The 144,179-nt window shown below is 39.5% G+C and overlaps 1 pseudogene; it reads right to left on the reverse strand.

The window, feature by feature from the left end:
* Positions 1-86,702: 86,702 nt before the first annotated feature.
* Positions 86,703-86,978, reverse strand: LOC143380648 (large ribosomal subunit protein eL43 pseudogene; annotated as a pseudogene).
* Positions 86,979-144,179: the final 57,201 nt, after the last annotated feature.

Consider the following 144,179-nt stretch of genomic DNA (forward strand, 5'->3'; position numbering starts at 1 on the left):
TGGAGCATTGGGAGTAAAAGGAAGCAGCATTCAACAAGTTCCCAATAAAGGAGAGAAGAGGTCACATAAAAAGGAACAAGCATCAAAACTCTTACTTTTTAAAGTAGTAATGGGAAACTAGAAGATTGTGTGGTGGTAACTTCAAATTTTTGAGAAACATGATTTCTAGTCTGTTATTTAACAATCAGCTAATATATCAATTAAGTGTGAGGACATAATAAAGATCATTTTAAACACAAAAGGACTTCTTGTGCTCTCTTTATTAGGAAGTTACTTAAAGTTACGCTCCTTAAAGATGAGAGGGTAAAACTTAAGGGAGACAAGAACCTGTGATCCAGGAACCAGGATTCTGGGAGAAGAAAGGGGAAGGAACTTCCTACAAGGCTGAGGGAGGGGATCCCAGGACACAGTCCAAGCAGCAGGAAGCGCAGGCAGCCCAGAAGGAGGGGGAAGTAGGCATTCTAGGAAGTAGGCAGGTGTAGTGCACAGGCAGCCTGTGTGGAAGAAAGCTGCTGAGATGAGCGGCTGCATGTGGCATTGGGAAGAATATCACCTCATGCTTGGAGCATTTGGGGAAAAATTATATGATAGGTTTATTTTAAAAATCCAAAGTCATGATTTTTTTTTTCCAGGAAATATGTAAATTTATCTGAGAAAGGAAACATGCACTCTGTGTCTCGGCTGTGAATGACTTTCCCAAGATCCTAATAATGGGAACGTTAATTTAACTGAAAAAGTGATAAAACATACTAGGAAGTGTGTGTGTGTGTGTGTGTGTGTGTGTGTGCGTGCGTGTACGTCTAATTCTGGTTTAAGATAAACTTCCTTCTCCATGGTGGTAAGTAAACAGATCATGTCTAACACGACACATAATCAGAAAGCACGAAAGCATGTTGCTCAAAGTGTGGCATCAAATACATCAGATGGCTGAGAATGGAAGGTGACAACCTCAGGGTTGTAGGATCAAGGCAGGAGGACACAGCAGGAGACAGAGTCCCCTCATCCTGCTTTATTTATCTCTATTGCACTTTTAATAAGTTTAAAATGATCAGACAAAATGCAGAAGTGAAGTTTGAGGTTCTGGAATGAGAAGACTGAAGTTACCTCTGTCATGTTGCCGTTTAAAGATTTACCAACTCCCTCCTAATTATCGTTACTAGGCTCCAACAGTATGACTTCTTTTAGAGCGCCACACTCTCTTCCTGGAGCAGAGATCAGAGATGAGGTTTGAAAGGAAGAGGATGAAAGAAACCACTGAGTAGTTCTCCCCAGGAAGCTGTTCTTGGCACAGACTGATGCACCATGGAGACTTGCAGAGGTGTGACAAGCCATGCTCATCAGGAGTTGTTCATTTAGGTATGATGTCACAGCAAGGGGTTTACAGACACGACCTATACATACCTAGTGTATATTATATATACATATTGCAAGAGCCAGAATATATGTCCTTTTTCCTCCTAAAGACGATCCTGATTGGACACACACCTATGAAATCAGCAGGTAGAGGGAGACCATGGAGGAAGGTTTTACTCTGCTCTGGGAATTGAGGCTAGGAGGAGCTCAGAGCCAGCACAGTGTTGACATTTGATGTATTTGGAGCTGACTGTCTGTGTAACTTCTTTGCCTCTGTTAATCCATTATTGAATGTTACCTGGGGAACGGGGCTTCTTTAGAATCAATATGTTTGCTCTCTTTCCAACTCTGTCTGACCCTTTCCTCACCCTCGCCCTTCTCTACCCCAGCATCCTCTTTTGGCCAGTACGTTCCTGTAGCCATTGCTCTTCGGTACCCAGATTCCAGGGGTCCTGGATTACCCCACCTGCCTGTGCAGGAGGGAGAGGGACACTTTCACCATGGGAATGCGGTTCATCAGCATACAGTCACTTTGGTTCCAAACAGGCTCTAAAGACATCTTGTCCATTAAGGCAAATCATATTTATTTTTTGAGTGATTATTGCCAAGAGGGCTCAGGCATGTATTGTGTGACCGGATAATTGAAAATTACTTCCTGTTCTCAGTTGGCTGCTCCTTGCCACAGACAAACGATGATGCATTTGACAAACTTCTTGCTGTGGGTTTTGTGTCCCTGCTCAGCTCTAAATATTTAAAGCAGCCTGTTCTCCACTCGGCATGCCCTGAAGTGAGATTTTGAATGCAGCCTGCTTTGTTCCCTATTAAAACTACCCAAGCTTTTCTAAGTGTTGAATAAAAGAATAGACATTAGTACATCTGGGCTGCATCTGTCTGTTGGAGCTAGTAGGATTAATTATCTGTACACCTTTTGAAGAATAGCCAGGATGAGCCCTGCTCATTTTTCTGTTTTACCCAGAATTTTCTTGCAGAGGTTTACAAGGCTGTAAAGTTCCTCTTTCCTGTTTTTTTATAGAAAAACACCTTATATTTGCGAAAGTTCTTGGTATCATTGAGACAGAGGTCAAAAGAGTGCTTAAAAGGGTAGCAGGGGATGAAAGCCCTGAGCCTAGTTTCCTGATCAGTTATGTGGCACCACTTGTGACAAGAGTGTGCCCTGCAGCCTGTGTCACTGATGTCACATGGATGGTACTTACTATATGTTTCTCTAGTGTGTGAATCAAGATTTGATGAGGGGCCTAGAGGAAACCACATCTGTAAAGTTCTCTGAGTCCACAGAGCTAACAATGTGGCTTCAGAAAATCTATGCTGTTGACCAAGCTTTGTCACTATTCCAGTCGGATGACCTTGACCTAGTTTCTCAGGATCTCAATTCCTTTATCTGTAGATAGCAATGATTATGATACCTCTTGTGAGTAGTGAATAAAATTATGTAAAACAGAAAGTTTATAAAGGTACATTTTTAGTCTTTAGCATGAAAGTATAAATGAAGGTAACTTATTTGCTGTCTGTTATAATGAAAGTTTGATATTTTTGTGTTTATCATCCAGTGTAAGAAATAAAGACCAGCAGAAATGAACATATGAACATAGAGTGTTTTGCAACTGGGAGAATTTTGATTGAAGTGGAGAAAGGTACAAGTCCCTAGACATTTTAGGTTTCAGGGACACTTCTCAGATTTCACACAGCACTCCACTGCTACCCTCTCCTCTTGCCCCTTGGTCCACCCTAGGAAGACATGGTGACCACTTACTGCTCCTTCTTTTGTTAGAGATTAAAGAGTAATTGTGTTACAGCTTGATTTGACTGATATGGAAATGCCTGGTGACCATTCAAGTGGCAGTGGCCTACATTTTTGTTGTTGTTGGTTTTGATATAAAGGCAACAATGAACTGGATTCTCTATTTTCAGCACAACCAGTGCAGCGATTCCACATTTTGGGTTCTAGAGATGGAGGGCAGGCCAGGAAAAGCGAGGCACCTGTGACAGAAGGAGCCTGAGGGTTGCTAATCAGCTCCACATGCAGATTCACCTTCTGGACTTCAGAATGCTTCTTTGAAGACCTGTAGCCATGAACTCTGATTCCTTTCTAAAATATGAATACAAATAAATACAATTTCTTTCAGGAGGCGCCATCAGATAATTTAAACCTCAAGTTGACCTGACTTTTAAAGGTGATTTGTAAAGTACATTGATTTCTCAAGTGCAGTTGTTTTCATTATTCTGGATGGATTTTCATTAAAACAACAAATTCTCAGCTCTTTTTCAAAGGGGCAGAGATTTGAGATGGTGGCAATTCCCAGAAAATTCATCAAGAATGAAAGTTGAATCACATGCTACAGAGAGGTGGACGTTGGTCAAAAGCAAGTAAATATTATTAGCAGCTGGACAGGAATGAGAAAGGGAGGGCATGAGGTTGGAGGGGGGATCAGTACTTTCCATGAGGCTCCTTCCTGGACCCCAGATTGAGCATAACTTCCTATCACGTGCCTCCTGCAGTTTGTCCTCCTGAGGACGGCGGCACACACCCTGACCTCCACCTACTTCTCCCACTTCACCTTCTGCCATCTTCCTTGCAAGTCCCCTGTAGGGCTCCAGGCACACTTGACTCACCAGTTCCTGAATGCGGAACGTTCTTTCACGCCTCTGTGACTTTCACATGCTGTCATTTCCTTCCCTGCAAAGCCTGGCCTTCTTATTCCATCTTTCTATGCTCATCTTCAGCAATTAGCAAACTTCCATGGGAGCTTTTCTGGTTCCATTTCCAGTCACATTCCAAACATGTATGATGTATTTCTGGAGGTAGATCCAAGTGTATCCAAGATGCAAGTGTAATTCTGGTGTAGATCCACCACATAGTGCTGAGGACGTTAGGCTGCTTAATCTATGCTTCCCTTTCCTCAGTCATATAATGGAGATAAGAATACTAGCACCTATAAAATTATGGTGATAAAACGACTAGAAAGTTTTCTGTAAACACATAGTAACTCAACAAGTTTTTTTATTTATTTTTTTTGTACCAGAGATTGCACCCAGGGGTCTTTAACCATCAAGCCACATCTTTAGCCCATTTTATTTTATATTTTGAGACAGAGTCTTGCTAAATTGCTTAGGGCTTGCTAAGTTGCTGAGACTGGCTTTGAATTTGCAATCCTCCTGCCTCCATCTCCCAAGCTACTGGGATTATAGGCATGCAACTACCGTGTCCAGCCTCAGTGTTTTTAAAAATTTGATTATCACAGCTGGGTGCAATGGTGCATGCCTGTAATCCCAGCAGTGTGGGAGGCTGAGGCAGGAGGATCTCAAGTTCAAAGCCAGCCTCAGCAAAAAATCGAGGCACTAAGCAACTCAGTGAGACCCTGTCTCTAAATAAAATACAAAATAGGGCTGGAGATGTGGCTCAGTGGTCAAGTGCCCCTGAGTTCAATCCCTAGTACCGCCCTCCCCCCAAAAAATTTGTTATCATTTATTACCACTGTTACCATTATCGCTATCATAGTCAATGTCCCACATGCTTTTACTTTATACACATGGTTATTATTTGTGTCTATCTTATCTCATGTACTTTAAATCCTCAGGCTAAGCACAATATTTGGCATGAACAGGTATGCAGTAAGTATTTTTGAAATTTAATTATTAATGTCTATGCTTTTCCCCCCTTATCTGCTTATAAGCTCCTTGAGGTAGGTTTCCTGCTTTGTATGTAACAATCATCAGAGGTGCTAGCCAGTGCCCTGTGCATAATCAATATTCAAATATGTCATGAAGAAGCCCATGCATTAAAGACTTTTGTGTACAAATGACTGTTCAAATGTTGGCTGACACAGAGCAGGACAGACCAGCAAGAGAGCTGCTCCCAGTGTGGCTTGGGGCCAGTTGAATGCTTGAAGGCAAACGCTTCTTTGGTCTGATTTTTTTTTTTTTCTCATAAACTTCTCTTGAAATGAAAAGGCAAATGGCAAATGAGATGCAGTGTTGAAGTTGAGGATCCATCTTCTGAACCTGACGCCAGTGTGTGGACATGGTAAGGGAAAAAAGTCGAGGTCAGGTGTGTCCAAATGGGCTACTGCGTTGGCTCATCCTTGTCCCTCTAAGAGGGGAGATTCTGTGCTCCCGAGGATTGACGTCTGCATTCCACAGAGCAGAGGATCCTCTTCTGCAGACTCTCTAATGGGTGCCATTGGAATGGATGTTTCAACATGTTACATTCATTAGGTAACAACTAGTTTAAAGTCATTATTCTCTCCGACTCGTGGCCAGACTCAATGGAGCACTTTAATCTCACTTCTGAAAGCGGGAAGTGAGTATTTGTATGCCAATATTTAAAGTGGGTTGTTTGTTTCCCAAGAGTGTGGTGTGTTTTTGGTACATCTCATTCGATCTTCTATTAATACCATTCTGAAATTTGGATTGATTATTTAATAACTCTTACTATTAAACACTGTTCCTTTAAAGGGACTCTTGTTTTAAGCTGTTTGAGCTCTGAATTTATGTTTTGTTTAAAGAGTGCCATATAAAGTTGAGATCAAGAGATTTTGCAGGAATGGTTTAAATTAAAATATGAGAAAGCTACTTGAGTTTAAATGGAAACTTTAAAGATTTTCTCAGGAAACTGAGACATACAGAAAAGAAATGAGTGTGGGGGTCATTAGAAATGGAATGCAAGACTATTTATTTATTTTTTTATCTAAGGTGCTGGAAATGAAAGAAGGATATAGAAAGATGAATGAGGGAAGGGTTTTGAAAATGCTTCATCAAGCAGTGACCTTGTTGCCTGAAATGGCAAAGTAGAATAAATGCCTCTTGCCAAACCTCAAACAAGCCTGCCAAGAGGACCCAGCAGGGGCTTCCTGATGGCTTTCCCATGGCATTTCACTTGCCCTTCTCTTTTTTTTTGGGGGGGGGGCGGTGTTGGGGATTGGACCCAGGGCCTTGTGCATGCATTGCAAGCACTCTAGCAACTGAGCTATATCCCCAGCCCTTTACCCTTCTCTTCTTATGAGCCTGTTGTGGTCTCTAGTTGCTCCCATTGGCCCAAGATGAATGAATGAGGCACCTTCTTTCCCTAACTCAGTCAGTTCCCATCTTCTGTTCTAGATGTGAAGACTTGCCTGAAAATGACAGCCATCGCCCTCTAAAGAAGTGTTCACCGAGGACCCATAGCATCATGCCTGGCACTGATAAGTGCTAGAAATTCTGGGATGTTGTGGCTTGGCCGTTGGTAGATATTCATGTGGGTGTTTCCTTTTTCTCCAAGGCACATGACTAACTTTTATTTCTCCAGCAGATTGCAGTCAGGTAAAACCGTGTGCCTGGAGTCTGGCTAATGGATTTGAGTAATGCAAGCCACCTCCAGCCCTCACTGCTAACGCATCTTCATGATCTTTCTTTCTCTCTTTTGTTCATCATTGTCAGATAAAAGCAGTAAATATAGAAATGGAGTTCCAGGTTGCAGAATTTAACACCTTCACTAGATCGAAGATTCTGGTCCCGTGTTACCCATGTAGGAGATCCATTTGCGTAACTATCTGATCAGAGATTGCTGCATGGGACTTTGTGTAAGCAGGAAACAATCTCTCATGTTGTTAATCTGCTGAGATTTCAGGGTTTATTTGTTACTGAAGTGGCTCTCTTACCTATTCTGATTAACAGAGTGCATATAATCTCTTCAAGGAGTTAATATTTTGGTTGAAGAGGCATGAGTACATGATTATCACACATATGGTTGGTAGAGTGAATGAGATGTGTAAGAACCAATGGAGGTACAGCAGGGAGTAAGATGGGGTGATGATGATGATAGGGAAACTTTCTGGAGGAAATGTATCCTTGTGTGTTTCTTGAAAGTGTGGACTTGCAGGGGAGGGTGGCTGTGGGCAGGGAGAAGGAGAGGATTAGAGCAGGTCAGTGTTGTTGGAGCAGAAAAGATGGGGTTGGTCATAGTGATGGATGGGGCTGAAGAGGAGGTAAGTGTCAGCTCACAGAACATCTTGCACACCATGTGGGGTCCCTGAGCTTTTGGAGATTGATCCTATTCAGGTGCTGATCTGTGATGCTATAAGAAGGTGCTGCTCTTTTAAATCAACAACTTCTTTCATTGGGTAAATCTAGCTGTTAAAAAATTAAAATCAGCTGAACTAAACAGCAAGCTTAATGATGTAGTTGATTCATATTCTGGTGTAAGTTCCTTATTTAGAAAACTGTTCATTTGTTTGAGGACCACACTTTGAGTAGTTCTCTTTCTGACAATTTCTTTTTTTCTGCTTGCTGTGGGCAATAGTTATGAGGGTGTATATTTGGAGGCTGGGAGACTATTGAAGGTAAATGGGGAAATAATTCTGATGGAAGATAGTAAAGACAAACTAGAGTGTGGTATAGTATTGACACAAACCGAATGGATTCCACAAATATTAGTATAGGAGCAGGGAGGAGGGAGGGAGAATTTGAACAATGAGCCCAGTTTATTGACAGCAAAATTAAGGAGACCAACAAGATCTCATCAGAAAGATCTGGCATGCTGGGGGAAAGAGGGTCTTGAAAGCATAGAGCAAATGGAGGTTTTAGAAATATGAAGCCTACAAAATCTGCAGGAAGTTCAGCAAAATATCAATTAAAATGCTTCCACTGGAATTCTTAATGAGGGTGTCTTTGATGGAATTTGGGCAGACAAGTGGTGGGGGCAATAGCAACATGTTAGTGGAACTTGAAGGGACTGTAAAACCATCCAGTGAGCAGGACAAGTCCCTTTTCTTTCTGAGTCCTAGTTCTACCTCTGTAAGATGAGAAATCAGACGAGGTCTTCTCTAAGATGCTTTGGGCTCTTACAGCCCTATAATTATAGATAGTATTTTTGAGCACCTAATTTGTTGTAAGCACATAATTTTTCATAAAAATTCTGCAAGATATTGGCATCCTGCTTTTCCTGAGGCTGGAACAATTTAAGAATCATGCTGAAGTTCCACATAACCAATGAATTTCTGAGCCGAGAATTAAAAACTAGGTTTTTCTGACAATAAAACCCATGTTCTTTTCCTTTTTCTGTGCTGTACAATGATTTCAAGGAGAGATAAGGCACCAAGTAGAATGTGAATTGGATTTTGGCAGTGGATCATTTGTAAGAGCCACCCTTACTATATTTTCATAGGCAATCTCCTTTAACAAAAGGCAGAATGTTCCTTTTGAGAAACATAAACAAAATTCAGTGTGAGGTCTTTGAACTACTCTGATATTGGGTATATAAAAAAAAGACCAGGTTGATCAGCAAGCGACAGGGAAATAGGGAACTTTTATGTAGACAGAAAAAAAATCAATACCAGCATAATAGTTTATGGAGGCAATGCATTTTGCCTTTAAACATCTCTGAAGATGAGCTTTGTAGTTGATAGTTACAGAAACTCTTGGGAACATCATTCTCATTCAGTGCAGATAAGCGGATATCTGAAGCCAATTATCTGATATAATAAGAGAAACCTCAAGCTTTCTCAAGGTGTCTTCCCCAGAGTATGAGGCAGGAATGATTATTTTCTAAGTTGGCCAGCTTACTGGGGAAACATAGTATATCTTACCCAGAGAGAAACAGAGGGAACATGTTTTGAGTGTATAACATTTTTAAATAACCACTGGTGTTACTGGGCATTGGAGATCTGAGTAAAGAGGTAGAGCCAGGGTTTTCAGAAGTTTTTGGCATGATTATTCAGATCTTTCTACATACTCCTCCTGGCACACACTCCCTCTGTCCAGTAGTTATCAATTTTTTCTTATGCTGTCACATAGTCCTTTCAGAGAAAATCTGAGCTAGAAATGTTCTGGATATAGGAAGTGCAAATATTCCATTCTATATAGTTAAAGAAATGAAACAGGTGGGTGTGAGGTCTTGGCCAAGGCAAAAGTTAAGGTCAAGCTGAGATTGTAGCTCAGGTTTCCTGGCCTCCAGTACAGTGCTGTTTCTGCTACAGATGGGTCTGGAATGCTCGATGCAAAATGGGGCTCTATCTTAGCCACTCTTAAAGCGTCCCACCCCCTGTCTGCCAGGGCCTAGGTCAGGGTTTGGCACGGAGAGTGGTTGGTGAGATAATTCTGGTAAAGTGATTATGTTTTAGAATTTCTAGCCCCTCATGCAACACAGAAAAGCCTAGTTTAAAATTTAGTATAATGCCAATTTTCCAGTCTCTTCTAATTCCACTGGACTAACAGTTCTGTAGGCTACTCAGCCTATCCCTGGTTCATACCAGTCCTAGAATGTGGCTGAGTAAGGTAGGGAGCCGAGAGCCTCTGCACTCAGGCAAGTTGGCTTTGCTCCTCCTCAGAGCTGGCTTTAATTCTTATAGGGATCTTGTTTTACTTGAACTCAGTGATTGAAGCCATTTCATGACAACACAGTTCCCAAGTCTCTGATTTGATTTCTTGCTTGTTATCTCTGTAAGTCAGGCTAATCTAGGCTTTAGCGAAGTAACAAACAAATCCCCAAATCTCAGTCACTTAATACAGAAACAACTATTTCTCACTTACGAGCCGGGCAGCTTGCTATGGACAATTTCCTTTCAAACAGTGACTTAAAGACTCAGTCTTTTTTAGCTCCTCAGCCACTTTACCAGCTTCTCTTGATTGAAGAAGATCCTGCACCTGAAGTCAGGAAGATGGTGGCCACAAAGAGGGTGAAAATTTTCTGGACTCAAATCATCTCTAGCTTCCAGCTTCTTCTGCTGAGCTGGGTACAAGCAGACTCTGAAGATGATCAGACGGGACAAAGCACAGTTGGTCATCCTCACCAACAGCTGTCCAGATTTGAGGATTTCTGAAATAGAGTACTATACCATATTGGCCCAAACTAGCATCCATCACTAGAGTGGCAAAGATATTGAATCGGGCACAGCAAGTGAAAAATATTGGAGTCTGTACCTTGTCTATCATCGATCCTGGTCATTCTGATGTCATTAGAAGCATGCCAGAACAGACTGGTGAAATGTAAATTATGCAAAAATTTTTTTTAATCAAACTTGCCAGAACTCGTTAAAAAAAACCAAAAACCCAATCTCTTGCATTCTGTAGGTAAACCATGTGCAAAATACCACTTTGAGATTGCCTAGCAAAGGGAAAGTGAGCTGGAGGGTTGAGCCCTGTCTCTTAAATGCTTGAGCCTGTAAATGACATGCATCACTTCTGATCACTTCCCATTGGTCAGAACTAATACACATGCTTTTCACTAACTGCAAAGGAGTTAGGAAATTGAGGAAAGTGCATAGATTCCAGTAAACAATAAAAAGTGTCTGGTATAATACTTGGCTGTTAGGTACTGCATGTTTGTTCCCCCTCCCCCCTGCCTGAATGCATTTGTTTAAACCCTAACTCTCAATGTGAGGTGAGACCACAAGCAGGCAAGGCCTTTGGGACTGATTATATCATGAAGGTGGATTCTTCACAATAGGATTAGTGCCCTCATAAGACCAGACAGAAGAGAGCTTGCTTCTTCTCTTTCTGCTCTCTGCCATGAGATCACGGTGGTGAGAAGATGACCATCTGCAAAGTAAGACGAGGGCTGCCACTAGAATCTGATCATGCTGACACCCTGATCCTGGACTTCCCAGTCTCTAGAATGCTGAGAAATAAATGCCTATGGTTTAAACCACGGGTTCTGATCATTTTTGTTATAGTAGGCCAAACGGACCAGGAATGCAATAGAGCACTTTGTCATTGGCTTTGGCTTTGCTTGATTCAGTGATTGAAGCTCATTTCTCAAGCCCTCGCTGTGTCCTGATTTGATCTTCTGCTTTGTATAACACAGGGTTTACCTCTGGGCCTTGCTCCTTTCAGCAATGGGTACAAACCTCAGCCTATCTGTGGGCTTCTCCAGCAGCCTCCCTGCCAATGTGTGCTGTTGGAGCCTCCCTTGGCACCTTCTCACCACACATACCTAAAGGTTATGCCTACACCTGGCTTAGGACAGCCGGGATTCCCAGGTACCCGGGAGTGAGGGAAGTAACCACAGCCTTTGATTTAGGTAGGAGGAATAGTTTGAAAGGCTTCCAGGTGATTGTAATGAGTTTTCTTCACCACAGTCCCCACTGGGAACCGGTTCCAAATATGTCTGTAGGTACGTAGTGGTTTCCAAAGGGGTTGTCTGTGAGCTGGGCACAGTGGCACCTGCCTGTAAGTCCAGCTGGTTGGGAGACTGAGGCAGACAGAATGGAAGTTCAAGTTCAGCCTGGGCAACTTAGCGAGACCCTGTCTCATAATAAAATGGCTGGGGATGCCTCTCAGTGACAGACTGCTTGCCTAGCATGCACAAAGCCCTGGGTTTGCTCTCTAGGGCTTTCTTTATTTGTCCCCTAAAAAAAAAAAAAAAAAAAAAAAAAAAATCTTGTGATAAGCTGACTTTGTACAGTGGAATGTTCTCTGTGGCTTAACAAGACATAAACAGTAGTCTTGGTGGGTCTTGGGAATATATATGATAGGGCTTTTGGCTCTTGAGAACTTTGCTAGTCTCAGTGACCGCTCTGAGATGAGGTCACGTGAGTAGTCTCACTGAGTTTTGGAAGGTGGGGTGGCTGTGGCTGGGTTGAACCCAGTGGGCTGATTATTCAGTTCAGACAGAGCTAAAGAAAAACAGTCGCCCACTGGCCTTTCAACTCTGCTCCTTTTCTGTTCTTTCTCCGGCCATTTATAGTCTAGAGTCTGGAGAGTGCTGGGCCACAGTTTGGCAGGACTTGAGGCTAATAAATCACTTGCAGACCTGCGAGGGCCTTTACAGCTTTACTAGGAAAGGGAACGTTGGAAGCCTGGACTGGGGTGCACCAATGTGTTATTTAGTGACTGGGAGTGCATTCGTATTAACCCCCATTGAGACAAGAGCACCACAGCACAGCGCCAGGATCACATTCTGCACCGTCCATCCCTGAATGTTCTGCTGGGCACATGGTGGGCAGAATATGTGGAATGCAGCAGGCAAAGGAATATCAGTTGGATATGATATGAGGTATGAGAGTGGCACAGGTGGTCATGACGCCCGATCTCAGGGTTTCCCTACCAGCCTCTACTCTGGAGTAGGGGTGTCTATGGAAAGAGAGCTTTGAAAAACTTTTCAATTTTAATTAAAATAAGAGACTTTAGGTTACACCACAGAAAACAGAGGTGAGAAAACCAACAGTCAGTCATTCCCGCCTTCTTCTCAGCACCACATCTAAGCAGTCAGATTCTCCTGATTACAGCATTTGAATCTCTCTCCAGCCTGTCTCTTCTCACCAGCTGGCTGCCTTTGCCTTAGGGTGAACCTCCACAGTGTCCCACCTGGAATATTCAGTAGCATCCTGGCAGGTCTTCCTGCCTTTAATTCTAAATTACCTGATTCACATCTTATCATTCCAATTATCCAAACACAGATATGACCATGTCACAGTCCTGCATACAAATTTTTAAAGTTTTTTGATCACTTTGGTAATAAATTCCAGCCTGTTTGGGCACATCGGCCTTGTCGCTCTGTGTCTCTGGTTTTCATTTACATTCTCTCTTCTCTCTCCACTCCCAGCCCGCACCATGCTTCAGCTCTGTGTGGAACAACCTGTAGTTGCCAGTCTGTCTTGGGTCCCTTTGTGCCTCTTCTCCTTCCCATATGGTGTCACCCGGAAGAAATGCTGCTGTCTCACTCCTTCATCTTGCAGATGTCAATCTTTCAACACTCAGCCCAGAGGTTAGTTCCCCTACAGAAACCTCCTGGATACACTTAGGGATACAAAAGGCCCAAAATCTGGGCTCTGGTAGCATGTGTTACACTGTTATAATTTTTATCCTGCTGAGAATCTTCTTGTAGACTTTGAACTTCTTTAAAGCAGGAAATACATCTTTTGAACTTTGTTTCTACTATGTACACCTCTGTTTGGCTAGGTATGAATGTATTTATGCCACTATCATGTGATAGTATCTTCATAACTGTAGAGTTACAGTAATTCTTAAAACCAGGTAGGATAAGTGATCCAACTTTTTTTTTTCCTTTCCAAGTTAATGTGGTGATGATAACCTTTATGATACTTTATAAATTTAGAAGCAATTTATCAGTTTTGACCAGCAAAACCTCCTTGGGATTTTGATTGGAAGAACTGACATCTGAATGACATTGAGTCTTCTGATCCATGAGCATGGCTTATCTTTCCATTTCCTTAGGTCATCTTTTGTTCTCTCAGCAATGTTTTGTAGTCCACAGTGGATATGTCTTGCTTATCTTGTGTTGCTTTAAAAAAATAAAATAAAATAAAAACCCAACATGCAAAAACTCAAACTTAGGAAACAAATAACAAAAGGATTCTTTGCTTTCTAGATGGATTCACCACAGATTTTTGGAATATTCCCAGCGCTCTCATTGGAAGAAATGCCCCATGGACAATGTACTTACAACACTGCTGACAAGTGACTGTCAGCTGTGAGTAGGAGAATTTACATTCATATGCAATTTCCCCCAAATCCATGTTCCACAGAAAGTCAATCAAGGATGTCTGCATTCTGTTTACCTTGTTCCTCAAAGAGTTGTTTTAGGGGATTTGTTTACATTCATTACAGGCAAAATTGTACATTTTTTGAATCAAGTAGTCTGTTTCTGCACATATGCTGGATGATTGGATTTTTTCACCATGACTAGACGGTGGGCTTTGCTGGGCCACGGAGTTCCCAGCAGTTAATGGTTCTTAGAAATGACTCTCCTTCTCCCTGTGTTAAACTGCTTGTGCGCATGGGATGATGACTGGATCCACCTGTCAGGCATGATTTATGTGGAACTATAGAAAGCAGAAGGTCTTCAGATGACACTGAAAATGCAGGGGGTCCAGCATCCTTCTCAGAGCTCTGCCAGTACCTACTAGGTTGTGTGAAGTTCATGTTCCTGTTTATCTTGCATCTGCTCAGAATTGAATCTTCCTGAAGCTCAGGTGCAATGATGCCCAATCCTTCTTCAGACTCTAAAGTTTCTAATGGTTTCCAGTTACCCACTGAGTTGTCCAGATTTCTTCTCATGACATTTACCTTCCTTTGTAATCAGTCTCCAAATACCTAGCAAGCCTGATATCCTATATCCCCTGCATTTACTCTGCCCTGTAGACATCGAGTGGTGCCTGCAATTCCCAGGAAACGTCAAAATTTTATCTCTCTTTTGCTACTGCAGTTGTTTCTGTACCGTATGACCTCACCTTTTTGACTCTTAATTTTTAAAAAAAAAAATAAAAAAACCCCTATTTTCCAAAAATGTCTGCAATTTTATCTTTCAATCCTTTCAAAATGTTTATTTGTACTATTCATTCGATGGATCCAGCCTAGGCTTCTGGAATAACATTTCTAAATGAGAGCTGTGCTCATGAGACTGCTCAAAAACTTCCACTACCTTTCTGAGGCCGGAAGAAAAGTCAGCAATTCTTTGCATGACATGGAGACTCTCAAATTCCATCTTCCTCTCTACTCATTTGCTGGGTTTTCTACCCTGAGATCCCAATCTTGGGAATGCTACCATCAGTTCTTCTTCTAGCACTTGCCTTTTGTTCTCATCTGTGTATCATGATTTGTTGCTGGGTGTGTGTGTGTGTGTGTGTGTGTGTGTGTGTGTGTGTGTGTCTATATGTCTATATCCCTTCTAGACTGAACCCCCCATGGCTAACACCTATTTTGTTCATCCTGTAGGCTCTTAAAGGACTAGCACCACTTCTTCCTATAGTACATGTCCAATAAATATTTGCTGGTGGTGAATAATGAAGGAGAGGGAAAGAGCAGAGGGTTCCCTGGGCAGGTGACATGTCAGGAAATGTACTTCTAGAAACAGATTTTCCATCCTGAAGCTTACAACCAGGACCTAGCCGAGGGTGATAAGGATGAGTGTTCTTTAAGTCCCATTTATCTGATATATATATGGATCACCTCAAGGTTAGATACCAAAATGTACTATTAAATACTGATCCCAGAGGAAGAAATGCAAATTAATGCTGAACTAATCCCTCCTGGGGAGATATTAAACTTGGGCTACTTTTCCGTGGTTTAATGAGCTGCAGAGGAGGACACGGCTCTTCCATTTGCTGCCCCACGCTTGAAGTCACAACCTGAGACATCCAGACTTCATCAGTGTTTAAAGTGAAGACTGGTGAGTTCCCAGTCAGCAGAAAGAGGGCCACTGAAGGTCAGGCACAGGGAAGAGCATCATTTCAGCCCGGCCCACTGAGACATTTCCAGCAGATGAGCATTCCTGGGTGACATGGCTGTATTCAAAGGGCTGTTTCTGCTTTCTGCATATTTGCTGGATGAATGGTTCATAAGGAGCTATGGGTCACATGAGGAGCTGTTTACTGTGTCCCTCTCATTTATATAAAAGTTTATGGCTTTTCCTTAAACAAATTTTCTTCAATCATTATGAAGTGATATCAAAAAGGTTAATAAAAAGAAAAAGGGAATTATATCTGTATTCCTACATACAGATAATCGTTAAATTCGTGCTGTTTTTTATGCCTTACTATGACTGCATGATTTCTAGTAGTTGAGGACATAGGAAATATTCTCCTTTACCACTCATCATTAATCACAAGCATTTCCTTATGTCAATATGTAGTTGCTTTATTAGAGTCTTTGATTAAGGTAAAGTTTATGTATAGTAAAATTCACTCTTGTTTAGTGTAGAGTTCTGTGAGTCTGACAAATGTCTATAGTCAGATAACCACCAACAGAATTAAAACAGAGAATAAACAAAATAAAAAGTGTCAGAGGTGCATTGGACACCCCCTGAAAGACCTCCCAGTAGTCAAAGCTGGAACAATTTAAGCAAGAAAGTAAAGACAAGAATATTGGGTTATAGGCCAAAGTATAAAAGAGATCTGTACTGACATGAAACAAATGATGGAAAAATTTAATAAATAGGGAAGGAGGTATGAATTTCCCATGCAGAAGGATTTCAAATAAAGTATTTAGAGAGTATTCCCTAGGAAGGGGAGCATAATTGCCCACTCTTTAAGTATGAGCTGCATATGTTGGCTTCCTTCCGAAGTGCATAGTATGGAAAGGGACATCGGTAATGAATAAGAGTAGGGTTAAGGTTGGGACATCTGACAAATACTGCCACAGCCAGGTTGTCAAGGTCCAGACCAACAGTCAAAAATCACACTGATTGCATGTACTCTTGATATGATGTGATAAAAGTGACATTTTAGTTCCGTGATCTGTCTCGTAACCAAGTCTAATTATGAGAAAAACATCTCCCAAAGAGAGGCAAACTCCAATAAAGAGGTGTCCTAAAATACACCTGTACTACTAAAAACTGTCATGCTCATCAAACACCAGGGAAGGCTGAGAGAAGCCCAAGGAGACCAGACGACTCACATCACGTAATGAATTCGAGGGGCTCCAGGAACAAATAAAAAATCATTAGGTAAAAAATAAGGAACTGGGAATAAGCTGCGGACTTGGTTGATAGTAATCTATCAATATTGGATTATTAATTGTAATGAATATACCATACTAATGTAAGATGTAATAGAAAAAATTATCCATAGCTCTATGCTGTGGATAGAGCTCTATGATAAATGCTCAGTTTCTCTGTGAGCCTTAAAATATTTTTTAATTTATCAATTAAAAGAACCCTGCCAAATTACTTTCCCAAAGATTGTATTGTTTGGCATCCCTGCCATCAATGCCTGAAGGTTTCACCTGCTCTGTGTCATCACTAGCATGCTATTTATTAATGTGATTAATTTATTTCATTTTAATCACATGAATAGACATAGTACATCTTCTCTGAAAAGTTTCTGTTGAGATCTTTTGCCCAATTATCTTTTTTTTATTGTTTTCCAATCTTTGAAGTTTGACAGTTTTTCATGTATTGTGAATATGAGTTTTTTATCAGATGCACACCTTGAAACTTTCCTGCAATCTTGTTTATTCTCTTAAAGCATCTTTTGAAGAGCATAAATTCCTAATTTTTATAAAGTTCAATTTACCAATTTTTCTTTTATGGATTGTGCTTCTGATGTATTCTGATGTATAAAGTATTTAGAGAGTCTGTCTTAAAGGAGGGGAGCATAATTGCCCACTCTTTAAGTATGGGCTGCACATAGTCCTTTATCTAATTCATTAATTCTTTATCTAATTCAAAATCACAAAGATTTTCTCTTAGAAACTTAAAATTTTTACATTTAATTTTGTGATCCATTTTGAGTTAATTTTTGTATAGATTATGAATTGAAGCTATTGGTTTATTTATTTATTTTTGCACATAGAATTCAGTGGTTCCAGTGACATTTGGTGAGAAGATTATTCTTTCTCCATGGAATATCCTTTATATATTTCTCTAAAACCAGTTGATCATATACATATGGGTTATTGCTGGACTGACTGCTCTTTTCCTATTTGTTTCATTTACTTATTTGTCTCTTTCTGCCAATACCTGTCTTGATTACTCTAGCTTTTAAGCAGTTCTTATAATCAGAGAACACCAACTTTCTTCTTTTTAAATAATGCTTTGTCTGTTTGGGTTCCCTTGCTTTTCCAAGGATATTTTAGAATCAGCATGTTGATTAAATCCTGCTGAGAATTTTGATTGGAATTGCACTGAATCTATAGGTCAGTTCTGGGGAGATTAACGTCTCTCCAGATTTGTATGCATGGCTATCACTCCATTTAATTAGTTCTCCTTGGTTTAATATGCGCTTTGTACTTTTTAGAGTACAGTTCTCACAGTCTTCTGTTAGATTTATATTTAAACATTTTCTACTTTTGATGATAATGTAAATGGAACTTTCAAAAACAATTCTCTAATTGTTCATTGCTGCTATAAAGAAATGCAGCTGATTTTGTGTATTGACTTTATACCCTGCAACTTTTCTAGTTCTGGAAGTCTTTTTTTGTGGAATTATCGGAGTTTTCTGTGATTAAAAACAGTTTTATTTCTTTCTTTATAAACTTTGTTTTCCTTTTTCTTTTCTTGCCTTATTATTACTAACACTTGGATGATGGTGAAGTGTAGAATTAATGAGAGCATGCATCTTGTCTTGTTCCCAATCTCAGGGGAAAGGGATTAGGTTCTCAACATTTTGGGGGGATGTCTTATCTTATTTTAGCCATATAGATAGGTATTCTATATCTTCTCTTCAACATTTAGCGTGATGTTAGTTGTAAGTTCTCGAGGGATGCTTTTTATCAGCATTCGGAGGGTTCCTCAAACTAGACGCCCTTCAATAGGTGAATGAATAAAGAAACTGGTATATATATACAATTGAATATTACTCGGCATTAAAAGAAAATAAAATTATGTCATTTGCAGGGAAATGGATGGAGTTGGAGAAAATCATGCTAAGCAAAATAAACTGATCCTCAAGAACTAAAGTCTGAATATTCTCCGTGATAAGTGGATGCTGATCCATAATAGGGGAAGGAGGCATTGGAAGAATGGAGAAACTTCGAATTGAACAAAGGGTGGGGAGGGGAGGGGAGGAGATATGGGGGTAGGAAAGATGGTGGAATGAGAAGGACATCATTACCCTAGGTACATGTATGTCTGTACAAATGGTGGGATTCTACATCATGTACAACCAGAGAAATGAAAAGTTGTGCTCCATTTGTGTACAATAAAATGAAATGCATTCAGCTGTCATGTATAACTAGTTAGAACAAATAAAAAATTAAAAAAAAATAATTAGGAGGGTTCCTTATAGTACCAGTTTCCTGAGAATTTTTATTATTAATAAGTGTTACATTTAGTCACACAGGGCTTTTCTGGGTCTGTTGAGATGGCCACATGATATTCCCTCTTTAATCTCTTCATATGGTGAATTATAGTGATTGGGTTTTCTAAGATGAACCAGTCTGAATACCTTCTATAAATCCTATTTGATTATGACATATTATCCTTTTTTGCATATTATTTTTATTAGTTGAGGGTCTTGGTGTCTATGTTCAAGAGGGATATTTGTCTGTAGTCTTACATTCTTGTAATACTTTTGTCTAGTTTTCATATCCAATCAATAGTTGTATAATAAAACATGTTGGGAAGTATTATCTCCACTTGCACTTCTGGAAAAATTTGTGAAATTGGAATTATTTCTTCATTAAATATTTGGTAGAATTCACAAGTAAAATCTCCTGTGCCTGGAGATTTCTACTTGTTTGTTTTTTATTTTTTTTAATCACAAATTTAATTTCTTGTAGAGTATGAACTGATCAGGACCTCTCTAGTTGAATTTCCATCTTTTAAGGAATTTGTGCATACCATCAGAATTATTGAGATTATGGGTACAGAGCTATTTCTGGTATTCTCTCATTGTATTTTTAATATCTGCAATGATATTTTCTCTTCCAAAAACTTGTAGTTTTTGTGTTCTCTCAGTTTTTCTGGGCAGGATGGCTAGAGGTCTATCAGTTTTATTGTGTTTGGCAAACCACCAGCTATTGGTTTTATTGTTCATGTCTGTTGTTTATCTGTTTTCAAGGTCACTCATTTCTGTTCTCTATTATTTCCTTTCTTCTGCTTGCTTTGGATTTGTTTTGCTTCCATTTGTAGTCTCTTAAGGTAAAATTTAGATCATTAATTTGAAACCATTTTTATTTCCCAATGCAAGCTTTTATTGCCAAAAATTTCCCTTAAAGCATGGCTTTTAGTTAGTTTCACAAATTTTGATGTGCTGTGTTTCTATTGGTACTCTCAATCTAATTATCAGAAATCCTTTAAGCAGACATTAGAATTGCCTTGCAGGGTTTTTTTAAAAAAATGCCAATGTTCACCACCCTTTCCCCAAACATGTGAGTTGGAAAATCTGCTAGCGGGGCCTAAGGGTTGTTTTGCTATAAAAAATCCCCAGGATGTTCTAATATTTGCTCAAGGCTGAGAATTCCTGCTCTAATCTTACTGAAAGTGACTCCCAAACTATTATGTACCAATTTTCATCTGATTCTTGTTGAAAACGCATATTATTTACCCATCCCTAGATTTTTTTTTTTTTTTTATTCATCAGGTATATAGTTGTCTGTGGAAACACAATTTAAAAAATAATTTATGCAATTCTGGTTTAAATGGGCCTCAAATTACATTTGTGAAAATCTGCTTTAGAAATCTGTAAAATAGGCAGTGAGCTTCTGTGGTGGTCTAGCTGTATGTTTTCAAGGAGCAAAAACACAGTACCCAGCCAGGTACTGTTGGCATACGGAAATATTCAAACCAACTTCCAGGCTGAGCAGAAGAGACTTAAAATCAGAGAAGGACTTTAGTTTCTTTAGAAAACAGGGTACATGAGACTATTTTTAACATTTCAGTTAATAGGTTAATGTCATGAACGTAGGGCGAATAAATGTAGTTGTGTAAAGAAGTATTTAAGCTGCTGCCAACAAAGATGTTTAATCTCCCTGAAGGAAACTTAGTTTTGAGGTCCTTTAGAAACATCCATTTACAAGTAATCAAATTGATAAACACAGTATTTCTCAATGTGCCTCCCAGGGCACTTGTTTATCACAGCATGTTGTATTTTGCTGTAGGCACTAGTAAATAACAAAATTGCTTTTCTTTAAGAAATAATAGAAATCCACGCACATTCTCCATAGTTATTCAAAGCAGAGATAGTTTCTTAATACATAGAAATAAGTGCATGAGTTATTTTTTAATTTAAAGAATCAAATTATGTCCTATTGGGTGTAACACCAGTTAAAGAGCAGATAATGTAATTGTCTCTTTGTGAGCAGGAGAGAACTGTGTGGAATTCATTGGCTAAGACTGCATTTAGTCAATCAGAAATATTTATTGAGTACCTACTATGTGTCGGCCACTGTTTTAGAAATTTACTCTGCTGAATAATGATACGAGATGATATTAGAAAACATCATGGTGAGGTAGAAAGAGCTCTGAACAAGGAAATCTGATTTTAATTCTGTGAATTCCTTGGGCAATTCTTTGCCCTCTCTGATCCCTAGTTTGCATGTGTGAGAAATGGAGATGATGGGATTGGACTGCATGTTTTCCAGGGTCTCTTACATCTGTCATCTAGGTCCACTGGGTGACTGAAAAATGAAACTTTGCAAAAGCGATTTCAACATGGGAGGAGTTTGACACATTAAGTTCAATATAGGAACAGGTTGAGGAAGCTGCGTATGTTTCTGGCATAATGGATAGAGTGTATTCTTAATGTTTTTTGAAGGGGGTGTGGGAAAATGAGTGGAAGTTGAATGGAAAAGCCCTGAAAAAATTACTGGTGAGAATTGGGTCTATTTCTCTATGTGTGTACTATCATGGCAGTGGGCTGTAGTCAAAATGAGCACAAAATTGTAAGTCAGGCTTAATGTTGGCTGCATAGGGCATCAGGAAGAGGAAAGCTTTGTGATAGTCCTGGAGTTGATATTTCTCTTTCCCACTCAATTGTTAGCTCCCTGAGGTCTCCCTTTCTCATTTTTAATGTGTATGAGGTTGGGAAGTGTACGACATCTTCAGATAGCAATTGATGCACAGAGTATGTGAGATAATAAATGTTAATACTTAATGTAATGCATGACACTGAGAAAATTCTAGAACGTCAATTTATTTTCTTTCTGATGTAAAAGTACCATGATCTAGCATTTTATTTTTTTATGTTTTCTTAGTGCATTATAATTATGCATAATAGGATAACCCTACATAATAGTAGGGTTCATTGTGACACTCTAATTCATGCCCCAGAATTTCTGCATTCCTTTCCCACCTCCTTCTCCTGTTCCCCTTCTTCTATTCTTCTGGTCTTCCTTTTATTTATCTACACATATATTTTTCCAAAGGAAATGAGATCAGCATAATATAGTCATATATGCATTTCAATGTTTATAATAGTGCAATTCACAATAGCCAAGTTATAGAATCAGTCTAGGTGTCTGTCAACGGATGAATGAATAAAGAAAATGTGGTACATATACCACAGGGTAGTTCTACTCAGCAATAAGGAAAATTGAAATTATGTCACTGTGGATAAATGGATCATGATTAAAAAAAAGGATGGGATAATGATTAAAAAAGGATGGAGATCTCATGAAAATAGAATGTGTTTCAGTAGAGAAGTTCGGGGTCAAGGAGGAAGGCAGAAGGGAGGGATAGGAGAAGAACTGGGAAATAAAATCAACTGAATTATGCTAAATACATGCATGAATATACCATAATGTTTCCCACTTTTATGTATAATTTAAACACATCAATGGAATTTTTTAACCATAGGGCCAAACCGTGAACACCTGTTACTTTAGAATTACTCTCTAGGATGACTTTTATTTTTGCTTTCTGGTACTGAAGTATGCATTCCCTTTTCCCAGAGATTTCCAAGTACAGATTTTTAATTGTTTTCCTCCAGCACCCAATACTCCCTTTGCAGAGCGTCATCTACCTGTGTCTGTTTTCTTCCTAGTGCACAGTTGTGATTATGTTGCTCCTTGCTCAACCTCTGCAGTGGCTCCCTATTGCTTACAAATAAAACCCCATCCCCTGTCTAAGCTCACGGTGATTCAGACCCATGTGCTTTTACATCCTCATCTTCTCACATCACATCACCCCTTGCACATTGCCCTCCACCCCAGTGTTCTCAAATCTAAGTGTGCTTTAGAGTCACCTGTGTGGCTTGCTCAAGGCCACCCTTCTGGCCCCGTGCCCCATGTTCTGAGTCAATGAGACTGTGGTGGTGAGTCCTGGATAATTTGCATTTCTAACAAAGGCCCTGTTGACCCTGATGCTGCTTGTCTGGGGATAACACTTTAAGGACCATTGCTGTAATCACACAGACCTCTAGTTCTTTGGGGATAGATCTGGTGTGTCCTTGGACACCTGGGCATTTTCTCATGCTCTTTCCTTGGGCTCCTACTGTTGGTAGAGGTCCTCTGTTCTTTAGAAAGCTCCTGTTGACCTCTCAGGAATCAGGAGGAAGCACTGACTCATGTTTACATCCTCAGCATGGTGCTTATCTTCTAGTTTGGAATTTGTACCATTAGGTGTCATGCTGGAGCTAATTGTGTGTTTGCCCTCTCTCATTCAAATGCTAAACCCATGAGGGAAGGCGCCATATTTCAATAATCTCTGGATTCTCAAAAGGATTGAGTTTCATCGTGGTGCATAGGAGGCAGCCCCAGTAATTACACATCCGTTTATTTATTTTTTTCCCTTTCTCTGATTATTGCAGCTCCCAGGGGAGACAGCAATCTTGTGGGTAGTATCCACCCCTCCTTCAGTAATAGAAGGATTTTCACCATTTAAGTGCCTGAACTAATGGATTCCACAGGTCAAGTTACAGAGAAATTCACAAAGGTCAGAGAGAGATCAGCCTAAATGCTCAGGTTGTAGGTTTCCAAGCAGCCTGGATCAGAAAGAGGCTGAACCCCATTGCAGTAAGTCAAGCTGTCGCGGGGAACACTCCAAAGTCAACTCCAGTGTAATGAGGTGTTTGAATTATTTTTAAAAGAAATAGTGCCAGAAGCTATTTCTTCTCTATGGATAGTCCCTTCTTATACTAAATGTGCAGGAAAGAACCAAGGGAATTAGTAATGAAGCCAGAGTAAGTACACAGTCTGGAGAAAGTTTTGTTGAAAGTAAATTTTGGAGAATGTAATACAATCAATCTCCTTAAATACCCTGTCAGTTTCCAAAGAACACAGAGTGAACCCAGTTCTCCCACATGACTCCCTGCTCCCTGTTAGCTAAGAAGGTGCTTCTTAGTCTCTCTCCTGACCTGGTGTCTCTGCCCCTGCCTCCCTCTTGAACCCCAGGCCCTGTTGCTGGTCTTCCTTACTCTTTATGCCTCACACTATCCTTAAATGATCCCAGCTGACCCCATGACTCCCTCTGTCATCTTGCTGCTGATGGGTGCATCTAGGTTAGGTCTTCCTCCAGAGCCTCAGGTCCTTGGAGTCAACCATTTTTATAAAATTTCCCTTTGCTGTCACACAGGTATCTCAGTGTGCACTCACATTAACACATCATTTTCCTGGTTCTGGGGCCATTTGCAGGGTGTCTAAGAGCATGGAATTGGTATAGCCACTTTGGGAAGAGTTCAATCACTTCTACTAAAACTGAACTGTATATGACCCCAAAATTCTACTCCTTGGTAGCCAGCTGACAGAAAGGCGGACATGTATTCACCAAAGAATATTACAAGAAAATGTGTATATCCACGTTATTGGTAATATTCCCAAGTTGAACGCTAGCCCTGGGGTGTACTAACTATAGAATGCACACATAAATCGGTTTATTTGTATGATGAAATTCCATACAGCAACAATGATATGCAAACTATGTGGAATCACACAAACAGAACACTGGGGGGGAAAACATGAGCTAAATAGAGAAGAATACACACAGTTTCCATTTATACAAAGTTCAGATGCAAATAAGATGAAGCTAGTGTCAGGAGAGAGAATCCCACCAGGATGATGCGATGGGAAGGAAGCCCAGGGATCGCTGGGGCAGGGATGCTCTTTTCCTCCATCCAATTGCTGATGCACGTAATAGTGTTCAGTTTGAGCTGCACATTTCAGAGCTGGGCACTTTTCTCCATGTAGCTTATACTTCAATAAAAATGATCAGAAATAGAAAATGAACACAAGCCAGACTCTGTCTTTCTTCAGCCATTGTTCAAGCATTTCAATGACTCCCTGCTGTTTATCAAATTAAATAAATACTTCTTAGTTTGAAATATGTATAATTTCCCAATCTAGTCCTCAAATGGCCTTTTGACTCTTATCTCAAAATTAAAAAGCATACAAGCTCAATCTAACTCCCTGTCACTCTCTGTACCATCCTAAAGTCCATTTTGCAGGTTTACAGGCATGTTCTTCCTGGGCTCTCAGTGTTGACCTCCTAATCAAGAATAATATCTGATTCCAATGTCACCTCTTCCTAGAGACTTCCAAGGCTCCTCCAGGGAAAATAAATTCCGACAGGATGTGTTCCTACGTTAACCTTCACCACATAGCATTGCATTTCCTTGTTATCCACCTCCCTCGTTGGGAAGCAGTGTAGTACAGTGGAAAAAGCAAGCATTCAGGAGTCTTGGATTCGATTTTCCCCTCCATGCATTTCTATCAGTGAAGCCTTAAAGTAGGTAAGCTCTCTGAGTTGCAGGCTCTTCTGTGAAATGGGGAGAGTAATATTTACCAAATGAAGTTGTTGCCAGGATGAGAAATGTGCACCCTCTCTAGTACTGGACAGGCACCATATGCTTAAATTATTTATCCCCTCTTCTTGTATCTTGCCCCATAGAGAAGGCCTCCCTCAGTGAAGGCACTCAGTAGGAATTTGTTTAGTGAGTAAATGAAAAAATCAGGAGCCTGGGGCTCTTCAGGGCATACCTTCCTCATAGCTCCTTCTCGCGTTCACCCTCTTGCAAGGGGTAAATGTGCAAGGTAAATCGTCCTTAATGATCACATTCAGAAAAGCTCAGCTTATGCTTTTAGTTCTCTTTTTCTAATGCAGAGGAAAAGTTTTCATCAAGGGTGGCTAAAGTCAGAAGACTTCTCATTTTGATGATTTTCGTTTTATAGTTGGTTATATAATCAGGTACTATAAATTCTATGGCTATGTTCTTTGACTTTCAAGGTTACATTGGCTATTCTGGTGTTTTGCTTCATAAAAATCTTTAATCATCTTATCAATTTCTACTAAAAATCTGCTTGAATCTTCATAGGGATTATGTTGACCATGTAGTCCAATTGAGAGAGAATTTGTTTTTTAAGTGTATGAACATTATCCATTTATTTAGGTCTTTATTCATTTCTTTGAGCAACATTTTTGTAGTTTTCAATATAAGGCTCTCCCATAATTTCATTGGATTTAGTCCAGGTTCTCAAATTTTTAAAAATGCTGTGGTAAATTAAATGCTATTGCTTTGATTTCTGGATATTGCTGGTGCTTAGACATTTTTACTGAAATCTTGCTATGCAAACTTAGTTTTATTATATTATGATAAATATAAATATATACAAGACTGAGATATTTTCTATTAACAAAGTGACATTACCTGTGAATATGGCTTTACTTCTTCTGTTCTAAATAATGTATCTTTTATACTTTTTTTTTCTTGTCTCATTTCAGGAACTAGGACTCCTTGTACAATGCTGATTAGAAGTGGTGAGTGGACATTTTGCCTCCTTTAATCTTAGAGGTATAGTGGCACCCCTCCTCCACAGGGAAAACACACACACACACATACACACACACACACATTTTAGTATAATAGGAAACATTTACTCCGTGTTTATTGTATGCTGTTTCACCTTCAGAACCTTCTTATGATCATTATCATCTCACTATTGCAGGTGAGATGATGACCCAGGTCAAGGCTGTTTTAAAGGCTGCCAGCATCTGGGAGACAGCCAAGCCCAGGGCCTGCGTTCCTGCTGATGGGCTGCATTGCTTTCCTGTGACTGTTTGCTTTGAGGTGAGCAGGAATGAAATCCAGAGAACAAACAAAAGTATTTTTTTTTTTTCCTGAGATGATTAAGGAAAATGTTTCTAAGATATTAATAGATAAATTGAGGGGAAAACAATCTCTTTTTGAATTACTTACTTCTTTGAAATCATAGGCACACTTGTCCACATCTGGTATTCTGTTTTCCTCCCCAAAGTTATCATGCATATTAGTTCTTGCTTTTAAAAAATATTTCAAAAAATTAATGAAGCCTAAGCTCTGAGATCCCTCATCTGAACAGGCTCCTTGCAAGATCCCGTGTGCATGGGAGATCTTTCCATCTTCTTTAGGTCTTCTATTTCTCTCTTTGATGTTCTATAGTTTTCCTTGTAGAGATCTTTCACCTCTTTTGTTAGATTGATTCCCAAGTATTTTATTTTTCTGAGGCTATTTGTGAATAAGGTGGTTTTCCTAATTTCTCCACAGAAAATCTTACTTCAGCTTTTCCAGAAATCCAGACCATAATTGATCTTCGGACCCTCAGCAAAAAAAATCTCTACAAAAGAGTTCAACGTAGTTAAGCTTCCCATTTCTTGTTGCTCAATCCTACTTGACCACGGGCCTGAAACAGTGCTGACCTGGAGTGCTGGTCACCGTCTTTGCTAGTTTTCACAATTATTATGGTGTTTGAAAGGGCTCTGTTTTTCTTAACTGGCAATTGTAGAGCTGAGGCAGGAGCCATTCGGAGGAGTCCACTCTGTGACAAGAGTCCAGGCGATCGTAGCAAACGTGCTGTGTTATCCTGACAGGGCCTACCATGTACCCTAGGGTGTACCTAGCAGAACGTGAGTGAACAGGCACAGAGCAGATTGTACCCAGGGGAACTCAAGTCCGAAAAACACCAGAGAGTGCAATCTATTTCCCCTGAGTTTGATGGTCCACATGACCAGCTGGAGAGGCCTGTGTGAATACACTCAGGGACTAAGCCTTGGCAGTGGAACCTGTGAGACCTGTGGAGGGTTGACTCTCTTGCCCTGTGGGTAGAACTCTTGGGACTCTCCTGAGCTCTCTGACTCCCAGCATAGATTTGTGCCTGCCTGGCCCTAGAGTGTGTTGATCTAATGGGTATGTTGATCTAATCTCCCCAGAGCAATAAGCATCCAACAAATTCTTTACGGCCTGTTTAGACCTAAGCCTCGGTTTCAAAACTTCCCTCATAGAACCCTGCTGCAGCCCTATGCTGGGAGTGCATCGACGAAATTCTACCCGACAGTCCTTCCCAGTCCATTCTATCTCATGCTGGTGAGAAGGGAAGCTGAGAACTATTTCAATAAGCTTCACTTTTAGGTCACTCCAGCAGGCGGCTTGTTGAGCAAACAAAAAACGAGGGAGGGGTTAACAACTCCCAGCCCTTGAGTGCTTTTTTTCTCTCAACCCTAGAAGAAATAGAAAGACAGACAGTCGGGCATCGGCAGCGACCATACATCCTCATCCACTCTTTTGATCACCTCAGTGGAGCCAACTCTTTCTTTTTTCATTAAGAATATATTTCCTGCTTTATTTATTTTAAAATTTATTTTTATGTTCTTACTATACTGATTGGTGCATGGAAATATATACATATACACATATTTTTTTTCATTTTTAGCACATTTATGATAGTTATTTTTTCTTGCCTTTTGAGAATTAGGGTTTTTGATTTATTTTTGTTTTGTTTTATTTTTGTTTGTTGGTTGGTTTCTCTTATTTCTCATTTTCTCATTTATTTTCCCGCTAACAGCCAAATTTTCTTATTTCATTTTTCTCCCTCTTTAGTTTTTTCTATTTTCTCTCCTCTCCTTATTTATAACCATCACTTGTTACATCTCTTTGGCATGCTCTGTTCAGATTTTGAACATTATAAACACTATTCCACTTTCCTGTCACATTTTTCTTTTCTCTTAAGTGTACTTTTACAATATTTTAGAATTGTTTGGTTTTTATAACTCCTGCCCCCACCAGTCATGTTGTTGTAGTTATTAGTACTGTGGATGAATCGTGGACACCTGTTTACTTGGAAACCAGATCTAGTTCATGACTATTGTTTTTGCTGCTGGCAATTGCTGACCCCCCTTATTCTTATTTCTGTGTTAATTAGTGTTGAAGATATCACAGTAGGCACTGGATATTTACTTTAACTTTGTGTGTTGTTTGCTTTGGTTGTTGCTATTGTTTATTTCCTTCTTTTCTGTGAGGTGCTGGGAATCTACAGGTACACTACAAGTTTATGGGTGGAGACACTCGCTGAACTAAACCCAGCCAAATGACAGTTCAACTTGCTTCATAGACAAACTCACCATGCTCAAACATTAGTTATACTTTAATACAAAGAACAGAAGAAACAAAACCCCCAAACTAATGACAAGGCCCAAGTAGGAAGAGTTGGTTGGGAGGAACCTCAGTTCCCACTCATGGACAGTCACTCCTATAGCAAAACAGAATTAGCATAAAGGTGGTGGATACTATATCTATGTGGAGTTTCAATCTAGAAAAATCTAGGACACTTTTGCAAGAGAGGGTTGTGCCTTTAAAAGACCCACATGTAAGAGTAGAAGAGAAATATTTCAAAACATATGCATCAAAATTAATGTAAGAATATAATAAACATGAAAAAACAAGGTGACACAGTACCTCCTAAAGTTCATAATTTATTAGCAACTGACTCCAAAGATCTTTAAGTGGATGAACTATCAGACAAAGAATTCAAACAAATAATTATAAAAATGATCAATGAATTTCAAGATAACACAGAAAAATAACTGAATAAATTAAGGAAGTCAGTATAGGTTATGAATGAGAAACTTAATAAGGAGATAGATTGAAAAGAACCAAACAAAAATCTTGGAAATGAATTTTACACAATAAATCAAATAAAATATTCAGTTGTAAGTCTCTCTAATAAGTAGACCATGCCGAAGACAGAATCTCATGATTGGAAAATGAAGTGGTCAGCCTTAAACATTCAGACAGTAATAAAAAAAAGAAGAAAATAAATAACTATGAGCAGAATATACAAGAACTATGGGACAACATCAAGAGACTAATTTAAGAATCATTGGATTTGAAGTGGGTTGTAAGATGCAGGCTCATGGCATGGATAATTTCATCAGGGAAATAATAATAGAAAAATTTCCAAACTTTAGGAATGAGATGAACATCCAGATACAGGATTCATTCGGAACCCCAGCTAGACAAGATGAAAAAAAAAAAGAACCACCCCACCACACATAATTAAAATGTCTAACATACAGAAGAGGATAGAATTTTAAAGCTTTAAGAGAAAATTATTAATTCACATTTAGAGGCCAGCCAATCAGAATTACATCCAATTTCTAAACACAAACTCTAAAATTTAGGAGAGCTTGGAATGATGTGTTCCAAGCCCATTTTGAGACTTGAAAGAAAATAATTGTCAACCAAGATTGCTATATCCAGCAAAGCTATCCTTCAGAAAAGAGGAAATAAAAACTTTCCAAGATAAGTAGAAAACAAAAGGATTCATGAGCACTAGCCTGGTACTGAAGAAAATATTTAAAGAAATACTTGACTCAAAAGAAATTATGATTATATTTATATTTAAATTTATATTTAAATTTATACAAACTTGTGTTATTTGATCTTTGTTTCACAATACCTGTTCACTTTTTCTACCATCTTTAGGAATAATTGAACATACTATATGACTCCATTTTTCTTTCTTTTCTTGCGCTATTTGCAGTATTTTCTCCCTCTCTCCATCCCTTTTCCTCCTCCCCTGGGCCATTTCCTCCTCCATTTCTTCTGTCTCTCTTTTCCTTCTTTCTTTCTATTGTTTCTTAGGAGTCCTACATCTTTTACTTTTCATAGTCTACCTTTAAGCAATGCTGTAGTTCAGATGGAGCACAAGCTCTTAAAAGCTACACGGGCATGCCCTCTCTTGAACATGTCATTTTAATTTTAGATAAATTCCATATTATATTATTGTTACTTTTATTTTAAATACTTGATTATATCTGAAAGAGTTTCAAGAAAGAATAGATTGCATTTGCTCACAGATTTCCCATTTCTAGTACTTTCCTTTTCTTTTTGTTCACAAACATTTTCTTGTTTCATTTTTCTTATGTGCTCGTCTCTGATTTCTTGAAAGTATGGAATAGATTTGTAATAGCTCCTACAGTTAATCCCACTGACATTATTTACTGATGCTACACTATTGCCTTCTTAATTTAAAGAAAGGAGGTTGGCATCTAAATGACAGGTCCTACTGTAGTGTGTTTTGCATCTCCAGCTTCCCTATCTCCCTTCTGCATTCTCCAGCTCTGAGTTCTGCATTCCTTCCACTTCAACTGGGAGGTGAGTGAGAGGTAAATCACAAGTTTATGGTGACTGTGTTGTCCTACTTACATCCTACCGTTTTAAAAATTAGATCAGAAATTTAATGCATGTCTAAGATCCATTTAGTTTTCTACATGTTCATGACAACAACATTTAAACAGATACAGAATTGGTCTGCTGTCCATATGATTGAATCTCATTCATTGTCCATTAGATCTCAGTGTGAATTCCCGAACTAGATGATTTAATTACTGCTGGTTGAATACTATGATGGTGCAGCCTTATTTTAAACTATTTGCAAGTGATTCATTTTCCAATACAAAGTTGAGTTTTAAAAGGAAGGTTATTTATACTCACCTCAGGGACTCACTTTGGACATGATTTTAAATATTTAAATAAGTTGAGGTAAAATTGACAATGCAAAATTCACCTTAGGGAAGTGTGTAGTTCAGTGGTTTTTAATATGATCACAAGTTTGTTCAACCGCCATCATTGTCTAATTCTAGAATATTTTCATTACCCACCAAAGAAATTGTGTACCCATTAGTGATTTACACATTACCCCTTATTTATCCTCTAGCAACCATTACTTATTTTCTGTTTCCATATTTTGGGCATATTTTTTGGGGGGATTTATATTTTGGGGTATTTGCATATTTTGGGCATTTCATATAGATAAAATTATACAAAACATTTTATCTTGTATGTTGCTACTTTCCCCTGGCATAATGTTTTCAAGGTTCATTCATTTTATAGCACATATCCATATTTCATTCCTTTGCATGACCATGTAATATTCCTTTGAATAAATATACACATTTTATTTACCCATTCATTAGCAGATGATCAGTTGTTCATACTTTTTGGCTAGTATGAATAATGATTCTATGAACATTCCATATATACACATATTTGTGTGGACATGTGCTTTGCATTTCTCTTGATTATATACACCAACATAGTTACCACATACAGCAACTCTAAGGTTAACTTATGAGGGAATACTGAATGGTTTTGCAGAATGTCTGCACTATTTTACATTTCTACCATTGGTGTGTGAATGTTTGAAATCCCCACACTTGTTTATTATCTGCCATATTTCCCCCAAGATTATGGCCATCTTAATGATTGTGAATTGATTCTCATTTCATATTCAGTGTCATTTTGATGGACATTTCCTTAATGACTAATCACATTGAACATCTTTTCATGGCTTGTTGGTCATTTGTAGTATACCTATATGCAGATATGTATTTTAATATATGTATTTATGTATGCATAAATGTGTATTTTAATGTGTAATATTCATGTGTGTGTGGATGTAGGGCAGTGCTTGGCATATTGGTAAGCTCTCTGTATAATTTGCTAATAAAGAATCAAAGAGTCAAAGCAGAGATGAAGCATGGTAAATTGTACAACTTTTATTATGGGAGTGGAGAAAGCTGATTAGCACCTTGGTAGAAACAGAATACTTCTCAGTAGTAATATATAAAAGGTATTTCTCACATTGTGTTATACAGATTGAATCTTCCCCAGCATCTTCAGTCTACAAATAAGAACCTGTTGATATTTTGGTAATGGAACTCTTTTGTAAGGGTCCTCAAAAGATGTATTTTGGAAAACATAGTGCCCTGCAACTGAGTGTTGATTCCACATCTCCCTTTCATCTCTTAGAGATTCAAACTCTTTCAGCATCTCTTGATATCATCATTTTCTGGTACCTCTGAAGATGTGGGAAAACTGCTATGCAAAATAAGAATACTCAAATGAAAATCAATTTACTCAAATTTAAAGTATTTGAAAGAAAAATCAGCAACCAGGAGATTTGAATTTAAGACTTCCAAAAAGTAAATTTAAAAAAGTTAAAATACTATATTAATTTGAAAATGCATTCATTTAGAGAAAATGAGGAATTCTATAGTTATTTAACACTGTATTAACTATCACTTCTTTCAATAAGTTATTTTCTACAAATATAGCAAAGTTCAACTTTTTAACATTATGTTAATGCAAACTTATCATTATTGGTCTACACAAAAGTCAAGAAAAATTAGTAAATTTGGGAACTAGTGATTTAAATTCACTTCTAGAGCAAAAGATACTTCTTGGATGATTTAATAAAACCAGAAGCTTCTATTAAATATAGCAAAACTACACATGGGTGTGTGGGCTGATCTTAGAACTTATTCGAATACTTGAAGTGTTTCAAAAAACACATGGTATTGAAATGTTAGTAAGGTTTTCATTTACTCAAGTGAATTAATGTTCTTACAGAGGCAGAAAGTGTTATTGAAAAAAATCTATTATTATCTTAGATGCTAAGCAAATTAAAAGAATACACATGTGTACATGTGTCTCTTTTCTTCCCCGATGCAGATGTTTGAACTTTGGTTATAATTGAGAATGTCTCAACTATCTAGGGGGAAGGATTTCTGGAGACCCTGTGTTCCTCACTTTCTCAAACAGGGAGAGCCCATTTCTGAGAGACATGGTGATAGAACATGGAAAAGTTAAGAACCAAGAGTCAATTAGTGAAGTCTTAGTGAAGCTGACCTCCCAATGGTAGGCTTGAAATTTTACTTTTCTGGTCTTCAAAATCTTTTTTTTTTTAAATGCATAACAGGGCTATTCTAAGGATTAAGTGAAAAAAAATGTGAGTGGAAAGCATATGTAGCAGTTACACAAAGCAGACTTTTTTTCCCTTTTTGGTCTATCCATAGAAGTAATTTAAGGATTCGAGTCATTTTGAAAAAGGTTTGTTGAATGTTTGCTTTCTGCCACATATTGTTCTAGGATTGAGAACACAGCAGTAAATACAACTGAATCTTTATAGACATACCACATGAGTGTGGTTTATAAAAGTAGGAGGATTTATAGAGAAATCAATACTATAGGACTTTACCTGTCCTAGAGCTGGTTAAAGTTAGGAGCCAGAGAAAAGTCCAGAATGGAATAAGGGAATTAATTTAGAGAAGTGAAAAAAAATGTTCTTTTTAATCTAGAAAAACTATATGAGAAATATCCTCTTTAGAATTTTTCTATGATATTGTAACTACTAAAATTGCCAGGCATACTGAGTAAATCAGGAACAAAAAACCAAACCAAACCAAATCAAATATATAAGGCTCTACATCTTAGGATGTAGAAAGCCACAGGAAAGTGCTGCTCTCATTTTAATAAAACAAATTAGGGAAGTGTGTGACAACATTTAGTATTTCTATATCTACATCTATCCCCCATATGTATGTATATATATATGTACATATGTATATATATCAGTTGAAGACACAAAGAAATCTAAATAAATTAAATTCCAGAACAAGTCCTTCCTAAGAGAGAATAGACCCTCAACTGTCCACAGTCCTGAAAGAGTTCTGAGAAGATTAAAAATGAGGATGAACTGGGGGTTAATATCAAATTATGCTATATTCTTATATTGATATATCACAAAAAAATCCAATATAATTTGTGTGTAATTATAATGCACCGATGAAGAATACTGTACATAAATAGAAGGAAGACAGTAGAGGAAGAATAGGTGGAGGGAGGAGGGAAGGAAAGGGGTAGAGTTGAGGAATGAATGGAACCAGTCATACTATGTACATGTATGAGTATGTCACTACGAACTCTATTATGAATAATAACAATGCACTAATAAAAACATTAAAAATACATAACTTTTTCTTGTGGGGATAAGGATAACCCATCTCAAATTTTAACAAAATTTTAGTCTATTGGCAGACATGACCGATTAGTAACCAAAGGAACTCCAGGCATGGAATGACGTTGGATTCACCTGCCAAGTATTTCCAATACGTCTTCACTGAGTGCTCAGAAGCACTGTGCCAGTAGTTTGGGGCAGGTGGGAACACTGAGAGAGATCACTCAGGAGGTACACAATGTCTCCCTGAGGAACAACAGAGTGCTCTCCAGGGGGACGGACCACAAGAAAAGCTAAGAGAAGCTCATCAGAGGCACTATGTACTCTCAGGCACCAAGGGCTGGAGGAAGTACATGACATCTAAAAGAAACACAGGACACTTCCAGCCTTCCTAGAGTGCAGTGAAGCTGCCCTCAAAGGCTTGGGCAGGCCATCAGGGCAAAATAAACTCCTAAGCCACAAAACCCAAGAGGCTAGATTGGAGAGCAGAGAGAACCCCCCAAAACCTCATACATCTGGCAGACAAGCGATAAAACAGAGTTTTCTCAGTTTGGAAGCTGTCAACTCAGTTGTAACTCATAAGGAATTCCAGAATTGTGCAGTTTCAGAGCATAAATCTTGCTGAAGGGAGAGTTCTAAGCCACTAGAATTCAACTTAAGCCTGTAGGGAGTGAACTAAATAAGTTAAAGATGCAACAAAGCTTAGATTTTCACCTTAAAAGATTGTTAGAAGGAAATATGTGTTCTTTTCTGGAGGCAAATTCCTTTGTTTCAGTCTACTGCAAAAAAAAAAAAAATGCCTGCCATATAATGAAAAATTACAAGACACACGAAGAAGCAATAAAATGTGGCCCATTGACAAGAGGAAAAAACAGTCAATTAAAGCAGAATCAGCAATTACCCAGATGATTAAATGTTAGGCTGAGTCTTGAAGGTATTTGGTATAAAAATACTAAAGGGTCCAGTACAGCTCCTTTAGTGCTAAGTGACTAAGAGCTGAATAACTACAGAATAATCAAACAAACAAATGAATAAAACACTTTTAAAACCAAATGGAACTCTCAGGAATGAGAAATATAATATTATAAACAAAAGATTCATTAGATGGCTTTAAGAGCAAAATCGACACAGCAGAGTAAAGAAACCAATGAATCTGAAGACAGATTAATGTAAACAAAACAAAACAAGAGTCAAAGATAAAAATTAAACAAACAGCCAACCAATGCCCCCAAACAAACAAAAGAACACATCATCTGAAAGGTTCTAGTACCATGCCATGGAGTTTCGGGAGCAGAGGAAAAAGAATAGTAAGAAGACATATTGAAAAACAAAATGATAAAGATCATCTCAAAACTGATGAAGGGCATTGGTCCACAGATTCAAAACGTCAACCTCAACCCTGATAAATACAAAGAAAAGTATACCAAGACATCGTATGAAGACATGTGAAATCAAAAGTAAAGAAAAAAAAAATCCCCAATGAAGACAAAGCTATAAAAAAGAACCATGAGATGAACAATATCAGAAACAGCAGAGAAAAAGATCAAAGGAACAGTAATTTTGACAGAAGAAAAAGTTGTCAACTTAGAAATCTTTTTTGTCCCCCCAGGGGTGGGGGTACCAGGGATTGAACTCCGGGATACTCCACCACTGAACCACATTCCCAACTCTATTTTTAATTTTATTTAGAGACAGGGTCTCAGTCTCACTGGTTTTCTTACCACCACACTGTTGCTGAGGCAGGCTTTGGACTCTTGATCCTCCTGCCTCAGGCTTCTGAGCTGCTGGGATTACAGGAGTTCGCCACTGTGCCCTAGCTTCAACTTAAAATTCTATATATAATGAAAATATCCTTCAAAAGTAAAGACGCGTGAGCTTTTTTATTTATACAAGGTCTAAAAGAATTAACCTTAAATAAAAAAAAAAAGGTAAAAATTTTCTTAGACTGATGGATAAATAAACCAGGTAAAACTCTAGACCTAAAGGAAAGAATAAATAGTATGGAAAAGGCGAATATCTAAGCAAATATGAACGTCTTCTTCTTTTTTTGCTAGCATTTTGAAGTGCTTTAATGGCTATCGGCATTTAAAATATTAATAGTAATATGTTAGAGCATAGCATATGCAGAGAAAATATGTAAGACAATAAGAACACAAAACAAAGGCTGAGTGGAAGCACGTAGTTGTAAGGTTCTTTGAAAGTATGATTTTACTTGAAGGTTAACCGCAAAGCTTAAGTATCTATGTTGTAATATCTAAACCAACTGATGAAATAAATCAACAAGACATGTACCTAAAAAAATCAATAAAGACTTGTGCTTCTGGCCAAAATGGAGTAATGAGATAGGATTTCCTTGCACATTTGAAGCAACGAAAAAGAAAAAATCTGGGAAAGTGTATAGAACAACAGTTTTCCTACAATGAGCATCAGGCCATGCAGGAGAGTGATCACTAAGACCCAGCAAACAAACAATGGAGCCCCACAATTGCTCAGCTTGAAAAACAGAGAGAAGTTCAGTCTGTGGTGTGGGAGGATGGTCTCTGGAGGGCATTTATCTCCCTGAGGAGGCAGGACAGTTCTGGGGGTCTGGAGACACCTATGTAGCTGGTAGACCTCCAAAGAGGAAAAGACCTACAAGACACAGTGCTCTGGAGGACTTCAGAGGTGCAGGCAGATTATTAGGTGCCTGTGAGGAAACAATGAGTGGCAAAAGGAGAATCAACCAAAAAAGGCAGAGAGAATTATCCTAAGAATTTGCAAAGAGATGGAAAGAGTTCTTGTTCCCACGAGCCAGAGTAGAAAACCTCAGTGTTTCCAGAGCATTGGGGAGAATATCAGATGTGTGTGTCTTAGTCATGGGACCAAATTGGCCCTAGACAGAATGCTGCTCTGGCCCTGACTAACAAGGTTAAGAGCAAGACTTGATAGATCAAATTGTTGCCAAATAATTACAACTCAAAATGAAGCTCAAGAATATTTTTAAAATTAATGAATAGCCAGCACCAAACAAGGTCAAATTCACAATGTTTTTCACCCAATTAAAATTCGCCAAACTTTGAAAGATGTGAGAAGCTGTAACACATAATGGTGGGAAAAAGCGATCGATAGAAAAAGACCTTGAAATAACATATATAATAAAATTTGTAGTCAATAAACTTTAAAAAGTTAGTGTAAAAGCAAATAACCTGATTAAAACAGTGGGCTAAGGATTTGAATAGACATTTCTCCAAAGCAGAAACATATGTATGTATTATAAAAGGAGAAGGTGCTTCATTGAATCATAGCAATTTACGATTAGCATATTTGCTTCATCCTAATTTCTTTCTTCCCTACTGATCTTATTGGGCATCTTTATTTTCTTATTGTGGAAAGACCTCTTCAACCTTCTAGAAAAGAAGTGGGATGTAAATAAATAGAGAACACTGTATGACATGTTTAAAGAGGTAGAAAACTGAATCTATTTATAGGATTAGGGGACAGAGGAGAGAATAGAGAGGAGGGAGTAATGAGAGTGTAGTTGATGGAGGCAGGCTGAGAAGCTGGGGTCATGTCTGGTTCTACTAATAGTTACGTGAATTATGGCAAACCATTTAATTTTTCTGAGCTTCATGTTTACTAATGATACCTACCTCAAGGCCCGTCAGAATCAAATGAGATAATGAAGGGAAAGTGCTTCACTGTCTACCAAATACCACTGGCATGCAATTGACTAATGCATTTTGCTTGTAGCTCAGGGAGGGGTACAGCAGGAAGATCAGCAGCTCCTCCAGCCCTGTTTTTACCTTCTTGGCTGTGATTTCAAGATTTCAGGCCTGTTCCTAGGACTGAGTGTTAGATTCATAAGGGTTAGAGAATGGCCTTTGGTGGAGGCAGCAAATCTCTGGTCTCCACCCAGCCAGAGCCCCAGAATGAGCTTCCACAGGCTAAGTGCACCTTTTTCCTTAAGAGGGGATCCCTCCATTTGCTTTTGCCATCTTGTTTCGCTCCCAGGCAAAATTTTGGTCAAAGATTTCATGGCCCAGAATTGCTGCTTGAGCTCCCCATCCTCAGAATAATTTTTCTTGTACAGTCAATCAATTGGTGGCCATCTATCTTTATTTCTAAACTCCTACCTGCCAGTCCTTACTAATCTACCCATGTGAAGGTAGGAGATGAAGGATCTTGAGTGAATGATCCTAACATAAAAGAAATCTGAATTGTAGTCCATTTTTAAAATAAATTCAGTTTTATTTTCTTCAAATATGCAAACTACCTAGAGTAAGATGAATAGCATTGTCCTTAAGGACCTTGCTTTGGTGAATAGACAAGTAAAATCCATAATTAGCATACCAATTGTGGTTAAAAACAATTAAGTGGCTTAAGTGCCTGCTCCCCCCTCCCATCTTGTTTACATTATTAATTTAACTGACACTTCAAAGAATACAAGGTGAGCATCAAACCTTTAATTTAAATTACATTCGGTGTTCACAAATTAAACTTTAAGATGTATCCTTTATTCTAATAGTATCCCATACTTTTATTCTAGCAAGTGAAAAGTACTTTAGTATATAATGATCTCAGTTTGTCCTTCCAATAACCTTAGGAGGTGAACTGGAAAGTTTCCTTATCTCTATTTTACAAATGAGGAAATGCAGCCTGAAGATTTAGGTTACTTATCTAAGGCCACACGAAGCTGAGAGAAAGACAAAGGGCAGGGGCCTGAAAACGGGGAGAAGGAGGAGAAGAAATGAAAGGAGATGGAGAGTTGGAGCTCAGGCAATTCATCTGTTTTCTGCTTCGTCAGAGATTTTTTTCCCATGTCCATGACACACAATGGAACCAAAGCAAAACCAATATTGGGTTTGGAAGGTGAGTAATTTTGTTCATTCATTCATTTTTATTCCCAAAGACTGCTTTCATGCCTGGACCATAATAAATCTCAGTAGAGTGCTTACCACAGGGATGAAATACGATTTCTCCTCCTTCTCCCTTACCATTCCCCCACATTTTCTCTTTCATTTTTGTACAGTGAGAAACCAAAGACTGAGCAGCATGACGGAGATACAGAGGTGCAGCATCCTGCAGAACAATGCCCCAGGCCTGGCTCCAGTGGAGATGAAACACATCAGGTATATTTTAGGCTGGAATCCATTTTCCATATAAAAAGTCTACTGCTGTAAGCATATTTGGAGGCTTAAACTTTCCAGATTATTAATTTCATTCTATGCTTCATAGTTTGTATTACTCTTCTGTATAAGGACCTGTCCAAAGAGTATCAGGTATAACGCAACAACATGTTACATTTCTTTTTTTGCTGTCTAAATGAAATTTCTTTAAAAGACCTTCATTAAAGTTATCAAGAGGCAGCTTTGGACTCAAGGTAAGAATTCTGTGACAGTCCCCGCTGAATCTCAGGTCTTGGCTTTACGCTTTGTAACTGGCGCTTTTTTTAAAAAGAGAGAGAGAGAAAGAGAGAAAGATATATATATATATATATATTTTAGTTTTCGGCGGACACAACATCTTTGTTTGTATGTGGCTTTTATGCTTCTAATTCTTCAGTCCGCACTTCCCTCCATCCCTAGCCCAAGAGTGATTTTTTTTTCCCCAAAATTGGATTTTGTGAATCTTTTACTTAAAAATCAATTGGTCCTTTGTCAACAATTGGTTGAAACTCTTTTTCTTGCTGTTCAAGGTCTTCTGATCAAGGTCTTCTGTGACTTAACCAGGTTGATGTCTTTGGGCCTGACTACAACTCCTTCCCTGGCTCCACGTCCCATCTTTCTTGGACCTTCCTCTGACTTTCCCTATGTGTCACCCCCGCTGCCATTTTCCCTTTCTGTACCTTACCGGTTGGTGGGGATGAGAAGGGAACAATTGAGGAATGTTTCCCTTGTTCTAAATCCATCTTCTCATGAATCCTCCACATATTTCACCAGTTAAAATTAATTTCTGTTTCTTTAGTGTGTTACCGCATTATGTCTTGGCATTATGTCCTATCTCCTATTGTAATTATTTTTTTATGGCTTTATCTCCCTCCTGGCCCTTGTCTTTATATCTTATTTACTACCCTTTCAGGAAGCTGAGCTCAGTGCTTGGCACATACTTGCTGTTATAGTCAGGAGACTTTGGTTTGAGGCATATGACCTTGTGTGTCTTTCACCCTCTGCAAAGTTTATTTTCACTTGAAGAATTGAGAATAGGGATGTGCTTACCTCATAGGGCTGTCAGAGAATTGAGGTGGTTGTTTGTGAATAGACTTTCTTGCCTGCAGAATAGGCTGTGGAGGAATTCCTGCTCTGGAGATGAGGAGGTTGGGAGGCTAAAAAGAACAATAGACCTTCCCATACTTTACAACAATGAATTGGAGGATTTATTGTCTCCCATATTTTCTCTTTGTTTGACCAAGATTTAATTTTGTGTTTGGTACATATGTACATCTGTGATACTCCTTCTTGGACTCTTAATTTTTCTCACAACATGAATCTTTTTGATATTCTTGCAAAAGCAATGAATCTTTTTACAAAATAATATTTTTGACTGCATAAAATAAAGCAATAAGATGGCCAAGAATAATTACATTGAAATATAGTTCTACCTATAGATGCCTTGAGGACTTATAACTGCCGTTAAAAATTCTGAGAATGCCTTAAAAGCTTAAAATCTGAAAGTAAACTTGAGAGTCACTAATTCCTACATTCTTATTTTATAGATGGGGAAAATGCAATCTCAATGACAGTTCCTCCAACACATAGATAGTTTGCATTCTGTAGAAATTCACAAGAACCTAATACTTCTGTTTACTATAATTCTAGCCACACACACAAAAATAAACCTTGGAATTATTTGTACTTTGCCTCTCTTTTCTAGCTAAAAATACTGTGTACTTGCTGGGGTGAATGCTATTTGGAGAGATTTACTGACTGATCATTTCAATTCAAGATGGATATCAAAATGGAGACTTCCTAAATATCTAGTCCTCCCCTCCAAAGTACATTTGCCCCATCAAGGTTATCCTAGTATTAATTATTCATAGGAGAGCACTGACAAATTCTAATTGCAAATAAGTGCCATTGCTTTCGATTGCATAATTTATGATTCCATTTGTTAAACTAAGACAATGGGAGTTGATGAAAGGCATTAAGTGACCCTAAATTAAAGGTAAATTGGGTTCAAAGGCTTGTCTCCATGTGAGTGGACTTGAAGTTGTCTGCTTTCCCAAGACCCTCTGGGGATGTAGGCACCAGGTGAGCTGTGTTCCATCCAGTCTTGTGTCTGGCTGGAGATGCTTCAGTTTGGGCTTCCTGGAGATGTGCTGTCCAGCCCATGGTGAGACGGCCTCTTGCCCATCTCTCTCCAGGGCTCAGGGCCCAGTTTCTGGGCCTTGGCCGAATATGGTCTGGCTGGACAGCTTTTTCTGCATTGTGCTCTGACATTTTGCTGAAGGGATTTGGACAAGATGGCAAAACTGGCACTGGGGAAGTTCATTGGAAATTATTTTCTTGAAAATGAGGCAAATGTTTTACTTTCCATGTGTCAGATACTCCCACAGGTCAACTTCTCATAGAGGTTAAGTGCAACCTCTGAAAATGCTCACTGCTTTTGTTGTTCTTACTCTGTAACTCAAGACAAAGACTGAACTAAAGATGAATTTTTGCATAATAAATTTTAAGATCAATCTGTTAAAGAAAGAGTGGGTTTGGGGGAAGGTAATTTATGGTGTATTTGGTGATTCAAGATAGACATTGTGAGAATTCATTGCAAGAGTTTGACTTCCCTTTCTTTGAAGAAAGAGAGTGGTTACTAGGAAATATTTGGATCTTGAATATTGTAGATTTGTTCTACAAGGATGAAATTTCATCCATGCAAAAGGAAATAGTCCAGAGGTAATGGACTTTGAGATAACTGCATTTGTATAATGTTCTCTGATTAATTAATGAGCAAGATGATGGGTTCATTGACTTCTGATTGTATGTTGTATACTGGTCACTTGTGGGACAAACAACCAACCCAGACTGTCCACCATCTTGCCAGGTGTCAGGGGACTGATAGCTATACAGGGAGCCTGTTTCCTGCTAGGTCAGGGGCTGGATTTAGCTGTTGTCTGACACCCAGACCAGGCCAGGCAGCATCGTCTACCAGGAAGCTGGGAGATACCAGTAAGGCCAGCACACCCAGAATTCTCTACATCAGAGGAACCAGAGGAGGCGGGAGACCCTGGCAAAGGGAAGGTTTTCTGCAAAGGAGCACCCAAGGTCTGTCCCTCTCTGTGCAACTGCAGGGATACCTTCCTGTCTACTGCCTAGTGAGAGCAAATGGACTCATGAGAAAGGTATTCTTGTGAGAAGAATTTCTTGAGACAGATTTATGAAGGCGAAGCATCTCTCTCCAGATCTGAGGGCAGTATCCTGGGATCAGGCTGTGCTGGCCTCTCTCTGGCCTGATGCCTACAATGCTGGTCTGAAACCCGTGTCTACACCTGCTGCTCAAAAGTCTTGTTTCAGTCTTATTACTTGGTGTGAATCTCTGGGGGTGCTGACATGAGCTAGTAGGGTCCCAGTTTCCATCTGCTAAATTTCAGTGCAGCAGTTCTTTCTTGAGCCATCTCAATTCTTGTTCTCAATCATCCACAGCATAGATCTGACTGTTCTTTGAAATGGTGGGCTGAAGAGTGAGTCTCCACTCATGGCTGGTCAGGGTGAAGCTTGGTCTCATGTCTTCTGACTTTGAAATTTAGAGCTTTAAAAGGAGAAGGTGGGAGAGCATGGAGTGGGTGGAGCCTGAGCTGTTTGGGAGTGGGGGCTTCACAAGGATAGGGCATGGACTGAGATTGGCAGGAAGAGAAGATGGCATATGTGCTTCAGAGGGTGTAAGTGAGACAGTGTCTCAGCTCTACCACTGCTAGCTTGACAGGCAAAAATGAGGAGCCTGTCCTCTCTGAGCGTTTGTTTCCTCATCAGAGCAAGGAACCCCAGGGAATGCATGTGTAGGGGAGCTGTTGTAGACATCAGATAAGTGCTGATTTGGTGAGTGGCCAAAATTGACTCTTCAGTGGGTGTTTGGTCCCATTCCTTTTCTATGAAAAACTGTTCCTCTGGAAGTTTTAGTAGCTCCTGGCATTTGGAAGGAATGTAAGAGGGATGCTAAAGACGGCAGTGAGATTTGTTTGCAGGGGCTTGGGATCCAGATGTGGCCTTGTGACCTTGATTCCTTCCTCTCATGTATCTCGGCTTTGGCTCTGTGGCTGGGGATTGAGTGTAATGTTTTCTGAGTCTGCACGTTATGATGGTTGCTGTCCCAGCCCTTCCACTGGGTTACTTTATTTGTGATGCCTACCCCACTTTTGTTCTGTTTTCTCTCATTGTGTCTTTCCTCTCTAATGAGGGTCACAACTGAGAAATATCTGAAGTTCTTTAAGATTAAGCCTGCATTGGCCAGTAGGTAGATTTAAGAGCCTTGCAAGAGGCCTCCAATTCTGGCTTTAGGTATCAGGGAATAACAGGAAAATACATTAGGAGGCAGGTGGGGAAAGAAGGGAGCACTGGAATTATTCTCAGGTTTGTAATGTTAGTAAGGTGGTCTTCAGCATTAACTTTGTATCCAGTTGGTATAGAAAGAGAGATATTGGCTCTGCTCTGTAATTTTTTTTTTTTTTTTTTTAGGTTATTCGGGGCCAAAGGGATCAGTAGATAAGTCCTCCTGCTTGTTTGAGAATGGTGAAAAGATGCAGATGGTCAGAGTCTAAGGTACAGTGATAGAACACAGAAGAGGGAGACTGGAGAATTAGATGTTGGGAAGGCTTGTGAAGAGTATGCTTGGACTTGATTCTGTAGTTAATAGTTATTCAAATGGTGCTTATAAGCAGAAAAATTATATATAATTAAATTACTGTTCTAGAACTATCCCTCTGGATGCTTAAATAGAGAATGGATTGAGTGAGTGAGCCTGGAGGCAGAAAGGCCAATTAGGAGACTATGGATTATAGACATGATGATGGTTTGGAGATGGAGAGGAAGGGCAGATGGAGAGACATATCTGCTGTCAAAATGACAGGAAGGTTGGCTTGGTGTGCCATTAGTTTGTATCAAATTTTTGAGGAAGGTAAGTGGAGTGTGGCCCTTAAACAGAGGCCAGAGTTGGAATCCCAGAGGAGGTTTAATTTGGCTGGAGGGACAGCTCCTAATGAAATGGGTAGTGGGCTGTGGGACTGGGTGAACCCTGTGCCATCACGGGTGGAAGGCTTACAGCATCTGCTCTAACTCCATGAGCCCAGAAAGGGAATGACTTGTTCAAGGTGATTTGGAAAGTTCATTGGTAATAGTTAACAATTAGTAAAATTAATTTTTAAAAAGTAAAAAAAAAATAAAGATAATTATAGCTATCCTGGGAAACACTCCTGACAACCTTATCAGCAGAATGGGAAACACTTTGAAGATGTGCAGATTCTCACTGGGGCTTCCCCAAAAGTCATCTTCACTATCTCTGGGCTGGGGTTTGTCTCACTGCTCCATCTTTGAACTAGCCCTGCTTTTTACCTTCAGACTAGCAGTGGCCAAGGTAGCCCAGGGGATGGAGCTGAGGAGGTAATCCTGCCAGGGAGTGAATGGCACTGTGATGTGTATGTGTGTGTGTGTGTGTGTGTGTATATGCATGTGTGTTTGTGGTGTGTGGTGTGTGTGTGTCTATGTGTGTTTGTGGTATGTGTATGTGTGTGTGCGTGTGTGTGCCTGTGTGTATGTGTTGCTGCTGGCACTAGATAACCCTCCTTGTCTGAGCATTACTTAGCCATCCTACTATAAACTTGATGAGAAATTAGAATAAACTAGGTGTATTAAGAATTGTAATGCAGGGCTGGGGATGTGGCTCAAGTGGTGGCCCGCTCTCCTGGCATGCGCAGGGCTCTGGGTTCAATCCTCAGCACCACATAAAAATAAAAAATAAAGATGTTGTATCCACTGAAAACTAAAAAATAAATATTAAAAAAACCTCTCTCTCTCTTTAAAAAAAAGAATTGTAATGCAAAAATAAATAAATAAATAAAAAGAAATTAGAATAAACTAAACCCAACATTAATAAAAGGGAAGAAATAATGAAGATCAGAGTAGAAATAAACAAAACAGACAATAAAAAATTCAAAAGATCAATGGAACAAAATTTTAGCTAGATTAAGGACAAAGACTCAAATAAGTAAAATCAGAGATAATCAGAGGTGGACAATGAAAAATAACAACCAATGTCACAGAAACACAAAGGATTATGTGTCTATTATATGAACAACTATGTGCTGACAAATTGCAAAAACCTGGAAGAAGTAGGTAAAATTCCTGGACACATACAACCCATCCAAACTGAGTCGTGAGGAGGTTGGGTACCTTTCCCAAAGCCAGAGGTATAGTTCTCAAAGGCTAATGCTTAGGAAAACAAAGACTATTTTTAAGATTTCTTTTTGTGGCTTGCAGTCATGAATTGGGTTAATTCTAGTTTGTCCTGCTCAACTCTGGCGTGAAATGAGTGAGCCATCTTCATGACAAGTGATTTTCTCTCTTAGGAGGGGATCTTCGTGGAAGATTCATAGCCCTGGCTCCCAGTGCCCTCTCCTGGATCTTGGAGCGCTACAGGCACCCCTCTTCTTTCCTACACTGCCCAGAGTCCTTGGGAATACTAGCTGGCGAATATCCAGGGACTTAATCTGGAGACAGCTCAAGGGGAGACTGGCCTGCACTAGCAGTACGGGCTCTCAAACCTTCACTGTGGCCTTGGCTGAGACTCTTCCTTCCTGTCACTTGGACCTTTTCTGTCTTGTCCTCCTTCTCTGGGACCCCCCAACCCTGCTGCTCTCTTGTTTAACCATTTTCTCCCTTTTTCATGCCCACCCCATTGATTGGCCCAGTGGGGCTCATCCAATTTGGGTGGTGGATGCAGAGGGCCCCATTCTTCATGACGATGTTTGTTCCTGTGGATTTTGCCTTGCCCAAAGTCCTCAGAGGCTTTCGGACAGCCGTCAGGAGAGTTCTCCTTTGGGTCTCTGCTACAGCTCTTCCTGGTGTACTCAGTTCTAAGTAGCAGGGCTGCTTCATGGGTTTCTGCAGCACCACACAAGCAAGTCATCAATATGGAGGACAGCTGCCATCTAGTGAGTGCCCAGTGTGTGACTTCACTGAAACAGCTTTCTGCATGTGATCTACTTTAACCATCACAGTAGCCAAGTGAGATGAGTATTTCTAACCTCACCAGACAAGAGAGGAAGCTGCAGCTCCGAGAGGTGAAAAGACCCTACGTCTCACAGCTGGTGTGGTGGAGGTGAGACTCGAACTGAGAGTATGAAAGTCTGGCTCCATCTGCTGCATCAAAATAGCCTTCTGATTGAATAAGAGAGGTTTATGACACTGGGGCAACACTAGCCTGATTCAAATTCCTCTAGGCTGCTCTGTCTTTGTACAGGAAATCTGTGTGCTTAGGGGACTGACAGTGGGTCAATTCACAGAATGGACAGGACTTAACCTGGCAATGTTGTTGTAACGTATGAGCAGCTTGAGTAATATAATAAGGATGTGCAGGTCCTAGAACTTGGAAGGCTCAGGTTTTCGACTATTGGAAGCTACTAAAATAAAATGCCTACAGCTTCTCCATGAGGAGATAAAAAGAAATAATATCAAAACTGCTTTCAGATTCTGTCTTTCCTGAATTCCAAATCCTTCAGACACCTAGGATTACATGCAATTTTAATTAAGAAGGTATCAAAGTCTAATGAGTGCCTAAGAACAATGTGGCGTAAAATTGAGGTGGGGTGATGTGGAAGGGGGAGAGAAGCATCAACCACAGTTAAGTGTGAGATCAAGAAATTTCAGTTGTTTTGTTCAGAAAGAAGAGGTGTGAGCTCAATGGGAGGAGACCCAAATCTGAAAAAGTGGGCCCAATCACAAAGGGAAGGTTATTACAACTGAGGAAACTTTTCTGGGATCAGGATTGAGAAGAACTAATGGGAACTTGATTTTTTTTTTTTTTAAGCACATATAAGAAGCATCCTCCTTTTCTGGAGCAGTTGACAATATTTTTCCCCAGGGATGTCAGAGAGGTAGCCAAGATATGGGAGGCCTGGCATTCCTGGCAGCAATACGTAAAGTAAGAACCCTGTCCTGAAGAACAGTAGTGGCAGGTGGGGGCTGGACTGCAAAAATGTCCTTCTACTGCATAAACACTGACCTCCAGACCCCACCAGGGCATCTAGGCAGGGTTCAATTTAAGGGATTCCCTGGATATTTTTCTTTAAGACTTTGACCTTACTGGAGCTCAGGGATTTATGTACCAAGCAGATTCCTACATAATATTTGAACTGATCCAACAAAATATTTTAAGGTATAGTGCAAAAGACTGATGGTGTCAGGAGAGAATGGTGCTGCAAAGCAGCTATAAATATCCACTCCTTTCAAAGGAGGCAAAATAAAACAAGTGAAAGTCAACTACCCCAGGAACAATACAATAAATTCCAGCTTTCGTTAAGCTTAAAATCTGCCTCTTAGATGACTTTTACGCTAAGTTCCAGTTTCCTCTGCTTTCCCCGTAATGGCAAATGCACATTTAGAAATCAGTACATTCCCTGCTACCCATTTTAAAATAAGGGACCCTGCTCATAAATTGGTTGACTTGGTGCAGTGAGAGGTAAAGAGGGAGTATTAATGGCCCTGGAATAATGGCCTCCAGAATAATGGCCACCAAATATGGCCATGCCTTAGTCCCTGGAACCTGTGACTATGTTACTTTATTTGTCAAAAAAGACTCTGTAGATGTGATTATAGTTAAGGACTGAAGAGGGGACATTCTCCAGAATTATCCACGTGTGCCCAGTATAATCATTTGAGTACTAAAAAATGAAGAACATTTCAAGTTTCTGAGAACCAGAGATAGAAGTAGAAGAGAGACTCTATTTGCCATTGCTGGCTTTGAAGATGGAGCCAAGGAACACAATTTTCTGCAGAGTGATAGGTACATGTATGAGTTCAGTAAAGGTTTTATGAATGGAGGGAGAAGAAAGGAAGGAAAAGAAAGAAATGAAGTAAGGAAGGAAGGAAGAAAGGAGATTTTGGTCAAGTACATCTCTTAGAAGACTCAATGGCACTCATTTATTTTCCCCCATCTTAAGGCTTTAAGATGAGCCCAGCACGGTGCCAAGTACTGAGGAGGTACAGAGGGATACAAGTCAAGGTCATTTTCTTGAGGAGCTTCCAACCCAGTACATGGAGGAAAAGAGACATAATGAGCCTGAAGCTGTGAGTGCCGCACACCTCAAGAGGAAGCTGGAGTGAGGCAAGAGGGCCTTCTTGGAGAGTGGAGGCATCCATCTGGGTCTTGAAGACCAATCAGGGTGATGATGGTGGCGCAAGGACTTTTCAAGCAAGGGACAAAACAGATTTAGGTGGTTAGCAAGGACAGAGATAGATGAAAACAGTGACTTGGGTGGAGTTTAATGTGGAATGGGAATAAATCAGGCCAGTAATGTGGAATAAATGTAGTGGTTTATGCGCCGTGTCATGGTTACCAGTGCCGGGGATTGAGAAGGAAACGGCATTTTCCCTACTCTGAAGGAACCAATAGCTTAGTGGGAACATATGAAAGCCAAGGACTTGTCCAGTATCTAGTACATGTTAGTAGATTTCAGTAAATATTGGTTTGCAGTTAATTAATCATATACAAATTAAACACATACAAATATGTCATCAGGAATATTACTCACAGATGAGGGCACAAATTGCTTTTTCAGCTGCTGTATTGGTTATTCATTGCTGCGAAGCAAATTATCTCCAAACTTAGCAACTTAAAACAAAAACCATCTACTGTCTGTTTCTGAGAGGAGGAATCCAAGCACGGCTTAGCTGACGCCCCTGGGTCAGTTCTTTTTCCTTTTTTTTTTTTTTTTTGTGTGTGTGTGTGTGGATATTGGGGATTGAACCCGGAGGTGCTTTATCATTAAGCTACACCTCAGTCTTTTTTATTTTGAGATAGTTTTGCTAAGCTGCTGAGGGCCTTGTTAAATTGCAGAGACTGGCTTCATATTTTTGGTGGCCCTTCCCCATCCTTTCAAATAGCTGGGGTTACAGGTGGGCACCACTATGGTCAGCTGAGTCCCATCTTTTACGAGGCTGCTCAGGGCATTAGCTGAAGATACCATTATTTCTAGGCTCATTGGGGCAGGGGAATCTGCTTAAAGGTCCCCCATGCAGCTGTTGGCAGGACTCACTTTCTCAAGGACAGTTTTACTGAAGCCGCCACCTCTTACTGGGGGTGGGCTAGAGGTTGCCCTCAGCTCCTGTCCACATCAGTTTGTCCAGAGGGCAATGAAGCAGTTAGATTCTCTCAGAGAGTTTGAGAGGAAGCCAGAAGGAAAAAACAAGATAGAAACCACAGTCTTTTGTATCTTAAATCTTGTGACATTCCTTCACCTTTGCTGTATCCTGTTAGGAATAAGCCACCAGGTCCAGCCCACATTAGAGACAGTACAAAGGTGTGCATACCAGAGGAAGGAGAGGCTGCCTATCACAGTTGGGAGATCAGTTGGTCCCTTTTCCTTCCATACTGCAGAGGGAAGGACTTCTATGAAGACCCCCACGCAAAGGACATAGACATAGCCCACCCACATTCCTCCAGAGACGACCAGCTCTACCACAGTTTGTGTGACCTACCTCACATTTAGGGAGGTACCAACCAGAGACCATTTTGCCTTGGCAGAAAAAATGTTTATAACATTTCAGATTTAGGGACTTCCTAGGAATCAGTAATCAAGGCCAGAAATAAAAGGAGAGGGAGACACAATAAGGGGTGAGGCCTAGGGAAGAATAGAGGTACCTTGGAATAGGCAGAGGGGAGTGAAAGGAGTGGAGGGGGCATAGGGGTAGAAAATATACTAGAATGAATTGGACATTATTACCCTACGTGCATACGTGACTGCACAACCGGTGTGATTCTACATCATGTACAACCAGACGAATGAGAAGTTCTACTCCATTTAGGTATGAGGTGTCAAAATGCATTCTACTGTCATATATAACTAATTAGAACAAATTTTAAAAGGGAAGGTAGAAATCTTTCATTTAAATGTGGAAGAATATTGCTAAAGAATAGGGGAAACTTGTGTTTCAATTCAATATGGTAGATATTGCTTTAAGAGGTTAAACTCTGAGCCCATTTCCTCATCTATGAAATGGGTAGTGTGGTCATTTAATATGCTTTGTGGTCATCCAGGAGATTCTGAATGCACTTCCCACGACAGGGAAATTTCCCTAATTTCCAGGAAACCATTATCAGCTTCCTCTGTAGTTCTGGTATGGACCTTTGATGTAGGCTCTGCCAGTCAGAGGGCTGATGAGAGATGTTTGAGTTTATTTATTTATTTTTTCAAATATATTTTTATTGTGGTATACTATGCATAGCCTAAAGGTTACCATCTAAACCACTTGAAGTGTACAGTTTAATGAAGTGCACTGGCAATGTTGTGCAGCCATCATCACTCTCCACCACCAGAACTAAATAATAATACTTTTTAAACAACAGCTTGGTGATTTTGAGGCAGAGAATTCCCAGCTTATTTTGTGAAACACTGATGTCGTATGAGCATTGAGTGTTGCTACCACGATGGGAAAAACAGGACATGTGAAATGTAATTCCTGGATTCATGCAGTTTCTCTTTGTTAGAGAACCAAATAATAATATATGTGGAATAAAGAATAAGCTCAGACAGAATAAAAATAATTGATACACATAAGTAGATGAATCATTATACCTATATGCACACCCATTGTATGGACAGGGAGCTTCCAGTAGAAGACAAGAGAATAAATATGATTGAAAATAAAGGCTATGGTCTTGAATTGGACTGGACAGAAGTATGTGGTATTTCCTAGGCATAAAGATAATGAAGGCAGGATTCCAGGCAAAGGAAATACTACAATTAGGTAAGAACCACTAACTCATTTCTTCAAAGATTGTAAACTAGTTGATATAAGTCAGACTTTATGCTTACTTCAAATGTATTCCCCATGTGGAAGTAAGGAGTAATTAAATTCCATTAGTCTTTTAGCAAGGAGCAAATGTATAAATAGGCACAATAGAATCAAATAGATTTTGGTCACAGGGTTGTAGTGAAACCTCAGATCACTTCATTTAAATAATGACTAGGAGAGTTCTCATTTGCTCAGTATTCTTCCTTGCAGTGAAACATCAGAATTTCTTCTGCTAGAGTTCAAATTACCTGCATCTGGTGTTCTCAAGATCACAGACAACAGTTTAGAGTTTAAACCTTCCGTCCTCCTCCAGGTGTGGGAGGGTCTCAAGTAGTTTCTCTGTAATTCCCCCCGTGGCTCTCTCCCCTCTTGCCTCTTCACAAACAGAGCCTTTTGAAAAAGCTGTCACACAAATCAGTTTGTTTTTCCATCTATTGACTTAGGATTCAGATTTCAAAATTCTGTAAATCATCATCTCCTTACTCTTTTTTCTGTGTTCTTGCAGTTGACCTTGTTTTACGAATCTATTTACTTCTGAGATTGTTATCTTGGAGCTGGGGGTCCACCTGTGGTTTGAGTGAGGCCCTCTAAAATTCGGGTGTTGTCAATGTGGTAGTTTCACGAGCTGAAAGGGCCACGAGGTCTTGCTCAGGTGGAAAGGATTGAGGACCCCAGGGCCACGAGGTCTTGCTCTGTGGAAAGGATTGAGGACCCCAGGGCCACGAGGTCTTGCTCAGGTGGAAAGGATTGAGGACCCCAGGGCCACGAGGTCTTGCTCTGTGGAAAGGATTGAGGATCTGATAAAAGGGGCCAGATGGAGCGTTGGCTTCTCTGCTGTTCCGCCCTTGTGCTGTCTTCGCTGGTGAGTGTGGCAACAGGTGCCATCTTGGGAGCAGAGCGGCCCTTCCCAGTCAGCTGAGCCGGTAAGAGTTTTAACCTTGGGCTTAGCCTCCAGATCTGTGAGAAATGCATTTCTGTCACTTATAAATTACTCAGCCTCAAGTATTCTGTTATGCTGTAGACTTTCTTATTTATCAGGTCCCAACTGTGGGACGGCTCTCCCCCCTAGGCTCACACCAGGCGGGTGGCGCAGTTGTGTTGGGGGGGCCACTGTGCCGGGTTAACACCTGTTGGGGGAGGAGGTAGGGTTGGGAAATAGGGTACCTGCTCAAATGGTGATGTGATCTGATAGCCATGCCCAGCAAAGAAAGGGCGAGGAAGGTTTTCCAAGATGGAGTGGGTCTGCTTCTAGTGCCAGGGTGTCTGGTGATGTGGGGGGGAGCTGGGTGATGGCCTTGGGCTGTGGATAGGTAGCAGCTGATTGACCTGCGGGGGAGCGGCACCGTCTGGAGCTCTGCGGAGGTGCTGGTGCTGGTAGGTGTTTCTGCTAAGCCGCTTGTGAGCCCTGCATGAGCTAGAACTGCGGGCTTTGGGTTCGGAGTCTGGAGACTTACTCGAGCCCAGGGGCTCTGATTTCTGTGCTGGTAGACGCAGCGCTGGTGATTTCTGAGGAAATCCGCGGTATAGGGGGCTTCTCATACTCTGAGATGTTGTATTCCGTCTAGGTGAGACCTTGTGGAGGAGCTGCCTGCTTTTTTGGTTTCATGCCACAGAGCAGCCAGAAACAGGACTTCTCTATTCCTCCATCTCCCCGCCGTGTCACCACTATTTCTAGAACATTATGTGAGATGTTTGAATTTAAAGTGCACTCATGAGCAACAAGACAGGAGGAGCAGTGGATTTTCTGGGGATTGTGGTGGCAGAGGCTTTGGCTGGGGGAGACCCCTCATTCTGACCCCAGCCCAGCATTAACAATGTAGTTCATACGTATTATGACTTGTTTGTGTGCCTATGGCCAGGGTTGACACTGGAGACTTCTGCCGTATGCTTTGGGTTTTGTTCCTAGGTGCCAAGCTCTGACCTGTCATAAATTGAATTTCACTTCTGCTTAAACTGCCTAAAATATATACTGTTTAGCCACTGACAATGTCGACTAAACTACTGCCTCAGAATATTATGGGGATAAAAAATTATGTGTATATAGCATCTAATACAGTGCTTTATATGTAGTTAGCTCTAAACAAATAGTAGCTTATAATAGTTACTGGTCCTTTCTGTCAATGTCTCTTGGGTACATGATGAACAGAAGTCAAATCTCAATTGCATGCTCAGTCCTGGATGATTTGCCCCACAAGGAGGCATTGGGTAATGTTTGGGAGGATTTTGGGTTGTCACAACTAGGGGAAGGGTGCTGTTGGCGTCTTGGGGACCGGATGCACAGGATAGTCTGCACAGCAAAGAATTATCCAGTCCCCTATCAACAGTGCTGATGCTGAGAAACCCTGCTGTAGACTCAGAAGTTAGATGATATCTGGCCACTACTCTGCACCCTGTTAATCACAACCTACTAGGTTCTTCCAGAATGGTTTCCAACATGGAAAACCCTGAGACGAGAATGCCAGAGTGCAAGTCCAACTGCACAAATCCATGTCCATGGAGAGCTCTTCCAGGGCTATATGACAACAGGATAGGGAGTGGTCCAAGTTTTCATAAATGTCTTCCTAAGGTCCAGGATTAAGCAGTTAGGAAAAAAAATGAAGAAATATCTCCTGATAGGTTGGACTTCCTTTTCTTTGATTTTGATGGTGCTCTTTTAGTTTGTGGACTTTTCTGTCAGGGAATCTTGGTATTTCTCTCATAGACCATAAATCTTATTTCCATGTATAGCAATAGAAAGTCTGTGCAGTTAAGCACTTTTATTAGTACACAAAAAATTGAAACATAAAACATTGAATAGGCTATTTTTTTAACTACAGATTGCAACTGAAACCATTGCCGTGCAGTTCAACTTTACAATGACTTTGTCTCATTGAAAATGGAAAATGTATCCGAGAGGAGACAATGGTAATATAGTACCAGTAGTGATTGTGGGATCCTCATTAAGGTTCTTTACATCCCTGGGCTTCAGCTTCCCTTTTGTAAGATGGAGGGGGAACTATATATAACCTCAAAGTCTTCCAAAGTTCTGGGATTCTCGGGGGGCAGCCTAGCTCCAGGAATTTCGGGGCCCTCCAAGTGGGAGGCAGTCTCCTGAGTTTGTTGGGGCATGCTGGATACAGATCCAACTTCAGGGCCTTGTCTAAACAGAAGCCAAGATCACTTCCACCTGGCAGGGTGCTTCTGTGAAGGTCATGTGGTAAAAGGTCATTGTTTTTTAGTTCAAGTGATCAGCTGTGATAAAGAGTTTCTGGGAAATAGAGCTTGGCCCTGCACCCAGGTTTGACCTTGAATTTCATAACCCAGCAATGGTTCTGCCTTCAACTAAGGCTCTAACTTCCTAGCCTTATTCTTAAGGTTATAGGTTACAACCTCCTTGGGTGGAGGAACAGTGTCTGATTCATATCTGTGTGCTCTGTGTAAGGTCCTGTGTGGGCGTATTATATACACAAATATTTTTACTTTCCCAAGTAATATGTACATTCTATATATTTATGCACTTTTATTTTAATAAAAATCTTAATTGAAGCATAAAAGTGCACACAAATCAGTGGATGATCAAAGGCAGTGCTGACAATCCTCTTCAGGAGGAGCAGCTTCTGCACCAGAGAAGTTTCCCAGGACTCTTTCCAATGAGTCTTCACCCACCACCACTCTGACTTTCAACACTGTGGTTAATTTTGCTTGTTTCTTGAATCTTATGTAAATGAAATAAAATTGTATGTTCTGACTATTTGCACAACTTTTTTGTGAGTTTTGTTATTGCATCTAACAATAGGTACCATTTTTCACTGTTGAAGACTTTTAGATTATGCATACAGCCGACGTTTCTGTTGTTGAACATTTGGGTTTTTCAGTTTTGTACTGTATGCTGCTGTGAACACTCTTGCATATACACTTTCATGATCATGAATTTCTATTGGGTATGTGCCTAGACATAATAACTATGTCATAGGATCTGATAAGTTTTCACCTTCAATACCCCTAAAACAGATGATTGACTTTTACTCAGCTATGCACTGTATTGGTATTGTCTCTTTAAACATTTTATTTTAAATTCATAACAATTGCACACATTCATGGGGTACAGACGATGTTTTGATACTTGTATACATGGTGTAATGATCAAATCGGGGTAAACAGTGTATCCATTACCTCAAACACTTACCATTCCTCTGATCATATTCAAAAATCCTTTCTTCAAGCTATGTTGAAATATACAAAGCATTATTAACAATAGTCACCTTATTGTGCAACAGAACATCAGAACTTATTCCTATCTAAATCAACTTTTTTAGATACCACATATGGGATTATACATGTGGTGTTTCTCTTTATCTGTCCTATTTCACAACACAAATATCCTCCAGGTTCATCTATATTGTCACAAATGACAGGATTTCATTTTTTATGGTTAAATAGTATACCATTGTGTGTGTGCATAAATGCACACACACATGCTCAGGCTAGCCTTGACTTGCTATTCTCCTGTCTGAGCTTCCCAAGTATGTTAATTTTTTGAGAAACTTCACACTTGTAGTCTCTGGTATGGTGGTATATAGACTTCTTTCCTTTTTTTTTTTTTTTTTTAATTTATGGGGGTTGTTGGTCTCTATAATTACTTTAGTAACTGCAGTGGGGTGTCTTACTGCAGTCTTCATTGCATTTTCCCACTGGTTAATAATGTTGAATACCATTTGATATTCTAATTATTTGAATATATTTCAAAGTAAAATGTCTGGCTAAAACCATTTTGAGTTTGAAAAAATTGTATTAACTTTGTCTTTTTGATAATAAGGGATCTTTATATATTTTGAATATATCCCCTAGGTTAACTCACTGTATATTGCAAACATTTTCTACTCTTGGACTTAATGGCTTTAAGTTTAATTTAAAAAAGTCCAAATCATCTGTTTTACTTCCAAGTTTCATTGATTTTTATGTCCTTTTAAGGAAAGCTTTGCCCAAATTGTCTGTAAAGGTATCATCCCATGTAGTGTTTCAATACACTTATTATTTTGTCTTTTAAATATCAACCCGCAATCATAGAATTATCAATTTTCACAAAAAACTTCTGGGATTTTTATTTGAATTAGTTGAAGTCTACTTATTATCCTAGGGAGAATTGGTATCTTGACAACATTGGATCTTCCAATGTTACTTTTCTTTAGCTAGTCTTTATACCATAGTTCCAGTGTAGACACATTACACAAATTTTGTTAGATACATCCCTCGGTATTTAAAATGTTATTATTTTAAATAATTTTTAAAATGAATTTTATAATTAACATACAGAAATATATACCATTTTAAAATGAATTTTATAATTATTAACATACAGAAATATATACCATATCTAATATTTCTAATAGTTTGATTCTTTTAAATTTTTCATGTAGAAAATCGGACAGTGAACAGTGACAGACTTGTATCCTAATTCTTACGGCTTTTATTTCTTTTGCTTGCCTGGTTACTGATGCTAGGATTATCAAATACACTGCTGAATGGAAGTGATAAAAGTGGAGTTGTTATCATTCCTAATCTCGGGAGAAAACCTTCAGTACTCCCTATTCAAAATCATGTGAGTAGTTTTTTGAAAATGTTTTTGACTAACTTAAGAAAGTGCTCTTTGTTTTCTAGTTTTCGGAGTCTTTACAATTATTTGCAATAACTTAGTTTCCCTTTATTTCAATTTCTTATTAGTTTTTTATAACAAGTTTATTCTGGTCTTCATGAAGTCAATTTGGGAACTATTCCCTCTTGCTAGTTTCTGAAAGAATGTGAGATTGTTTTCATTTAGTTCATTGCTCATCCTTAAACATTTGGGGGAAAATAAAGCAAATCACCAGCAAAACCCACTTGTCTTGAAATTTTCTTTTAGGACTTTTTAAAGAAATGGTTTTAATTATAGATTCAATTTTAAGTAGGCATATATCACTGATCTCTTCTATTTTTATATCCATGCATGCGAGGAAAATACTCTACCAACTGAGCTATATCCTCAGCCCCCAGTAAGCTGTGTTTTTAAAGGAATTTCCAAATTTATTTTTATATAACTTTTTTGATCTTATCCTTTTACTATATCCTGCAAACTGTAATTTGTCCTTATTTATTCCCTTACTGTTAATTTGTATTTTTTATTGATAATTTTTTTTTCTGAGAGTTTGTCAATTGTATTAGTATTTCGGAGAAAATCATCTTTTGGCTTTATATATATATATATTTGTATTATCTTACTAATATATATATTTGTATTATCTTACTAATTTGTTATTTTTTCTCTGATCTTTTTGATTTTTAAGTGCTTAGATCATTATTTTTTTTTAGTTTAGTGTTTCAATATATACAATTAAAACTAAAAAGTTTGGCACACCCTCAATCTTTATGTATTCTGATTTTCATTATAACTCAAGGTAATTTTGTATTTTTTTTGTGATTTCTTTTTGACCCATGAGTTGCTTAGAAGTGTTAAATTTTTCAAAACTAAGAAATTTTCTTTCTACATTGTTTTTGATTTCTACCTCAATTTTTTAATTGTAGGAACAAAACACACTGAAAGATTCTAATCTTTGAAATTATTGGTACTTCTATTGTGACTTAACATATGGTTAGTTTTAGTAAATGTTCCATCAACATTTGAAACAGAACTGCAGGTACTGGGGACAGAGCTCTAAATAGGTGAATTAGTTATATTTATTAGTTACATTGCTCAGGTTGTCTATTTTTTGCCTGCCAAAGTTCTTAACCACCAGTTCTTAAAACCTAATTTTTATTTGAATCACTATTATTTTGTTTAAAACATTATTGCTTCGTTTGTTGAAACCACTATCGTACTGGGAATGTGTGGTTTTCTTCTTTGTACAGTTGCACCTAATCTCACTTGATGCTAGAATGAAGAGCACAGAAAATGTGGTCCCTTGTATTACTAGCGTTTGGGACTTTGTCTTTGATACCAGGGTGAGATATTCCCAGGTTCTATGTGATCCCAGCCTCTAAAGCTAAAATGTACATTACTGTCACCTTTCCTCTGGAAACCTTGGTTTTCACAATTTTTTTCCATCTATTTTGAGAATGTAATTATTTGTAAAGGGAAGGTTAAATTGAATTGAAGGGAGAAGAGAAAAAAAATGGTGAGAAAGTTGTTATTGATTATTTTTCTCCAGATCACAGGCTAGAACTCACTGTCTAGTAAAGGATAATGTTCCTGATTTGTGAATTGGTTTATTTGAACAGTCCTAGGGAGCTACAAACTTCAATCCACTTAGCAATCATTTTAACACATCACTGTTATTGACAGAAAATAGTTACTTGGAAATAGACATCACATACCTGTATTTTACGTCTAAATAGTGGAGATAATAATGTTCCCCCAAATTGAGACCATCCGGCTGTTAATGTAAAATATTTTCTACAAAATGTTGGTATATTCCATGTTTCACCACAGTATTTTATTAGATATTAATATGTAATCTGGAAGACAAGGACATGAGGAAGTTTATAGGAAAAATGGTAATAACTGAAGGAGCTAGCCGAAGATTATTTATGTCTTGTAATAATGGAAACATTATTGCTATTAAATTACTTGGGAGAAAAAACTGTTCTGCAGAGCTGAGTCCTTTATTCCCCTCCAGTGGTATCATACTGTGGTGGACAGAGCTAGTCGGGAGAACAGAGCAGTGCCCTGTCTGCCACCCACCTGCTCTGTGACCTTGGGCAGAGCAGTCCCCCAACTTGGTGCCACTCTGCGCTTATCTGTAAAAAGCCAGTGGCTGCTGTAACCCAAAGATCAGGGCAGATTAGCCAAAATGGGAAAGATGTGGAGAGCCCCTGGGATTTAAATGCGTGGGCATTTGGAAAACATTTCCCCAGCTTTCTGTCTCATTTCTGGTTTAGTTATTAGACACTTAAAAATGTCTCATCATTTTTTCCCCCTGTACTGAGGACTGAACCCAGGGTCTTGTGAATCCGATGACATTTTTAACCTACTTTACCATATTTCAATCAAATTGTAGACTCCCAGAAAAGAGATTTGTTTGCTCCCATGTCAAAGTGAAGGATGTTGGGCTGCTCTCAAGTGGTCACTGGAATGGTCCCCACTCAAATTCTTGTGGCCCTGGCCTAGCACGGTTCTCCGCATAGCCAACTATGCACTCTGCTATTTTCTGATGTAACTGATACAACACATGCCCTTGTTCCCACGCCGCTCCCTTTTGCTGGGTAAGTGCCTGGGATCCAGGAGTCCAAGAAGGTGCTCGAAGGGCACAAGAGCACATGGGTGCCAATCTGACGTGGCACGAGAGCATGGCTGTCCACGGCTAGAGGTGACAGAGGAATTCTGAAGGCCATGGTGGGTGTTAACAGCTTCCCAAGAACAGTGAAGGAGCCCTTGTCACAGGAAGAATGGTCTGGGGAGGTGACTTTCGGGAGAGAAGGGATCCTAAGAATGTGTGGTAGGAAACCCATGTAGCTCCTGAGGGAGAGGACCAGGGAAGCAGGGCTTTGGGAAAGGAACTGGAGGACTTGACTCCCTGCTTGTACCCTCAGGGGAAACGGTACTTCCTTACACAGAAGTAGGTTCCGCCTCTGTAGATCTAGTGCCTGAATCGGTGCTTCCTCTCCATGCTGAGTCCTGTGATCATCTTGGGGGACCTCTCCGTCCACGTGAGTAAGGTAATTTGTACCTTGTCTTTACACTTTCTCCACCTCCTGCACTCGGTGACCTCATCTCTCTTCCTTTTGTACACATTCCTCCGTCACTTGGAACCACTCCATGTTAGGGATCTACTCGGTCTCCTGTCCTCCCGGGGATCTGACCAGATCTTTCTCACAGCACCTATTTTTCCAATTCTGAGGCTTCCAGCTCCTTGATCCTCTCATCTCATCTCATCTCAGTCCATCAGCTTCCTGTTGTCTTGTTATCTGTGCAGCCTGTCCTGAATTGTTGAATTCTATCACCAGGATCCTCAATTTGTGATGTCTTATTTGATTGCCCCATCTGAAAAACCCCTTTAGTGTCTACAGAATTTCCCTCTATTTACATCAAAAGTGATATTCCTCAGATATCTATTTCCCACCCACAATCTTTATCAAGGTTGTCATCTGTTTCTTCCTCCTCTCATCTCATTCTGCCTGAGAGGATGACTCTCAGAGGATGTGAAAAATGTCTAAACTGATAAAGCAAAAATAAAGAGTAAAGAAAAAAATAAAAGGAAGTGGAGGAACATTCTTGATTCCAAATGCACCTGTAGCTACCACCTTTGTTCAACTGAATTTGTCTGAAATTGAACTTTGCTCACTGGTAGCACTTCCACAATTATTTATGCCAGGCTCTGGGCAAGGTGCTGGGAGTGAGAGCTGAGGATGACACAGCACTGTTCCCCAAGTAGCTTGTAGCTTCAGTAGTACAGCAGGGTAGAGCAGAGCCTTGGAATGGGAACCAGTTCAGTGTGCTAGAGTAGGATGCAGATGTTGACCCTTGGGGACAGTTCAGTGCTGCAGGGCAATGGAGGGAATGTGTACAGCCTTGACTAAGGCTGAGTAAGGTTCTGTAGGCCAAGCAAGCGTATTCACACTTTATGTCCTTCCCTGAAAGAGGTGGGCATCCTGTGCACACACTTCTTAGACACAGGGAAGAGTGTGGTTTCGGCTCTTCATAGAATTTTCCCCAGCAGCCCAGGTAAGCTTCCTATTTGGCTCCACAGGTTGGGAGGCAGGGATGTGCACATGCCTGGGAGTGGAGAAGAGAAACGGGGGCGGGGAAGGAGCACCAGCTGATTGGCAGGGCTTGGACACTGACACCAGAGCAGCTGCGTCCCTTTCAGCCTCTGGTTGGAGAGAATACAGTCTGGCTTCCTAGGTCGAGATAGGGTATTCCTGGAAACTAACCAGGGTGGGCTGCATATGGCTGGCCCTGACCTCCATTAAATTTGAAGAAAAAGCGTTCTTCTGCTCCCGAGGAGCCTTACGTTTCTTTCCTCTTGTGTTCCTCATATCTTCAGTCTGGAAAGACTAATCAGAGCAGTGGCTGAGCTGAGCAAGGAATGTCAGGCAGGGAGCCTGGGGGCCTCACAACCTGTTGGGTGCACTGCCCGCATCCTCAGTGAGGTCCTCTGGGCATCCCTCTGGACATAAGTCCAGAAAAGTCTGTGGGTGAATTTTAAGAGACCATTCTTGAGCTTAAAGTGAGAAAATCCTGGTCTGATTCTGGCACTTCCCCTTTGGTTGTGCTTTCAGGGGCCTATCTGAGTCACTGCTGCACCCTGGTCCTCTGGGCTTGGTTTCCATTTGAGACATTCTGATCAGACATTCCCGTCGGGAAAAGCCCTCCCCACCTCCCTCCCCCCCCTCCCCATCCCTCCCCACCCTATCATTGCTGGAGCGCTCACTTTCTACTAGGCTCTGAGAATTTGCAGCTGGGACCCACAGACTGTTTACACAGACCCAAAACCAAAGGATAAGGAGTTGGCTAATTCGGGGCATTGTTTTGTTTATTTGCTTGTTTAGGGCAGGAGTAAGAACCGGCACTTTTTTCTTAGTTTCACAAAATTTCATTTATCACCATCTCACAGGATACTGGTTGGTTGGGGAAACAGTACTTAGCCTGTATAGGAAAAATATCTACAGACTATTAGGATTATACCTCTGGAAGAAAATTAAAAGTTTGCTGCATTCTGTGTTTAAAATATGACACATTAGAGATGATTTTATGGCTGTTCCTAAGACCCAACCAGAAGAATGTTTTCCTTTGTAATTCTCACTGAAAGCAAACTGTCTCCTTAGGTAAGAAAAAAAGCAATTGAGCCTTTTCTGATTAGATTCTCCCCTTCTGCTAGAGCCTTGACAAGAAAGAATCCAATGGCAGATAGATGCAGTAGGAGCAGGTGGTATTGTGGGGAGGATTTAAGTCTCCATTTGCATGTGTGATATGAGGGGGGGTGCAAGTGGACCCCCTGATGGCTTCACTTGGGAAATCAGCAGCCTAACATATGGCAGTGCAGAAGCTACCTTATTGCCATCCAGGGAGTCATCATTACCGCCTCCACCTACTGTACATGATGGAGAGTGCTCAGATCACCCAGGTGCCCCCAATGTGGGGACCAGGCTTGCAAGATAAAAAGGTGGCCCACTGATGTCTCTTTTGACCTTTCCCTTTTGTACATATTATCCAATTACTTCTTTGACTCCTAAGAACATTTTTGTTGTTAAATTGAGCATCTAGTGCTGAGATTACTAATCCATAAGGAGAGGCAGGAGGATTTGCACAAGCTGGTCCTTAGAGCCTCAAGCTAATAGCAAAGTCATATTGCTAGATAAACTGCAGGGTACACCAAAGCCACTTTTGGTTGTTTGCTCCCTGGTGACCAGGAATATGTAAGCTGGCCATGCCAATGAAAGCCCATCTCAATACAATGCCAGTGATGAATAGTGATGGTGACAATGTGGCTTGAGGCGGATATAAAAAATTGATTAAACTTTAGATTTGTGTGGTACTTAGATTCCTTGTTTAAGCCTTTTGAAACTTGACAGATACCCTGCTGGACTGTCACAGGTATCTGTCGGATGAGCTGGACTATGTCATAGGTATCTGTCTGATTATCATAGGAATCATAGGATCCTGGTAAAGTATAAAAAGACTAATTCTCACTACTGAGAAAAATTCCCATTTCTTCTAGAGATAAAATGGTATATTGCTGTCACTGTTTCTCTTGTGGCCATATCTTAGTTGTTGAAAAGAATGAGGAAATCACTTGACATTCAGTCATTCCCTGAGCCTGGAAAGCATATGGTAGACCTACGTGTAGACAGTAACATTATTTTGAAATTAATTACATGTATAATTAATTATCTGTTAACTGTTTCAACCTATCAAAAGTTTCAGCTTAGTTTTGTTTACTAAAGACTTCTGGAAAATGATGGTGATAAGGGAGACATAATGATACGTATTTACATACCTAATGCTCTACGGCTTATGCACGTATTACTTTACCTGACCTAACTCTTGCCAATATCCTGTGAAATAGCTGATGGCCTCATATACAAAATAGAGTGGCTATCAGGGAGGCAAAGGGTTAACACAGCCAGCAGAATCTGGACAAAAATTTAAATTTCTTATCTTATGCTCTTTCAGCCTCATTGCCATTAGGAGACTTTGGCTGCAGTTCAAGAGAAGCCACTCTGTAGCTGGGAGGCTGTAAGAAAATTGCTTTGCCTCATTGGTCTTGGTTTCCTAATCTATGGAATCCAGTAATCAATACTTGTCTGAACATATTTGGATTCACAGAAGAAGACTAAGAAAGTATAAAGTGGAAAAAGCAGTGGGTATTCTCTAGTCTTCCTCTTTCCTAGCCAGAAGTGTGAGAAGTACAGAGCCCTCCCATGGCAAAGGTTCTTATATCTGCTGCCATTTTCTATAGTCATCTATAATCACTGTTTTCAGCAATCTCTGACCTTGATTCCTGAGACAGAGAATAGCTTTTAGACTCTTTGGCATTTTGGATAGCTTTATTAAAATTGGACCTCCTCTTTTCCCTAAAGGTTGATTTCTGTGTTTTATATCTACCTCTGAACTCATTTCCCTGTACCATGACCTCACTCTTCAGGCAGATTCCTGACCTTTATACAATCATAAGTTTTTGCCTGGGTATTCGATCCTAGACCCCACCGGTAGGCCTGTTTGTTATCACTATTCTCACCCTCATGAACACCTGGTTCATGCAGACGAATTTTGGCAGCACAGCCTATGGTATTCATAAGTTTCAGACTTTGTACTTATGAGTACAAAGAGATGGGGTTTTCTCCAAAATTGTTCTTTCTGCTTGGGGAAAAGCCAGGAATCCCAAACACAAGAGTTTTCATTTGGGTCCTTTTTGAATAGCTCCGTCTATCCATTGTCTCCAGTGGTCCCAGCACTCGGAACACATGGAGCAAATGACTTCCCTTCCTAGAGTTGAATGAGGGAGTCCACGGGAGGTGCCACAGAGAGCAGAAGGCCAGTTAATGAATTGTGGGGAAACTCATAAGCCATGTTAGTCAGCTTTCTGTCACTGACAAATACCTGAGATTATCAACTTATGAGGTTTATTTTGGCTCAAAGTTTTAGTTTCGGTCCACAATTACTTGACCCTGCTGCGTAGCACAGCAAGATCAAGTGGTAGAGCAAAATTGCTTACCTCATGACCAAGAAGCATAAAAGAGGAGGAGGAAGGGGCTTGAGTCCCTCTAGCCCTTTCAAGGGCATGCCTCCAGTGACGAAGATCTCCCACCCAGCCTGACCTCTTGAAATTTCTACCACCTGTAAAAGCACCTTACTGGGGACCAAATCTTAATCACATGGACTCTTGGGAACATTCTAGATCCAAAACATAGCATAAACATCCCAGTGAGAATGGCTTTCCTTACCAAGGGCTATTTTGGAATCTGTTTCCATGTAGTGAGAAGACAGTCCAATAAGTGTCATCTTAATTCGCAGAATAGTATCTACTTGTAGAGTAAACAAGTTGACTAAGTGTTTTCAAGAAAGGGGCTAGGCTGGAGCTGAGACACTCGTATTCATGTGTAGAAATCCAGAAGAAAGCTCTGTTGGTGACCCTGCAATAAACTTGACTTTTCTTGGTGTAATGAAAAGTTGGGTCCTGGGTAACTTACATTGAAGAAATGCTAACATTATGCCCATGCTAAAATGGGAACTGAACTAACATGGACATTCTTTCTAACCTTGAATCTTTGTACCTGCACGAGCCCAAGTACCTGTTAATCGTTCAGATTAGTGGAGCAGAGAATTGGATGTGATTCTGTCAATTTAGCCTGTCTAGACAGGAGCATTCAGGGAATACAGAGACCTGAATTCTAGTATTTGTGAAACGATGGGAGTTCTTAATTCTTTTGAGACCTCATTTTTTTTTTATCTATAAAATGGCAGGTGGAGGAAGTTCACATGGAGGATATTTATGGCTTCCTCCTGCTCTAAATGTTTAATTCTGTTTCCTTCTCTCCTCTTCCAACAAGAAGCTCTGTTTCTGTATCCCGTCCCCTCTCTCTGCCAAGTAGGCTGGGCAGAATATCTCCCCACTGGGTAAATATTAAATAAACAGATGGTTGGCCAAGTTCACCTGGCATCAAATGTTTTCAGATACAAAATGTAGCTTCTTTGGGTTCTAAAAAAGGAGATTTTAATACCAGCCAGAGAGTTTGAGAAGAATTTACTCACGATGCTACAGATCATATTATAATTAGATTTGCTGTACATCTAAATTAAATTATTTCACTAATTATGGATGTCTGACATTTCGCCTGTAGGTGAACTTTGCAAGGTTGAGTTGAGTTCAGATTAGTTTCTTTTCATCCTTAGGGTGAGATGAACTGGAACACTCCATTTCTTTGATCTGCTTAGTTGACCTCCTCTGGTCTCCAGTGATCTCTCAGTATGAGGGAGCTTTCGCCTCCTGCAGAGTTTCTTCCCCTGCTAACTAGTAGACAGGACATACAGACTCTTCTGGTAGATAAGGTTGCAACATGGTTTTGAGAGTTTAACTCCTGATTCTTTTAAACTCCCCACATCCCTCTCCCATTCTACCTACTTGGCTTCCTCCTGCTCTCCTCACTGGATACATCTCCCTTCCTTCCCTCAAGTGCTTCCACAGAGCCGCCTCACCCCTGTACTCCCTGTCTTTCATTATTCATAATCATGCACACCACCATTGTTGATTTATGCACAACAAGGTTTTCCCCTCTGATTTCAGAAAAGGGCACATCCTGAGGCACAGTCCTGGTACTTTCTCCCAGGCCCAACTCTGTTAATGAGAGCAAAGCACTTTGCTGTAGACTGAATTTTGTGTTCCCCAAATGTATGTATTGAAACTTCATCCCTGATGTGATGGTACTAGGAGGTGGGATCTTTGCAGAGGATTAAGTCATGAATGCAAAAATCCTCGTGAATGGGACTATTCTTATTGGAGAGCCTGTAGAACTCCCTTGCTCTTCCCATGTGTGAGCACACGGGGTGAAGTCATGAACCAGGAAGTGGGCCCACAGCAGACACTGAACTACCTGTGCCCTGGTCTTGGACTTCCTAGCCTCCAGAACTGTGAGGAATGTCTCTGTGGCTTATACGCCATCCAGTTTATGGGATTCCTTTATATTAACTCAAACAGAAAATCATTCTTTCTGAGTAACTCAAACCCAAAAATCTGAAGTGAGCCCCAAGTTTTTTTTTTCTTTCAAGAAAATCTTTCATGGTGTCTTATATAATGAGTCTCACTCAATAGTGTCAAAATTTAAAGAGGGTTTTGTTTGGAAATAGCTATATAGTTCTCTTTCCTCAATTTCTCAAAGTTTTCAATTTCTATGTCTGAGAGTAGTCTCTATTAGCAATATTTTTATTTTGCTCACTGTAGGGATTATTTAGGTTAGATTTTTATAAAATCCCTTGAGCTTCTCAGAGGACTGTTTCTCCTTGAATGCAGAGATCTATGTATGCAAATGAAATGCTGAAATTGGTGTCTATAACTGCAGAACACATGCTAGCTGCCACAATTACCTACCTTAACCATACCTATCCTAGAATTATTTCTGGCCAAAAAGAGGGGAAAATCATTCTTGATTCTTATCCACATGAGTAAGACAACCAGGCAGCAAGGTGAAAGCAGCTGAGGCTCTGGTTTGTCTCCCTAAGCTTTTCCCTCTCCCCAGACCCCATTTTCCACACCTCCTACCTGGATCCTTCTCTCATCCTCTTTTCTGGCTCAAGTGTGAACTTTGTTGATAACAGACATTTGTGTGAGCTAAAACATCGTAGTTAAATGTATTTTAATATTTTTAGACTGTTGCATAACTTTATAGTGAATTCATCTTTTGAATTGTTTTTGACATCCTCACGATGTTGGATTCCTTCATTTTTATGGCAGGAGTGATGGTGTTGTTAACTTGAGCTTGTTTGACTTGGCTTTCTCTATTTTCTTTCCTCCATGACTGTCTTTCCTTATTTGGCATTTCTGTGTTTGCTTCATGTTGGTTCCCAATCCTCTGGCTCTCAGGGCAAAACTGGGTCTAAAAATGAAATTTTGAGTATCTTAACTCACAGAAACATCGAGGATATTTCAGATTAAATTACAAAGCCAGTGGCTACCCCAAACCAAAGAAGGATCAGAATTTGGGATCGAAAAGACAAAGGTAGTTTTTATAATTAAGAGGAGGGTTGATGCCAATCTGTGCTGGCACCAGCAGCGCGGCAGGTGCTAGATTTGCCATGTCCCCCATCAGCAGATGACAGTCTTCAGTTTCAACACTGATATAAACAAAAACACTTTAGTTAAGGTTGTTCCAAGATCAAATTGAGGGTAGGTTGAAGGAAATCTGAGTAGTGAGATGGTGTAACACAAACCAGAGAAAGCTGATAATCTACGTCCCTACCTTTTTCACACCCAAAGAAAGTACAACTGTCAGTTGTAAAACGAAGTGCATTTGTTTTTTCTAGATTTTTCAAGAGATCGTAAACTATTAACTTACCAAAGCCAAAATATCTAAGCACATCATTTTGCCTTTTAAACTATAGGAATTTAATGGAGGAAGTCTGTTACCTTAAGTCGTTTTTATCTCTGATCAATACCCTGAAATTGTCTGGAATTTTGAGTCAGTAAAACAGTCTCAAGTTATGATACTGAGGATATTTGGTAATACATACAGCTACTGAGTCTCTTGGTGGGAAGTAATAGATATTTTTATTCCCCAGTTATAAAACATCCCAACTGTTTGATCATTGAACATTACTCTGTTTTCAAAACCCATTATATCACAATGGTAGAATACATACCATTCTTCACTTCTGAGTAATGACTGAGCTACTGGTGTTGAAGAGCTATAAACCATATTGTCTCTACCTTTCCCCTGAGCTGAGAACACATCAGCCTAACATGCAGTGGGGAATTTGGATGAGAAGGGAACAGTGAGTGGAGACTTTGTGGCCAAGGGCATGGAATTAAAAATTCTACAGTTTATCTACTGGCATAAAATCCTTTCTAGCTACTTATTAGTGTTTTTTAATTAATCTTTTTTACTTCCTACCCACAACCACCCCCTCTAACATCTCTCATACCTAAACAGTTTCCTTTTTTTTAGGGATAAAAGAAAAGTGCTGCTCCTATTGCTTTAGTTCAGTTGTGAATACTGAAATACATTCGACAAGCACCATTTTCCTGTATTTTGGATTTTAACCCAAGGTCCATTTGTATGTGTTCTCTTTTTTGCAAGCTGGAGTGCTTTCTCCCAGTGTCTTATCAATGGTATCACTTAGACTCTGGAACCAGTGTGCTTTCTTTTAAAAGTGTTACAGGCGCATTTGGGGGATGTAAAGGTAGGCCCAAAGGTTTCTCAAAGAATGCTGGAAGAAACAAACTGTCAAATGAAACTGCACAGGATCACTTGTAGCTGAATCTAAACTCCTAACCGTGTGTGTGTGTGTGTGTGTGTGTGTGTGTGTGTGTGTGTGTTTGTGTTTCTCATTCCTGGTGTGTTGCATGGATCCTCTTGAAGTCTCCCTGTGGAGCTGTCAGTACCAATGTGACATCCCAATGGTAACATCCCAGTGTCCTGCCCTGGATCATAATGGGTGCAGGGCCTTTGTCCTTGTTGCACTGAACCTGAATTGCCAAATCCAGGGCAGCTCGGCCTTTTCATACAACTCAGTTTGGGGAGTTTTCATTTGATTTCTATTTGTTTCCCTTTCAATCTTCTGTATAGAGATGGGAAGTTTTGTACTATCTCTTTTATATTTCCTTGGATAGAAATCTTTTAGAATTACGACCTGATTTCACAACCAGGTGGACATTGTCATGCTTCTTATCCACCATTTGTTGATTCACAATTCTAGATTTCATTGATCTCCTGGCATAAAATCATTTTTGTGTTAGCTTTCTGTCAGTCTAACAAAATACCTGATAAGAAAGTTTATTTTGACTCATGGTTTTAGAAGTTCCAGTCCATAATTGGGTGGATCCATTGTTTTCAGGCTGTTGGTTGGGGTGCTGGATGGCAATAAATAAGAACAAGGTAATAAATAATAAACAAGAACAACTTGGAGTGGGAGACATTTATTTTGACTCGAGGTTTCAGGGGATGGTCAGCCAACTCCATTGCTCTGGTGTGGGTGAGACAGAACATGGCCCCAGGGCCTGGCAGAGGAAAGCTGCTCACTTCTTGGCAGCCAGGAAGGAGAAACGGGTGAGGAACCAGGGATAGATACTTAATACCAGAGGACTTGCTGTTATGAGCTTTTGGGGACACCTCATATCTAAACCATATGTTAACAATACAAGAAGTTTCAGAGGTGAAATGTTTAGATGATGAGAACTTTAACCTAATCCACTGATAGAGTAACTGAGTTGTAAATGTAGACAAGTAGGGTGTGGCTGGAGAAAGTGGGTCACTGGGGGGGGCATGCCTTTGGGGTTTGTGTATTGTCCCTGGTCAACAGAGAATTCCCACTGTTTCCTGATTGTTACTTTCATCCTCCAAACCCTTCCAGCATGATGTCCTATCTCACTTTGGGCCCAGAGATATGAAGTTGGCCATCTATGGAGTGCAACCTCTGAAACCATGAGCCAAATAAACTTTTCCTCCAGTTATTCTTGTCAGGTCTTTTGGTCATGGTGACAAAAAAGCTGACTTAAACACACACCTAGTAATTTCCTCCAGCCACACCCCACCTGCCCAGAGTTACCACCCACTAATGGGCTAGCAAACAGGAAGGTTCTGAGTCTCTTGCTCTAGGCCTTCCTCACTCAAGATGTTGAGTGTGTTCCTTGTTGAGGGAGAGGTGGGGATCGTACATGCTTCTTGATCAGATAGAGAAGGTTCATCACAAGTTCTTAAGTGGAATCTACTCCCTTCCTTCTCTTCCCCTCCAGAAGCATGTGGCTGGGATCTTGATTAAGTAGACATGATCTGTTGGCTCAACATTTCCCTCCAGTGTGCTGGCCCAAGGTCCAACTTGGACAGTACGAGTTAGAATTTTCATTTTTTTGCCACATTTGTAAGTTACATCACCTGGGATAGCTTTTCTCACTAATAAAAGGTATTTTGATCTTCATAGACATGGTTCCTTTTCCTTCTGCTAATTCTGAACTTGGACAAAAAACAGTGTTTTATTTCTTGGGATATAGAAAACCCAGCGTCTGCTATGCACGGAAAGAATCAATGTAGACACACTTTAAGGGTGAAAAGTTTTAGAAGCAAGTCTGAGAACAAGTAACTAATCAGATTCTCAAAAAAAAAAAAAAAAAAAAAAAAATCTTTGAGCATCATGTTTAAGGAGCTCTGCACGGATCTTCTAGAAACTGGACATTTGGTTCCATTTTCTCATCTTCTTGCCTTGAAATGAGCTTGCAGTTCCACTGATCATGCTCCTCAAAGTCTTGCTGGAGCCACTGCCCATTCCCCCAGCTAGCTGGCCCTGCCTTTCCAAGCTCGGCCTTCTTTGGCTTCCTGACCCCCTTTAAAGACTGTCTGCATCTTCTGATCTTATCAGCTGGAGTATGAGCTCCTGAGAGGAGTGTAAAACTGCTTAATAATTGCTGTGTGTCCCCTAAACTGCCTAGCATGTAAGTCATTTATGGATCACACATATTTGCACTGTGCTTTAGTTTAGCTTAGTCATTCTCTCCCTTGCTCCAGTAAGAGTCCTTTGAGGGATTCATTAGATACATATATCTATAGAATAGACAAGTCTTAAGGAAATTGATGTTTTTCTTGATGTCAAAAAACTAGGAGAAAACAGACCCAGTATTCAAATAGATCTTGATTCCTAGTTCATAGCTTCTTCCAAGTCACAGTGCCATTTCCCTTAGCATTGCTCAGCTTCCTACATTAGAATTCTCTACAGGAGAAATATGTTTATTTAGAAACACAATCAGATTGCCAACTCTGCCAAGCAACCAGCGCTGGTTTCAGAAAGAGTTGAAAGTTGCTAGTGTCTTCCCTAGCTTCCTGGGCCTTCCTAACTCCCCGCTGGAACAGAGTAAGGAAAGTCGTCGCCAGTTCAGAATATCTGTTAAAATTTGTCCTTTTAACAGAGAGCAGCCGAATTCGAATGGCCAGGGCAGGTGCCATTAAACACAATCTGCTAAAATTCCTAGGGCAAACCCTAGACTTCATTGTCTGACTCCTCTCCCTCAGACTGCGACTTCTGCATGAACCCTTCCCTGTGGCCATCTTGAATTGGAGCTTGTAAGTCTCCTGAAGGAGAATTCCCTGTCTCTCTATGAATCTCCTCTGGATTCTCCTCTCTGGGAGAAGGACCTTCTATCTCCCCGGAGGCCGGCCTCTGATTCTCCTGTCTATGGTTTTCCTCCAGATTATTTCGGTTTGGTTCAGGCAAGGCTAAGTTTTTTACTTTTGGTCTTGCCCGGAGGTTTTTTGTTGGAATATAATTTTTTAGTTTCTAACTATCTTAGAGGAAAAGAGATTTCCTTAGCCTCAGGCAATTTTTTCCATTTGAATAGACTTAATGGCTCTCTGAATAGATCTTCAGGGGCCTATGGACTTTGGCCCAGGTAATCAAAAAGACAGATCTCTAATTCTGACCAAACTTCGTGAATGTGAATATTGTCAATGTTTCCAGGTAACTCATTAGAAAGGCAAATTTTATGTAATTTCCTTTCTAATTTGTCCCATGTATGTAAATTTGGTGAATCTTGGTCACAAAACCAAGGGCAAAATTTACCCACAATCTTTAAGAATTGTAGCAGCTGGGTCGTCTTGACCTGCTTTCCTTTCTGATTGTCTCTAAGATAGTCAAATACATGTCTCTATCGGTAGAAGTCGAATTTCCCATCATTATAGTTTTTTTAACGTCCCTTTGCTGCAAAAACTGCCTGGTACTTCCGTGACCCTAAAAATTGTCACAAATTCTGCCTTTCCATAGTGCGCTTTCCTAACTCAACCTAGTCAATTTAACTCTCACCCCACGTTGGGTGCCACTTCTGCCAAGCAACCAGTGCTGGCTTAAAGAAGGTTCGAATTGTGAGCAAAATGCTAGGGAGTTTTAAATTAAAGAGACAAGCCTCTAATTACCTTTAAAATCAGCTCCAGGATGGCTTCTCCTAGCTCCAGCCTCTAGCCACCTGATGCGGTAGCGAGGTTTACTGAAGAGGCTATCACGCGAGAGAACACACCAGGGAGTGGACTTTTATTGGGGAGCAAAAAATTCTGGGGAAAATTCCATCCAATGAAGGTTAAGGGGGGCAGCATCCCAAGGTCAGGGGGCGAAGATTGGATCTCCGGGGCAGTGGCCAGACACACCTCTGCACAGACAAGCCCTAGGACCTGGAGAAGGGTGGGGAAAGCTCTGACAAAGCTGTGCCTAAGTGCCTCTCACCCAGCCAGGGAGGTAACACAAATCATGTGCGAGGATGGTCTCTCACAGCCAACTCATTTTTTTTTTTTGGATCCCACTCTTTAGGGAGGTGTGAGAAGGCAAGAACAAGAGAAAACTTAATTTTTTTGTGTAAGGCATTGATGACAATTTTGGTTATGTGTGCTTCCAGAAAAAGGGTGACTAGATTTTGCAGGAGATAGGGAGGCATTAGACATAAATATGGCTAATGAAAAATTCCCTTTGGAAAGCTTGGCAGAAGGATGTTTTAAGAAAAACTTGAGATACAAAAATTAGAGTTTCTTTATCATTCATTTAGCACATGATCTATTCCCAGCTCCATGGTTTAGGAAAATCTCCCCATGAACACCTGTCTCAAGAGTTCTATGTCAAGGAAACGAGAGAAAAGTGGTGATGCTCCATTTTGGGTCAGTGAGAAAGAAAAGTTGGAGTGGGGAGGAGCAGAGAGACTCAAGAGGTCAAAGGCTCAGATAGGAAAGGGAAACAGATGGCATGGAAATTTTAGCCCTAGGGAATTCACAGGTATCTTGGGGATGGCATGGAACATCCCCAGGAGGAAGACTGGAGGTTAAAGGTAACTTTATTTAGATCTCCAAAGTCAGGGTGTCTCCAGTAGGTGTTTGGATGGACTTTCTGAATGTGTTAGTCATCTCCCCATTACTACAACAGTTCCTGAGATGACCTATAAATAGAAGAGTTTGTCTTGGCTCACTGATTTCACTGTCCACTCCATGATCAATTGGCCCTGTCACTTAGCCAGACATCATGACTGCAATTCTCATGGCCAGGAAGCAAAGAGAATGAGGAAGAGGTTGAGGTACTACAATCCTTTTCAAGAGCAGACCCTTACTGACTCAAAGATGTCTCACTAGGCCCCACCCCTTAAAGGGTCCCAAAAGTACCATTCTGGAGATGAACCCTTTAGCACATTGGCCTTTGGAAGACACTTAAGATACAAAGTATTTCACTCTATGAGGAGCTGTCAGTGACAATAAAGGGAACATGGTGCTTTAGGAAATTAATGTGATCCTTTTATTCTCTCTTCAAAGCCCTTGTGTATTTTAGGGGAAGGAAAGTGTTAGGTGGTTGAAAGCTTTCCTGATGCCAGTTGAATCAAACTTGGTGGCATTTAAAATGCATGGGCTGCAACTCCAGAGCAGACCTATGGGAACAGCATGTGCCTCTTGGCACACACCAGGCTTTGTTCTACTGTTAAGAAATGTTTCTGGGTCTAAAGGCAATGGGACAATTGCACATTGCAAATGTTTGAAACACATTGTAGTTATTTTCTAGTTTGACTGTTCATCTAAGGAGCATGAATGGAAAGGTGGCAGGAGATAGATGAGAGCCAGCACACAGCTGTGGGATCCAGTGATGGCCAACAGAGCCCCAAAATGCATCAACTCTGCAAGGGACTCCACATTTGTCTCAGTCAATCAGGAGCATTGAACATAGATCCTGCAGCTGCTGGCAAAGGCTTAAGTAGGACAGAGATGCAGATCTGTTAGCAGCACCATAAGGGTGCTTCTTGTTGCCTCTCTCCTCATCCTCAGAAGTTAATGTGTGGGTCCTAGTGATTTATAGGCAAAACAGCTATATTGAAGGACAGTGTAGTAGAGCCGGAATCATGAGTCTGTCAGGGCTGAAGCATGATTCTTTGTCATCACTTCGTGTAACCAGCCCAGAAAGGTCTCACTCCTCTTTAGACTAATGCTGCTGCTGGTTGCACCACTACTATCACGTGTGTCCACTGTTACCACTAAATAGTCACAACTAACTGCCTGGGATAGGTCAGGCCCTGAGCCTAAGCTTTTACACTATAATCGTTTAAGTCTCATAAATCCTCTACCCTATGAGATAAGCAGTAATTATTCCAGTTTTATATGAGAAAACTAAGATTCAAATGATTAAGTGACTCCTTTTCCATCTGAGTAGAGTGTTCAAGAAAACAAAGAAATTTGTGTAATATTTCATCACACATTGTATAACAGCTGGGGAAAAAAGGCCTTTAGCATTAGGCAAACCTGAGTGTGAAGACTGGATCTGCAATTTGCTGGCTGTATGGATGTGAGCAGGTTCCAACTACCTTGAGACTGTCGCTCCATTTGTAAAGATGCTTATTCTAGTCATACTACAGTGCAAGTGATCAAGAAATGCAATCCAAATGAATGGAGTCGGAGAAGATAATGATGCTAAGTGAAGTTAGCCAATCCCAAAACGCCAAATGCTGAATGTTTTCTCTGATATAAGGGAGACTGATTCATAGTGGTGTAGGGAGGGGCAGCATGGGAGAAATAGATGAATTCTAGATGGGGCAGAGGGGTGAGATGGGAAGGGAGGGGGCATGGGGTTAAAACGAATGGTGGAATGAGATGGATGTCATTATCCAAAGTACATGTATGAAGACACGAATGGTGTGAATATACTTTGTATACAACCAAAGACATGAAAAATTGTGCTCTATATGTGTAATATGACAGCAGAATGAATTACAGTTCATAACAAATTAGAATAAAAAATTAAACAAAATGCTATCCCTTTTTTAATGAAAATTTTTTTCTTTGCTCATGGATCAAAAAGCTTAGCCTATGACTCTATAGGGGTAAAATGATCTTTAAAGTAATGATTCCTTTGAAAGACTCTTGAAGATTTGAGCACAAAGGAGCTCTGGAAGAGCATTCTTTTTCCAAGTTTGATAAGTGATCAAGTGGTACCACTGTTTCACCCTTTTAATCTTTGCTTTTATGACCAATGTTGTTCCATAGCACAGATGGTTCTGAGTGAAGTTTACAAGATCAACATTAATAACTACTCTTTCAATTAGCTATGGCTGAACAATAAGATACTCCAAATTTAAAGCTTAAAACACAAGTTATTTATTACTGCTCCAGATTGAGTGGTTATGCTGGTGACTCCCGGACTCACCCCTCTAATTCTGGGCACTGAAGGGAATGGATGCATAATCCGAGGTGACCTCACTCACATGTCATTCCACAGTGCTGGCTGTCAGTTTTGTTGCCTTGGGCCTTGTTGGCATGGCCTTTCCTCCTCCAGCAGGTCAACAGCTTCCTCACAACATGGCTTCCTCAAAGCAGAGCTCCAGAAGACGAGCCCCAATCACAGGACTAGTGAGTCCCTGTAAGTTCATGTATGTTCATGGCCCATGGGCCACAGCAAGTCACAGGGCCAAGATCAGTTTACCTGGGAGGGACTTAGACTCTCCTCCTTGATGGTAGACATGGAAAAGAATTGTAGTCATGTTTAATTCATCACATACTTAAACAAAAAATGAAAGGTATCTGGACAATACAAGAATAAGAATTGAATTTGCAAATTGTGAATTTTTTCTGTCTCAAGAGCTTTCAGGCCTTTTCTCATCCTTATTTTGTGCAGGTAAAGCAGCACCGAGTAGCTCCTGGGCTGGTAGACTTGGTCAGCACCTATCTGTCTCCTTCCTCCATCTTTTGGCAGGTTGCTAAGGCACATCACACATCCTTTTCTTTGGAAGCTGGCTACTGAACCTCTTTAGTCGGCCATGTTCAGGAGATAATTTTAATACTATAGTTCCCCTTTCCATTCCTCACCTGTGCCCATTAGCCTACTGACCACTGACTAGGACCTGCTTCTAGGGATGGGGAACATCATGGAACTGGCTAACTGGCAAATATTACAATAGTAATGATAAATTAAAATTGCAACACATGTAATACATATAATTACTATTTTTTGTTGACCTCATTATGATTTTGGAGACTACCTTTTAACTTTATTTGAATTAATAGAGAAATATAAGTATCTCTTATAGAAATAACATTGTTTACTATTATCTAAATGCTTTTTACACTGAAATTATAAACTAGACATCTTTATCTGTTTTTGTCAGCTTTTTCACTACTGCAACTAAAATACCTGACAAGAACAATTAGAAGAGGAAAAGTTTATTTGGAAACTCACGTTTTAGAGGTCTCAGTCCATAGAAGCTAGCTCCATTCCTTTGGGCACTAGGTGGGGCAGAACATCATGGAAGAAGAGTGCTGTGGAGGGAAGTAGCTCAGGACATGATCAGGAAGCAGAAGGAGAGACTCCACCCATCAGATATAAAACATGTACCCCAAGGGCACGCCCCCAATGCCCACATCCTCCAGCCATATCCCACCTGCCTTCAGTTACCACTCAAGTTAATTTCCATCAGGGGATTAATTCACTGATTGGGTTAAGAAAGCCTTAACCCAATCACTTCACCTTTAAATTTTCTTGCATTGTCTCATACTGAGGTTTTGGGGGAATACTTAATGTAAAAACCATAACATCTGTCTATATATTTATATAAACATTGATGTATTTAACACATAGTGTATAGCACAAATATCTCAACATTCCATTTGTGTGGTTATGCTAAAACATAGTTAATCTCCTAAAAGTGGTGTCTACTTGTAATATTTTTACTGGAAAAAACATGTCATAATGAGTACTTTTCCACATATATAACTTAATATTTTCTTAGGATACATTTCCAAAGTAGACTTGCTGGGCTATAGGTTGCACATAACTTATAAAACTAATTTCATCAGCTTGCCCATCAAATCTTATGAATTTATATTTCTAAGAATTATGTGTAAGAATGAAAAGCACTCCTTCCCTCAGATTTCATGTGGTTTTCTTTTAAAAACTCAATTATTTCTTTTCTTAGCTTTTAGTTCTCTTGCCTTGGAAAAATTAAGTATTTTCAACTCGGGGAATCAGCAGAACTCAAACTAAACATCTGAATTGCAAAGAGAAGCTCTCATGAAAATATCTCAGCCCAGGATTCCTTAGAGACAAAAAGGGACAGAAAAGTCAGAAAAGCCACAGAAGCCCAGCATCCAGTGCTCTGTGTCCCAGCAGCCCATTCATGGCAGGTCAGCCATCCATACTAGGTCTGCTACAGGATCCTCCCACCCCATAGAGGCTGGGACATTTTCCAAAGCCCTCCCTCCTTCAAGATGTGCTGGTCAACTAAAGTTTCCCAGCGCAGCCTGTCGTGGGGAAGTTATTTATACTCGGACCTGATCATTGCATCGGACTTCAGGATTGATAGACAATTCCAAGGAAAAGGGCCCTATTTATTCTTTGATAAGATGGACAGAAATATCCATTCCAGGGACTCGCCAAGAACACAAGTTTTCCTTCAACTCAAAATCCCAGACTCCCTCTCCTTTCGTCATTGCTTTCTCCAATGACGTTCCTCCAGGGACACTTTGAACTCTGCAACAGAAAATAGTCCAAGGTATTTTGCCACTTGGCAGTTGCTTCCAAATAGGGTCTCTCATATCTTTGTTATGGTGTCAGTGTCTGATTAATGTCTCAAGTAACTCCACAGAGTATTATTGGAAGGCCTTCCTAGGGCTTTGCACAGGGCCTTATTTCCAGGGATTCTAATACTCTGGGGCTTGGGAGTCTGCAGACTTTTGGGATTGGAGAACAGAGCTTCACCTACTTCCCTTCTAGAGCAGGGTAGCTGCCCTAGTAGCAACCATTGCAGCCTTCCCCCTTCTCAGAGAGCCTTTTAAATTCTGAATGTTGAATTGAATCCTTGTTATAATAATACCTTACTTTTTCATACTTGAATGCAAAAGTTTTATGGCTGTTCATTTATATTATTCACTCATGTCAGAGCAAGAGGTGCTGTTAGAAATAAATCTTCTAGTTCCAATCTCTCATTTGGAAAAACTGCAGCCCAGAGAAGGGACATGAGTTGCTTCAGCTCGCACATCTTGTTGGTACCAGGCCATGGAATGAAGCCCAAGTTTTCTTCTGCCTTGGGGTGAGAAGTATTTCTCCACCACCATTTAAAAACTCTCTAGCGAATCAATTTTTGTTCTTCTCCTAAGTCATCATTGAGCAATCACCACATCCAACACTTTATAGTCATTATCACATCTGGTCCTCATGACAATTTTATTAATATTATCCTTATTTTAAAGGCAAGGAAAATTGATTTGGGAGATGTTAATTGCCTGATATGATGTATTAGTTTTCTGTGGCTGCCATGACAAAGTACTATAAACTTAGAGGCTTAAACAAATTTATTAGCTAACAATTTTGTAGCTCCTGAGTCTAAAATGGATCTGATGAGGCTAACAGCAAGGTGTTCACCGCCCTGTGCTCCCTCGCTGGAGGTTGCCAACACCATGCCTGTAACTCTGCAGACCTGTTGATGGGATAATAGGTTTCCTGCCTTTTCCACTTCCCACAGTCTGCCAGATTCCTTGCCTTGTGATCGCTTCCTCCAGCTTCAAAGCCAGCAACAACTTTGTAATCCTTATGTGGCATCTCTTGGCCCCTTCGTCTATCATCTGGTCTTTCTCTGGCCATAGCTGGGAAAGGTTCTCTACTATTAAGAACTCGCATAACTAGATAATCTAGGATAATCTGGGATAATCTCCCCATTTTCAAGGTTTGTGATCTTTACTACATTTCCATGTTCCCTTTTGCATGTAAGGTAACGTACACAGGTTAGAGCATTGGGTTTTTTTGAGAGTATCACTATTCTGCCCATCATCCCACCTTCTGGTCCCCAGATATCTACATCTGTACTTCATGCAAAATTCATTCTTATCCTCAAGTCTCCAAAAGTCTCAGTCCAAAATATGAAAGAAGCTAGTAGATCAATGAAATGTAGACCTGTTAACGGCTGGCGACCACATAGCTGCCATTTTCCTTTAACTTGGACTGTGTGATTCTCTTACTGATTTGCCTGAGTATTTCAAATCAGACATTAAACTGTGAGCTCTAAAGTCAGGACACACTGTTTTGTTGTTCACTTTACTCCAGGGCCTATCACAGTAAGCATTCAAAAATTTGCTAAATGAGTTGAAGAAAACGAGCATCTAACATATATATGAAAACATAAGAATATTTTTCCTGTTCCAGCGTCCATATTCTTAAGGTTTTTAGAGGCCCTAGAAACAGATTATAAACTTTACCAGAGCCCAGGTTACCCTTCCACATAACCTACAGGATCTTAATTACTAATAAATGTATTTTTAGGCATTGCTGCCAGGATTGGATCCTGGCCTGTGAACTCTAATTTAAGTTTATATAAAACCATTAAACGTACAGATTTCCAAATATTTGTTTCATTCCACATATTAAGATATATTCTGTGTGTATCATGATTCTAGTGGACAGAATGCTTCCTGCATTTTTTTTAACTTCTTTTTTATGATAACTGAGCCAGGGCAACCTAATGTTTTCTCTTATCATTTTTCTTATAAAGGTTTTTAAAAAAATAGCTTGCTTTAGACTAGTAATAGCCAGGAATGGCATTAGGAATAGGATTAACTCTTGATGGGCACAAGGGATTATATTAGAGATATGCAAATATTCTTTTTTTTTTTTAAGGGAGGAAATTTTTTAATGTTTATTTTTTAGTTTTAGGTGGATACAATCTTTTAAATTTTATGTGGTGGTAATGATCGAACCCAGTGCCTCACATGTGCTAGGCAAGCACTCGATCACTGAGCCACAACCCCAGACATGCAACTATTCTAAAGCTGCATTTTGGTGATGGTTGCACAACTGAGTTTCTCCAAAAAAAAAAAATTATCAAATTGTACCCATGGAAAAGGTACATTTTAATGATAAGTAAATTATACTTCAATAATTGTATTAAAAATAACTTGCCAATTATCCACTTTAGTCTGCATGTCTTCCTTTAAAAATTATTATTTTCTGCAAAGACATCCTCTGACTGCATCCCTTAAAATAAGGCCTGAACTTCTATAGCTTCATCTTGGCCTGTTAATAAGTAGAGCTGAGCACAGTCACACTGAATTGCTCCAGAACTAAGCATGGTTACCCTGTGTGCCTCATACTTTCCAAACAGTTTAAGAACAAGCAGATACTCATTCATAATCCTTACAAAATCCTAATATTTGGTCTTAATTTATCTGAGTAATTATCTTGATATGATTCAAGCCATGCATTTTTTTGTCCTACAATTCATTTAGATGTGGTAATTCAACCCCCAATCCATCACTGCTAAAGAGACAAGTCAGCTCCCCATGACACATAAAATTTAATATGCTGATGTATACACAATAGCGAGGAAAACATAGTGAGAAAATGAAATACTTATCAGCTTTTTAGTGTTTGTGGACTTAAATATCAATTACATAAATGCCTTTCTGTACAAATATACACATCATCAAATATAGATAAGTGTAGACCTGCAAATAAACATTCTTTAAAAGGTATTTAGATTAAAACAACAAAACTTTGTTTTGAGATTTTATAAATAATTCATCTGTCAAGAAGGATTTTATTCCACAGTCAAAGATTTGGACTGGCCATCTTATCCTGAGAGTATTTGGTACAAATTGAGAATCTGAACTGAAGAGACTTTGACCTTTGACTTCTTGTTATTTGGCTCAGTGTTCTGTCCCATGAGGATCATTGGTCTACCTGGTATAGTTGTAAAAGTGCAGATTCCAAATCTGAATTAGCCTATCCAAGGTGACTTTACAGATTCTGAATTAATTTTTTTGTGTGTGTTTGTAATGGCATCTTGCTGTGTTGGACAGTTGGGGTCAACACATTTTGCTTGGAATCTACATTTTAAATGAATTCTAGATAGGGCAGAGGGGTGGGAGGGAAAGGGAGGGGGCAGAGGATTAGCAATGATAGACATCATCATCCAAAGTACGTGTATGAAGACACGAATTGGTGTCAACATACTTTATAAACAACCAGAGATATGAAATATTGTGCTATATATGTGTAATAAGAATTGTATTGCATTCCACTGCCATTTAATTTTTTAAAAATCAATAAAAGCTACAAGAGATTACAATGCACAGTGATACCTAAAATACTTGATTTGTGGACAGAATGCTTTCCTGCAGTTTTTCACTCTTATAACTGAGCCAGGGGTACCTAAGAGAAAACAGTATCATTTTTTAAAGGTATTTTTAAAATAGTTTGCTTTAGACTAGCAATAGCCAATAATGGAGTTGGGAATAGGATTAACTGCTAGTACTTGGAATATTTAGCCTGAACTGTTCAGATTCATTAATAGCCAAAGAAAATAAGTGTTTCACTGCAGCTTTCCTCAAGCCTTAATGTGTGTGTGGATCACCTGGAATTCTGTTAAGGTGCAGATTCTGATTTCATAGGTATGGGATGCTCAAGCTTCCAGCAAGCTCCAGGGATGCTGGTGCTGGACAACACTTTGACTCACTAATGAGGCTTTGAATCACATCCATGCTATGGTACAGGATCAAGCACCTCCTAGAGAGCAGCGCAGAGTGTCTCCGTCAAAACCATCCCGTGAGTGAAAACACCTTTTTTAGTTGAGGTGTGAAGAGTAAGTGTACTTCCGGGAACCTGAGCTAGGGGTCTGATGGGGGGACCTCTTGGGCTGCAGAGTAGAGTTAAGGAAGGGCTGAGTGTCACTGTAGAAAAGGCAGTAGAAGGAGAAGCTGAGAACAGTCATCTAGGAGGACTACCTGGTCATAAATATAAGGGACAGAGAAGAAAGAATACTTAAAAAAAAAAAAAAAAAAAAAAAAAAATGAAGAGATCAAAGATGCCAAAAGTCATGCTCAGAAAAAAAGTCAAGAGACAGAACTCGGAAGATACCCTGAAAGCTGAGGGTTGGAGTCATAAGATGTTTACAAAACACCTACAACTTCCCCATGAGTGGAAAGGAAGCCTTAATGGATTCAGGTATGGCATCATACCTCAGAGTGGTTTTTAAATGATTCATCCTAATTATATAAGCAATAATTCCTTAACTAAAATGTGCTGAAGAATCACCTGGGAATTTGGTAGAATTAAATTCCTGTGCCCCACCATCTAAGATTCTGACCCTAGTAATGGTACCTAGGAGTCTATATTCTCAAATAGTTTTTAAAAAATACAATTTGTTTACACATTTACACATTTAGCTCTAAGTTATCTTGATTAAAAGATGCTAATCCATTAAATCAAATATGCCACTGTAAGCTAATGGAGATAGTCTTCCTTACCATTTGAAGTTGCACAAAGTTTTGAGTTCCCAAATTGATTAGAAATTGTTGAGGAAAAAAAAATCCAGTACTAGAGTCTACTTACAGATGTATGGAGACCTCCATAATTCAAGGGAGTCGGTCACAGCCCTCATTCATCACAATAATGTATATTGCAATTAATTCTGGACACTGAAGTAAATTTTCACCTCGGGTAAGGTTTTGTAGTTTTTTTATTTAAAATTTGTTCTAATTAGTTATACCTTACAAATGCATTTTGACACATTGAACACAAATGGAGCACAACTTCTCATTCCTCTGGCTGTGCATGGTGCAGAGTCACTCCAGTAGTATAATCATAATGTATACAGGGTACCAATGTCCGTCTCATTCCACAGTCCTTTCTACCCCCACAACCTCTCCTCTGCTCTCTCTCCTCTGCCCAATCCAAAGTTTCATTCTTTCCTACTGCCTCCCACCCTCCATGATGGATCAGCATCTGTTTATCAGAGAAAACATTCAGCCTTTGGGTTTTTGGGGTTTGGCTTATTTAGGTTTTGTACTTTTGACTGACATTTAAGCATCTTCTAATTTAATTCAAAAATTCATCTATTATGACCCAATTCTAAATACTTTTTTCTTTCTTAGTTATCAGGGCCAATTTATTTCTGAATAAATTGAATTTTAATATTTTTCATTGAATTTTAATACCTTAACAATCTTTATTTCCATTGTCTGACTAGCCATTTTGATTTTCAAGGTTATTGTCTTTGGCTTTGGATGATAATCAAGAAAAAGACAAACTGGATGGGTGGAGGTATGAATAAGTTCTGTCACTGGGGAAGATGTTATCAAGCGTCTTCCAAATGGCTTTCCCCATTCAAGACTCTGAGACACCCCATCAAAGGCATAGATGGACAAGACGAGGTTACTTGAGTAACTAGTGATGGATTAGGGTTTCAGAACCTGCAAACCAGCAACGGGTTTAGGACCAAAATCAGATTTTTTTTTATTAAATACTTACTCCGGTCAGGCAAGAAATATGGCATTCACGAGAGGGATTCATGGTCCCCCAGAAACTTTACTTCAAGAATTCCACTTGGAGAAACAGGGGATGGGACATTATGAGTCCCTCTAAAACTTCTGAGCAGCAAGGAGAAATAAATGGTTGTTAAACTGCTTTGAAAATGAGAAATTTCCACTCAACAGCAAGTTACGCTGATTATTATGTCTAAAGGACTCTTCATGTTGGAATTTGACAGGATTATTCACATAGAATTATTTATTGGAAAGAGATACTTACTGTACCCTAAATGTGAGGGGACAATTTTAATGTACTGACATATATAAAATAGGTCAAGAGAGAAATACATTGAATGGATGAGGAAACCCGTTTAAGGTTAAAGAAACAAATATGAGGTATTTGAATTATCTGCAACTTTTCTGCTCCAGTAGTGTGGCTAATTAAGAGTTGACTGTGGAAGTATTTATTCAGCTCTGCCTTTGAATCTCAAAGATTGTCATAAATCAAGGCTGGCACAGGCTCCTTATGTGAATTACCTTTAACTGAATGAGGTTGATGAGTGTCTTAGTTTGGGCTGCTATAACAAAAAAAATACTTGCCTGGATCTTTTGAATAATAAACATTTATTCTCACCATTCCAGAGGCTGGTAAGTTCAAGATCAAGGTGCTGGCAGATCTTTGGGGAGACCCCTGTTCCTGGTTTACTGTATCCTCATATTAAGGAGAGGGAAAAAGGAGGGGAGACAATATTACCTTTATCATATCTCTTATAGCTGCATGGCTTAATCCATAATGACATGCACATCTGTTCAAATGCCCTTTCGTCACAAAGACCTCCTGGAGTATTATCCCTTCTTTGAGCTCATGTACTGAATGAAGTTTAAACCCCCGGTGCCTCTGAATGAGACTGTTTGGAGATAGCACCTTTAAAGAGGTAATCAGTTGAAACCATGCTGTTGGGGTGGGTCTAGGCAAGGGGCAATGAGGACACACAGAAAAGACCCCAGGAATGTGACCACATGGAAAAGACCATGTGAGGACACAGAGAAGCCAGCTCTCCACAAGGCAAGGAGCAAGGCATGAAGCTGCCTTCCCCATTGATAACCAGCCTCCTGAACAGTGAGAAAATAAATTTCTACTGGCTAAGTCACCAGTTGGTGGCATTTTGTTATGGCATCCTGGAAGACTAACATGTACATGCTGACCACTCAATCAACGGTATGCCTCCATTCTTTATTTTCCTTCACAGAACTTATGTGACATTATATTATAAAATTATTTCTTTGCGTTTATTTTATGTCTCCTTACTTCTTTGTAAGCACTATGAAGATGAAGAATATGCCACATTTATTATAGTGCCCAGGATAGTATCCGGAACACAGCAAGTGTTCACCAAATATTCATTAATAAATTCATGCATGGACTAGGTGGTTAAGATTTCTTAGCTCCCTGGTCTTTCTTAACCTGTCTGTCATCCGTTTCTGTGCACCCTTCTTTGACTCCCATAGACCTTCCTGATTTTCTGGGACTCTCTACCCCTAGGTCTTCCCTGAAGAACACTGACATGGACTTACCCTCTTTGTCCTGGGCACGCATCCTCTCTTGGCTGCTCAGTGAAGCTAATTCGTCTCCTGTGTATTATTTTGTTTCCAGCAAAGGAAAGTTGGCCTGAAAAGGAGGTATGCACTTGGTCCTAAGTGCCATACATCTCTACTCTTGAGACTAAAATCTATCTTTTCAACGTTTCTCTGGCACTTGAATTGCCTAGTCTGCCTGATCTTTATCCTGCTGAGAGAGGCTGAGGTGAAGGTTCTCTGACAAATGCAACTAATATTTGTCCAGTGCAGGAGATACAAGGCACAAAAGAAAGCATTCATTAATAATGTAGCCTGCTTGGCTGAAAACTTGCAATTTTGATGCTCTAAAGACTGCATTCATTTTAATAGTTAAGGGTTGATGCCATCCTCAGAACAGGTTCATCTTGCAAGACTTGCCAGATTAAGAGCATCTGGATGACTAGGTTTTTACTTACAATGGAAACTTGGGTAGAGATCATGAATTTCTTCCGACTATCCAGGTAGGCATTCAAGGTCCTCCCCAAATTAGTTTTATACCTCTTCTACCACTGTTATATGTGAAATTTTGTTTTTGCTTCCAACAGAATAATTCCTGTTTCCTGGGCACACCCTTGACTGACTTGCCTCTCTGACACCTTTCTCCTGTGAAGTCGGACATTACCTTTTGTTTGATTATAAATTGTACTTCTCCATTCCTCATTTCTATTTTTATTTTTATATCCTTTGTGTATTTTAGCACATTTTACCTTTAAAACGAATTTTGTACAATGTCAATGTATCTTTGAGTAGTTGAACAGTGTTTTAAACAACAACAACAAAAAAAAGCTAAGTATATACCTAAGTCGTAAGATTTAGTTTCATGCCATTATCAGCTGAAATACAATAACCCATCTCAGCAAAATTTTCCAATTCAAATTAGAAGGGCTTCAATTTACAAATCTTTTGAAAGGGCAATATTAATGCAACTCACATCAGAACATTCAGTTAATACAATTAACGAACCACAATTTAGCTATACGGTAGAACTTTCTACTGGTCTTCCAATTCCTTCAGCCTTCTGATTGCAGACTTGACTGTGATGGCAGAAGTGGTGTTGTAGGTCCAGGCACCACCAGCCACTGTTTTCATGCAGGAACCACAGTGCCAGATCCCCACAGCCCATCTCTTCATCTTGGTTTTGCCACAGAAGGAACATGTATACTTGGCATGCTGGCTAATTTCAATTTTCTTCATTTTCCGGAGGGAGGCACTATAGCTGGTCCCATATTTACCGACGATTCCGACTTTCTTTGTGCGTTTAGCCATATCCACTGTGACTTAGGCCCGAGACTGAAGAGGGTCATTTCTATTTATAAAACGGTCCCAAACCTTCAAGGTCATTCTCAGTAGGAAAAAGTAGCAAACACATCATGATCACTTACCAGGTGCTGGGAACTCTCCTTTGTTTTTTAACATACAATAACTTATTTGATGCTTATAATGATGCTGCAAGATAGGTATGACCATTATCTCCATTCTATAGATGAGGAAGTAGAAACAGACACCATCTCCCTTCTACAAGAAACTTCTGATCTCCTTATGATGCAAAGTTGCTTCCTTCACTGAGCTTCAGTAGCGCATGCTTTTTCCCTTATGTCGCATCTTTTTTTAAAAAAAAAAAAAATTTGTTATTCTTGTCTGACTCATGCTGCTGGTCTATGAGTTCCTTAAGGGCAAAACTCATTAGTCTTAATCTTTCTACCCATCAAGCACTTGCTGAACATAAGTACTTAAAAATTTCTACTGCGTTGACCTGGATGGACTTCTTGGCCCTGAAAACCTTTGATTTGCTGATAAGTGTGCTCCCAGGACTCAGATGATGGTCCATGGAAGAAGTACTGACCTGATTCCGAATTAGTTTTTCGAATGTGGTTTCTGGAGGGTGAGGAGGTGGATATATATTGGGCCAGAAGAGGGCTCTGAAGAACAGACTTATCCAACAGCTCATGTGTCATTTTTAGTGATGAAGGAGGCTTGGGATGGTTTTTAGACATGTAGTGAACATGTTAGGGGAATTGGCTCCTCCCATCTGCTGGGTTCTGGGCTGGACATATAAATATATTATTTCATTTTCTCTCAGTATAAGAAAGCAGAGTGTAATTGGAGTTCTTTCCACCTTTTCAAGACTCGCCTTCCTTTCTAGGAAGTGTCTTCTCTTGTCTTTCCTAGCACCAGTATGTGTGCCATTTACAGCACATGAGGTGCAGATGGTTGTGTGTGGCATTGCACAGTGTTCATACCTTGAACACTGCTGGAAACTCTGGAAGACCAGAGATGGAACCTTATCCTTCATTCACTTGGGTGCACAGTCTGGACAAATAGGCAGTCTTGTGATGGGTCGCTCGTCCTTCCTCACACTCTTTTGGCATTTGTACAGGCATTATGGTATCAGAACATGGAACAGTTAAAGAAGCCAGGGTGCACCACAAATTTCTGAATGATGAGTGAAGAGAATTTCAGGGAAGTGTTTTGGAGAGCCTAATATCTCATCATAGTGGCGACACTGAATATCCTCCATAAATACAGACCAAGGCTTTAGAATGTCAAGGAACTTGCTCAAGTTGCCCTAAGGAATTGGAGAGTCAAGGTTAAAGAGTCTCTTAAAAGCACCTCTGCTCTTCATGCATATTACACTTAATTGTTAAGCAATTATGGAACTAAAGCCCATTCCTGGGCTCACTGACAGCGCTAGCTAGTTGAGCACTGAGTTCTACCTTCTAAATGGTTCTTTCTACAGCATACCTTTGAATCAGGCTCCTAGTTTCTTCAGTCCTCGGTTTTGTCAATATGCAAAGTGATGTAAAATTAAACTGATTCTTATCTCGAACTGGTCCTGGGTAATGTTTTTGTAGCTGCCAGAGGAGCTTCCCCAAAGGCATTTTTAATGTTATATTAGTTTATCATTGTTCTTTTTCTTCGGTCCCATATTCTAGGCTTTCCATTCCCAAGAACAATCACTGTGGCTGTTATTATTCTGATGTAGAAGGTAGCAGAATGTTCCATCCTCTCAGAGGTGGAATTCCCATTAGGCTCTGGGAACAGCGATCGTGGGTTTTTCTCTTTTCTGAGAGCTTCTCTGAGACAAACATGAGATCTTGGTTTTTGGATGGGCTGTGTTTATAGTCGGACGTTGTGGCTATTGAGACACAATGTTCCATGGTGATTGATAGGAACCTGGGTAACTGCAATTATGCTAAATGAAAAGGAAATGAAAATCGTGAAAAGCTCGTGAGCACAATTTGATATTGTATTTTGTTTCAAAGTGCCTTCATATCATTACGTGAAATAATAAAACCTGTTGTATGGCCTAGTTTGAACCCCCCCTCATTTTTATTATAACCATCCTCAGGGGTATTTCAGAGCTGCTTTTGATGTTCCTGATCCATGTGTCACCTTGTTTAATTCTTCCATCTGTAAAATGAGACTGGAGATTTTATGATGTGCAAATAAGAGCTATGAAGCGTGGAAATATAAAAGCATGGTGGTTGGAGGACTTTTCTATCTACACTAAAATACCAGCAAGCACAACTCTGAAATAATTCCTCTGATGTGTGCCAGAAGCACAGAGTATTGTTTGTAATCAGAGATGGTAATATATTAACAGAGAAGCCTGAATTGGCTGTTATTACCCAACAAAGGAGTGGAGAAATAAAGAAAACCTGGGCTTCCAGGCTAGTTAACTAATTTCTCATCATGGTGTTAAACCCATTAAAGGAAAGGAGTTCCGTGGTCCTGATCCTGTGGGTTTCCACAATTCCTCTAAGTCACGGTAGTAACTTAGCAGAGATGGAGGACCTTCTGCAGAGAAAATCAGAAGTGGCTCAGTTAATTTCTTCCTGAATTCAGGGAGAAGTCCTCTGGGAAGGGCCAGAGCTAGTCTAGGAACTGGCCAGCAGGTTTCCTCTGTCAACATTTCACTTCAGTAAGCTGTTGGTGGCCTGAAATAGCTTCTTAGTTTCTGAGGGGCTGGTGTCCAGTGTGTCCTGAGGGTTGGGAGACAATATTATTAATCTTGGTTCTGCAGCCCATAATTGGTGGGATGTCACAAATCTGGGTGTGCATTTTTCTACTTGTACAGCAAGGATATTGGACTAGGAAATCTCAAAGGCCCCTTTGAATACATTATGATCTTTTGACCTAAATCTCCTTTGTGACACCAGGAACAGTTCTTCAACATTTAATAACAGAATCGCCATTGGCGAACATTCAGGATGAAAACTGTTAGAGGAAGTTGTTATTTTTCAATTCCTTCTCCCTTCTTTGGCTCCCTCTCTCATTCCTTGTTTCTTTTCTTATACAAATCCTTGTTAGCCTTTGTTAAACCTTTTTAGCTAATCCAAACTATAGAATATAACTTTCTCAACTTTTTCCTTTCTCTAAAAACCTTGCCTTCTGCTTCACAAATACAATTGAAATCGTGGTGAGGGGAACTCCTAACTTCCTTCCATCAGATCTGAAAATCCACCTGCTTGTGTTCCATCTTTCCCCCTGTGTTCCTGTTGCAGTAAAAATTTCCCTTCTACACTCTAATTTTATAGTCTAATTTCCACACTCCAGAATCAATGCCTCCACTTCTGTTCCATAGCCGAAACCCCCACATTTTTGTAAAACTTGGATTATACAGAAGGTGTATATTCTCCAGCTTTTTCTCCTTCAGTGAATCCTTTTGTTATGGTTTGGATATGAGGTGTCCCCTGAGAGCTCACTCTACCTGTTTACAGTGACTGCCCAGGTAATCCACGAGAGGATTAATTCACTGACAGGATGTATCTCCCCAGACCTAATCACCTCACCTCTGAAAACTCCTGCATGGTCTCACCCATGAGCTTCAGAAGGATCCCTTGTATTTAAGCCGTACATTCCACACTGGGTCCCCCAAAGCTCATACTCATTTCACAATTCAAAGTGCATTTAATAAATTTCCAAAAGTCTCCATACCCTAATAGTTCCAGAACTTCCCAAAGGTCTGAATCTAAAGTCTCTAAGACGCCAGGAAAATTCATGGATGTCTTCCCTTGGAAAGAATAAAAGTTGCATATATCTGGTATAAAATGGCAGAGTGAACATTTTTATTCCACAAGGGAGAAATAAAAGCATAGAAAAAAGGATGAAACCAAAACAAAACCAAAATCCAGCTGGGCAAACAAGTACAGCTTCTGGGGTACAAGGCGTCATGATGTTGTCTCCAAAGGGCTTTGCTTCTCTCCAAAGCTCTACCCTGTGGCCTTGCAGTCCACATGACCTCTCCTGGTTTGGGCTCTATCCCTGGCTTTCCTCAGCATACATTCCTTGTTACTGGCACCTCTAAATCTCGGGGGTCTCCACTGCATCTTTGGCTTTTTTCTTTTCGTCACTGAAGGGGCAGCCCACAGGGACTCTGATTCCGCTATACTTACCTGGCCTCCCAGGCCTTCCTTTGAAATCTTAAGGGGTCATGGAAACTTCCAAGTCCAGTATCCTGTTTTCCTGAGGAACCAGCACCACGTGCTTGATGCCAAGGCATGCTGCCATCTGAAATAATCAGAGGCTGCTGCAGCCATGGTCTCAGAAGGCCTAAGTGCTTTGCAGCTTCAGAGTAAAACAAATTCCCAGCCTTGACCTCCACCTTTACCACCTCCCATCCCCACACTCCATGCAGTCAGGGTGCCCCAGTGGTGTCTTCTTAAAGGAATTTTTACTTTTATACTTTTAGCCTGGGGTGAGTATGGTTTACCAATTCCTGAGAAGCTCTCAAGGCGTCTTCCCTGTTTTTTCTCAAAGTATGTATTGTCCCTTTTGTGGCTGTAATCCCTTTAACAACCACAACTTGCAACTTCCTTAGCCTCAGGTTTCATAATTTTCTGGCCAAACTGCAAGTTTTTTTTTTTTTTTTTAATCTGTTTCCTGCTCCTGATTATCACATTAAACTTGGCTAAAAGTTGCTAGCAGCGTCCATGCCACTGCCTGAATTTTAAGGCTGTTTCCTTAAAATTTCCTCTGAAAGCTTAGTCCATTACCTTTAAATTCAGCCTCATAGAAGTCTCAGAATGTGGACAAAATGTAGATGACTTCTTTGCCAGAACATAACGTGAATGGCCTCTAGTCCAATTTCCAACCTCTGAAAAATCATGAGCTCAGTCTTCACTATCTACATCCCCATTTGACATTCTGGCCTTCTCAACTCCCCCCAGAATTGCTTATTGAGCTCCACTTACTAAATTTTAAAGTTTTTCCAACTTGCATCTCCAATTTTTTTCAAACTTTTTCCCCCCACAAATTGGCCCCAAAGACTTCTGAAGCACACGGTCAGGTTGGTCAAAATGGCCCCACCTCTCAGTAACAGTTTCTGTTTGTCAGTTTCTGCATTGCTGTGACCAATATAACAGACAAGAACACACATAGGAAGAAATTTTACTTAAGCTCATGGTTTCAGAGGTTTAGTATGTGGCTGGACAACTCTGCAGCTCTGGGTTCAAGATGCAGTAGAACATTATGGCAGAGGTATGGCAGGGGAAAGAAGCTCAGGACATGGTAAGCAGGAAGCAAAGAGAAAGCTCTGTTAAACAGGAGCAAAATATAAACCCCAAAGTGGTACCCTCAGTGACCTACTTCCTTCAGCCATACTTGTCTACAGTTCTCAGTTTAGCCGTCAATGGAAACTTCCACCAAGATTTCAAAGGATTAATCCCCTGAATTTTAATTTAATTTCACACCTCTCATAATCCATTTCTCCTCTAAAAATTTTGGCATTGTCACACACATGAGCTTTTGGGAAATACCTCATGTCTAAACCACAACAACCCTTGAAGGAAATATTGGAACTCCTGTCCCTTCTTCCATCTTTGCTTCTGAGTCGGAATCGGCCTCTTTGTCACCTGGTCTGCCATCATGATCTACTTTCTCACCATGGAGACAAAGGCAACAGGATCAAGCTACCATGGACTAAAACTTCTCAAATCCAGAGCCAAAGTAATCTTTACCCCCTTTACATGTACTCTGAGGCACTTTGTTACAGGGATGGAAATCTGGCTAAGCACCACTGATTTCTCCTTTCCACCAGCCAAACCCTCATTGAGATGAGGTGGTGGGAGGGGGCCTTCAATCTCTGTAAAGTATCTTGGTCACCTCATAAGCCCTTCTGACTACTATCTCCAACTGGGTCTCATTTCTGCAGCCAGAGTTCGGAGGATGCCGGTGTGGCAAGGCTGAGTGAAGACAGCAGGGACGTGCTGTGTGGGTGGCAACCTCGGGTAGAGTCTGGCAGGTTCCCTTCCTCCCAGAGCAGGTGCAGGCTCCTCTCTTCCTGAGTGCGTATTTGGCAAGGGGGATTTAATTAGTGCAAAGAGACAGACAGGACCTCATTAACCCCAGAATAAGGAGAGCCAGCATGTGTGCCCAGAAAATGCTAGACCTATTGGGGAACTGCCAAGTTTCAGGACTGAAAGGCACCTAGCCACTTACCAAATCCAAGCAAAAGGAAAGTGGGTCACATCATTCTGATTAGCATGAAAACAACAGTATCTTTTTATTATTTGTGAAAACTGCTTATGTGGCCAGGCCCGTACGTTGGAATGTGTGTCCCTGTTTTCTTGGTGCTATTACAAGACATACTGCAGAACAGCAGTCTCACAGTTTAGTGTGCAGAAGAGTCACACGCAGAACCTGTTAAAACAGTCCAGAGTCTGCAGAGAAATCCTACCTTTGATGATCTAGGGTGGGTTGAGGAAATCTTCATTTTCTTTTTTTAAAGTTGTAATTATTATTTTAAACTAATATAATACACAAAAAATAAAATTTACCATCCTAAGCGCCTTTAAGTGTGCCGTTTCATGGCATGAAATACATTTTCATTGTTATGTAACCAGGAGCACTATTCCTTCTTCAGAATCCCTTTAATCTTGCAGAACTGAACCTTTGACACTAACTTCCCATCTCCTTCTCCCTAACTCCTGGGAACCACTACTTTATTTTTAAACTTTTATTAAGTTCATTTTTAATTGGTGCATTATAATTGTACATAATAGTAACCTTGGTTGTTACATATTCTTACGTGCACCAAACATGATTTGTTCAACTTCATTCTATTTCTGTATCTATAAACTTGACTAGGTACCTCATGTAAATGCTATTATACAGTATTTGCCCTTTTGTCTTATTTCCCTGAATAATGTCTTCAAGGATCACCTCTACTGTAGCATTTTCTTTTATAAGCTGAGTAATATTCCCTTCTATGCATAGTCCACATTTTGTTTATCTTTTCACCTGTCAGTGGTTCTTGAGTTACTTCTGTCTTTGGTTATTGTAAATAACACGGCTATGAACATGGGTGTACAGATGCTTCTTATTTACAACTCGATAAACCCATAAACTGAAAATATTGCAAGTTGAAAATCCATTTAATACACAATCTAGCAAACATCATAGCTTAGTCTGTGCTGCTTTAACCATGCTTAGAACACTCACATTTAGCCCACAGACAGCATCATAGAAAAGTCTATTTTACAACAGGTTGCCTATCTCATGCAAGTTATTGAATCCTGTATAGAAAGTGAAAATGTAATGGGTTTATGAGTAGTTCTCACACCATATTAAAGTTGAAAAATTGTAAGTCAAGCTGTCTTGAGGTGGGAACCATTTGTGTATCTCTTCCAGACCCTGCTTTTAGTTGTTCTTGGAATATGAATATAAATCTGAATATATATATACGTGTATTATTTTTATATATATATATAAATTAAAATTTTTTTTTAAAAACAAGGTTCCCAGGTGACTCTGTGCTGATGATTCTTGACCCACACTTGGAGATTCTGGCATGGTGGGAGGGGCCAGCTAAATGTGCATGCAAATTCTGGCCCTTGTCCTACTTCCTGCTCTGGGTCCCCAGGCAGTGATCTCAGTAGGCATTCTTCAGAGAACCTGTTTGAACCAGAGCATTTAATATTACTTCTCAAAGAGAAGGTGCCAGGACCTAAATTGCAACTGGGGGCTAAGCTTTCCAAGGCAATATTTGTCAGAGTTGTGAAAAGTACATTGCTTGCAGAATCAAGGCTGTTCCCCTAAGAAAACAGATATGATATTACCAATCAAAGCTGCTCTTAGTCTGTGCCTGACATAGGTAGCCATTTTCACATATATTCTCTTATTGATCCCTATGACAGCCCTGTAAGCAGGACATTTATTACTAATTCTTCCATGTTCTAGAGGGAAAATTGAAACCTGAAGGAGGTGTATGACTTACATCATATTACAAAACTGGCCTGGACCAGACTCCTGACTCAGCTTTCCCTCCCCTGCATCGGAACATAATTGAAATTGGAAACAATGCACCTTTGAACCTTCCTGCCCAGGAATTCCGGAGCTGGAGAAAGTATGTGAACTGGCTCTTTGGTGGGAGGTCCTGTAGGTGAAGAAAGGGTGACACTGGGCAGACCTGGTCAAGGCAGAGCTGAGGGCTGCTGGTGGCCACATACTCGGGTAAGAAGACTCTGGGGCTGCTCAAGGCAGAAACTGGGGGCAAGACGAGAAACAGATAACAGCTGGCGTCCTACCCAAGGGAGAGAGTGAAGGCTGTCCTGGGTGGGCAGGATCTCTCTGGTTCAGCCGAAGAGTCTTAGCCAGTATGGCTGAGCAGGGGTACTGGTGGCAGAGGATATGGGGATTGCAAGCTGCAGCTACTCATGGCATTTGTTCTAATTTGGTGCCTTTCTCCAGCCACCTAGTTTTCTGACTTCTGACTTGTCTAGACAGAGGGAAGACTTTCTGCTTATATGCTCTGGTTGGGAGATAGCAGCCTATTCTGGGGCAACCAGAGAATAGCAGGAAGAACTGACGGCTGAAAGACCCCTCTCACTTCAATGAAAAAACCCTTTGCTTTAGTGGGAGCATCTTTTAGCCTGGGTGTCTAAGCATGAAGACCTCAAACCCCTTGTGAAGTATGAGAAGACACAGGTGAACAAAGTCCACAGAACCACCACATGACCCAGCCATCCCACTCTTTGGCATTTATCCTAAAGCATTTAAGCCAGCACACTATAATGATAGCTACAAACCCATGTTTATAACAGCACAATTCACAGTAGCCAAGTCATGGAACTAGCCTACCTAGGCATCCATGAGTCTATGAATGGATGAAGAAAGTGTGGTATATATGCACAATGGGATTTGCCTCAGTCATAAAGAATGAAATTATGCCATTTGAAGGAAAATGGATAGATTATGAGAGCATTATGGAAAGTGAAATAAGCCAAGTTCAGAAACTTGAGGGTCCTGTGTTTTCTATCATGTGGAAGCTAGAATGAAAAAATGTGGGAAGACCTTGGAGAGTAGGAAAGGAACCAGGGGAAGAGGGAAGGGGAGGGAAAGGAGTTCTTGGGAATAAAATTCACCAAATTATGTTCTAAGCATGTAGGAGTATGTAGCAACAAATCCCACCATGATGTATAATTATAATACACCATTTTTTTTAAGCAAAAGCAAATAAAAACAAACAAGATGAGCTTAACGTAAATGAATAGAATTCATGGCCTGAAGGTTAGAGGCAGGTCTTGCCAACCTCCCTTGCACACAAGCTACACTGGTAATTTGGCAAAGGAAGAGAAAGCAGCTGTTCTCAACAAGAACCCTCTTCCAGGTCTCATAGCTTGTGGCTAAGAGGGGGCAGGGCAGCCCTGGGGGGAAGGACCCTGTTGGTGGGGGAGCTTTTCTGTCTGCCCAGAGGTGCCTTCCTTCCACGAGTGCTTCACAGGGCTGCCAGATGCAGGGAGGCAGTCTTCTCTGACCAGTCGCCCTCCAACAGCATGGAAAGAAATGTCTGGGCTGTATTTTTAGAAGTCAAATTATATCTTAAAAAAAAAAAAAGAAAAAAAAACAAGAATTGGAATTCAGAAACTAGGGTTTATTCTACTTATCAGACATGGAAGCTTAGTTAAGGGGCCCACCTCCCTAAATAAAATTCCACGAAGAACTTCAAAGCTCAGACCCTTTCTAAGTCCCCAAGTGTTCTAAGTCCCACGGGGCCATATAGAAGACGGAGGACCAGTGCACACAGCGGGCCCTCCCTCTGGTCCTTGCTAGTACTTTGAGGTGGGTTTGGACTCTCAAAAGACCACACTGAAGCAAAAGGACAACGTCAGTGAGACAGATAAAATTGGCCAAATACATACAGCAAAATAAATCTCCTAGGGCTCTGGCCAAACACATCTCTCGTATCCTACCATCTTTCTGAACCAGATAGGTTCCAGGCTCCTTCTCAGAATAGCTGGCCTCATTTCCAGAACTTAGAAGGCCACAGATGAATCCTGGTTGTGGATGAAGGGAACAGAAGGTTCTAGACTCTGTGGCCTGCATTCCCACCCGTCCTCACTGGCCTTTACCTCGGCTATTGTCAGATGCTTTAGCTGTGTCGCCTCATCCCTGAGGCAACATAGGCAGCGTAAAGGTGTCCTATCCCTACAGTGACCATGAGGCTAGCTACACTATCGGTACACATGTACTGTGAGAGCAAGGTCTTTCAGACGGTGTCCCCACACATGGACGTTTTATCAATGCAGACTAAGAACAGACGAGGTTGACTTTACCTGAAAGTATTTATGTTGCCTTAAAACACTAGGTGACTAATATAGTAAACACATTATAACGAGTGACCTAGTTAGAGCTGTTTAAAACGGGCTTTGCGTAAGTATGGGTTACAATGATTCTCTTGTTTTTAGTAGGAATGAGAGATGAATGCCTTCTTGCAGAGCAGGGTCACATTCTCTTGCCTTCATCAGCAAGGAGGGCAGAACAATTAGTCAGTTCCCCGGGCAGCAGACTCCAGGTTCTCGGCATACAGCTGACCTGCGTCCCTATGCACAGCCCCGCCAGGGCAAGGGCCTTGATAAACACTTCATTAAGTTCGCTCCCGATAGTGCGCTGGTGCTCAGTGCTAAATAGAAGTGCGGGGGCTGGAAAATGAGCCAAGTGCAGTCAGAAGTCTAGGTTCGATTTCTATCTTTCTCTTCAGGTAACTTTGAGGAAAACATTCATCCTTTTGAGCCCCAAATCTGCTGATGGTGTTTTTTTTAAAAAAAAAAAAGTCTACTGAATCACACTGTTTTGTAGGTACAAATATTTCCTAGGAAATACTTTTAAGCTCTTTCACACCAAAATGTTAGTGACTCATCGATTCTCCACTCTTCCTGTTTCTAAAGGAATCAGAAGTACCATGATCTCCCAGAGTTTCTGAATTTGGGTGCCAGGCTTGGCATTTTATAGGCACAACCTCATTGAATGCTCAAAATAAAGCTGTAGAGCCGTAGTTCTCAGCCTTTAAAGTGTGCATAACAATCACCTTCAGGGCCTGTGACTACAGATTGTTGGGACCCAGGCCCAGAGTTTCTTATTCAGAAGGTCTGGGTGGGGCCAAGAGTTTGCATTTCTAACAAGTTACCAAGTGTTTCTGCTGCTGCTGCTGGCACCTTGAGGACCACACTTTGAGAACCAGGGCTGTGAGGCATGCATACTTGCATCTTAATCTTAGAGACAGGACTCTGGGACACTGAGAAATTAATAACCTTGCTGGAAATTACTAAATGGCAGAATAAGGATTGGTAGCTAGGTTTAATTGGACTCCAGAGATCTTCCTTAACCAGTGAGCAACATAGCCTCAGAGAAGGCTGAGAGGGAAGAGCAGAGCCAGGAGACTAAACAGACCTTGCCCATTTGTGCTACCAAGTTCTATGGAATCTCTCTTCCAGAGATCTATGGAAACTTCCAGAGATCTATGAAATCTTCCAGAGATCAATGCCCTCTTCCAGCACTCACCCAGGGACCCTTGGCTTCATTTGAGTCTTTCCAACGAAAAATCATCAGTTTGTGGGATAAGTTTTACTTAAAGGGAAACAGTGCCAGAGACTTGAGCTGAGAATTCCTGACCTTAAATTATCATCCGGCCATTTATTAACTGACCAGGGACTAGTTACTTTATGTGATCATGCTTCAGTTTCCCCATCTATAAAACTGGCTTAGTAAGGGTAGTCAGAGGATTAAGGCAGAGCGTGAAGGGTCAGTATGTCATGATGTGCTGATGGTAGGAACAGCAATGAATTTTAATAGAGACGAGAGTTTGCAGGATTGAGCGGAACAGATGGCTGATCAGGGGGATGAGTAAGGAATGTGAAGGGGAGGAAAGCTGACTGATGGGAATGGGATAGAGAAGGAAGACCAGAAAAATCTAACTAAATGAAATTTAGGTGAGAGGAGGTTAATGGCAGAGAACCTGACACTGATAATGAACTGAGACCAGGGCATTTGTCGAACGAAGTCTTTTGCGGTCCTTGGTGGATGCAATGTCTAACAAGATTGAAGTGCTACCATTGGTTTCTAGGAACCCGATTCTAAGATAGTTGGGAACATGGTGTGGCTGGAGGGCAAATCCAGCAGCTCTATCCCTCACTGATCACTGGGTGAAGGTGCAGGGCACTTGGCTCTCTCATCTCTTGGACATGTGGTCAGTCAGAGTTGATATGTCCAGGAAAAGGGTCCACCTTTAAGTGAGAGATTAAATCTTTTTTAAGCTTTTTTTTAGTTTTTGACGGACCTTTATTTTATGTGGTGCTGAGAATCAAACCCAATGCCTCACATATGCCAGTCAAGTACTTGGTCAAAGAGCCACAACCCCAGCCCAAGAGATTAAATTTTTGCTCTGCTTTTGATTACCTGTTACTTTCAAAAGTTCTTAACATCTTTTTTTCATTTTTAAAAATTTCTTTTTATATATACATGAAAGTAGAGTGTATTTAGACCTATTATACATATGTGGAGTATAACTTATTCTAACCAGGATCCCATTCTTGTGGCTGTACATGATGTGAAGTTACACTGGTCCTGTATTCATATATAAGAATAGGAAACTTATGTCCAATTCATCTTATTCCTATCTCCAGTCTCTTCCCTTCATTCCCCTTTGTCTAATCCAGAGAACTTCTGTTTTTCCCCTCTACCCTCCCTTGTTGAGGGTTAGTATCCACATATCAGAAAGAACACTTGGTTTCTTTAACGTCTTTGAGTTACAGGCTCCTCATCCTCATTATATAGTCACAGCAATACCTGTCCTACAAGGTTGATGAGAGGCTTCCAATCAAGAATGAATGTGGAGAATGTTACAGTCCCTGGGTGTCTCAGGCCTCTAGACATAGTCCTTAGTCTGTCTTCTTCATGATTTTTCACACAGTTCTGTGAAGAAGGTTGAGGCAAATAACATATCTTCATTGTTCAGGGGAGGAAGCTGAGGCTTAGAAATGTTACAGGATTTGTTCCATGATATAAAATGACATTTCTCAATTTCTAGCTCTGTGGCTTTGTCCTTCTACCTATGGTGAGCCCTAAGTGGAAATAATGTTTCACTTCCTAGACCAGTGCTAATTCACTGGCACTTAGTAGTGGAATAAAGAATTCCAGGGTGCATGGGATTACAGAAAAAAGAATCTGGATTGATGAGTCATGTTTTCCAGGGATTGGAACAGGGCAGTAGTGACTCCTGTCATCTTTGCTCTACATAAATACTTTCCTCAAAGCTTATGGGGTAGGCAGAGGTATCCTCCAAAATCCCTGCAGTTTATGAATGTTTTGTTAAACAGCAAAAGTAATTTTGCACATGTAATTAAGGTTGTAGGCATTAAAAACAGGAGATTATTCTAGGTTTTTCATGTGGACTCAGTCGAATCACATGAGCCTTTAAATGCAAGCTTTCTCAGGCTGGAGTCAGAGAGATAAGGCAAAAGGAGGAGTTGGAAAAATTGAAGCATGTCCTTGATGGCTTTGAAGATGAAAGGGTTCAATGAAACTTTTCTGTCAAAACTAGGTAATAAATAGTTTTGGCTTTGCAAGACACACAGTCTCTGTCATGACTACTCTGCTGTGCATTGCAGGGAAGCCACAGATAGGAAGCAAATGAATGAATTTGCCTGGATTCTGGTAAAATCGTATCTACAAAACAGATGGCAGACTGGATTTGGCCTGCAGGCTGTAGTTTCCAGACCTTGACACTTCTCAGAGATGTGTGTTAGTTAATTTGTAGGCTGGCCCTCTGTTGCAATTTGTCTGATGTTTTTCTCATGATTGGGGTTAGAAGTCCTTGGCAGGAAAATCGGAGTTTTAAAGTGCCATTTTTTGGAGCATCTTACATTGAGTACGTATCAACATGATTTATGAATGCTGATCTTGACTTCGACCACCTGTCTGCACGAGTGTTTTCGGGTTTCTCCATGGTAAAGGATTTCTCTCATTTCCAAACTGTGTGCTTTGGAAGGAAGCCCCCAGACTCAACACGCACTTACAGAGTGACAAGTTATGCTTTCCTCCCTTTATGATTATTACTTACATAGTTTATTTGGAGTTCTTTGGGATAGATGATTTGTCTTTTCTCCTTTCATTGATTTATTCAATCATGTGTTTTATCAGCATGGAATCATGGGTATTTGACACTAAGGGACATAATTCAATAGTATTTATTTTATTCAAATTGTTCTCCTTTTGATCAACATTTAGATTTTGTAAGTATACTAGATCTGAAGTGGTTTTAATTTTCTTTTGCTCAATTAGTAGAGACTAAAGGTCTCTTCACGTTTTCTTGAGCAATCTGTATTTTCTATCCTGTGAAATTCTTGTTCATGTCTTTTTTTATATTTTTATTGTAGCATTTATTTCTATAACCTGAATATTAACTAGGTTCTATCTTCTAGTTTGATGCTTGTATTACGAATTCCTTTGCAGTGTTGTTTGAATAAAAGTTAATATTTTTAATTTTGGATAACTTTATTGAATAGATTTCCTTCATATATAGTTTAAAAAGATCCTTTCCCATCGTAAGATTATAACACAATTCTCTGGCATTGTCTTCTCAATGTTTTACAGTTAGGAATTTAGTTTGTAATCGATTTGAGGTACAGTGAAAGAATGATCAAATTTCAATTATTCCGGATAGATAACCAAACACTGCAGAATGTATTATTGAACTAATTCTCATATGTCCACTGATCTGGAATCCTGTCATGAAACAAACTTGTGACCATTTATTTTATCCCTGAACTTGAACTATTTCTCTAGCCTTGCTACCTGGTACGTCAAGGCAGGTAATCTGAGATCTTCTTCAGGTGCCTCTTGGTTATCACTCCTCTGTTCACTTTATAGTCATTTTTTCAACATAAGGTCTGTGTGTCCACCAAGATCACATGTGGATTTTCATTGCAAGTACCTTGAATCCTTGCATATATTTGGGAAGAATGAGCAAACTTATAATACTGAATCATCTTTTCTAAGTCCACTATGGATCCTTTCTAATTATCTGTTCTTGTTTTTTCTTTTCCCCAACAGTCTTTCAAATAACATAATATTTTCTCCATCAGGATCTTGCATATTTTTTGTTAGATTTATTCCTAGATTCTCAGGGTTTTCTTTGTTATTTTTAAAGAATGCCTTTAAAAAAAAAGTTACAGGTTCTAGATGTTTATTACTGGCATGTAATAACATAACTAATTTTAGACTGATTTTTTATATCCTGCAAGCTTCCTAAAGTCTCTAAGTGATTCTAATAATGAATCCGTAGATCATCTTGTGTTTCAACCTAGAAAATCTTATTACCTACAAATAATGTTTTGTCTCTTTCCTCCAATTTTTACTTTTTTTTTTCTTTTGTTGACATTGGGCCTGACTAGGATATCAGTGCAATGTTGAATGGAAGAGTTCAGAGTTTTTTTCCTTGACTTGCTCCTGTTAATTCCACCTGAGTTCTGAAGGGAAAGAGTTCTTTCCTTTGAGGCCTCTGCTAATGGATTCCCTCCCTGTTAGATCTTAGGAAATGAGATTTGGAAATGTGGACTTAGGAAAGGAGGGTTTACAAAGTAACTGGTAGAGCACAGTAACCAAGAATGCATTTGCTTCTGAAGTCATGGCAGGTTTATCCCATTGAATTAAAATATGGGTTCAAATTTGAATAATTGGAAATGTCTTTAAAGAGAATGATATTGAAAATGGCAATTCCACTGTACAGGGCATAATACTTCATAATACATACATAGCGAAACCCTCAAGGTCCTATTTAAAATGGAAACATTGCATGTTCCTCCCCTCACAGGACTCCTGGGAGTAGCTGTGATGCAACTGTGGTGTGGCTCAAAGCCCAACACATCTGCTTAGTTTCTTAAAACAAATTATTGGGAGAAGACTGAATCAAGAGAATGCCAGTGTTAGAGGTCTCACCTAATCCCTCGGTCTGTGGTGGACCCACTTTCTCCATAAAATTCACAGTTAAAACTGCAGGCATAGAGGGTTTCAAGGTGCCCTTTGCAGGTGAGCATCCAGGTCTATGTTGCTGAGCCTGGCCGCTTCTTGTGTGCACCTCTGCAATCTGACAAATGTCAAATGTCCCCAAGTTTCCTAATGACACAGGGATGCTGCCCACTTCTTGAATGTCATTAGTTTACACCTAGGCCAGTGCATCTGAGTTATCGCTAGTCACAATGAGGTAAGATCAGAAAGTGACAGCAAGTATCTAGCTGACATTCTCTTTACATTTGTACTCTATTTACCAAAAGTATCTGTCCACAATGAAAATTAGATATTTAAAATAAAACAAACAACAACAAAAAAAGGCCAAAAACCCTACTCCTGTACTCCAGAGAGTGCCCCTGACATTCAGCTTGTTCGTTCAGAGGAAGGGGAAAGGGAAAGACCATCCGATTGATCTCACTGTTCCCTCTGCCTGAAGCACTCTGTGAAGTCTCAACTTCAACTCACTTTCATAGATTCTTTCTCTGACTACCCGCCTTAGTCTTAATCTTCCTTTTCTTTCGGCTCCTATGTATCTACATTTTTAGTTGCTATGTTTCATTCCACTTCGTATTATGCACGTGTACCTTCACCTAAACTAAACCATCATGGAGCCTAAATTATTGGTCTTCAACTTGAAAACTAGATTCTGTCTTTTCAGATTCCCTGTATGACATAGATTCCACAAATATTAGTTGTCATATATCTGTATCTATTTATCACCCAACAAACTCAAAATGAGTTCTGAATCTGCCAGGCACTATTTAAAGAGCTTGCAAACCAGCAGTGATCAGGACCCATTTGGTTTCTGTTTTCCTGCAGTTTGCATTCTAGTGTGTAGGAATGAATGAATTAGAAAATCAGGAGCATTTGCGGGGGGGGAGTCTCCAGGTAGTTGATGCATCCCTGTAGCTTTATCATCTCAAAACAGCTTTCCCTTGGCTTTGGCAGGATGAGTCAACCAAGGACTGTCAGTCTGGCTTCAAAATAATCAGACGAGACTGTGCCTCAAAGTGCTTCACAAATAGGCACCAGCCCCAGGATCATTCATTTCAGGCCACTCATTTTGTGAGTCCAGTCCTGATGCAAGAATTACCACCTCGTCATCTTGTCACGTTGACAGTGCTGCTTGGGGAAGCCCTTATCATTGCGTCTCAGCTCTGCTGTGGGAACTTTGAGATTGCGCTGTAGAAAACAATCATTTAAAAACTGAAGTGGGAAAAGAGAGAGAAACAATGGCTTACTCCTGGAATCGGGGCCTCTGTTTGGAATTGAGTCCTGTCACTGCCTAGTTTAAAGCCCAGGATGCCTAAAATAGAGCTATTATTTCAAAATGTTTTGAAATGGTGGACTGAATTTGTCCAAGTAATAGCTTCTGTGGTTTTTAGATTTTATTTTTAGGAGTTTCCCTCTTTATTGGAATGAAATCTTCTGGGAAAGCCAAATATGCAAACCAGACTACTTATATTAGTTAAAAAAATGTCACTCAAGCACCTACCAAATGCCAGGCACTGTGCAAGGTACTTTGTCAACAATAGGGGAAAAAGAGTTTACATCCAAATATGAGATAACAACAATGACAGCAAAAGCCACGTGCTATGCAGAAAAATCCAGGTGGGAAATGGGGGTGGAGAACACCAAGTGTGGTGTGATGTTGAGTGGTTAGGAAAGGCCTCTGTAATAAGTTAACGTTAAAAATGACCTTGAGTGAGAAAGACTTTTCGGTGTCGGGGAAATGAACAAGTGCAAAGTGCCAGGCAGGTGTTTTAGGGATGGCAGCCATCCAGGGGAATGCAGCGGAGTGAGCCAGGGCACGGGAGTCTGTAGAAGTCATGAGGAGTAGGAAGGATGGTGAATCGAGGATTTTAGGGTTTTTAAAAGCTATTAAAGAACTTTGAGTGCAGGAGTGGCACGATTTGACCTACATTTTAAGTTGTGCCTCAGAAAATGCTCAGACTGTGACTGTAATCCTTGAAAGGAAATGCAGGGAAGTTGGGACCTGTGATGATAGAAGCTTGCAAAGTATCTATTCTGATTGCTGTTCCTTCTTCAGTGAATTAAGAAGCAGAGTAATCACAGCCGAGTTCTACAAGACCGTAAAAGAATTGATACCAATGCTCCTCAAATTATTCCATGAAATAGAAAAGGAGGGAATACTTCCAAACTCACTCTAGAAGCTAGAATCATCCTAATACCAAAGCCAGATAAAGACTCATCAAGGAAAGAAAATCTCAGACCAATATCCCTGATAAACATACATACAAAATTTCTCAATAAAATTCTGACAAATCACATACAAAAACATACTAAAAGATAGTGCACCATGATTGAGTGGGGTTCACCTCAGGGATGCCAGGTTAGTTTAACATATGGAAATCAATAAATATAATTCACCACATCAATAGACACAAAGATAAGAATCATATGATCATATCAATAGATGCAGAGAAAGCATTTGACAAAATATAGTACCCTTTCATGTTCAAAACACTAGAAAAACTAGGGATGATAGCTTTTATAATGATGAGATACATATTCCTATCTATGCTAAACCCAAGACCCATATCACTCTAAATGGAGGAAAACTGGAAGCATTCCCTCTAAGAAATGGAACAAGACAGGGATACCCTCTTTCACCACTTCTATTTAACATAGTCCTTGAAACTCTAGCCGGGGCAATTAGATAAAAGAAATTAAAGGGATACGAATAGGAAAAGAAGAACTCAGACTATCACTATTGGCCAATGGCATGATGCTCTACTTAGAGGGTCCAAGAAATTCCAACAGAAAACTTCTAGAATTAATAAATGAATTCAGCAAAGTAGCAGGCTATAAAATCAAATGCATTTCTACACATCACTGATGAACCCTCTGAAAGCGAAATTGGGAAAACCACCCTACTTGTGCTCAATTTGTGTACAATGAATCGAAGAGCATTCTGCTCTCACGATTACTTTTTTTTTCCTAATCAGTTAATCAGGCAAAATGAGAATGGGACAGTTGAGAGGTGTGAGAAGAGGGCAAGGTACAGAATTGCTCTTGAGCAGTGAGGGAGAGTGAGTGGACTTGGAATATGGGAGGCATTGCCAGGGAGCACAAACTGCTGGTCATAAGTTGATCATTTGTGAAACTGAAGCTCAAGGGAGACTGGTCAGAGTTGTGTATTTTTCTCCAGCTACAGTTCAGGTGGGTTGACACATTTCCCCTCCATCAATCATAGCATGGAGTTAGAAGAAAGAAAGCCTTGTCTCCTCCCCTTCCCCCCGCCCCCCCCCCCCCGCCGCCCCAACCCCAGAAGGGAAGGGAGAGATGACAATAATGTACCCTGGGGTCCAAACTGGGTGCAGATGGGAAGGAGAACTGAGCAAGGGGAAAGGACAAAAGACGTGAGGTCCTGATGGGGGTCACAGAATTGAGATGATAGACTGTAGAGAGTATTAGAGAAAGTGAGGGACAAAGACCTGCAGATGAGCTGGAGAGAAACGGTCCAAAATTAAAAGTGGGAAGGAGTTCGTTGATTTCAGAGCTAACAAGGATAAGCGTACAGCCACAGGGAGGGCTGAGGGAGTATAAGACTCCAGCACTCCATCAGACGATATGAGTAGCATGCTTGGAAGAGACTGTGGCATAAACTCTGGATTTATTTCTGCCACTGTTGGTATTTGACCCATTTCTCTGCAATGTCTACTCTACCTCCCTCTGCAATTCAAACAGCTTGTAAGATGATCCATTTGCAGTCGTAAAGTTCTTTGTTGATGCTGTGTGCACTTCAATTCAAGATGCTCCTGACTCTGCCATGCCTTTGGCTGGAGGCAGGACATCACTGTTGGAGCTTAGGCATTCCTTTGGATGTCCAGGGCCATGAGGATTATGGCAGCCATTGACAGTTTGCAATGCAGTTTCATAGCTGTCACCCCCATGACTCTCAGAGCCAGGCTGCCACACATGGCTGAGCAGTTTGTCCACTGCTCCGTGCCAGGAGACACCATCCGCATTATGAGATGCCCCCTAGCGCTCTGCCATCACTGCTTTCCACAGCCATATGGTGATGAACCTGCTAACGAAGGTCTGGTGAGATTAGGGTTATTATTCTCATTTTAAAAATAAGGAAATTGGGGCTTAATACTTTTTTTTTAAATCTAAAAATACAAAGAAAACAATTTTACAATAAAGTCCGTGACTGCTTCTCATAGTCTGTGTATTTTGTCAGTTGCCAGGAAATTACCCTGGAGAGAAGCGAACAATCAATTTCAAACTGTTTGCCTTTATTGCATCTTCTCCGCCCCCACATTGAGAAATGGAAAATCCAATAACTAATAAAGAGCGCAGTAAAGTCCTTTCCCTTTGTCCAGAGGATTTAATCGCTGGGGTGAGCTCCACGGATATTTGCGCAGTGGAGGAGGTGTGAGTCAGCAAACTGGTGCTTCCTTGCACCAAAGCTCCTTGGAACCTCCTGCAGGGGCTTTGAGTGGCAGGCAGCCCTGACCTGGGAAGAGCTGTCTGATGATACCCCAGGGGCTCAGCCACTGTCTCGAATCAGGGCCACCTGCCATGCTTACTAAGTTCCTGGGTATGGCTTGAGGCACCCATTGGTGCAATGCTGTTGAACTTGCAGTCTGTTCATAGCTGTGGGAATATATCTCTATTGGCCAAAACTTAATGGGATGTGCACTGAGACTTGGGCAATCACCAACTGTCTGCTTTCTAAGGGAACCACTATTTGCAGAACCCTTGACTTTAATGTCCCTCCTCTCTTCTCATGGTTGGGCTGCCTTTGAGTGGGGTGCACTAGGGCTTGGCAGTAGGGAATTATCTCTTATCTTCCCTGGCATCTGGCCTGCAAAAGGGCCCCTCCTCAGTTAGCCCCTGTAGTGTCTTTCTTAAAACACAGGAGCAATTCTGTGACCTCTTTCAAAAACTAACTGCTTGAAGAAAATTTCTTAGCAGAGCTTCAAAGCTCTCCATAATTCATTATTCGATCGCGCTCCTTCCCACCAGCCTGGTCTCTCCCACTCGCTACAAACTCCCGTGCACCAGACAGTGCGTGACACGGCTTCCCTGCCTCTGCCCTCTCTGCTGCCTCTTCTGCTCATGGGTCCAACTTCCCTTGCTCTTCTCTTCTAAGGTAGCTCTTGCTCTCTTGCTTAATGTGGTTGGCACCAGCTGCTGCTTCCTTTTTGTGTAGATTCTTATCCAACTGAGAAAATGTCTCTTTTATAAATATTTCATTCAGCTGCATATTAGAGTCAACTGCAATGCGCTTTTAAATCAGACTTCTCTTAGATGCTACCAAGGGTCAGGTTCTGTGTTCAAATCTCCCGGTAGACTGCACACTTCTGGAGGACAAGAGACACTATTCATCGTGGACTCTTCCATGTGAGTCAGGCCAGGCCTGGTACAGGGCTTGCCCCATTAAATTGAATTTAAAAGCCATCTGAACAGATTACTTCCTTGATGACAAGTGAGGCAAGTTGTGTATGTTTATAAATTGGCTGTTGCCAGGAGACACTGAGGCAATCATTTTTGGCTTTGCTTTCAGCTTTGAAGCTGAGGGTAGCTGGATGCTGGTGAAATCCTCTCTGGCAAAGACTGGCAAGCAACCAAATCTAGCAGCTGCAGGCGGGAGGTCTCATCAACTTTACGTCTTAGTCTGGCTTTGTTCCCAATAGTGTCCAAGTACTGCTGCCCCTGGGAATCCCAGTGATTCAGAACATGGCCCCCAATTCCGAACAAAGATGACAGTGGAGAGGGGAGCCAGATAGTACCAGCTTGAGGGATGAGTGTGTGCTGCAGGTTGGGCGTAGTTCATGTGACCCCTGGGGATAGACAAGGACAGGACAGTCTGTGCCATGGAAGGTACCAGGTGGCCACATGCTCAGAGCTCATTTAGGTAATCATTTCTGATACAGTGCAGATCTCTGATAATTATGTGTTCAGCTTTTCCCTTCAAAACAATGGTGAGAACCAACCTGGTGTCAGGTCCCCTAGACTCAGTGCTCTAGTCCCCCTGCTTGGCAGCTGTCAGGATTCTCTCTCTTCCAGGCAGATTCTATTATAAAGACGGGTTCTGAGAGAGCTCACCTGGGAGACTTTGCATTTTGACTTAAACTAAACAAATGGCACATAAGGGACTGGATGCTAAGCAGCAGCCATCGGCAAAGGGACAATGGGGAGAAGACTGCATGGCATTTCCCCTGCCCTTGAAATTGTAGCATAGACTGGCCTCTTCCTTCACCTATATGTACTCAGGCATCTGTCTATCACAGTTCTTGACAGATTGGAAAGGTTTGAGAGATGTTTGTTGAATTTAATCATTAAATTTTGTGAAAATAATTCTGAACACATTTAGGAAACATCTACTATAAATACTATCAAAGTTAAAAAGACAGTAGGAAAAAAAATCTCTGGCTCAACTACTAGACCAACTGACAAGTCAAGATAGGTAGAGAGGAAGAGAGAATAATAATAATGACAGAAGACATAGAAAAAAGTTTCTTGACCTTGGCAATGATTTCTTGGACGTGATACCCAAAGCACAGGCAGTAAGAGCCAAAATAGATGAGTGGTGTTATATCAAACTAAAAAGCTTCTGTACAACTAAGTGAAAAAAAATTTTTAAAAATGAAATAGCATACAGAAAGGAAGAAAACAATTGCAAACCACATATTGTATAAAGTGTTGATTTTATGTAAAATATAAAGTGATCTAGTCCATATATCTAAAACACTTATCTTTCAAATCTCAACTCAAAATCTCTTCTTCCAGGTGAGCCTTCACTCACCCCATTTAAAGTACTCCCTAACGTCTCCTGGCCTTGTATCAGCTTTCATAATGTCCACCTCTGTTTGAAATCAACAAACTTTTTCCTATCGCTCCTTGCCTGTTACCGGCACAATGAATTTGAACACAAGGTCACTCAGCAGATGCTTCATCTTCCCTTGATTACAGAGCTAAGAGCAGGCCAGGGCATAGCAGACACACTTTTCGCATTTGTTACACAAAAGAACCCATGAACTCTCATAGCCAACCAAATTCTCCCCAGCTTTGAGAAAATGGTTGCTTCCTGGGGTCGCGGGAGTGAGGCTAAGATCAATTCCAGACCGAAAGCAGCTCTCATTTCAGGAGGCTGTAAGATTTAAAGCGAGAATGAGCTCTGAGTAGCTGAGCTGTGATCTAGTCCAGAACAGCATAATTGGAATAACTAATGACTATGAGCAAGACTTGGGAACGAGACAAACCTAAAAACGTTTACAATTTTTTAAAACTAATGTCAACAGCGAGTTCAACCCATAGACAGAACATAGGTGGTCTAGATATCCCCTCTGCTTGAGATGCATTTCTTTATCCATCTATCTAGTAACATGAACTAAGACCCAGAAATGTGCCAATGCTGTGCTTCGTTCAGTCTCAAAGTGTTTACAAAATTGTTCCTCAGATGTTATTTCAAGTGACTTTTAAACATGCATCCTTGGAAATAAGTAAATATTCTATAAATATTTATCCTTGGAAATTGATAAATAAGTATTCTATAGATAAACATGACTGCAAAGCAATCTTCAGTGGATAAGACCTGCTTCTCGGGTAAAGCCATCTCAAGACTCGGCTCCTGTGCAAGGAACCCTAACGTCAATCTTAGAAAACTCCTTCCCTACAAGTTCTTTTTATTTATTTATTTATTTACTTTTTATTAATTTTTATTGTTGGTTGTTCAAAACATTACATAGTTCTTGATATATCATATTTCACAGTTTGATTCAAGTGGGATACGAACTCCCATTTTTACCCCGTATACAGATTGCAGAATCACATCAGTTACACATCCATTGATTTACATATTGCCATACTAGTGTCTGTTGTATTCTGCTGCCTTTCCTATCCTCTACTGTCCTCCCTCCTCCCCTCCCCTCTTCTCTCTCTACCCCCTCTACTGTAATTCATTTCTCCCCCTTATATTTTTTTCCCTTTCCCCTCACTTCCTCTTGTATGTAATTTTGTATACCCCTGAGGGTCTTGTTCCATTTCCATGCAATTTCCCTTCTCTCTCCCTTTCCCTCCCACCTCTCATCCCTGTTTAATGTTAATCATCTTCTCATGCTCTTCGTCCCTACTCTGTTCTTAGTTATTCTCCTTATATCAAAGAAGACATTTGGCATTTGTTTTTAAGGGATTGGCTAGCTTCACTTAGCATAATCTGCTCTAATGCCATCCATTTTCCTGCAAATTCTATGATTTTGTCATTTTTTAATGCAGAGTAATACTCCATTGTGTATAAATGCCACATTTTTTTTTTATCCATTCGTCTATTGAAGGGCATCTAGGTTGGTTCCACAGTCTTGCTATTGTGAATTGTGCTGCTATGAACATGGACCCTACAAGTTCTTTAAGCTTACACACATGGCATCTGGATCACTCAGGTTCAAGGGTTTGCCTGCAGAGACAGTTAATTTTTAGGTTTCACTTTGTTTTGCCCTGGATGGATGTCTCTGCCAGGCCATGCTTTGTGCAGTGTCCCGCATTACAGAGAGAACACCAGCCTTGTCAAAGTTGCTATGCTTAATATCTTGACTCCACCATTTACTACTGGTGAGTCTTTGCACACATTATGGAAACTCTCTGAAATGGGCTGCCTTCAATTGCAAAACTGACGTAATGATGATCTAACAGAATCTTTGTGAGAAGTAAATGTGAAGAAATGTGTGAGGTTCCTGTGACATAGTAGCTGTTAGAAAAATAAGATACAGTTCTATTTTTTAGCCATTTCATTGAGGTTTAATTAAATTTAAAAAGCTGTAAATATTTAATGTGAACAACTTCATGAGTTTGGAGATAAGCTTACATGTGTAAAATCATCTCGAGTCTATATGTATCTGCCAACTCTAAATTTTTCCTCCACCCTCTTAACTAATTATTTTTATTATTTGTGATTTAAATACACGTGCATGCAAGTACGCGCGCATGCACACACGGATATAGTTCAGCGGTAAAGTACTTGGCTAACATGCATGAGGCACTGAGTACTATTCCCCCATACCACAAAAAACAAACAAAAAATGAAAAATCCCTCATTTAATAATAAGATTTCTTCTTTTAGCAAAACTTTACAATGCAGTATTTTCTATATAACCACTATGTTTTACAGTAGATCTATTGAACTTATTTATTCATCTTGTATAACTGAAACTCTTTGACAAGTACATCATTTCCACCTTGCCTCAGCCCCTGGCAATGGACATTATAATTCCTTATTTTTTTAGTTCGACTCTTATACTCCATGTATAACTGAAATCATGTGGTATTTGTTCTGTGTCTGGCTTGTTTTATTGAATACAATATCTTCCCCATTCATACAGTTGCATCTGGTGGAATTTTCTCCTTTCTTTAATGACAGGATAATATATTGTACATATAAGCCACATTTCCTATTCATCAGAGGGTGAAAGGCATCTATCAATAAATATTTACAGCTTCTGTGCCTTGACTATTGTCAATAATGCTGCCAGGAATATGGGAGTACAGATATCTCTTCAGTATCTAGTTTTCAATTACTTTGGGTATGTTCCCAGAAGTAGGACTGTTTGGTCCTGTGGTAGTTCCATTTTTGTTTTTTTGAGGACCCTCCATACTGTTTCCCATCCTGGTTGCACTAAGACATGTTCCTCCTGGCAGTGGGCAATTGTTCCCTTTTCATCCTTGCCAACACTGGCCCGTTGTTTTCTTAACAGTTTAATAGGTGTGAAGTGATACCTCATTACGGTTCTGATTTGTATCTCCCAGATAATTATGGATGTGGAGCTTCTTTTCATTAGTCATTTGTATATTTTCTTTAGAGAAATGTCTATTCAGTTCCTTTGCCCAGTTTAAAAATTTGATTATTTGATGTTTTGCTATTCTTTGAGTTCCTTATTCCCTATGATCTCAGGATGGAAGAAGCCAAGATGCTTCTTCATTCTCATTTCTCAGGATCCTGAAGTGTTGGAGCCAAATCTTGCTACCTCCAAGAGCTTGTAGACAGAGGAGCTTGCTAGACAAGTTGCTCCTGGTCTCCCAGGCCATTTGCAGGCCTGGCTTTATACATGCACTGAGGCCCTCACACTAGGATTTCTCTATGGCACAAAATGCTATGGAACCTGTTTGGTACCCAAGCAGGAACAACCTGGAAGTCAGGGGAGTTAGCACTCTGCAATGGTTTGAATGTTGGTTCTCTCCAACTCATGTTGCAATTGGTTGTCACTGTGGTGTTCGGGGGAGATAGACCCTTCAGGGAGTTATCGGGCTTGAGGACTCTGTCCTTGTGGGTGGGACTTATACCATTATCTCAAGACAAATTGCCCCCCACCCCTTGCCTCTGTGCCATTCTGCTTTCTGCCATGTGATGACACTGCAAGAAGGCCCTTGCTAGTTGCCAGCACATCAGTCTTAGACTTCTCAGCTTTTGGGAATATCAGAAAGTAGATTTCTGTTTATTTTCAATTGCCTCATTCATATGTTCCATGAGTAGGGGACTAAGACACGTTCCATGGAGTAAGTGCTAGGGGATCCTTAAACGCCTTTCTCTCACTCTGTTCCCCTGGATTCTGTTCAGAGCTGCAGTAATGTCTGAGGTTAAACACTCGATGTTGAGTGCTGCCTTTCATTTTGCCTCATGGCTGTTCCCTCTTTTCTGCTCCCTGGAATTGCACTCTCCAGTAAACTGCAGGTGCACACCCCGAGCCCCAGGCTTCACTGCCCAAGATGACCTTCGTCCCAACTTGCTCCTGCCCTCTCTGAGCCTCCTGTGCCTCCATGCTCCTCCCTGCTCTTCCCTCGACACCAAGTCAGTTCTTTTTCAAGGTGGACTGAGAAGCTGCTAATGGCTTGCCAGGCCTGATAACACCCTTTCAACCCAATGCTTCTCTGAATCCTAAACTCTACTCTCAGAATTGACATTTGGTGTTTGTTGAAACCAGGAAGTAAGACTGCATCAGAGGGTGAAAGGCAGTGATGTGATCATACTGCTAACCCAGTCCAGGACTTTATGGAACCCTAAGCACCAGGCACCATTCCTAGCTTTGTGGGGAAGAAGGGAGAAATGAACAGCAATTCAGCACCTGTGGAATTCATTTGTTCCTTCATAAGTTCATGGCTCACCTTCCTCTGCTGTCTCCCATGTGCTAGCTGGGTGCATTCTAGGATGCCCAACTGAGTGAGAAAGCCCTGCCCACAAAGGGCATAGTTGTGCTTTGTAATTTGTTAAATGCTATCTTATCTATCATTTAACTGGAACCTGGCAGCCAACTTTGGATGCAGAGTTACCTCCATTCCACGGGTGAGAAAACTAAGACTTAGTGAGATTAAGTGGCTTCCCAGCGATCTCACATCGAGTTAGGTATGAATTCAGCTCTCCTGCCTCTAAGTCCCCAGTTCTTCCTAACTCACAAAACTGACCCTTGTCTACAGAGATAGGTGGACCTCCCCGGAGCGAACTTGTCCTCTAGTCACGTGCATGTCACTCAGATTGGCCCTACTGAGTTAGTGCAGCTTCTGTTACAGGATAGCCTGCAGCAGAAAGTGTTTCATGGTATCCTCACTTGTCATATGGTCCAGGTAGAAATAAAATGACAAAAATGTAAATAATGTCAGAAATGTAAACTAAGCACTCAAAAATCTCTATACCTGATAAAAAAAAAAAATGCCTTTGCAAAGTTGAAGTTGAGCATTGGGGACCCAGTCTCAAAAACTAAAGAAAAATTGAACGTATAACATTCTCTGGCATGGGGCATAGGAATACAGTACTTTGGTAAAGCATTTCAGAAGGCTGTGTGTGGTCCTGTCTTGCCTAAAGGAAAGTTTTGGAGCTCCTCTCAAAGCTATGCAAACAGCTTCTTCCCTTCACTCATCGAGGTTGCCTTATCTTGAAAAATTAGTCCCAATATTTAAAAAGAGAGTAAGCAAGTATTCACGAACTAACCAAATATAATTTTTAAATATTATTGAAAACAGAAATATAATTCAAATATAGAAGCCAAAGCATTATGTAGATACAGAGCTCAATGGTGTTAGAATACTAGTTTCAAGTAAAAAATATAGGATTGAATCACCACAGCAAAGTTTACTCAGGGACAAAATTTAGTTTTCAAATGGGAATTAATTCACCAACCCAGGGAACTATTGCTCTTTCTCATTTACAAAATCAGGGCTCCCTTATTAAAGCCAGAGTGCTCTTCCAGGACAATAATGAAGAATAATGCAGCTTTTCATTGCCTCTGGGGTATGTCTGTGCACAGATGACCCTGAAATAAAACAGTATTTTGGACTGATTTCAGTGGGGTTTTTTTTTTGTTCTTCTTCCTCCTCCATCTCCTCCTCCTTCATCTCCTTCATCCCTTCCTCCTCCTCCTCTTCTTTTTCTTTTTTCCTTAACTGAATTCCTATGAATGGCTATAACACCTGCCATGTTGTATAGTTTCCAAAGAGCTCCTCAAGATGAATGGGTAGATGCACCCTGGTGCACACATTCTTTATATTTATATTGACAACCTATAAATACATGTTTATGCAAATAGACCAACTAGTTATGTATTGTGACAATCTCTAGAAATAAATCCTGGGCTCTGTATGGATTTAATTTCATTGCTGCTAAATCTTTCTGAGATATGGCCTGTGGCTCAACTGATACTCGGTGTTTTCTGCAGCTCAAATGCCAGAATTTTTGCATCTTCTGTACCCTGGGGCAGCACAGAAGCTGCATAATCCACTCTCAGTTTATAACTTTTCCCTCAGAAAGCAGGGACCAGAGTGGTTCTAAAGAATGTCCCTGGAAAAACATTAACTTTTCTAGCTAAGTGTTATTTCTCTGTGGGGCTTTTATCCTGGAGGAATCCAAAATACACTGGAGGCATTCAGAGTATTAATGGGCAGTGGTGGAGATAAATTTTTTCCATCATCTTCTATAGTAAGTGGGTGAAAATTTGTTTCACTTTCCAAAATTTTTAATGACTTCTAATATCTTAAAGAGTAAAAGTCCTAATCTGACAGCCAAGTCTCCCTCCATCTGTAGCAGTCATGCATTGGATGTTTATCTAGGATAATTGTGCTGTGGGTCAGCATCCTTGGCCTCAGTAGACCTGGAAATCTATGGGAGACAAAAAATTGCACAGCTAAGCATTTAACTACAGCTGTAGTAAGTGTCATGAGGGAGAAATCCAGGGTGCTGTACGAACTTGTAATTGATCTAGCCAGCACAGAGTCGTGATGGACCTTGAAAATTCCATGTGAAGAAATTTGGTCTAGATGAAAGGAGAAATCAAAAGTCACTATGGGATTTCAATCAGGGGGATAACATGATAAACTTTGTCTTTGAACATATTACTCTGGTTGCAATTTAAAAGTGAGCAGAAGTGGAGATTTGAGGCCAAGAAACCAGCCAGGGATCTGCTATAGTGGTCCGGATGGAAATGGAGGGGGATTGTGGATAAAGGTGATGGTGATGAAGAAGGTGAGCTTGGAATAAAGCTGAGTAGCAGTATAATTAACTGAACCTTTACCTTTCTGGTACTGTCAAAATCTCCCTCTCATTTATTTAAATTGTATAATTTGCCTTTATTGGTTCTTATAAAGATAAAAGAGAGGAATGACCTCCACTTTGTCAGAGGAATAATGCCAATTTCAGGCACATGATTTAGCATTTGGTCTTAAATACACCAGCCATTAATTTTTCCCTATCTCTGATATCCCAAAGTCCCCCTAGAAACTGATCTGTCCACAGAAGTGGGTGCTGGTTCAGGGAAATGAGAATAAATCTTCGGACAATTGTATTTGATTCTTTTATGCCCAACTATCCTTATAGAAGCTAAACCAAACAATTTTTATGTGTTAAAAAAAAAAAATCAAACTCTATATGCAATACAAATCATTTAAATTCCACTCATTTATGATTTGGGCCAATTAATGCAGGAGCTAGGTTAAATTAGCATTTGCAAAAGGATTTGATAGGTTTTGAAAAAGGGGGCTTCCTAAGTAAACTTATACTGTAAACAGGATTATATGGGCCCAAACACCACTGGTAGATACCAGTAGTTCAGCCTTTTTACCCTTTGTGTGTCCAGGAAAGTAAACCTCATATGATAAGGTCTCAATATTTTCACCCATGTAACTTGTAGCCTAACAGTGTCAGGATGTGTGAAGGTGAAATGAGATGACCTGTGTGATGCACTTTGCAGTTTCAGATGTCTCATAAACATCCCTAATATGGTAGCTGCTGTTACTTGGGAAAAGCCATGCTTGTTGAAACAACTGAAAAAGCACATGCAAATCATTTTGTATTTCTTAAAACTGGCACATACAAGATGCAAGCTGTCATTAGACTTGTGGCTTGAAGCCCTTAGAGATAGCAATTCATTAAGAGTTCTAAACTGCAGGCTTCAAGTGGTTCCTCTTTCCTCCATACTTGTCATCAATTATACTTACAAAATGATTCCATCTCCTGACACAAGGGTTTCTTCTGCACTTAAATTGGTGCCTCTCTTGTCTATTTTAGACCAGCCACCTCATAGGCAAGGTAAAAGGGGGATGGATTTTGAAGGCCTAGAATACAATCTGGTTCTCCTACTCACTAGCTTGTAACCTTAGGCAAATGCATTGTCTTCCACATTCTGTGCTTCAAATATTTTATTTGTAGAAAAAAATATGAATGTAGTTGTTGTATTTTGCCTATTCAGGTTCTTTTGAGAAAGATCTACATGTGCTCCAAAGTCCTATGTAGGCATAATGGAATATTATTGATGTTTTCATATCTTTGGTTTCCTATAATTATTTGGCAACCTCTTTCCCTTAGCTTGGAGAAAAGGGAGTTTTTGCTCCTTATTTTATTTATTGCCCATTATTTCTCTTATTTGGGAATTGCTCTGATTGTCGTCATGGCCATGAATCTCAAATGTTTTGGAAATCCAGTGCTGTGATGCGATTCAGTCAGAAGAGCCCCTCTGAGGGCTGGGTCACTGGATCTGGATAAGATAAGGGGAAGGAGGATGATTTGGGTCTGAACAATTCTGAGCCACAGCTTGGTTAGGGCACTGAGGGTCTTCGTTCTTGACCTGTCCTATTAAGGAGTATACAACTATCCCCGGAAAAAGCACAGACTTTTGAATTTTTGACCTACATCCACAACAGGCTACTTGTGGGACATTAGCTGTTTTTCTTTTAGCTCTGTGCTCTTCAGTGACCTCTTCTGAAAATGGAAATGGGAAATGGCTCCTTCTTACTGGCTCAGTCACCTTGGCATATCCAACTGGGGTTGCCTCAGGGCCTTTGCCAACACTCTTTCTGCCTGGATCATAATCGTTCCTGCTCTGACCATGGTTGGTTTGTTTTGTCCTCTAGCATAGCTTAAAATGTCAGTTTTTAAGAGAAAGTCTTATCTTCATGTTTTATCAATTCAGTCCCCACTGCATTGCATGCGTTTATTGTGTCTGTTATTTCTTTTCTGTAAATTCTATAGTTCTATTTTGTTCTTGGTGTGTATTCAATGCCTGACATAATGCCTACCATATAGTAGGACATTAATAACATTTAATGAATGATGAATAAATGGACTATGAGTGAACAAAATAATTCTTATATGGATTAAATAGAATAACAAATTAAAACATATTTTAAAAGTGCTTGACACATATTAAACACTCTGAAAAGTCAATTTCTTTAGTGTGATAAACATTTGTTTGGGCAGTGACTAATAGTAAATAGTGTAAAGTGCTTTATGATAATGGTGGGAAATCGGGACTGATTGATTGATATAATTTTCTCCAAGAACAGTTAACATGGTCCTGAAGGAAAAGGAAGTAGCTATGTTAATCAATTCAATACTTGTTCTTTGCCTTGGTCTTTTAAATCAGACAAAACGAATTGTTATTATTTATGAGAAAGCTCAGCTCGGGTGCCTGAGTTTCTCTATGTTCAGGTTTATATTTCACTCTTGACAAAACATTATTTCCCACTTCTATGAAAATAAGACCAAGTTTTCTTAAGCATTTCCTAGGTGTGAAAAATGTCATTTATACAAATATTAGCTTAGGCCTCCAAAATATGTAACTAATTCTATTTCTTTTGGGATCATCAGTCCTACAGAAACTATGAATGATTTAAAAGAATGTTTTCACTAAATTTATATTTATTTCTATTGATTTTTAAGAACAGAACAGTCAGACAACTTAAAATGCAATTTTGTACAACTTAGAAGGTTATCACACTTGACAGAATGAATGCAAATCACTTTATCAAACATTTATTGAGCACCTGCAACCTGCCAGGTCTTGTGACCAAGGATAAGCAAGGAACTGTGCACACTTGCTAGAAACCCAAAATTCACTAAGATGGAAAGACAAGCCCATAGATATCTACTATATAAGACAGGGTAAGTGCCAAACAAGTCCTATGGTATGCTATACCATAGCACAGATGCTGAAAATGGACTTTCTGTGTAGCTTTGCAAAGCAGGACCAAAAAAAGTCATTCTGATGAAATTTCTTGGGAAAAATAACTTTTAACTACAAAGATAATTTTCTGAATGGGTAAATGAGGTCAAATAATAATTTTCTCATTAACTCCCCAGCCCCCGTTCATATTTACTAGTTAAGAGATTTGGGTTGAAAGTGCTTAAACCAGTTTAAGAAAAATAGAACTGATGGCTAATGTAAGTGAAAACTCCATTAGTGGATCTGGGTCAAGACTTGCCTGAGAAGTGATTGACTTCCATCGATTGACTTGAACTCCTGCTATTTTGGTCCCAATCACAGGGAAGCTCTTGTTCTATGATCAATGATGGCTGCTTCAGTTGCAGGACCTGCATTTCCCTTTTCTAGCTTCAAGGCCAGGGAAAAGGCAAAGTGTCTCTTCTCCAGAGTCCCAGGAAAGATTTCATGGTGATTTCTGACTTTCGGTGTTTTATTTCCAAGTAAATCATTATAACCAAGGAAATGCTGCATGCTGATTGGTGCTGGCCAATAACGACCTATCTCTAGAATGGGAAATGGGTTAAATTCTACCCACATATCAAATGGGCTGGGAGTAGGAAAAGCTCGGGTGCAGTTTACCAAAAGAAGGGTAAAGGAGTTTGGATGGCAAATACTACGCTACATGTAACTCAGAAGACTAATTGGGGGAAGAATGGATAAGAAGTAATGATTGGAGCAGGAATGGAGGATATTGTGAGAAGGGGAAAGAAGTCAGACATAGGAAGACGAATATCTTGTGATCTCTTGTAAATGTAGAGTCTCAAAAAGTCTTTGTAGAGGTAGTTAAGAGTAGAATGGTAGTTTGCAGAGATGAAGAGGAAAGGTAGGTGAGAATGGGGAAAATTTGGTCAAGGGCACAAATTTCAATTAGATAAGAGGAATAAGTTTTTGAGAACTACTACACACATGGTGACTATAGTTAATAATGTAATGTTTATTTCAAAATTTCTAAGAAAGTAGATTTTAAATGTTCATACCACAAAATGATAAGTATGTGAGATGATGAATGTTAGCTTGATTTAATCATTTAATATGCATGTGTATAGAATTATATATTCATGAATTAGAAATTTGAAAAGAACATAGTGGTGATGATTTTTTTCCAGATTATTTTTAAGTTAAAATATGATCAGTGTACTTTGCTGTTGCTTTTCATCTTTGGATAAAATGGATTATTTTTTAAAACCAATGTCAATTTATTAGATATTTGCAGAGATCTCCCATGCCCTAGAACAGTGTTGGACATATGGGTATAGTGATATTGTCCTTACTCTCAAGTTTGCCATTACCTGAAACAAGCAGGAAAGACAGAATCAGAAATCTGATATTTCTACTTCCTTTTTAAAAAAAGCATCCAAGCAATATAAATGCCATATTGTTGAAGAATTGCAAAAGAGGTTTAATAAGCTAATGGGGAGATTAATATTGGACAGCATGAGTAGTCCAATTATGTACATGTCCCAATAGAACCAAGACAACATCTGTCTTTAGTCCAGCTTCCAAAGTGATCTACTTAAAATATGGATGGAGCCAGACATTTGCTTAGGTGGTCAATTCTGCATTCCTAAGTGTGGTGCCCAGCCATGGTCTCATTCTCTACCACTTCCTTGATGCTCTTGATATTTTAGGCTTGGTGAGCTTCTCAAGTCCCACATATGAATTCATGCCTCTATATCATATGTGTTATTTCTTCTGTTTTCTACCTACCTCCAGTTGCAAATAGTGTCACTTCTTCTGTGAAGACTTCTCTAATTACCTGGTCAGATTTAGAATTTTCGTCTTTTATATTCCATAGCATTGTGTAAAGTTTGTCTCTGTTGAGTATTCATTCACTCATTGCATGGTAGTGGGTTTTTCTTTGTCCATCTCACATCCTTTGGGACTGTGAGCACTTTGGAAAGAAGCAGTGCCGTATTTATTTTTTGTATTTTCTGGACTAGCTTGGAGAATGGCACACAGATATTTGTTGAGTTACATGAACAAGGATAGCCTATGGACTGTCACCACAAAGTAGTCATTCTTCTTCTTATTCTCCAGCAGAAATCTATTTTCACAGTCCTTCATCTAGGAAATGTGTTTAAATGACTTTTTTCCCCCAAGTGGCTTAACCATTTAAAAAGACAAAGTGGGCCATCAATCTGACTCAGTTTAAGAAGCACCAAGGTAGAATAGGAATAAAACTAGAAGGGCCTGAGAAAATCTGGGTTTCTGTCCCACCTCCACAGCTAACATGCTCTGTGATCTTTCAGTTCATCTCCAGGCATTTAGTTTTCTCATCTGTAAAATGGGGCCTGAGTAGTTGCTCACTTGAGAAAGATCACTCAGATCTAGATAGAATCACCCACAGTAGACGGAATCAAACCTAGGGTCTGCCTTGGACCCTTCTGAGGGTCCCCTTTACAGAGGAAGGGATGTGAAGAACTCTAAGTTTATCTATCTCAACTCACCCACCCTCTAGATTCAGGAATCCCTTGATTAGCCCTCCTAGGAGGTAGTGTCTGACCTCTAACAGAGCCATCTGGCGGTAGGCCTTTTACTTCCTGTAGTGCCCCTTATTCTATTGCCGGACAGCACGCACATCAGAAATCCTCTACCTTGAGCTAAAATTGGCTTGCTTTCTGTGACTTTGCTCCTTGGTCTTGATCAGCTCTCAGGAGTCACAAGAATAAGTCAATTCCATGTGTGCCTGTGATAGCCCTTCAGTCATGGTGAGACAGCTGTCATAGCTCTCCTGAGCCTCATCTTGTTCTGATTAGACGGCCTAAGCTCCTTCAAGCATGTCTCACCTGTTCTGGATACTGATGTCCTCATTATTCTCACCACTGTCCTTACAACACGCTTCATTGCACCTGTGAAGGCCCCCCTGGAAGAGAGTTGAATGCTCAGAAGGGTCCAAGGCAGATCCTAGGAAGCCATAGCTTTCCTTGTGCTAGTCATTGAACTTTTCCCCCTCACTGCCTAATGGCTCTACAATTTTGGGTTCAGCCTCAGACTCTTGTTGGCTCAAGTTGTGCTTGTGGTCAATCGATATTTGAAATATTTCATAGTTCAAAATAAAAACAACTTTAAAAATCCTCTGTCAGTCCAAGTTTTCCTTCTTGTACTTACTTATGCAATTCACTCTTTAACCCTATGTGGTCTCCATTAAGCTACATGGCTCTCAGTCCTTCAATACCACAACCCTCCCAAGAGTCACTTTGCAGAGTAGACACCACAGGTCATGATCCCTGGCTGAGGTATTGAGCCAGGATCATCCTGTGCATCCTTTGACAGTTCACTCTCTGGTCTTGTCTTCCTGGCTAGCTGACTAGTGGCCTACCAGGCTCCCTTCTTTGTTGCCTCCCTTCCCTTCACAGTACTGGACTCTGCCTAACATTTCTTTCTTTGGTACCTATATCAACAAGAAGAAATGAGTCGTCGCCAGCCTCAGCCTGCAAAGCTCAGGGAAGCCTCTTCTCTCTGGAACTTCATTCACTTCCTTGTTATACATTCTGTTAATTTTATTAACTCTTATTGGTTAAAATATTTTTGAAGTTAATTTTGATTTCAGTATAGTCGAATATGGGGGATGGAAGGAGGCAGGGAAAGGAAATAATAAACTGTGGAAATCCTCTTGGAGTTTGGCTAAGATGGAGGTTGATTATGGATTCCGGAATGTGGTAGGTACTCAATACATGGTAATTAAAGACAATTTACGGGATGGCTCTTTAACAGATAAGGGAAGTGAATTACAAATAATAGACGAATGAGACTAGAACTCTTTAAGGACCAAAAAACATCAGAGGAGGAGGCTGTTTCTAATTCAAGAGAACTTAAGCAAAGAGATGCGGAAGAAATATGCGTTTGCTTAGAGGTGAGAGAGGATAACAAGTGGCAAGTTTGATTCGCAATGCAAAACGGCTAGTGTAAGCTTTGCAAGAAAGAATCATATCAAGAATTTTAGAGAGAAGAACCTCCTTTGATGTTATCTAAATCCCTGAGTTTTATATCAAACCCACTGGGGTGACTAAAATGTCTAAGATAGAACCACTTGGTTAGATAATCCTGGGTAGAGTCCAGCTTTTCTTTACCTCCACAGCCCAGACCCCTCTGAGCTGCCTAAAGCTGAATTGGTATACTCAGTCCTTGCACCAGAAGACTGTCTTAAATTCTCCACAGTGGGATGTGTTGAATGTCAAGCTTTAGTCAGGGAATGTGGCTTGCAGTAGAGCCACAATGCTGCAGTCTGGGTTATAGGTATTGGAGAATACCAGGAATTGTTGTTCCCAAGATTGCCAGACTCTCGCTTATATTGTTTTAACTTATACACAGATAGACATTTCATGATTTTCTAATTTTAAGTCTGGCCAGTCTATCTCCTTTTCTTTATTTTCTCACGAGAATTTGCTGTGTGCTCACTAGAGTCTGGATACTGCCCTTGGCCCTGGGATAATCAGGATGAATCAAATAGAATCTCATAATAATCATAATGCCTAGTAAATATTGCAGAAGGGCATACCAGGTAACGAACAAAACCATTCATGGGGTAAAATACCTTGCCAAAGTCTCAATTAGAGGCAGGAATCGTGCAAGGGCAGAGTTTCAAATTGTGAGCATGAATGTGATTGAGAGATTGAGGCAGCCATAGAACTGCATCCCAATGCTGTCTATCCCATCACTTCTGGAATGTGCCATTACTAAGTATGCTATTTCTCAAAAGCATCTCACTCCTGGGCTTTGGAGCAAATACAAGGTTCTTGAATATAATGTGTCTCCAAGAATTATTTCCTACCTTGTCAGCAACAAAAAAGTAATAATTCCATGCTTCAAAGAATGAGTTTCAGATTACATAGTGACAGAAGATTTAAAAGAAAAACCCCACCCCAATGGATAGAAACTCTACAATAAAGACTATATTTAGATAGCAAAATCATTTAGGAGCAAGTTGTCGAATATTAAATGATGCTGAGAAAAGACACATTTGCCATATTCTTTGAAGTCTGAAAAATACAGCTTCATATACTTTATGGAGCTTAAACCATTTGAATAAAAATGAAATATCTCTTGGCTAGAAACACTGTAGCTGTGGTCTGCTTTCATTTCCTCAGGACTATAACTGAGATGGAAAAGGAGGAGATTCAGGAGGCAAAATTTTCTTTTTTGGTCTGTTTCCTGCTGGGACAGATGCTGAGAGAAAAACAGAGAACCTGCTGCAAAGTTTTGCTTGAGGAAAATAAGCAAAGCATCAAGTGTGTGACAAGAATTTTTCTCCTGGAGATGAAGCTAAATTTTGTTGTTGTTGTTAATCTATCTCCTCCCCACCCCGCCATCCCCAAACTGAGCAAGTACCTTCTCAAGGGCAGGATTTAAATTATACAGGTTTTTAGGAGTAACATTGATTTGGCTTTAGTCTGTTTGATATAGCTTAAAAATGTTGCTCTGCTAGGCCTTTTAATGATGAAATCGCTGAAATATGTTTGCAATATGAAGAGATTACTTTGTACATGGATTGGGCATGATTCTAAAACTTTATTATTTTTGCCAATTTTTATGCCCCAAAGACTGTCATTTGGGCTGTAGTCTTATATATCATATTACAAAAAGTATTTAGAAAATTCTAGTAGTTTGAGCCTGAATTTTAACAAGAATGTGGAACTTTTAATATAATGTCTACTATTGTTTTCCTTAGGTCTTTCATGAAATTTTTTTTGTTTTTTTTGCTTCATGTACTAAAAAATCAAATTAATGAATCCAAAGATTCTCAGAAAAGCTTTAAAAGCTTTTAAAGAGGAAAACAAAAATGACTTAGACTTCAAATTAAAAGGTCAAAAGAAGTAGGTTTGGTGAAAATATTTATCCATATTAAGTGTATTGTTGTTTCCATCTGGAGAAATATATTGAGAAATGCTTAAAATCTTTTCTGGGAATTGCATTAATTCTTGATGCACTCTTGGCCTTCAGTTTTCTTATCCGGTTGTGCCCCTGACTCATTTTTGAGACCTCAAAGCTGTTTGCAGATTAGGTTCTAGTAACGAAGACCATGAGAATGTTCTTACACCCCTGCTGATCAACAGCACCAGGTCTCTGTCTTAACCACTGATATAAACCAGACCTGCACCTGACGTGGAAGACAGTAGTGGATATGGGAAGGAGGATGGAGAAACCCAGGTTCTAATACCAGTTCTACACCAAACGCACTCAGATGGTCCACCTGGAGGACTCTGAGGGTCCCTCCTGCCTTTCATTGTTCTCAGCAGTGGTCGCTGCCTCGAGTCCCCCTTTTCCCCCTCCCTCCCTGACAGTTTAATATCTGGCTGCCTCTGTCCAATCCTACTGTTTACTCAAATGCTGACCATGCCGTTCTGTTCTTCTAAACCAATAGTCCTTATTTTATCCTGGGCCTCCACGTCCTCTTCAGTGTTGTCCATTGGCAGAACTTCCCTCCCATCCTGGACTCCTCCCTGCACCCTGTAGGAAGGGTCGCCATCTCCAACCTTTTCCTGCCTCCTGTGGCTCCTTTCCTCCTCCTCCCACCCCAGGCCATTAGCGGAGCTCTTGTTCTCAGTTCCCTTTCTTCTCTCTGGCCTCTTCCTCAGGGCTCTACTTCACTTTCACAATTACAATCATCATGTGCTGATGGCCGGGGGTCCCCAAATTTCTATCTCCAGTTCCAACTCCCTCTCAACTATTGCGTATTTTCACGAGGATGTTCCATCATCCCGAACACACACAGCAGAACCCAAACTAGGTTTTCTAGAATCACAGCCTCTGGGACAGGATCCCCCCGTGTTTCTCCTTTGCTAGCAAGGCAAAAAACCTGTTTCCTTTTCCTCAAAACCATGTCCTCATTATTGGATTGGCACTGGGGACAAGGACTGAGGTTTCGGTAACAAATGCGGTACCCTAGGTAGAACCCCAGAGCAGCCCTGGCTCGTGCGTCTTTGGGCAGGCCTGGGTCTCCAAGCAACTTGACTTCCTTGATGAGGATGTGAGTTGCTGCTGAACTTGTTGAAAACCAGCTGCAGAAGATTTAGGAGACAGAGAGTTTGCCTCCTGTCGAACCAGAGGAGCTATTCCTGTGAGTAAAGGGAGGGACTGAGGGACCATCCCAGCAGCTGGCAAAGCTCCTTTTTACTTCTGGGAGCTCCCATCTTCTCTCCCTGAACAGCACAGGTGGCTGCATCATGGTCCACTTTGAGTAAAAGGAACTCAGTTAAGTCATAACACCCTTGGCCATCCGGTAAGTCCCCTGGTGTGCAAGCCGAGACCCTTGATGCCACACACTTGGTTGTTCTTTGTGGGAACACTTGATCCCTCTGTGGTGACATTTGGGGCGCTGCTGGTGTAGGAGTCATGGTTAAGTGGGGCTTGGGAACCTAGGGATATTGACTCCCTTCTGGTCTGTTCTAGGTTCTCATCTGTTTGCTGGCCTTGAGTTTGGGAAATCCCTCTGGTTGTCTGTTTTGTATCGGTTACTGTCTCTCTTAAGACATGGCCAGTACTGCGTTGATCCAAACTGGCTTTTCTCTTTGACTTCATTTCACTCACAGCACCATCGTGAACCACATACACATTTTACATCCTTCCTGCTGCTTCCTTGAGTAGTTTTCACGATGTCCATCTTTTCTGTTATAATCTGTTTTGCAGATTCCCCCACTCTTATTTAATAAATTTTTTTTGACAGGAAAGCAAGTTGATTTTTGAGCTAAACGAGTCATGCAATCACTTTCCAATCAACTGGAGAGTAAATACTGTATTTCAAATATTTTGATTTATGTATGAATTCCAATATTCTTTCTTCAACAATTTTATTTGCTTTTGGCTTATGCTCTATAAAATGGCAACTGGTTACTTTGTGCTGACAAATTTTTCATAAAAAAATGCAATAATAGAAATACCATGAGAATATTTATTTTGCTCAATGTTGCTGTTGAGATTTAAGTTAATATTGATATAACAGATATTTTGCACCCACAGAATATATAAACATTTACATAATGTGTATTTCAAAAATTGTATTCTATCTTCTATACCAGATTTTAAAATATTCATATTTAAATCCTTCCTGTATGCTTAATAGAAAAGTCTTTCTGAGTTTTATTATTTTTTATTATTTAAAGAACTTAAGCCAATGTAAAGGTGCTAGATATTTTCTTAAACTACATTGTTAAAAAGAAGCTAAAATATCACTATGCCTTACTAACATTTTTTAAATAACCTTTACACTTTAAAAACTATTTCTTTCAATTCTTTCAGGCTTTTAGAAGAGTTACAATACTAGTACAACGAATTCTTGGATGACATCCTCCACTCTGATTCCCCAGATATTAACATTTTGACATCTCTCTTCACACTCACACACTGTATTTTTTCAGAAACATTTAAGAGTAGGCTGCACACATGACGCTGTTTTATCCTTAAAGACCTCAGCGTTTCATAAAAAATAACTTTCTCTCACAGCCACAGTGCTGTGTGATCAAATCATCTCTGCTTTTTAAAAAAAAAATTGAAGTAATACATGCACACGATGAAAACAGTAACACTGAAATGCTCAGAATGAAAACGGCACCCTGCACCACTCCAGTTCTACTTCCAGGAACTGGAGATGTTGACTATTAATTCTATTTTCCATCTATCTGGTGATTTCATCCCTAATTCCAAATAATGTACTTATATCGCCATTTCTTGGATGGGTCATTCATCTTCAGTAAGTATTCATAGAGCTCTTTCTAGACGCCTGGCTCTGGATGGCCTTTTTAGTTTTTGCCATCACAGTTTCCTATTTTTCTTCTTTGTTTCTAAAGAGAAGATACATGCTTTCTTCACTATTTCATTAAAACAATATACAATGGTAATCATTCCCCCTGTAGCTTATTCCTCCAATTTCTTAACTCTTTGAAAACATAAATTCATGGGAGTCTGGGGATTTCCCCATAATGATTTGAACAATTTGAACAGGTCAGTTCAATTTCTTAGTCTTACTGCAGAAGTGTCATCTTGAGGTTTATTTTTCCATTGGTATATGGATGGGTGAGTGACACATTCTGAGGGTCCGGCATCTTCCTCAAAAAAAATTTTTTTTGACTTTGTTATGTTAGAAAAATCTCAGGTGGCTTTTTCAGAAAGGGTACATTGAAAATAAGCTTGCTGTTATTTTGATACTTGCATGTCTAAACGACCTTATCTGGCCCTGGGTTCTGGAGCATTTCCCCTGAGAGCTGTGACATTGCTCTACTATCTTCTGTCCTTAGGATTTCTGACAGGACATTTAGTCAGTCATTCATTCCTATGTGATTTACTTTTTCTGAATGCACTTATGAGCCTCTGATTATGACTGGTATCTGGAAGTCCAACAAAGATGTGCTCAGTGGGGAGCTTTTAAAACTGCAATCTAGTGGGGCACTGTGGTGCATACCTGTAATCCAGTGGCTCAGGAGGCTGAGTCGGAGGATCACAAGTTCAAAAGCAGCCTCAGCAACTTAGTGAGGCCCTAGGCAACTTACTGAGATCCTGTCTCAAAAAAAAAAAAATATATATATATAATTAAAAAACTGGCCAGGAATGTGGCCCAGTGGTTAATTATCCTTAGTATCAATCCTTGGTACCAAAACAAAAACAAACTACAGTCTTCTTGATCTTTGTGTTTTATTTGTTTATTTTTGGTCTGGGGATTGAACCCAGGGGTGCTTAACTACTGAACCACATCCCCAAACCTTTTTTCACATTTTATTAGAGTCAGGGTCTCACTGAGTTGCTAAGTGCTTCATTAAGTTGCTGAGGCTGGCTTTGAACTCAAGATCCTCCTGCCTCAACCTCCCAAGCCACTGGGATTACAGGAGTATGCCACTGAGCCCAGCTTTTGGTCTTGGTTGTGATTATTTGTGTATCCCTCTTTCCTTTTTTATTCTAGAGATATTTTTTTCCAATTCTTGCTTTATTAAGCTTTTACTAATCAAAGTTTGGGCATTATGGCGGCTTGTGCTGGGTTCATCTGGTTAAGATGGAATTACTTTTCTCAGACCTCTTTTCCCTTGTAGGATTTGGATTAGATTTGGTCAAAAGTAGAGTCACTGTGAGACTTGAAAGGCTGATGTGAAGGGCTGTTGGGGGCCGCAGCTGAGTCGGGATGACTGCATGGCATTTTGCCAGAAGGGAATTGTTGAGAGGCGAGCCATTAAGATGATGATAATTAAGTTAAGCTGTTTATAATTGCTGTGACTGGATGATGCTGGATTGAAACAGGCTGTGTATAGGGTGGCTTCTGCCTCCAGAGCCTGCTACTTTGGAGTTCTTGCGGGGATTCCGGGAGAGTTCACCTTGGTTGGTGAAGTTCCGGTGGAGGGAGTTCGGGTTGGTGTGTGGTGTTCCTGGAGTGCCTGTGAAGTGCTGGTGGAGTTCGGGCAATAAAGTAGTTCCTGTTTGAACCTACAAGTGCCTCATGGTGGCTCGATTATTTTGTGCCCAGCCAGACTGCGGCAAGTGGCCACTGCTCTCAGGTGTGGCATGGTGACAGACTCTAAGGGACAGCAGGTTCCAGACCATCCTTGCTGTCTTCTACCATGTGTCAGCACTTTTCCTTGATTGTGGGTCCTGTCAACCACAGCTGTCCTGAGCTCATCGCCAGACAGATTCATGGCTGTGAGGCTGGGGAGCTGCCCAGAGCCCCCTCCCCTTTGCAGTCCACAGGTGAGCGCAGTGAGCTCCTCAGATGGACAGGTGGGTGGCTGCTTTACCTTCAAATGGTCCTTCTAGCTCTTCTCTCAACTCTGTAAATATTCAACACCTACGTCAACTCTGGAATCCCATAACTCAGGATAAAACTTGGCTTGCTGTCCTAACTAAATCCTGATAAGATTATAACTTTATAAATCTTCTATATCACTTTTTTTCAAACTTAATTTTTTTTCCTTCTGCCTATTTTCTGGAAGATTTTTTTGACTTTGATTTCTGAGATTTTTTTTTCTTTTGCTGTGTTGTCTTTATATGTTATCCCATAATCTTTTCTAGAATTTCTTTGGCTCATATTATTTAAGGCAGTCTTTAAAAACTATCTCCTTATAATCATAAGCGGATATTTTTCTAGTAAGTTGGCTTTCTCCATTTTGTTGATGGATCTTTTTTTCTCTTCATATATCTTTGGTCCTATTGGAATATTTCTTATCTGTATGCTGGGGCATTTCTGGAAAATGTGGGGACAAATGCTGATGCCACCTGGATGGATGGACCTCTCCATCCTCTGTTTGGCCTGTGGTTTCTTTTTCATCTTATCAACACTGCAATTGCGTTTCTCAGATTTGTGCCCCTTCTTTCAGTGGTATTTTTTTTTAACTTGTAAGTTAACTTTTTGTTACTATGACAAATTATCTGAGAAAACAACCTAAAGAAGGAAAAATTTATTCTGACCCATAGCTCTAGAAGTTTTAGACCGTGGCTGGCTGATTCCACTTCTCTGGGCCTGCCATGAGGTAGAACCTTATGGCTAAAGGGCCTGGTGAAGTGGAGCTTCTCACCTCATAGTGGTCAAGAAGGTGTGAGTGTGAGAGAAAAGGGGGCACAAGGGAAAGACCAGAGACAAAATCCACACTACTAGGGCCTGCCCACAATGACCTACTTCCTCCAACTCGGCCTCACTCCTAATGTTTTCACCATTCAGTGAACCCTCCTCAGTGAAATGATCCGTGGATAATAAGGTCAGAGCACATAAGATTCAATCACTTCCCCAAATCTCCTCTGAACATTGTTGCACTAGGGAGTAATCCTTTAACCCATGAGCCTTTGGGAGACAATCCAGATCCCAATAACACCCACTTTAAACTTCTAATGTTGCTTCAGCCATTAAAGTGTTCTCGGAAAATTTCTGTGGTTCTCAGCTGTCTTCAAAGTCATTGCCAAACTCCTCAGGCACTCAAGGCCTGTACAGATCTGCTTAGAATCTCCCTTTCCATAATTATATATCCCCTTCTATTCCTGAACATCGGGTAACGGGGCTGGGCAATAATCCCTGATTGTGGCAATTTGCACTTCTAAGCCCTGATGCATGCCTCAATTTCCCCCAATTTTTAATGCCCTACCTATCAAAACTTGACCCTTTTAGGACATCTACTCAAATACTGCTTTTGGATCCTTCTCTCCATTTTAAGTCACTATCATGTTTTGTTGAGAGCATTTTATGGACAGATATCATCCTGTCTGATATAACAACTATTTGCTATTCTTTTTTCTCCAATGTTAAAATGAAATTTTCCATGAAGTAAGGATGCTGCTCTGACCCGTCTCTATTCTCTCTCCAAAGCACCATGCATGGGACATAATAGGGAGTCAGTGAACACATAATTACTCAATAGATTAATGCATAGGTAATATTTGCATTTTCAGACATCTCTGCTTCCAGTTTCCTGTGAAATGATAATAATACCTGCTCTATATTACTGGCATCTCCTTTTTGGAAGGAAAAGAAGCTATGAGGTCATGAAAACATTTGTGTACATTCTCTGTAACTTTGCAGTCATGTGTATATCTCCAGGCAGTAATTATGTTTCTCATTCTATCTTTGTATGCATATAGAATTTGAATTGAAATAGTTCATTTAACAATGTTCCCTGACGAGGCATTCTGCTTTGGGTGTGCCCTGCATCCTTCAGGAGTTACCATAAATCTCTGAGGTCTCATTCTAATTCCAAAGGAGAGAGCTACTGGTTCTCTGGAAACAGTTATCTCGGGCACAGTATGACTCATTTGTTTTTTAAAAGTATTTTTGCTAGAAAGCATCGTCTTATAAAAAAAGTGAGCAGATCTTGCTATATTCTTAAGTGAGGTGCCAAATGAGGACTCTTGCAATCAACATAATAAAATCAAATAAAGCATATTCTTGGCAAAGTGGCAAATGTGCTATTCTTCCAAATTACTATAGCAAAAAGCCATTGTTAACAACTTGGTTTGAATTTTCCATCTTGAATCTTTATATTGATGCATTTGCTCAATCGTTTTTACAAAGACATTCACTACCCATGTATAAGGCATTAGCGTCAGAGCAATGACTATGGCCCAGACCCTGCCTTTAGGGAGCACCTAGTCCGTAAAGGAACACAGACTAATACAAAGGCCTGCAGAGGAGCATAAGTGCTATGCTTGGAGGAAGCATGGGTCAGGGGGTGGGGGACTAAAGTGCCAGGAAGGAGTGACACTCTACATTATTAGAATTTTTTTTTTTGAGAGAATTTTAATATTTTTTAGTTTCCGTCGGACACAACATCTTTGTATGTGGTGCTGAGGATGGAACCTGGGCCGCATGCATGACAGGCGAGCGCGCTACCGCTTGAGCCACATCCCCAGCCCCTAGAATAGAAGTTTTGATCAAAGCTCTAGTTGTTGTCCTTGGAATTATAGCTATTTTCTTATAGCTACTTTGTTATCTATTATGAGCATCTGTGACTATTTTTATTACACAGATTCCTGTGTGGATAAAGGTTAAGTTTGTGTATTTTGCGTAAGATGGTATTTCAGTCTCCTTCCATGTAACCTCAGTCTCAGGAATATTGTAGATGAGATCTTAAAAGGGCTGTGTGTCAGTCACCTAGACATATAATACATCCAGTCTCCACCCTTACAAAGACTGCATAATTGCTCTAGGGTAGATGTAGCATTTTAAAAATCTGCCCCACATAATTGTTATGTGCTATTAAAGTTGCAAATAGAATTTGTGATAGGATTGGATCTTCAGCTAGGGTTTGGAATGTCCCTATTGAAATGGCCTTTAGGAATCATCCAGTGCAAATTCTATTTCATAGAGGAGACTGAGGATTAGATTGTGGCCCCTGTTCCTTATTAGTTACTTGTTTTACAGATTGATTTCTGTCCGATTCCCATATTAGATGTGTTAAAGTCCTAACCTCCTGTACCTCAAGATGTGACCTCCTTTGGAAACAGAGTCATTGCAGATATAACTAGTTAAGACACTGGGCCTCTGACCCAATATGATAGGTGTCCTTAGAAAAAAGGAGAAGGTTGGACAGAGACATAAGCACAAGATTAATACCAAGTGAGATCTGAGTCATGCTAAGGAAATACCAGAAGCTTGGAGAGAAACTTGGGACAAATCCTTCCTTAGGACCTTTGTGGGAGAGCATGGCCCTTTTTACCCTGATTTTAGACTTCTATCTAAACAGTAGACAATTTCTGTGGTTTAGGCACTCAGTTTGTGGTACTTTGTTGGCATTACTTTATCACTCTAACACAGTATGTCTAACATGAACTCGGCCCTACCCTGGTTAACATGGCTATTCAGGTTGCCACACGTGTATGTGCACCAACTCGGCCATGGCCAAGGCCTTCTGGTGATCAATTTTGACTTGGTGCTGATGCAGCCAGGGACAAAAGATGCTTTGATCTCTTGAGTATTTAGAAGTGCATTTTGCTGTCACTTGTAGAGCACATCTCAAAAAACAGATGAATTGTTAATATGAAATCTATATTGATTCAATGTGAGCCTTTGTGTTTGTGCATGTGTGAGCAGGTGTTGGGAATCAGTGCATGCACACAGGCCTGTTTATGAGCATGCGGAGATGAGGTAGACATCGGTCTGGTTTTTACCCTCAGATGAGAGTAGCACTAGCTGTAGGGAAGGACTGGGCTGTCAGGTGTGGCTGTCCTTGATTGGGAAGTTTCTTTGTTTGCCTTTCTTGTTTGGTCAACCTCCCTTATTTCCATTTTTGTATTGCCTCAAATACTTCCAGTACCCCTGGACTTGGGAGGAAGACACTGGAGGATCATTTTTCTCCCAGTTCCCCTAGGACAGGGCTGGGATGTGTGTAGAATGGTTTTCTAAGAGTTCTAGAAGCTCCATTTTTTAAAATGTTCTTTCTCTGTTTGCTTGTTGATATCATAATAATATAATAACTATGCAGCTCTGATTATGGAAGAGATCTAGAGATTATTGTGACCAAAGTCAGAGCTGGAAACTGAGCTCTGGAAGGAAAAGTGATCTTCTCATGGCCTGAACTGAATGAATGGAGACCCTGGGTTTGAAATTCTCCACCTGGAACATTTCCACACACAACAGTTATTGACTAAGCTGTAGGGTCTCAAACAAGTTTTCAAATGACTGAGTCTTCATCCTCTTTTGTAAAGTGAAGACCTTATTATTTAGGTGGCTCAGCTGAATTTCTAGGTAATCTGTGTTAAAACAGTGACTCCATCCTGGCCCCTAGAAAGGGCTCAGCATCTGAGTGATGGGGACAGATGAGGCTGGGGCACCTGGAGTAGGCACTGAGCCTACACAACCCAACAATATAAACCACTCTTTCCTCACAACCATCTCTTGAAGTGTGTGCTTTTCAGCTTCTAAAATTATGCACAGCCTAAATTGCTTCAGCAGAAAGGGAAAAAGAGCAGCGTAGCAAAAACTCATCACATTTCTAGCTGCCAATCTATCCTTCAAGCTTGTTTTTTAATTTTTTTTTTTTTTTTGGTCTCACAAGGATGGGTATAGGACAGGGTTGGGACTTTCTTCTTGCAAATATTTCAGGGATTGGAGAGCTTGAAGAGGAAGGAGAAGGAGGGGAAAGATAGTGGCAGGTGAACTTGGAAGTCAGCCTAAGTTCTGGGAAAATAAATGACTCTAGGTAATTGGGATAGGGAAGGGGTTGGGAGGGGGAGCGTTAAGGAGGCCTGGACAGTGGTTCCCCTGAAAGTAAGGGATAGGGAGGAGGCATTCAGTCAGCTTTGGGATTCCTGTGTGGGGAAGCCAGAGCTTGCAGGATTCATTTCTAGCTACCCCTTTTCTCATACAAAAACTAGAAAGGGGGAAATGAGAGAAAATATCACCCTGCAAGCTCCACGTTAGGCTCTCATCTTACGCATGGTCTCCTTTGTCTTCACAGCATGACTCCGTTCTCTGTTTTTCAGGGCAGAAAACCAGACTTGAGGGTACAGAGGGTGCCACACCTGCCTTCGCACTTAAACCTGCCCAGATGTTAAGAGGCGTTCTTTGCCATGTTATGACATGAAGGTCGATTATACTCTTCCTAGACTTGATGGAAGTGAAAATAGTAACCTCAACTGCTTGTTATTTTACCAGAGAGGAGTTATCACTCTAACAGAAAGGACACTTGTTTTTGAATGTGGCAGGCTGACCTCTGGCATCAAGTGACCTCTAAGTCCTAGTCCCTGCAAGCAGGAATGCTACTTACATAGCAAAAGGGAGTCTGCAGATGTGATTAATCCCAGATGTTAGATGGGGTGAATATTCTGGATCATCCAGGTAGGCCCCAAATGTAATTATAGGGCCCTCATAAGAGGGAGGCAGAGAGAAACTTGAGAACCTAAAGCTTGATGCTCCCCTGTGGCTCCGAATATAGAGCAAGGAAGGACCTGCAGTCCAACTCACGCAAGGAATGCAGCTGTGGAAGTTGGAAAAGGCGTAGAATCCATCTTGCCCCAATGCTCCCTGAAGGTGGAGGAGCAGCTGTCTAGTTGGATGGCTATGCACAATCCTCAACTGCTCTAATTCTTCGTTTTTCTGGGTGGCAAATTCAAAATAATAAAGCCCAAGTTTGTCTCTGTCCGTGTTTTTTGTCAGGCCTGATGGTCCCTCTAGTTGCTAGCAAGCTGGGAGGGGTCAGTGACAGCTCTGATGTCTGCGTTTGAGTGGCAGGGAAAATTCAGGTTAGCCTGAATCTCCAAAGCTGCTTAACATCATGAGGAGTTGCTGAAGGGAGAGTTAAGATGAAAAGTGTCAACCAGGAAGAGGATTGTAGGGGACAGTCCCTCCCTGTCTCACAAGGGGAACACTGCCCATTGTTTTTTTTTTTTTCCTTCTTTACAAAGACTGTGACTTGGTGGGTTAAAGAATAGGAAGGAGGTGCCATCCCAACCTCATGAGCAGCAACGTGCTGCGCATGGCCACGAGATGCCCTTGAGACTTCCTGTTCATGATCGTATGTCAGGGGAGGTGGGATTTGAACCCTGAGTTACCTCCCTCCAGGTGGCCTTTCTCTTCTGTGTGGCTCCACACAGAAAGGGACACACACAGAGTTAGAACACAAGTTCCCTACATCTCAATTGAAAGCCCTTTCTACCTTCTACCTCTCTTTTTCAAAAGAGAAAATAAATGAAACAACAACAACAACAAAAAAGAAAAACATTATTTGCATGTCACCTTGCTTATCTGACTCTAGTACTTTATTTCGTTCAATGTAACAGTGATGCCCTCAATTCTTGGCATCCAGCAAATACTCAAGCGTCTTGAAAAACTTCAGCTTATCAAAAGATAGATTTTTAAAGCATCCGAGAGAGACAAAAGTGATGTGAATCGGTGAGTGCCCTTTTGTGCAGAGGGCTTTACTTCCATCTCCTATAAGGCTTTGAGCTCAGGTTTTATTTTCAACTTGCCACAGGAAAACACTGAGGTTAAGTGGGGCTAGGGAATTGTCCACAGCCACCTGATTTGGATGGTGGTTCTCAGATTTCAGGAAGCACCAGAATTGCCTGGAAGGCTTGTTTAAAACACAGATAGGTGGCTCCCTCCCCTGGATTTCTTGTTTCTATGTTTGGGATGAGGCCAAAGAATTGCAAGGCAAGCAAATTCCCAGGTACTATTGCTGCTTGTTTGGGCACTGTACTTTCAGAACTTCTGAGCTTGAGCATTTTAAGAAGGATGTGAAACTACAGCAGTAGGAATCCTAATATTGCTGTCTCAGGTTTCCCTTTCTGGAACCAACTTCAGGTTTTCATGAAGCCTGGCTTCTCTTGGACATAACTGCACATGAGCAGACTCTCTGGGGGTAAGGCTGTCTTGACCACCCTGGACAGGGTCTGACTGTAGCCAAGAGAGCAGAGTGACAGTGACTGAGAAGAACAACAGCTACCAAGAATTGGAGACCCTCTCCATTCCTAAACTCCCCATTTATTTATTGTAAATAAAGAGGTTTCTGTTCACTTTTAACTCTGCCCTCCCATAAATTTATTGTTTACCATAATCAAATGGAATTACAGAACCTTTGTGAGATCACAAGCTTCTTTCCGTGGATCATTAGGTACATAGAGTTTAAAAGCTGGGCTTTCTTGGAGGCAAGTCCAACCCCACTTAATTTTGACATCACTGCATGGTGATGGGTGTCATTTGGGTTTATATCTGATTCAACATATTTCTTTTATTTACTTCTAGCTCTGTTATCAACATGATACAGGGTCATTGTCTTAAAATTGGAGAACATAATGACTTAGAATAAAGAATTTTTTCATAATTCCAATACAAACAGCAACTCCTTTTTCCTCTTTATATGATTTCCTTTAGACTTCCTTTTATGACCTTTTATTTAAACATACAGTTTCACATAAACATGTTAATGGCATGACACCATATACGCATCATTTTTTTTATTTTTAGCAGCATGGTGTTGTTTGGGAACTCTACCAGACTCTCTTTCCTCATTCTCTCCTCATTTCTGCTTCTCTATTTCCATTCTTCCCCCAGGCAATCAACTTAGACAAGTGTGTGTGTGTGTGTGTGTGTGTGTGTGTGTGTGTGTGTGTGGGGAGGGGTTTCCTCCAGCCCCGTGTAAGTGTGCACCACACAGAATTCAGTCTCCTCCCATGCATGTTATCAGTATTTCATTGCATGCACGTCTTGTGGTTTTGCTGAGCTGTTACTCTGCTCCAGGATGTTTTTGTTTGCTTTGGTTTTCACTGTTGATAAAGCTCTTCCCATAAACATCTGTGTATCTTTAAGCATGTCTTTTAGATAGAATCTCCAAAGTGAAATTCCTGGGTTAACTGAGTGAGCATTTCTAAGGCTCTTCACCGTGGACATAGAAGTTTTCAGAAAGGTTCTAAAAATTTGTTGTCCCGCCAGAAGAGGTGAGGACAAATGCATTTAGAAGTAGGACTTAAGATTCATTAGACTGAGATGTTTGAAAAAGTTGCTCCTGTGGCCAAGCTCCAGGCTCCATTCACTGCCTGCCCAGCAAGGACATCACCAGCATGAGAATTTCATTGGACAATCCTGGGACCAGGTTGCATTTTTTTCCCCCTTTGGCAATGGGAATGGAACCCAGAGCCTCATACATGCTAGGCAAGCATTGTCCCCTCAAGCTATACCCCTATACTTCAATGTTTTTCCTGAGACTACCCCCCCCCCGTATTCTCTACTCGTTTTCGAGTTTCCTATTGTTTCATCTCTGTTTCTTAGACATATTTCGAATCCAGCAACAATACATTGGCCAACAATATATTGGCCAACAATCTATGGGCTTCATTCTACTTGGTTTCTTGCATCTTTTGAACTACCATTTCTAAGTCAGGAGCCCTCAACTTCAGGGGATTTGCAGTTGAGTGTCTCCTGGAGACATACACGCTCAACAGTATGGTGAAAAAACTTGTCCTGCAAGGACTGTAATGTTTCCTGTAGAGATCAGGTACAGTAACAGTTCAGAGAAGGACAGCTTATGGTCTGCCATTAATAGGAAGAAATAGGTGACAGAGAAATTTGAACTGGTCTTATGGGAGAGAGATGAGATTTGTAGCTATGAATGGAGCGGGTGCCCCAGGGTCTTGGATGGGAAATGGCTGCAAACATCTATAGATATGTCAGGGACTATCTACAGTAAAAGCTAGAACCTGGTGAGAAATCGGACGAAGGAATGACCAGCCACACTAAAAGTCCAACACAGAATAAAGCCATGAACATGAGGTGGCCCAGTTCTCTGCACAGTTGGGTACATTTAAAAAAAAATTTCTAGAGTTCCACACAGCAGTGACAGAGATGGTGGCTGCTTGGTGTTCTCTAGACACTTTGGGTTTTCAGGTAAGAATGGAAGAAGAGTGGGGTGAGGACTTCCAGGTCTTGGTACAGAAGTGTTTGAACTGATGTCACTGGTCCTAGGCTAAACAGGTAGACAGGGGAAAAGGTGAGTGGTGTTGAAGGATGTGGAGAAAAAGGAAGACATCTAGGAAAGTGCTGCCTAATAAAGATATGGTATAACTCACAAATACAAAGGCATGAAACAATAGTTACCCCTTACTTGAAGTTTCACATTCTAATTTAGTTACCCATGATCAACTGCGGCTAGTACGGTACATTAAGATATTTGGGGGAGACAGGGAGAATGGAGGAGAGAAATATTCTCTCTTTATCTCTCTCTCTCTCTCTATATATATATATTCTCTCTAATATATATTCTCTTACATATATATATTCTCTTATATATATGTTCTCTAATATATATATTCTCTCTAATATATATACATATATTCTCTCTAATATATATACATATATTCTCTCTAATATATATAAACATATATTCTCTCTAATATATATAAACATATATTCTCTCCAATATATATAAACATATATTCTCTCCAATATATATACATATATTCTCTCTAATACATATATACATATATTCTCTCTAATACATATATACATATATTCTCTCTAATACATATATACATATATTCTCTTATATATATATATACATTCTCTTATATATATATATACATTTTCTCTTATATATATATATATAAACATTCTCTCTTATATATATACATTCTCTCTAATATATATATACATTCTCTCTAATATATATATATTTCTCTCTAATATATATATATTTTCTCTCTAATATGTATGTATATATTTTCTCTCTAATATGTATGTATATATTTTCTCTCCAATATATATACATATATTCTCTCTAATACATATATACATATATTCTCTCTATATATATTCTCTATAATATATATATATATTCTAACATACATATATTCTCTGATATATATATATCAGAGAGAAAATATGTATATATATATCAGAGAGAAAATATATATATATATCAGAGAGAAAATATATATCAGAGAGAAAATATATATGTATATTTTCTGATATGTATATTTTCTGATATGTATATTTTCTGATATGTATATTTTCTGATATGTATATTTTCTGATATGTATATTTTCTGATATGTATATTTTCTGATATGTATATTTTCTGATATGTATATTTTCTGATATGTATATTTTCTGATATGTATATTTTCTGATATGTATATTTTCTGATATGTATATTTTCTGATATGTATATTTTCTGATATGTATATTTTCTGATATGTATATTTTCTGATATGTATATTTTCTGATATGTATATTTTCTGATATGTATATTTTCTGATATGTATATTTTCTGATATGTATATTTTCTGATATGTATATTTTCTGATATGTATATTTTCTGATATGTATATTTTCTGATATGTATATTTTCTGATATGTATATTTTCTGATATGTATATTTTCTGATATGTATATTTTCTGATATATATATTTTCTGATATATATATTTTCTGATATATATATTTTCTGATATATATATTTTCTCTCTGATATATATGTATATTTTCTCTGATATATATGTATATATATTTCTCTGATATATATACTCAGAGAGAAAATATATTTATACATATATATCAGAGAAAATATATTTATATACATATATATGTATATATATATTTCTCTGATATATATATGTGTATATATATATTTTCTCTCTGAGTATATATATATATTTTCTCTGATGTATATGTATGTATATATATATTTTCTCTGATGTATATATATATATTTTCTCTGATGTATATATATGTATATATATTTTCTCTCTGATGTATATATGTATATATATTTTCTCTCTGATGTATATATATGTATATATAATTTCTCTCTGATGTATATATGTATATATATATTTTCTCTCTGATGTATATATGTATATATATATTTTCTCTCTGATGTATATATATGCATGTATATATATATTTTCTCTGATATATATAGTAGAGAGTATACATATGTATATATATATTTTCTCATATATAAGACAAAATATATATATTTCTATTTTCTCTGTAATATATATAATATATGTACTCTCTAATACATACATATTTTCTCTCTAATATATATATATTCACTAATATATATATATTCACTAATATATATATATTCACTAATATATATATATTCTCTAATATATATATATTCTCTAATACATACATATATTTTCTCCCTGATATATATATTTTCTCTGAGATAAATATATATACTCTATAATTATATATATACTCTATATATATATTAGAGTATATATATAATTATATTCTCTCTAATATACATTAGAGAGAAAATATATATATTCCCTCATATATATATACCCTCTAATATATATATTCTCTCTAGTATATATATATATTCTCTCTAGTATATATATATATTCTCTCTAGTATATATATATGTTAACATATATATTTTCTCTCTAATATATATATTAGAGAGAAAATATATATATTCCCTCATATATATATACTCTCTAATATATATATACTTTCTAATATACATATATACTCTCTAATACATATATATACTCTCTAATACATATATATACTCTCTAATACATATATATACTCTCTAATACATATATATATTCTCTCTAATATAGATTCTCTATAATATATATATTCTCTCTAGTATATATATATTCTCTCTAGTATATATATATATATTCTCTCTAGTATATATATATATATATATATATTCTCTCTAGTATATATATATATATATTCTCTCTAGTATATATATATATATATTCTCTCTAGTGTATATATATATATTCTCTCTAGTATATATATATATTCTGTAATATATATATATTCTCTCTCTATATATATATATATCTATTCTCTCCTATATATATATTCTCTCTAATGTGTATATGTAAATATTCTCTCTCTATATATATATACATTCTCTCTAATGTATATATATATTCTCTCTAATGTATATATATATATATTCTATATATATATTAGAGAGAATATATATACATATATTATTCTCTCTAATATATATATTCTCTAATATCTATATATTCTCTAATATCTATATATTCTCTCTAATATGTATGTATTCTCTCTAATATGTATGTATTCTCTCTAATATGTATGTATTCTCTCTAATATATGTATGTATTCTCTCTAATATATATATATTCTCTCTAATATATATATATATATATTCTCTCTAATATATATATATATTCTCTCTAATATATATATATATTCTCTCTAATATATATATATATTCTCTCTAATATATATATATATATTCTCTCTAATATATATATATATATTCTCTCTATATATATATATATATTCTCTCTAATATATATATATATATTTCTCTATATATATATATATATTCTCTCTAATATATATATATATTCTCTCTATATATATATATATTTATCTCTCTAATATATATATATATATTCTCTCTAATATATATTATATTCTCTCTAATATATATATATATTCTCTCTAATATATATATATATATTCTCTCTAATATATATATATATATATATCTCTCTATATATATATATATATATTCTCTCTAATATATATATATATATATTCTCTCTAATATATATATATATATTCTCTCTAATATATATATATATATTCTCTCTAATATATATATATATATATTCTCTCTAATATATATATTAGAGAGAATATATATATATATATTAGAGAGAATATATATATATATATATTCTCTCTAATATATATATATATATATTCTCTCTAATATATATATATATATATTCTCTCTAATTATATATATATATATTCTCTCTATATATATATATATATATTCTCTCTAATATATATATATATATATTCTCTCTAATATATATATATATATTCTCTCTAATATATATATATATATTCTCTCTAATATATATTATATATATATTCTCTCTAATATATATATATATATATTCTCTCTAATATATATATATATATATTCTCTCTAATATATATATATATATATATTCTCTCTAATATATATATATATATATTCTCTCTAATATATATATATATATATATTCTCTCTATATATATATATATATATATTCTCTCTATATATATATATATATATATATTCTCTCTAATATATATATATATATATATATTCTCTCTAATATATATATATATATATATATTCTCTCTAATATATATATATATATATATATTCTCTCTAATATATATATATATATATATATTCTCTCTAATATATATATATATATATATTCTCTCTAATATATATATATATATATATTCTCTCTAATATATATATATATATATATTCTCTCTAATATATATATATATATATATATTCTCTCTAATATATATATATATATATATATTCTCTCTAATATATATATATATATATATTCTCTCTAATATATATATATATATATATTCTCTCTAATATATATATATATATATATATTCTCTCTAATATATATATATATATATATATATTCTCTCTAATATATATATATATATATATTCTCTCTATATATATATATATATATATATATTCTCTCTAATATATATATATATATATATATATATATATATATATTCTCTCTAATATATATATATATATATATATATATATATATTCTCTCTAATATATATATATATATATATATATATATATTCTCTCTAATATATATATATATATATATATATATATTCTCTCTAATATATATATATATATATATATATATATATATTCTCTCTAATATATATATATATATATATATATATATATTCTCTCTAATATATATATATATATATATATATATATA

The sequence above is a fragment of the Callospermophilus lateralis genome, chromosome 14 (genome assembly GCF_048772815.1).
Source record: "Callospermophilus lateralis isolate mCalLat2 chromosome 14, mCalLat2.hap1, whole genome shotgun sequence".
Classification (NCBI taxonomy): Eukaryota; Metazoa; Chordata; class Mammalia; order Rodentia; family Sciuridae; genus Callospermophilus; species Callospermophilus lateralis.